General features: G+C 42.8%; 1 protein-coding gene across 2 annotated transcripts; it reads left to right on the top strand.

Moving 5' to 3' along the window:
• Nucleotides 1-6,782: 6,782 nt before the first annotated feature.
• Nucleotides 6,783-112,229, top strand: RSBN1L (round spermatid basic protein 1 like). Of its 2 annotated transcripts, XM_045032479.1 has the most exons (9): nucleotides 6,784-7,384; nucleotides 26,178-26,294; nucleotides 50,087-50,347; nucleotides 50,666-50,730; nucleotides 79,333-79,470; nucleotides 80,852-80,994; nucleotides 82,158-82,325; nucleotides 110,918-111,026; nucleotides 111,114-112,229. In XM_045032479.1, exons 1-9 carry the CDS (start codon nucleotides 6,808-6,810, stop codon nucleotides 111,768-111,770), a joined length of 2,235 nt encoding a protein of 744 aa, XP_044888414.1. In that variant the 5' UTR covers nucleotides 6,784-6,807; the 3' UTR covers nucleotides 111,771-112,229. The 2 variants fall into 2 exon arrangements, with proteins under 2 accessions (XP_044888407.1, XP_044888414.1); XM_045032472.1 differs by having other exon boundaries at nucleotides 6,783-7,384; nucleotides 50,087-50,730.
• Nucleotides 112,230-112,901: the final 672 nt, after the last annotated feature.

Raw genomic sequence — 112,901 nt, 5'->3', positions numbered from 1 at the left:
ACCAGTTGAGAGACCTGTCCAGGACTGGGGTGACCCTGTGTCCTATGGCACTCTCTCCCTCCATGGTAATTACTGGAGAAATAATAAAGTATTTGGTTTTGCTGCACCCAAACAAAAAGCGAGAACTGAGTTTTTCTTCGACAACAACATTGAATTTCATCTGCCATTTTGTTGCCCGGTCACCCAGTTTTGAGAGATCCTTTTGTAGCTCTTCGCAGAATGCCTGGGACTTAACTATCTTGAGTAGTTTTGTATCATCTGCAAATTTTGCCACTTCACTGTTTATCCCTTTCTCCTGATCACTTATGAATATGTTCAATAGGACTGGTCCCACTACGGACCTCTGGGGGACACCACTATTTACCTTTCTCCATTCAGAAAACTGACCGTTTATTCATACCCTTTGCTTCCTATCTTTTAACCAGTTACCAATCCGTAAGAGAACCTTCCCTCTTATCCCATGACAGCTTACTTTGCTTAAGAACCTTTGGTGAGGGACCTTGTCAAAGGCTTTCTGAAAATCTAAATACACTATATCCACTGCATTCCCCTTATCCACTGGATCCACCTTATAGTATATATATTCTTATATATAATATATAAGACTCAAAATCCTCATTTTCTTTATCATCTCTATTGCTAAAATGCTCCACAAATTAGTAATTTCTCACCTTAATTTCCTCAACTTCTGTCTTGCTTCACTGTACCTCAGCGCCTCTTCACTCTGCCTATAATATTGTTGCAAGTCATCTTTATCTTCTTCAACACCAACCACATCCCTGCCCTCTTTAAATCCTATCATTGGCTTTGTCTCTTAGTGCATTCAATTCAAGTTACTAGTCCTAGTCTGAAAGGCACTATATAGCATCATTCCACCTACATCTCAGCTCTCACTTCCCCCTACTTTTCTTATCATTCCTTATGCTTTTCACAATACTTTGGTCCTGCTTCTCTGATCTAATTTTCTCCTTGAACCCTTTTATCTGAGGCTTCATCCACAAAGTACACACTATGTCCTTCATATCTGTTCTAGTAAAAGCACCTCTTCAAGCAATCTCACCTCTCTTTTTCCCCACTGCCTTGTTTTACTTAAAATATAACATCTTTGGGACAATGAACATGTCTTAATCTATAATTGTAAAGCATTCTGTACATTTATGATTTCTGTATATAGTAAATGACTTCTAACAGTAAAATGAGTGGACGAAGGGGAAGTATTGTGGCTCAGACGACACAGGGAGAGATTGGTAATCAGAGAATTGGATTCTGTTCCCAGCACCTTTGTCAGTTTCAATGTTTGATACTCAGCTCATTTGTAAAAGGCCTTAAGATCTATGCATGGAAAGTACTAGGTAGGTCTTATTTAGGAAAGTTCTGGGTAATACAGACATATCAATTTAAATATTTGTTGCATTAATATTTTTACACTGATTGCAGATTGATATGGGGCACTTGATTAAAATACATAACCTCAATTTTACAAGTCTCATGAAGACACCCAAAACTTAATAAAATCTGGAATTAAGTCAGGAGGTTTGGATAGAATAGCGTACTATTAGATTGGAAGACAAGGGCATTTTGACTAATACAAGGGATTTTTGGAGAACTGGAGTTCATAAAATTGTAGTCAATGTTGATTTATCAAAGAGAGACAGGCTATGCTTAAGAAAACTCATTAAAAACTGTCAAAATAACAAATCCCAGATGAAAGAATTTGTGAACTTCATGAAAGTTTTCAGTTCAATATCAGCTTAGAACCTACATGATGGTACTGTATAGAAGACTGGCTACTTTAAACTCAATTGTGGCTCCTTGAGTAGGCATAGTTCCTCTTGGAGTTCCAGGAAGCACAGCCACTGTACCACTCGGGTACAGAGTGGCACTTATGTTTCCTTTTATGCAAGTTTTGGAGGGGGCAGGTCACAGCTGTTTTTTCCCCTTTTGAGGTGGCTAGCACTGCCAGTATGCAATGTGGCTCTTCCTCTTGTGCAATAGCACAGGGCTAACCACAAGTCTAGCTCTTATGAGGAGAGGCTGAAGGAACTGGGCTTGTTTAGTCTGCAGAAGAGAAGAGTGAGGGAGGATTTGATCGCAGCCTTCAACTACCTGAAGGGGGGTTCCAAAGAGGATGGAGCTAGGCTGTTCTCAGTGGTGGCAGATGACAGAACAAGGAGCAATGGTCTCAAGTTGCAGTGAGGGAGGTCTAGGTTGGATATTAGGAAACACTATTTCACTAGGAGGTTGGTGAAGCACTGGAATTGGTTACCTAGGGAGGTGGTGGAATCTCCATCCTTAGAGGTTTTTAAGGCCCGGCTTGACAAAGCCCTGGCTGGGATGATTTAGTTGGTGTTCATCCTGCTTTGAGCAAGGGGTTGGACTAGATGACCTCCGGAGGTCTCCTCCAACCCTAATCTATGATTCTACTAGGTTAACTATAAATAGTGCAAAATTGTTTGAATCTGTCACATATAAAACCATAAATCCTAAAAAAGTGAGATCTTGATAGAATTTTAGGTGGAACTGAGTGTCATGGTTTTGATTCTAAGACAATTTAGAAAATGAGGACTGCAGTTACTATGTATGCATGTCTCTACAGGACTGACTAAAAGAGAAATCTAGGGTACCATCCTGACAGTACAAAATGTTAGAATGAGATTTGTATTAAGCTTCCCAAAACAGTTCCAACATAATACATAAAAAATAAAATTGTAATAGGAGAGTATTTACTGAACACTAAACTCCAAATTTAGTGGGGTTTTCTCTGTTGATGCAAAAGACACAGTAAATTGTCTTATTCTTTTATTTTGTATTACCATAGTGTCTAGGAGCCTTCATCATGAACCAGGACCCCGTTGTACAAACACAGAACAATATGGTGCCTGCTCCAAGGAGTTTACAATTTAGGTATGTACAGAGATCTTAGTATGAAGTAAGAAACTCATTGTGCTTATCCTGTATTCAAATTTATATTAACAATTTAGTCACTGAACATTTTCTATTATATTCATGGAAAAATATTGACGACCTCTCAACTCGTCTCTAAATTCCCCTGGATGTTAACAAAAGACTATAGCCAAGAAGATTACCTTTGAAGTATGAGATAAATTATGAGTTCAAATTGTGCATATTAATATTTCTCAAGTTTTCTCCATGATTATAGATATATTCTTACGTCTCAATAGAAGAAAAAATCTGATCCAAACATTTCACACAAACAAAAAAGCCAAGTTAGAAAATATAAGTTCAGCCATATAAAGATGTAATAGCGATTGTCACGTTAGGAAAGGTTTAGCCCAGGGGTCGGCAACCTTTCAGAAGTGGTGTGCCGAGTCTTCATTTATTCACTCTAATTTAAGGTTTCGTGTGCTGGTAATACATTTTAATGTTTTTAGAAAGTCTCTTTCTGTAAGTCTATAATGTATAATCAAACTATTGTTGTATATAAAGTAAATAATGTTTTTAAAATGTTTAAGAAGCTTCATTTAAAATTAAATTAAAATGCAGAGCCCCCTGGACTGGTGGCCAGGACCTGGGCAGTGTGAGTGCCACTGAAAATCAGCTCACGTCCCACCTTCGGCACACATGCCATAGGTTGCCTACCCCTGGTTTAGCCATTTAAAATGGTAAAATTAAACAAGATACAATTACAGCTATTGCAGATTCAGTCACTCTCTGAAGTTCTAAGCTCCCTCATGCGGCTCTAAGGATCCTAAGATTAGGAGCCAAATTAATCTCATTTCATTATTTAGGGTGAGCACTATAATTGAATTTGGGTACCTCTTAAGCCAGGGGTGGGCAAACTTTTTGGCCCAGGGCCCACATCTTAGAATAGAAATTGTATGGCAGGCCATGAATGCTCACAAAATTGAGGTTGGGGTGTGGGAGGGAGATGGCTAAAGCACCAGTGGCAGAAGTTTCCTGCTAAGGCTGTTTGATTGTAGCGTAAAGATTGTTTTAAACTGTGGTTGTGAGAATGGCAAAAAAAAAAAAAAGTCCCTTTCCACTATTCTAGCACCTATAAAGTCTTGGGCAACAGATTTGTTTCAGGTGGTAGTCTGGTAAATCCAGACTGTCTCAGTTCAGTAGCTAGTATGGATCTCTCCTGTTGCAAGATAATTATTGGCTATTTTTCAGACAAGATTGATCAGATTAGGGGGGCTGTCTATTTCTGTAGTGGCAGAACAAGGTCTTGAGGGAACATGGGCCTCATCTTTGCTGCTAGAGTTTCAGACAACTATGCTTCCTGGTATACTAGAGTTGCTTGGGAGAACTTTATCCCACATGTGCTTTGGATTCAGATCGTTCCTAGATGGTGAAGGCCAGTGGGAGAGTATTGGGTCGCTTACTTATGGAGATTATCAACACCGCTCTTTAAAAGGGCAGGCTGCCTATTGCTTGAAAGGAAGCAATAGTGTGGCCTTTGCTCAAAAAGTCATTGCTGAACTTTGACAATCTTGCTAATTACCAACATCTTCCCTTTTTGTGTATGATTGTGGAAAAGGCTGTTGAGATAACAATCACAGTATTTAAATTCCTTTGATCTTCTTGACCTTTATCAGTCTGGGCAGAGACCTGGCTATGGCACAGACTACCCTGACTAGAGGGGAGGGAGAGCTCAGTGGTTTGAGCATTGGCCTGCTAAACCCAGGGTTATGAGTTCAATCCTGGAGGGGGCCATTTAGGGATCTGGGGCAAAAATCTGTCTGGGGATTGGTCCTACTTTGAGCAGGGAGTTGGACTAGATGACCTCCTGAAGTCCCTTCCAACCCCACAATTCTATTATCTTGTCTTAGTGGTGAAGACCTGGTATCTAGGCAGATGGTATTAGATCTCAGTTGATCCTGAGGTATTACTGACTTACCTGCAGACCCTAGTGATAATGGATAGGTTTGCTCTTCAGTGCCTTTGTTGTTTTCTCTTGGAGATATCTCAATAAGTAGTTGTGGCAATTGCTCCTCTTCCTGAAGAGCTTTAACATAGGATATTGCAGGGAGATGGCAGAGGTAACATTAACATTAGCTTCTTTGACTGAAGGAGTATGTCCATTAATGGCTATTAGCCAGGATAGGCAAGGAATGGTGTCCCTAGCCTCTGTTTGTCAGAGAGTGGAGATGGATGGCAGGAGAGAGATTACTTCATCATTATCTGTTAGGTTCACTCCTTCTGGGGCACCTGGCATTGGCCACTGTTGGTAGACAGGATACTGGGCTAGATGGACCTTTGGTCTGACCCAGTACAGCCGTTCTTATAGAATAGAATATCAGGGTTGGAAGGGACCTCAGGACGTCATCTAGTCCAACCCCCAGCTGGGACACTTGAGCTGAATCCTCAGTATAATGACTGGGGAGGGGGGAAGGAGGGCCTGTCAGGACATTCTTTGAGGTTTCTGAGACTCTGGAAATTGGCTTGAGTGAGCCCAAATTTGGTGACTTTGGGGGCAAGCTGAAAAAGGGTTTCTGGAGAAGGCTGAGGGTATAGTTATATCTACACAGCACAGTTAACCCAGGCTGTTACCTCAGTTTTATTCTTATCCCCCTTACGTGGTAGGTCAGTGGGTTAGAACTCAAGCTCCGCTTTAACTTTGCAGTCAGGATGAAGCCTAACTCACTCAAGTGCTGATAGTGCCCTTCTCATAATTTCCTTCCAAAGGACAGAAAAATTCTCCCACAACTGACTGGGAAAAACCCTTTGAGTACCTCAACAAGTGCTAATCACCCAAGTTAACAGTGCAGCGTACACATACCATATGCTTCCTAGATGATGAAGGAGGTATGTGGCTGGCTGGCCAAGTTCATGGGGAACTGATGTTAATGCTGCTGAGACATAATTTAAATGTATTTATTGTAGGATTAATTGTTAGAGAGACCAGAGACTTGGATAGGCATCTTTATTATTTTACATCTGGTTAACCAATTAAAATAAATCTTCAGCTCACCAAGTCAGGAGATCTAAGCTGTGGGCAAGAATGGTTCAAAGAGCAGCTAAAAACAGGAATCTCCCTGCTAAAGTAGGAGACTTAGCTGGTCTGAAATTGAAGTAAGACGGTCTGACAACAAGCTTGCTCCATTTTCCACGAATTGGTTTAAAAGAAACCCACACCTTTAAACTGGTGCAAGTTTTATGTGTGGACACAAGGCCTAGAACTGTGATCACAGGACATAGTTTCCTTCTTTTGCCCTCAAGCCAGCTCTTAGAGGTGGTACTCTGCAAAGATATGAGGATACCAGGTATACTGGTAGTTTATTTTAAAATTCAGAGTTACACCAAATCTTATTTTCTCTATACTTTAGTGACCCAGCCAGGGCAGGTCTGGGACGCTGCCACACCGTTTGCGTGCACTCTGGCTGCACCCAAGACCGGCGTCTGTGGTGCTCTGGGGCCCCCGCCCTGCCTCAGGGAGGAGGCGCTGTGCTCCAGCTCCCAGCGTCCCCGCGTGCTAAAGTGACAGGCATGGCCCAGCCGCCGCCCGCGCCCTGCCTGCCCCTCAGGCTGCCGCGCAGCCGCTCGCGCCCCTCAGCCTCCCCTTCCTGCCTACTCCCGCTTCAAGTGTCTCCGCCCCCCGAGCAGCTGAGCTGCCCATGACAGCAGCCCTGCCACCCCTCACCCACCAACTGCGCACTCAGTCGAGCCCGCCTTCCCTAGCCCCCTCAGCGCTCGCCCCTCTCCCCTGCGATTGGCTGGGCGCGTTGTCTCTCCGGCATCTCCCCCTCCCATTGGGCGAGACCATGGCGCCGCGGCCCTGCTCCCCGCCCCTCCCGGTGCTATCGGTTGATCCGAGCGAAGAGTAAATAGAAGCAGGAGCCCAAAATGGCGGAGTCTCCCAGTCCCGTTCGCGGCGCGGTGCCGCCGCCGGAGCAGGAGGCGTTCGGCGCCAGGCCGCCTCCGGCCGCCAAGGCCTCCCGGGGGCCCCAGCCGGCCGCCAAGAGGCTGAAGGGAGCTGACGAGAAGGGCCTGAAGGGCCCCAAGCGCGTCAACGGCGAAGGGGGCGGTGGTGGCGGGAGTAATAGGCAGCAGCCGCCGCCACCACCAGCGTCGGGCTACGGCGGCCCCACCGCCTGGGGCTTCGCGGCGCTCCCTGCCGGCCCACCCGGGGGCGGAGGAGGCTTCGCTTTCCCCTCTCAAGTGCACGGCAAGCTGTTGCCGCCCGCCGTGTTGCTGCCGGCCCCCTCCCACCAGCAGCACCAGCACCGCCACCACAGGCATCGCCTGGACCCGGCCACCGCCGGCGGGGGTGGCGGTGGCGGCAGCAGCAGCAGCAAAGCCAAGCGGCCCAAGGAGAAGCGGGACAAGGAGAAGAGGAAGCACGGGGCCCTGGCGGCGGGAGGCGGCCTGAGTGCGGCCGGCCGGGAGGAGAACGGCGAGGTGAAGCTGCTCTTGCAGAAAGGTGGGTGCCCGGGGCTGCGCTCCGCGGCGCAGGGTGACTGACCCCTCAATCCCCCCCGGGCTGGGACACCTGAGAAGCCGCCGGTTTCAATGGAGGGTGACTGAGGCGGTGATGGGAGGGGCTGGGGGAGCAATCAGAGGGGGGATGTGTCGGGGACAGGAAGGGGGCAGCACCGCGGGGGGGGGGAGGAGGGCGTGGCTGGCAGGTGGGGGTTTCCCGGGTGCAGGGCTTTGGGTCTCCCTGAAGCTGCTGGGCTGGGAGCAGGAAATGGTTGTAATGTTGAGTTACTCTTTGATCGGAATGGCTGCCTCTCTTCCTCCCCCTCCCCCCAGTAAATACGTTGGCTTGTTCAGGGTGTTTCTAAGGGAGTGTGCCCGCGTCCACCCCCGACAACGGAAGGGGCCAGGGATACCTAGGCTTGGAGTGCACCTTGGGAGAGAGAGTTGCTGTTGTGTAGGTTTCGTAGAGAAAGCGGCAGCAACAGCTCGGTCCGGCGGATCCTGTCAAAAAAGGGGGTGTGGAATTAGCGATGGCGTCAGCTGGAAGCTGCCAGAGGCCTTAGGTTTTCATACCTATTAGGGAAATAAGGATGGCTAGTGGTCTGATTCAGTTCATCAAATGAAACTCTTCTTGCCATTGCTGTGGAAATAATGAATATTCCGAGAAGGTGTAAGCTGCAAACGCTTTCCTGTAACAGATATGAGACCCTGGTGTATTTTTTTTTTCAGGCTATTAATTTTTTATGGGTTGTGCCATGCAGTGGTAGAGAACAACATGCTTCTAGAGTCTAGAGAGGTGGCCATTGAACACCCCATCTGAGTGCCTCTTCAGAATCCTTTCCAGAGGATCATCAGGGTAAAACTTCTGAGAAGTACTTAGGAGGGCTCAGAAGAAACGGAAGGTGTTTTGGGCTGACTTAAGTGGCTGAACATAACTACAGAGTGCTTGAACTTTCCTCTGGAGGAGTGGTAGATAATGTGTTGGCTTTTTTATATTCGACCAAAATCATCACACAACTTTTAGGGTCTACAAGCCCCTCTTCCCATGTACGATGAGAAGAGCTTAGAACAATTCCTGATGCTTAGGGCTATCTTAGGCTAGTGGCCACTTTAGTTAAAACTTATCGCTTGTTTTAATAATTAGGCTCTTTCTATTCATATTTTTATTCATTAATATTAGACCTTGATCCTTTAAAGACTTTAAGGACATACTTAGTGTTGTGAATAGTTCTGTATATTATTCACAAGCTTAAAGTTAAGCATGTGCATAGGTCTTTGTGGGATTGGGGTCTTAAACACTACACATTTCTGGTAGTTAAATTGACAAGCCAGAGACACAATAGTTGAACAAGTAAAATACTTAAGACTAATTATGAAAGTTTCACCAAAAATACTTCCACAAGTTTCACCAAAAATACTTCCACAAGTTTCACCAAAAATACTTATTTTTTTTTAAAAGGTAATTCTCCATATATATGTCTAACAGGGATGAAGTCTTCCTGCCTGCCTGCTAGGAAAATGGGTACTAAGAGCTACCCAGCGGTATGTTTGCTACAAAGTTTTGGAAAAAAATCTCTGTTCATTCAGAGTGTTATATTTCCTCAATGTGTCACAAACATATAAATGCATCCGTGGAAACAATGTTACAATAACTAGATAAAATGTCTCTAAGTCTTTAAAAGATACTGTATGATAAATATGATTGTCACATGAAGATGGGCCCCCTTGAAAATACTGGTTGGCTGTTTTATTAGAGGTGCTACAACAACAGGCTTTTCTCTGGGAAATGACAAACAGATAGTATATGGACAGGCAAAAGTACTTGAGACTTTAGCTATAAAGCCTTGTGAATATTTGTCCTAACCTTTCAATTACTGCTTGGAAAATTCATGCACCCTAGTGGGTAAAACTTTTCAAAGCAAATGAGGGTGTCACTACATCAGTTTTTCCATAGCACTGTGTGGTGTTTTTTTATCTTGCTGTTTTGGCTGTAATTATAACTTTCTAAATGTGAACTTAATATAAGCTGAAGCAGTATCATCGTCCTGAGTCTGCAGCCAGACAGTCCCCCTGCTTTTACTGCTGGCAAAATGATGAGCAGCATCATGGAAATTTACAAGGTCGGTCACTTTTTCATTGTTGGTATTCAGAACAGGGTGGGCAATATTGAAACAATAAATTTCACATTTGCTTGAGGAAAGCTATGAGAATTAGCAGAGGTATGTCCTGGAATTATTCAAGGGAGAGGAGATCCCAGAAGAGACTGAGGGGGGATGATGTAGTGGTAGGGATATATTCTTCATGCCCTCATTGTTTTAGGGATGGGGATAAACTCCTCCTGGTGAGATGTCTACCATGCTTTCTAAGTCTTGAGTTTTCTGAGTGTCATAGCAAATTGATAGTATAACTAGGAATCATGAAACTAAATTTAAAAAGGGGAAAATGTTACCTGTATACTAGTGGTTCCCAACGTTTCCAGACTACTGTACCCTTTCAGGAGTCTGATTTGTCTTGTGTACCCCAGGTTTCATCTCACTTAAAAACTACTTGCTTATAAAATCAGACATAAAAATACAAAAGTATCACAGCACTCTATTACTAAAAAATGGTTAGTCTCATTTTTAGTATATAATTATAAAATCAATTGGAATATAAATATCGTACTTGCATTTCAGTGTATGGTGTATATAGAGCAGTATAAACAAGCCATTATGAAATTTTAGTTTGTACTGACTTGGTTAATGCTTTTTATGTAGCCTGTTATAAAACTAGGCAAATATTTAGGTGAATTGATGTACCCCCTGGAAGACATCTGTGTACTCTCAAGGGTACGCGTACCCCTGGTTGAGTACCACTGCTGTATACAATTAAGTCTTGACATACATAGTAAGCTGTGGAAACAGTCTTCTGAGACACATTGTGATGGTCCTGTTTTTAGATGCTTAAAATTAGGTTGGAAAAGGCACTGACTAGTAAATGTACCTTAGGGGGAATAATACTGAACTGGCAGGGAAATAGATGATACCTTAGTTTCATCTCATTTCCAGCACTTTTTAAACAGGTATGTGTATCAGCTAGTCTTTTTGTTAATGGTACTGAACTCTGCTTTCCACTGTTGTGTTGCTGAAATGAGAAATAGCAGTTGGCTGAGAAACAGACAAATAGAGTACTTGGGCTTTGTTTTTATAAAAATATTATTAATGTAATTTAGTGTAATACTAACAATCTGAATGTCTCAAATACATTTCAGAAGCAAGTCCTCCAATCTTTATAATTGGCATGAGTTTAGGAGCATGTGAAGAAACTTCACCTTGTTGCAACTGTCAAGAAAAGTTGTCTTTGCCAACAGAAAGGGAGAATGATTTGCAGTGGCATCCTCCATAGTCCTAATTTGTTGTATAATGGCTAGAGAATAATGATTTGGAGGGGAGAAAGGAAGAGGGGTTTTCTCCTTCTGTTTCAAATGATTGTACTTATATCTTTAATCAGTCAGGGCTGTTGGTTCACTTACTGGGTATCCTCCTTTGGTAAGTGAGCTCATTACTGAGGAACCTTCTCTTCCTGAGTAATGCAAAGAAATTAAATCTTGTAGATCAAGGATGTGAAGCTCATTTGGATGAGAGGGATGGATCCCATGTTTAATTATGGTCTTAGCGCCCAGGTATAAATTCAAAATGGCATACTTCCCTCCTTCCACAATGACACTAATGATAGTAGGCAATTCACACAGAGATCAAGGGGACTATAGTGTATTTATGTAGTATCTAAACTCTTATTTCTGTATTTTCTTCTCTGCAGCAGCTCCCAGTTTCTGCTCCTTGAGAGCTTTTCTCTCTCCTAACCTGTTCTGTCCACCAGAATGATTGGTTAACTTTGACTTGGCAGTGCCATCACCCTGATGGTCTTTAATGTTGACATTTGAACATCAGAACTTCGATTTTAAACTCTGTTCATTTTTTGGGAGGTTCTCTGCAGCCATGAGAGTAAGAAACTTTTTTTTAAAAGAGCTTAGATTCCACACAATCTGCGTGCGTGCGTACGTACTCCTGGGGGAAATCTGTGCCACTGCGCAATGCAAAATTTGTGCAGAATTCATGTTGTGTGCAGAATTTCCTTTTCCCCTACAGAATTGGTGCTGCAGAGCTGCTGGCTGCCACTAGGGGACACTGGACCTGGCAGAGTCCAGCTTCCCAGCTCGCAAATAGAAGATACAGCCTGGGGGGAAGGGGCAGGAAGAGATAGATGGTTCTGAGGAGCTGCAGTTCCCAGCAGACTCTGAAGGAAGGAGGTGTCTTGGAGGAAACTCTGTACAAGCCCGAGACCCAGGCTGTCTTCCCTCTGGATTCCTGGGCTCTGGAAGGTGCCCCCCAGCTGGGCTCTGTGGGGGATGGGTTGCAGATGTCTGGGCTGGGGAGGCCCAGCAGCTGGGCTCGCGGGGGGGAGGAGAGGAGGTAGAGGAACAGAAACTGGGTTGTCAAAGGGTTTTATTTAAGTCTTTACTCTGGGGGAATTTTTGTTGTTTGTTTTTTGTTATAGACATAGTTGCTGACAAAGTATATTGAAACAAACTACCAAAATAATTGAAACTGGCATGATTATGTAGTGTTGTTTTGATAAATAAAATATGCATCATTTTGCAGAACTTGAAAATACTGTGCACAGAATTTTTTTTTTTTGTGTGCAGAATTCCGCCAGGATTAGAGTTATATCATGTACCCTGTGCTAAGTAATCTGTTGCTGTGTAAAAGCATAGAAAGACCATCCTCAGTTTCTTCTGAACAAAACTGAAAACTTATCATCCTAAAGCAATATAACACGGGTATCGAGATAAAATTTAGATGACTAAATTCCATGGCCAAGCATGACACGATTCTCATTCAGAAAATCTTGTAGTAGCTAAAGAGCACAGGATTTTGCAGCAGAATGCCATGCTATCAAACATAAACACGATGTCAAAATAATGCAAGTGTCTTTCATTTAAAAAAAAATTGAGACCTGTAGCATAAAAGGTTACCTTCAGAAGACATATGCATTTTTCTGTAGCTTTATTCAGATTTACAGTAGATTCCTTCTACAGTTAAGAAAAGCAGCCTACCTTTTCTTCTGAATGTTGTCTTCTCTAATACACAATTTTCTGTTGCGCTCTGTTTTCCTGTGACCCTGGCTGCTATCAGTGCTTTTTTTTTTGGTAATCTATTATATGAAATGTTTGCTTACTGTGCAAGTGACATATATTAGTTCTTAATTTAATTTCCCTTCACACTCCCATCATTTTATCCTTAGGAGGTAGGAAAAGCAGATCACAAGGTGACAGTAAGTGGTGTAATAATATGGTTTTATAATTTGGATATCTTTCTTATATTCTTCTTAAGTTCTTTGTTTTTTAAGGCAGCTGGGGCCTGTAGCATACCCATACTGATTATAGCTGTTAAACATTTTTAAACAATTTACATATTTAAGCTATATATATAATGCAGTATATAAAGTTGAGTGTGTGTTACTCTATAAGCATATCAATTTCCAAACACAGAGGTCGTCATTAACAAGTCTTGGGTCAGTAATAACAAGACTGACAATGTGAATATGCAGCAAAATAATGTATTTTAAGGAGATGGAATACGATGTGGCTAAATCACAAGTCTGGGAATTGGGAGATTCAGATTCTGTATCCAGATATACAAGGGACTCTGTTATCTTGGGCAAATCTTTTAATCTCTGTCAGTTTCCTCATTCTTGAAATGGGAATATTTCTTCATCACCTTGAGATATGAGGCTTAATTGATTTTTTTATTTTATTTTTTTTGAGATCCACATTGAATGAACTGTTAAATTGCATATTAGTTTGTTCAAGACTGTTGCATAAAATTGGGGAGATTAGAGGCAGCAAAGTAAGGGACTATAAAATGAGAATGTAAAATAAGTCCTGGTCTTCTGTTCTACTAGCACTGACCATATTATGTTACACTAAGCTATTTAGTGGGTTATTAATGGGGTGAATAAAAGTGGGAGTAAATTTGTCTTTTTTTTTTTTCTTTTTTAAAGTTCTTTTAACCTTAGAGTAGAAAATGGTATCTGAACTCTTCAAAAATAGCAGGTGACATGCATAAAACACTTTTCCTTCCTATACCTGATTGCTTTGCTTTTGCAGGGCAATAGCAAAACTTTTGCTGTGCGTGAGTACTAGTGTTCTGTTAGTATCATGGCAAATGCACCAGGTAGATCAAACTGATGACCCTAACTACCTCTGCAAATTACCTGATGATGATTAACACCATAGCTTGAAGACCTAGCATTTCCGGCTTAAGCTGATATAATACAAATACCAGCTTTGAAAATTTGAAATGCACAGTTTGTTTTTTGGGCAAGTTAACATTAGAGGCCCTCTGGTACCTTCTCTCAAATGTGAGATAGATAGTTTATGAATGGTGGTTTTAAATGATTGATTGAACGCTAATTTTGACCCACCATAAGTAAGGAAGCATCTGAAGGGCACTCTAATACACAGATTGGTTTACATCTTCTCATGTTTCCATAAGACTGGTCAGCAGATAAAAGGGTCATGGGAGTGGCACAGAGGGCATGTCTAAACTTCAAAGAAAAACCCGTAGCTGGCTCATATCAGCTGACTGGGGCTGCAGGGTTGTTTCATTGTAGTGTAGACTCATAGACTTTAAGGTCAGAAGAGACCATTATGATCGTCTAGTATGACCTCCTGCACAGGACAGGCCACAGAATCTCACCCACCCACTCCTGTAATAAACTAACTTATGTCTGTGCTATTGAAGTCCTCAAATCATGGTTTAAAGACTTCAGGGTGCAGAGAATCCTCCAGCAAGTGCGCCATGCTGCAGAGGAAGGCAAAAAAAAATCTAGGGCCTCTGCTGATCTGCCCTGGAGGAAAATTCCTTCCTGACCCCAAATATGATGATCAGCTAAACTCTGAACACGTGGGCAAGACTCATCAGCTAGACACCCAGGAACTCAGATCCCACCCCATCTAACACATCTCATCACAGGTCATTGGGCATATTTACTGCTAATAGTCAAAGATCAATTAATTGTGAAAATTAGGCTATCCCATCATACTATCCCCTCCATAAACTTATCAAGCTTAGTCTTGAAGCCAGATATGTCTTTTGCACCCACTACTCCCCTTGGAAGGCTGTTCCAGAACTTCACTCCTCTGGTGGTTAGAAACCTTCTTCTAATTTCAAGTCTAAACTTCCTGCTGACCAGTTTATATCCATTAGTTCTTGTGTCCACATTTGTATTGAGCTTAAATAATTCCTCTCCCTCCCTGGTATTTATCCCTCTGATATATTTATAGAGAGCAATCATCCTTCTTAAACATGGGAGACCAGGACTGCACAGAGTATTCCAGATGAGGTCTCACCAGTGCCTTGTATAATGGTACTAACACCTCCTTAGCTCTCCTGGAAATACTCGCTGGATGCATCCCAAGGCCGCATTAACTTTTTTCACGGCTGTATCACATTGGCGGCTCATAGTCATCCTGTGGTCAACCAATACTCCTAGGTGCTTCTCCTCCACTGTTACTTCCAACTCATGAGTCCCCAGCTTATAACAAAAATTCTTGTTGTTAATCCCTAAATGCATGACCTTGCACTTTTCACTATTCAATTTCATCCTATTACTATTACTCCAGTTTACAAGGTCTTCCTGTATGATATCCTGGTCCTTCTCTGTATTGGCAATACCTCCCAGCTTTGTGTCATCTGCAAGACTTCTGGGCTCAGGCTGTAGCCTGAGCTCTAGGACCCTTCCACATTGCAGGGTCCTAGAGCCTGGGCTCGAGCATGAGCCCAGAAATCTACACTGCAATGGAACAGTCCCGCAGCTCGAGTCAGCTGATATGGGCCAGCTGCAGGTTTTTCATTGCAGTGTAGACATACCTTGAGGGAACAGCTTCTGGTGTGTGTGAGAGAGAGAGAGAGAGAGAGTGAGTGCTAGCTGCTGAACCTAGTGTGTGGGGGATGGTTCTTAAATCCACAGAAAAGAAAATGATTTCTTTACCCTGCAATAGGCCTCCTTCTCTCCCTCTCCTTCTACAGATCTCCTAATGTCATAGGAAGGGGATCCCTGCTTCTGTAGCCCTTGAGGGGGAGACAAAGTGAGGACGAGGAAGTGGAGGAAGGAGGTAGATGGGCACTGCTCCCTTCGTTGAGACTTGTACACACAAGGAAATCACACTTTTCTTTTTCCAGCACAATCTGCCTTGTGTCCACACACAGATGAGCTTCTGTCTGCTTATCTTGCTAACTAAATTATTAAGGCACTTCAGAATTGACTTAACTCAGTTTTTTGTCGGAATTCAGTTGGTGTAAGCTCCATGTGGATGCATTGCCATTCCGATATAAGTAGTTCAATTCAATTAGTTTTTCTACGGCTATCCCATGCTGCAGTTGGTCACTGCTAAAGTGACTTGTCTGGTTAATTATGCACACTCCACAGCTCCAGAGTCAAGGTCCCCTAGATAAGATATCCTGTGTCTTTGCCTCCTACCTGCACCCTCAAATCTGTTCTGGTGTATGCCCATGTTGTCTTTTTGTGATTGACTCATTGCAAGGTGTGAGGCAGTTGTAGTCCCCCCTGCTTTCACGTGGTCCTGTAAACAGGTCCTTGGACTGAGTTTTGCCATGAGGAGAGAGAGCACATCCAGTCTCATCTCTCCAATGGTCACTGGAATGCCAAGGTTGAAGGAAATGGGTTACTCCTAGGACAGATCTCCATGCCAGAGCAAAGCCAAGGAGCAGCAGCAGAACTATAAAATACATGGGATGACAAGGCCTCAGGCAGTATGCGTACTACATGTGCATGCTATGAGGGGTTGGATTTTTGTTTAAAGATTCCTTTAAGCTCACAGGAGGGAAGAACCTCCAACAAGTTTTAGGTGGCCTCTTGGTTTTCAAGATGAGCCTTATGAAGTTCTGCAGTCTCTTTATGGAGAAAAAAGTTCGAGTAGTGCGCCTCTTAATGACTGGGTTATATTCTGATCAGTCTCTGAGGAAAAGGGCTAGGGAAAGTGTAGGGTTCTAGCAGCCCTCTGTTGGCTTAATTAAGCATGACAGGGATGACATTACCTGACATAATTCTAAAAAGAGAAATGAATTAACTTTTGATAGGCAAGGTTACTGTTCAGAACCATAGTAAAGATACTAAATCACTGTTGCAGGAGTCCAGTGAGGTAATTTTTCTTTTTTGCTACAAATTGGCAAAATGTTATAAGGAAACTATTTACCTGATGTCTTCTAATGGATCCTAATTCAAGAACCAACTCTGTTTTTGTTTTTGTAGTGGAAAGAGACTGTTTGCTTCTGCTGTCCCCGGCAGGGTAGGTGGAGTCCTTCCTCAGCACTTCCTTGGTCATGCGGCAGTAGTTCATTCCTTACTTCTGCTGTTCCAGCTCTCTCAGAATTTTTGGTAGGCTTAACTTTTTTAGTGGGCTTCCCCAACTGAAACCAAAAAATGGAAATTGCTGGAGTTGCATTACTTCACTTTTCATCTGCTGGGGATCCTGCTTGATATTCAGACTTCCCTAGTGATTTTGGGAAAATATATTTTTATCTTTTTCACACTTAGTGGAATTGGGAACATGCCCCTCTCCTACTTTTTTCTTTTAAATTTAACCTTTTCCCTTTATTCAGTTTGCTTTCATTTCCTTCATATTCTATATGATGCTTCATGTGAACACTTCCTCACTCCCCTTTTCTTTCCTCAGTGAAGTAGGAATTGGTAGACTTATTTCACTTTCAGAACATAGACAGTAGGAACTTCCTCAGACTTTCCCATTCCAGCTATCATTATAAACTTCTGGAAGTTTCTGATCAACTTTCTTGCAAGTCATCCAGTATCTCATTAGATTGAGCAGTAGTGATCAATAGGATACATTTAAGTGCACATGAAGTGTTAGGGCAGTGGTGGCGATGGTGGAATTCTCTTGGAAGTTCAAGGCATACAGAAGTTTAGTTTTGAAATATAAAACTTAAACTGAGAGAAGCTTCACTTGCTGAGAAGAATTGAGGGAGTTTATACTTCTCTTGAAGGCAAATCCTGTTCCTATTTTGTTCCCGCAGAATATTCTTACAGGTTTTATTTTGTGAGGGGACAGGACATGGAGAGCATATATAGAGATGCACAATAGAATCCAGCTCTGCATGCTATTGTTCAGCAGAAACTTGGGCTGAGGTTGATTGCTGCTGTACGGAATACCTAATCATTCTTCTGCACATAGTTAAGATACAAGTGGCATAGTCCTTAGCCCTAAAACTGGAGTTGGTGGCCTTGTTTGCTGTGCTGATGCAATGTCCTGTTTTCCTCCTATTCCAGTCCCTGGCAGAACTCCCTAGTGCTCAGGCTGGGTTTGGGGCCTTAAATTTGTAAATTCATACCTCTCTTCAGGCTATTTCCTTCATATTCAAAAAACCAAAACTGTATTTGTATATGTCTAGAAGGCCTTCTTTGGAACCATGAAGACTAAACCCTTATATCTTTTAGATGAAAACTTAAATTTTTCAAGAACTTACAGAAATGTAAGGAAGCCTTTCTTTGCCGTTCACGAGGGAAAATTTCCTTCTTTCCACTGGCAAGGAGATTTCTAGAATAACGTTTCAGATTCCAAGTTCTGTCCTTCCAGGATTTTGTTCTTCCCTGCTTAAAGGGACACCAGCCAAATCTTTCTGGCTGTTTTGAATAAGAAGAAAATAACCCTTTCTGTATTCCAAAAATGCTGTGTGTTTTGTTTGCACACAAGTCTAGGTGGCCTGCTCTTGTATGTTTGCCTGCACTTCATATATGCAGGTGTCACAACCAATGAAGTAGTGTTCTTAAACTGTTAAACATTCCTCTGTATCTACATATCCATTTGAAATCCATTTATTTGGGTATTTGAGATTTCACTTTTAAAAAGTACTAGTTTGCCCCTCCTCATTTTAATACTAAGACCAATATTTTACATACACTCTTAATTTTTTCCTAAGTGTAGCACAGTCAGTGTTAGCAACATTGACTATCCTTTAACAGTAATTTGGTAAATATTTTGCCTTATGGAAGTTCTCTTTAAATCAAAGGGAGGAGGCAGAGGAAGAACACTTAGAATGTAATCTGTGATTGACTACTGATGTGGGTTACTATCTGGAAAACTAATGCAAAGCAGCTACAGCCTTTGACATTCTACAAGGTCCTAAAGCTTGTTGCTTCCAGTACTAAACCAGACTGGTTAAACCTCTCTTGCATCTTCATAGGCTTAGGGATACTATATTAAAAAAGAACAGGAGTACTTGTGGCACCTTAGAGACTAACAAATTTATTTCAGCATAAGCTTTCGTGGGCTACAGCTCACAAGTGAGCTGTAGCCCACGAAAGCTTATGCTGAAATAAATTTGTTAGTCTCTAAGGTGCCACAAGTACTCCTGTTCTTTTTGCGGACACAGACTAATACGGCTGCTACTCTGAAACCTATATTCAAAATGTGGTTGCTACCATTTGTTTTGCATGTATTATGCTTCCAAGACTGGGAATAATCTGACTGACTTGTTTTATGATCATTCATTTTAAAACACTATATGTATAGAAAGCCCCCAATAGACCTTGGGCTAAATTTCATAATTCTGAACAAGATTGTCCTTCCCTCAGTTTTCACGTTGCTGGAAGGCAAAATTAGAAAATTGTTGATAACAGCAAGATACCTGGTTAGTAGATAATTACTGCATTTTCCAGTATTAGTAAATTCTAAAGGCTGTTTATTGTATAAATGAGAATTACCCATTCCCTATCTTTAAGAAAACCACCCAAAAACAAAACACAGCCCACACCCACCTCTTCCCTTCCCTCTCACCACCCCTTGAAATAAAAGCAAGCCTGTCTGATTTGGAGAGGGACTCTGCATTTCTCATTTCATTCTGAGTTAGTTCAGTAGATATTTCTTGGTTTGTATCTTGGGGTGGGGGTGGGAATGAAGATTTCCTTGCAGTGGGATTCTTTGTGTTGATCTAACATCAGAGTATGCAGTTAAACAGTCATAATTTCTTGTTTTAGTTGATAGTATATAAAATAGAGAATGTTAAATATAGCATGAAGCCTGTATCAACATGAATTTGAAACTCCTGCATTCTTCAAAAGTGGGGTATTATGTAGCTCCTCCAAACTAATACAACTGAAACCTTTATAGCCAGGGTGTTGTGGCATATGAGATGCATATTTTACTTTTTTTTGGAAATGTTCAAAAATAATCTCTCTAAGCCCCACTGAAGTCTTTGGCTAGGAGGTGCATCAAATGAGCACTACAACTGTATGTCATTAGTTTGGGACTCTCTTCTAAATTTCTTCTCATCTTGGATACATTTGCAGCATTGTCTGTGACCAAGTTGTGTGCTAGACATTTGAATTTATTTTCAGTTTGTTATAGCTTTTACTGCTACTTCTTGTAAGTATTCTGGTGTGTGTGCATTTTCTGATGTATCAGTTCTTTCTGTAAAGAAGACATTCTCTTCTATTGTCACACATGCACATACAACAGGATAATTGTGGACCTTGCTCCACCGATCAAGACTCAGGTTAACAATTTCACCCTCTAGACATCTTGCACACTGCTCAATTTCTTTCATACACTTTATCCAGCAATTTGCCTGTGACATCTGCTCTGTTGGGTGGACTGTAGCCTGGTCTTAATGACTGAATCATTTTAATGAAGTGTGGGTTCTCAATCATATGGAAAGGAGAGTTTCTTGCATAAGCAAACCGGACATTTTTTTAATCAATTACCTCTTTGTAATCTGCTGGTTCTTATCCCAAATTTATCTATGGTTGTTTCTAGATGATGGAGATTTTTTTTCTTCTTTTTGCTACAGGTGATATACTGTGGCTATGTGACATACATGATACTGAAACACTATCATTGGCAGATAACCTTGAAACTATAGAAAATGATGGTGATCTTGAAGGTGGATAGTCTTCAGAATGCTGTAGGTTGAGGATGGATTCTCCTAAACAAAATAAGTCAGTGCAGTTATTTAATTATTATTACCATACTGCTCATTTAGTATTACTCCTTGCATTCACTGACAGTACTACTTTAAAGGTGAAATTGTAAAAGGATGATCTGCTTATTTCAGCTATTTATTTTTTTAACACAACTGTGTCTAAAATGATAGTACCATAGAGTAACAACTATATTTTTTGCTGAAACATGAGAATTCAAGAATAGTCCAGAAGGAAGACAGGCAGTCCTTAAGAAAGAATTATGAAATAAAGTTTACCAATCTGAGGATCCTGCATGTTCAGACATGTTCCTTTCATTATCTTCAATGCAGCTTCCTCCTAAGAAGGAACACTTCTAGTGATGATGTTTCATTTGGGCAACCAAGCCTTGCATTTCTTTGTTGCACTGTTTGCATTTTGCACGCATGCCTGTCTTACCCACATTACCGTAAAATATTCCCAAATTGGGTCTCTTTTACGGCCTGCAGCCATTATAGGTTTTCCCTTCTAGTGAGAGAACGGTATGGTAGATCTCAAATCAATGAAGGCTACACTCAGACCTGGAATATGCTGCTCAAACAGTTTCACTTTTGTTTCTACTGCCTGTTCCTCCCTTCTCACATTTATCTCCAGACTACTTCTCCTTGTCCAGGTCTATTCCGCCCCCAACAATCTTCTATTCATTGAACTTTTTGAAACTTTGCACTTTTAGAGAGAAGTAAGGGATTGACTATGTGTACACAAATTTGCAGAAGGACAATAGGGTTGAGGTCTGTTATTTCTTACACCTCTCTATATATTTATTTAAATTTTTTTTTGCTGTTAACAAGCATATTCTCTCTGGAGACACAAATCCATAGTTTGAGAACTGCAAAACTAAGCATCTCTGATGGTATCTTCCAGACTGAGCACTGAGTCCCATTGGGTAGACAGAAAGATTAATCTATACAGAAGCCCCTGAAATCCCATAAGATTGGGTCTCTAAATCCATGAACTATTGTAACTCATTTACAAAACTTTTCTTAAACATTACATGAATATATTGTCTCATACTATAGAATTTATAATCCATATTCCATGATGAGATACATTATAGCTCAAATATATCTTTATCTTTAGCTAGGTGTTCCTTTCCCTCAAAAAGCATTTTATAAAAAAAATAGATTTAAAAAAAATAATAATTGATTTTTATTTTATTTGTATTCACCCTGGTTAGGTTATTTGCGATCTGAAACTTTCCCCTTGTGATCAGCTGAGGTTAGCACAGGTGCTTGAACTAAATCTTCAGGTGTTAATGCCATGAGTGAATTGTGGGGGCAGGACACTTCTGGTTTTGGGTTTTTGGCTCTGGAGATTGCTCCCTCTTCAGATTTAATGAATCACAAACTTACTGATATTCAAGGATGGTCCAAGTGCTATTCCCTCAAGTAGGGAGGGGAGGAGGTGATTTGGTTGTTTTGTGGACAATGGTGTTTGTCCTTTGCAAGGTATAATTATGTTGTGTGTTAGACATGATATATGTACTTTGAGCCTTAATGTATGGTGCATGTCTTTTAAAATAAAAAACAAACAAAAACTTACTTTTTTGTAAATATCTTGCTTAATATTACTTCACTAACATTTCAACCCCCCTCAGTCTCCACCTTCAAGAAACTGCTTAAAAGAAGATTGGGTATAGGTTTTTATTTGTGTCCTATTTTTACATTTTAAATCCTTTCAGACTGTCATCTCTCTGCTGCTAAACTATGCTGTGTATATAGTGTACATCTGTGGTGCTTAATAAATGATGATTGAAAGGAGTTTATTTTGAAATTAGAGGTCAAGTTATGTATCTGCACCAAAAGGCTCCCAACATTGTTGTCTGCATCTATAAAACCAATCTATATACAGACTGCTGTCAGCCCCATGCACCCTCACTTCATATACATTTACGAAGTATGAATCATGTGTGTTTGTGGAACACAGTTTCTATGTAACATAAAGGTCAAGCCTCTGAGCTTCAGGGTAGAATGCCCATCTGTGGCTACTTCAAGATTTCTAGAACAGTATCTCCACCGGTTTCCAGGTGAATCAGAATAAAGTTGGCTAACATCTGTCTTGGGTTTCCTGCTGTTGGCCTTGGATTTTTCAGCCAGAATTCGATCCACTTATGCCAATATATTTTTAGGTTACCCTATCAACGTGTGGTTGAAATATATCCTAGAAGATTCTTATGATTATCTTATATTTTATTTATAATTTGGAAGAATAAGCCAGAACCTTTACTATTTTTCTTTTTCTGAGTGGAACCACATAATCTCATCAGTTCTCTAGTGCTCTGTTTTTCAAAAGGGTTTAAAAAAAAAAAGCAAAAGGAGGGAACCCACTAAATATAATCTTAGATTTAATGGCACTACTTTTATTTTTTTAAACGTCATTTGCTGTGTATTGGCTCTTATCTTGGTAAAGGAGTTATGGATGTTTTGATTAATAAATAGCTGTTCTACATAAGTACTATAGTGCTTGAGCTTGTTTCTCTAAAAGTTTTAAATCAAATTAAATAACAATATTGTGAACTGTGGGCCATATCTCAATTTTGGCATCTTCCTCAAAATTCCTTTGAATTTCATGTGAATTCAATATGTTGAATATGGAATACAGCCTAAAATACCTCCAAAACTAGGTTCCATGTGAGTCCACTTTAAAATGTGGTGGTACTTTAAGGGGCCTCTTCACATACCCATTCTTGATGTGCCAGAGGGCTTGGACTGGCGCTTTCATGTCCCCTGCCCCTACCTTTTGTGGTTCTGAACATTTGACGGGTGCATCTGTAAAAGGGACACTGCACACAGACTACCTCATTTCCTTACAACTGTGATAGCAAGTGGATCAAGAACCTTGCCAAGTCCTTGAAATTGGATTTATTTGACTAGATCACTTCCAGTGCTGCTGACTTCTTTAATTAGACATTAGGTCTTTTCTTTTTTAGGCTCAGGATCTGATGCATTTCTTACTGAACCCCAACCACCTTCACCTGGCTCCTCCTCAGAGTCCCATTACCCTTGCACCAAGAACCATCTCCCCAACAAGCCCCTGTGCATCCAGATCCCTCCATCCCCTGCACCTGGATCCCCCCCCATTGAGCCGCTCACACCCAGTTTTCCCCACACAGAACCCTCTCAACTCATACCAGGACCACCTCCACGCTAATCCCCTCCACTCTTGGGTCCTGTCTTGCTGAGCCTGCCTGCCCACACCTGATGCACCTGGCACAGAGAGGCAGGGCCCTGGGGTGTTTCTGGGGCAAGCCCAGTCCTTGCACTGCGTCAGGGTTTGATTCAGCCTCACTGCTGACTCAGTGTCCCAGGCAGAGCTGCACAGTGATCTCCCACCTCTGTGCAGCCAGTGGCCTATGCTCCACAAGGCTGGAATCTCCACATTTATTTCACAAATAAAATTTGTGGCATTTTAAAATATTTTGATGCAGAACTTTTAATTTTTTGGCACAGAACATCCTCAGGAGTAGTAATGGAAAGTAACTTTTTTCCTTGCTCTGTGTGCATTACCCTCACCCTCAGGACCAGAAAGAACTACTAGAATTGCCTCCTTGCTATGCTGTTGAGGAAGCATTAGTGGCTAAACCTTCTGGCTTTGAAATGCATGGTTCCTTAAGTGCGGTGACAGCAGCTTCAGCTCTGACCTTGCTGAGGGGGTTAAAAAGCCTGGTATGGTGTCAGTCACTGTGAATCCACAAAGATTTACTCCTGGGGAAATTCTGCACCAAAAAACTCTGTGCACAATATTTTAAAATTCTGCATATTTTATTTGTCAAAATAACACAATATAATCATGCCAGTTTCAATTATTTTGGTAATTTATTTCAAAATACCTGTCAACAAGTATGTCTGTAACAATACACACCAAAAAAAAGATTCTGGTAAATTTTTTTTTGACAAATAGATTCCTTACTAAGCATATTTAATACAGAACTTTGTGTAATACAGTTCTGTATTGTAATTTAAATGAATTTCCTGCACTCATCAGAAGCAGTGCAAAGGCTTAGGGGGAGTCAGGGATAGCAGAGGAGCCGAGGTAGAGGGAAGGAGCTTGGAGTGAACTTGGAGGGTTGTTGGATATGCGTTTGAGAAGTATGGAACTGGTTTCTTGGGGGGATGGGCGGTATTAAGGTTTTGGGGAGACTCCCCCATACAGAACCTGGCTGACCCCAAGCCTCTCCCATTCAATCAGGCAATCTGCCCTGTCCCCAAACCCCAATCCTCAGGGGTCTCTGCAGCCTCCTCCCCCCCCATCCCCATGTGGCCTTGCATCCCCACTCCCATTCAACCCCTGGCTCAACACTGTCACCCCACTAGCTCCTGAGCCTGTGCCCCAGTCTGTCCCCCCCAGCCATTCTGAACCCCAGTCTGTGACCCCCCCCACCAGCTCTGTGTGCCCCACTCTTTCTGTCCTAACCTGGCTCTGCGACCAGGGTGCTGTGATGAACTTCTCCTCCTGAGGGAATTCTGTGCATAAGCACAGAATTTTTTCACCCCACAGAAAATACATTCTGCCCAAGAGGTGCAGCAGTTCCAACTTTTCCAACCAGAGTCCACTATGGCACCAGAACCGCCAGCTGCGTTCATGCTGCTGGTGGTTCTGGTACTACCGCGGACTCTGGCTGGTAAAAGGTGGAACTGCAGCACTTGGGCAGAATGTATTTTCTGCTGTAGGTGGGGAGGGGCGGGGGGAGAATTCCTCCAGGAATAAAGATTGCATTTTACTGATCATAAATGCTTAGCCCCAAGAGTTCGCCTCTGCTGAAAGGGCCAGTCCTCAGGAGCATACAGCTATGGATCCAGTACTTACTGTTCTGTGTAATGAAGTGCAAAAACTTAATTATATGGCTCAGTCTTCAGAAGTCAGAGCCATGGCAAATAGTGATAAAACCCAGACTGAATTTAAAAGAGGGAAAATTAAAATTGAATATTGAGAAAATCTTCCAGGTAAGCACTGTTAGGTTGTGGAAAAGTGGTGGAAGCCCTAATGCTTGGGACACTTAAATTTTAAAAAGAATTCTTGTTGTGCCAATACAATATTACAAAAAGAGAGGCCTAGCTGGCCTGATATTTCTCTTCCATTTCCATCTGAAACTAACATCTAATTGCTGTTTATGCTACACTGCAGCCAGGGCATTCCATGTAAAAGATCTTGCATCTCCAGATTTGGCTGGAGTGTTTGTTTCAAACAGGTCAGCAGTAGTGACACTTGAAAGATTCCAGTTGTTTTTACATTTATCCTTTGAAGTTTCATTTGCAACATGGAGTATTCAGGTTTAGGATGTTTTGGTGCAGAGTTGCTGTTGTGGACATGCCTATAGGAAAATGCAAATTCCAATTTTTCTTTTGGATTTCTTTGGAGGATAAGAAATAGACAAAATATTTAATGAACCTGTGAACTTCAAGAAATCAAATCTACTTGCAATGAAATATAAACATAGCCATAAGTACTGACTTGTGATGAATATGCATAAACTGTTTTAACCACTGATACATTACCAGTGTATAAAAGGTTGTGCACAGTTGGTTCAGCAGACCCAGAAAACAGACGTTTAGCATAGCTAGACAAACTTTCAATATTGTACAACAGATATGAGATACTTGTAAATGTTTTATTGTCCAAGTCCTGTGATTTCAATATCTCTTCCTTTCCCACTTTCTCCCCAGACTGATTAGACACTTTGTGTAGTTTGGAACATGCATGTGACAATTTCATGTGAAACTCTTCTGTTCCTGCTCAGTCTTAAAATGTTTCCCTTTCAGATGAAATCAAAGACAAAATTAAAGAGAAGGACAGAGAGAAGCAGAAAGAAAAGAAGAAACATAAAATAATGAATGAGATCAAGAAAGAGAATGGTGAGGTCACATTATTGCAGAAAGGTAAGTTCAAACAAAATAGCAGTGTTCATCAGTAATGTGTTTAATGTCTAAAATAATTGTATATTTCCAGTGAATACTGAATTTTAGTGGCACTTTGCATAATTTAATGAAAAGCCCATTTTCCAGATGGTTGTAATGAGGCAGTGTAAATGTTGCATATTGAAAACTGAAAATCTGCTTTGGTCATATGTGCTATTAAATAGGAAAAAAGTATTTTCTCCCTGATATCATAGTTTAAATGCCCCATACATCATACTTTGCAACATCTCATGCAGTCTCACAAATAATTGACTCTCACTTGCTGTTGGATTACATTTGTCTCCCTTTGTGGGCTCCATATAGAGGTAAAAGGCTGTTTTCTTCCAGTTATTTTTGATGAAGTAGAAGAGATTTCTAATGGTGATCTGAAGACTGGGTTCAAAGCCTGCTTATGACCCAGGGTGTGTTTGGGGGTTCTTTCTAAATTGTTTTGATGACCATGAAATTAATTGTAACTTTTCTGAAATAATTTTAAAGTGTAAAGCCATCATATTTAGACATAAGCTTAGATGCTGTGTAAATATTTGTTGCATTTTTAGTGTATTGTATTGTGGTTGATGGGAGCGGTTCCTTTTAGAGCAGGGGGACTGGATACCTCAGGGCATTGCTAGTGAGCTACAAAGCCTTTCACAGGTAAATCATCAGATGAATCCAGCCTACCTCAGTAGGGATTAAAAGTTGCTCCCATTTAATGGCTGTTTTGTGATCCCTATACAAGATGAGTTTTGGTGCGTCTCAGTTCCAGCACCAACATGACAAATTCACTAGTGCAAATCTGCTAATTAATTAGCAGATTCAACAGAAGCAGAGATCTGCATGGGCCATAGAGACTGAACTTCTCTGTTACTCCTAAAAGTTCCTAATTTCTTCCATATCAGAATGAAGCATGCTCGGAGGGCAATGTCAGTGGGAAGCTTGCCATGCTTGAGTCTTGTAAATGAACAGCATGACAGCCCTGATAGATAAAGTCCTCTGATATCTTTCTCCATTATTGAATCATTATTTTTTTAAGATGAAATTTGTGGTTATATGGAAATTAGCTTATTAAAGCCTAGCTGTGAGTTTCGTTGTGATGTTTCTGTTTTTTGGAGAGTGTCATGAGGTTCTAATGGTGCGAAAAGAATGCTCTGCCAGCCAGCAAAACCTGTTTTGCTCCTTAGTAACTCAGGGAACTGACAGAACTTCAGTAATTGTATACAAATAGTTCTCCTTTGAGGATTAGATTTGGCACTAGGGAAGGGGGGATTTTTTTTTTTAAAAGTATAATTAAGAAATTCTAATCATGCTTTTCTAGCAGGGTTGCAGATCTTAATGAAGTTCTGCTCTTTTTATGAAGCCACGTGGTTAAACATGGTGTGGTTCAGTTTTTGTAGCCATGTAGCAGCTATTTTTAAATCCTGTTTTCATGTCTAAACCTATTAGGCTGTTTAATCATGTTTTGCGTTGGCGCATTCTTGGAAAATTTGGTCAGCTTTTCCCATATTGGTTGTGACTTTCTTCAACCGGGGTGGGAGGGAATTCCAAACACCAAAAGTTCATGAAATAAAGAGTGAATTACACAGTATGTGCTGTGTGTTTTAAGCATATTTATTCCTCAGGCAAAAAGCTATACGTGCTTCCCATAATAAAAGCTTGCAATTCTATAAGTTAAGACAAAATCGCTGATAATTCCCAATCTAACTGATTAGGCCTGCTACACTTTTGTATCTGACTGTAGGTATTGGTACACTCGCTAAGAAATTTTTGGTTTTTGCAACACATAGCCTATTAGTTTTTCAGCCTATCCAGCAACGGGATTCTGCACGCTTGCTTTACCCCTCTTGTTGTTTACTAATGATTGTACATATTCCCATCCATCTAGAATTTCTAGACACTTATTATTCTCTAGTAGGCCTACTAGAAACTATAGCGTTATCATTTTCTTTTTATAGAATAAACTTCTTCGCTAATGGATTAAAGTTAAAGTTTAACTTCCAGTATTAAACTTTCACTTGTTATAGTCCTGTAAATATTTGAGTGATGTAAGCTTAAAAATGAGCATTTGGTGGGTAGGTTTTTATAGGGCTTAAAAGAATATTTTCCAGACCCTGGTTATGTGGTCACGTAGGATTGTGAAGTAACCGAATAGCAGCCAAATGCTACTTCCTTTCTATTCTCCCCTTCCCTCTCCCCATCAGGGAGCAGTGTGCAGAGGCATCTAGAGCCTCCCCTGCAAGGTGTAGCCAGAGCTATACACCCAGGTAGGAGCCAGATGCCCAAGCAGAGTATCTCACAGCTGATTACAGTAGGTAGACAGATCTGCCTCCTGATCCAGAGCAAGCAGCACCAGGCTAGCAACCCAACTGAAACTTCCAATAGGGTCGAGGACAAAAAGCAGCCAGGTAGACCCACCAGAGTTACTTAGATGTTAACTCTGGTAAGATGCCAAAACCACCTGGGAGTGTTGCAGTTCCTAAAGTTTGTTCCTCTATGCTGCAGCTTTGTCAGTCTTAAGATCTGGTGTTAAGGAAATATGCTGCCATTTATGTATCTAAGGATATGCATATTCACCAAGCATGCAGATTAGGGCATTGGGTTTTTTGCATAAAACTGCAGGAATTCTGAATCTCCAACCTTAACGGGTATGGACATGCTAGTGCAGCTCTGTGTGCAGCATGGGGAGCAGTACAAGCTGAGAGATCCTGCTATACAGAGAATTGGGAGAAAGGAGGGAGGACTGGTCAAGTGGGCGTAGCAAGGGTTCTGTCAGCACTGCAAAGAGTACTGAACTACCTGCTGGAAGGAATCCATGTGCCATTTTATGGTTCAGGCAGTGACAAAAACTGTTAGTTGCTATGGTTGCAAATAGTTTTAACTGAAGGTAGACAAGCCATGTTAAAAGTTGTAGTGCAGAGTGAAGAGCCTTTTCTCACTGAGCACATGTATGTATGCACAGATTAAATGCAAATTATATTTTTAATGTTCCTATGTTAATATGCTGCTTCCCTGATAACTCATTCTTGTAATGATATATTTCCAGCCAAATAATAGAAACAGAATTGTAATCTTTCCCTACCTTGTTCCTGTTCACCTCATTGAAATGTGAACTCAAGCTTTCTTTGTAGCTGCAATTTTGCATACTTATGGATGGAAATATCATAGAAGATATCATAGAGAGGTCTTCTAGTCCAGTCCTTGGCACTCAAGGCAGGACTAAGTATTATCCAGACCATCCCTGACAGATGACTGTCTAATGTGCTCTTAAAAACTTCCAGTGATGGAGATTCCACAACCTCCTTAGGCAGTTTATTCCAGTGTTTAACTACCTTGACCCTGAAATTTTTCCTAATGTCCAACCTAAACCTCTATTTGTCCAATTTAAGCCCACTGCTTCTTGTCTCAGCCTCAGAGGTTAAGGAGAACAATTTTTCTCCCTCCTTGTAAGAACCTTTTAAGTACTTGAAGGAGGTGAGAGAACATGACAGTTCCCCACCCCATAGGTCACGTTTAGTAGACCTTTAATAATTTTGTTGCTGTCCTCTGTACTTTCTCCAGTATGTTCACATCTTTCCTGAAATGTGGTGCCAGAACTAGATACAATACTCCAGCTGAGGCCTAATCAGCACGGAGTAGAGTGGAGAGTTACTCCTCCTGGCTTGCTTACAGCACTCCTGCTAATATATCCCAGCATGATGTTTGCTGCTTTTTTTCCCCCCAACAGTGTTACACTATTGAGTCATATTTACTTTGTTATCCACTATGACCCTCAGATCCCTTTCTGTAGTACTCCTTCCAAGGCAGTCATTTTCCATTTTCCATTTTGCATGTATGCAACTGAGTGTTCCTTTCTAAGTGGAGTACTTTGCATTTGTCCTTATTGAATTTCATCCTATTTACTTCAGATCATTTCTCCAGTTTGTCTTCTTCATTTTGAATTTTAATCCTATCCTCCAGAGCTCTTGCAACCCCTCCCAGCTTGGTATCGTCCGCAAACTTTATTAGTGTAGTCTTTCTGCCATTATCTAAATCATTGGTGAAGATATTGAACAAAACAGGATCTAGGACTGATCCCTGCGGGACCCCAACGGTTTTCCAATCAGTTATGCAGCCACCATCTAGGTTGTATTTGCCTACTTTGTTTATGAGAAGGTCATGCAAGACAGTATCAAAAGCCTTACTAAAGTAAAGATATACCATATTTACTGCTTTTCCCCTATCCACAAGGCTTGTTAACCTGTCAAAGAAAGCTATTAGGTTGGTTTGACATGATTTGTTCTTGACATATCCATGCTGATTGTTACCTATCACCTTATTATCTTCCAGGTGTTTGCAAATCGATTGCTACATTTTTTTTGCCCCATTATCTTTTTGGGTACCGATGTTAACTGACTGGTCTATACTTCCCCAGTTGTCCTGTTTCCCCCTTCTATAGATTGGCTCTATATTTGCCCTTTTCCAGTCTTCTGGAATCTGTCCCATCTGTCATGACTTCTTGAAGATAATTGCTATCTCCTCAGTCAGCTCCTTGAGTATTCTGGGATGTATTTCATCAGGCCCTGGTGACTTGAAGACATCTTACTTGTCCAAGTAATTTTTTAACTTTTTTCTTTCCCTGTTTTAGCCTTAGATCCTATCTCATTTTCACTGGCGTTCACTGTATTAGACATCCAATCGCTACTAAACTTTTTGGTGGAAAAAAGAGATAAGCCAGGTCTCCAAGAATAACCAGACCAACCTCCACACTAGTAGTGTCCACAGTACTCCTGAGGGCAAACAGTTTTCTCCATTTATTTAAATAGGATTGAGTTATGAAAGATTCAGGCATTGTGGACCCTCCCAGACCATATTTTATATATATATATATATAATATATATATATATATATATATATATATATATATATTATATATATATATATATATATATGTGACAATCTTGCTCATTGATTATTCTAGGAATTCTGAATGAGTCCTTTGGTCTACACAAGTCCATAGAGAGCTATTTTAATACATAGGTGAATTTTCACATCTCTCTGCTTCATATTTCTGGGCCCCCCAATGTGGGAGGGTTTTGTGTATATACTGTTAACTGTGATCATATAAATATGGATTGGAGCAGCCAGAGATGGAAATGATCTATTTTAGAGGGTAGTCTGTTGCTTTCTGCTATTTGTCTGGATGGAAATTAGATTTCTCTTAATCTTAATACGTTTTTTTAAAATTGAGATTTTTCCTAGTATGTTGACCAGTATTCTCCATGATAGATGCTTCTAATATCTGAGGTTGCAAGCTATTTCCTTTGTATGGGCTTACATGTCTACACTGGAATAATCTCATTAGAAAATGTTTCAACTAAGATGTTACACATAATATGCACATAGTGTATACGGTGTTCACTAAGGATTTCCTATGGTCTGTTGCTTTGCTGCTGAGCATTGTGCATCCTAAGATTGTTTTTGCTGTGAATGTGGAAAGTCAGGTGGGTACAAATTTAGAAAAAAACAAAACTCATGTTTCCACTGACTCCGCCCCATACTTCCTTTCTGGGCTGGCTCATGCCATTTTTGTGTTTGTCATCAGCCTGGACCCAACTCGCTCTGTACCTCTATGGTGACAACTGTGATTATGCACAGGCTGCTTCAGTTGTATTACAGCACTTGGAGCCAGATGAATTCTGTATTGGATTTTGTGTGTCACACCACCACGCTGATGTGGGAGCAGGAAAATATTCTATGGCAGCAGCAGATGTGGTGGCAGCAGGACAAGGTAGAAGAACTGGAGGATGCCAAGATGTTGGAATAAGAGGACCAGTTCCTGGATCATCTACATAGCATTTTATGTCATTTCTGGGCCAGGAAATCCAGTGTGGATTGGTGGGAGAAGATGGTTCTGCAGAGCTCGAATGACCAGCAGTGGCAAGAAAACTTCAGATCAGGGAGGGTTACCTTTTTCGAGACCAGTGTAGATCTGACCCAGGAGCTTCAGGGACAGCATACCAAGGTGCGCTGCTCCATATCTGTGAAGAGACAGGTTGGCGTTGGCATTGCCATCTGGCAGTTGACCACTCCAGAATGTTACCAGTCTGTAGCCAACCAGTTCAGTGTGGAGAAATCAACTGTTTGGGACTATTCTCATACAGGTCTGCTAAGCCATTAAGGTGCTGTCTGACCAGTTCAGGAAGCTTAGTAATGCTCAGATTATTGATGCTTTGCATGCATGAAGTTCCTAAACTGAATTGGGCACATGGTTCCATCAATTGCCCCATCATTTCCCTCCAATCCCTTCCCTCCTGTCTGCCATGGTGCAGCATTTATAAACAGCGAGGATTATTTCTTCATGGCGCTGCAGGAACTGGTGGACCACTGGGGCAGGTTTAAAGACATAAGTGCAGGGTGGTCTAAAAGGGTCCACGATGCTTGGATCGTTCAGAACTCAGTCCTATTTAAATTAATGGAGAAAGAACTATTTGCCCCCCAGGAGTAATGTGGACATTAATGGTGTGGAGGTTGGTCTGGTTATTCTGGGAGATCTGGCTTATCCCCAGATGCCTTGGCTAATGAAGCCATATGTAAGCTGCTTGTACAGAAGGAAGGAACATTTTAATTATCACCTGAGTAGTTGCTGGTTGGTAGTCAAGTGTGCATTTGGCTATTTGAAAGGCAGATGGTACTGTTTGTGGAATAGGTTGGAAGCAGCAGAAAAAGATGTCCCAACCATTGTAAGTGCATGTTTTGTTTTTTGGACAGTATTTGAGAGAGCCAGAGGAAAGCCTTACTGATGGAATGGAGACTGAGGTGTGGAGACTTGCTCTGAGGTCTGAGCAGAGAGCAGGGGTTCCACGGAGAATATAAACACCCATAGGAATGCTGTCAGGGATGCCTACTGTTTGTATTTTGAGTCACATGCCTGAACATGTTAGCCTGGGGGGATGGGGTGGGTGGTGAGATGCAGACATCAACACTGGGAAACATTGTGTGCGTGTGTAGCGCCCCTCTCCACCTGATTACCTCCTTTAATGGCAATCCGCTTACAGGTTCTGATGGATAGGTCTGGGTTCTTTTGGATCCTGCCACCCACTCAGCAGGGTGAATCTTTTTTCTTTTTTGTTATGAAATTATTTGGCGGTGCCTCCACCCCCCTTGCTCCTTCCTGGCAGGATCACCAGGGCAGCTTGGGCGGAAAATTCTAACTACAGAGGAATCCCCACTTACTTGCCAGATAGTTGGAGACTTTCAGGAAATAACACAACACATAAAAATATATTCAACACAACAATTATATTAAACAGGCAACAAATACAACATAACAGGGCGAAACACTATTTTTAGGTTCACCGGTGCCCACACTTAAAATACCCATGACTTGATGTAACAAGTGTAAAATTAGTGTCCTGTTGGTATGTGTACTTTGCTGGGGCCCTTGATGCCTATAAAATTCTCTGCAGTGGTTTAGCAGTGTGGCTGACTGGGTTCAGTACAGCCCAAAGGACCCACAAGTGGGAGGAGGTGGTGAATCCTCCACAGGTGTAATAAGCAGTAGGTTATAAAATCCTCAAACCCTCACTCCCTGGCTTGAGGACACAGCTCACGGAGTAGAGGGTCCCCAAAACAAATTCCCTGACTAACTAAAGACAGTGCACTCACGAACTCCATGAATGATCTTCAGGTTTGAATATGATGCTGGACTCCTCAGTCACTGCAGAAGGGCTGCTGGCTGCTGTCAGGGATCCTCCTCAAGCAGGAATCAGGCTGCGTTGGTCCCAGGATCTTCCCTCATCACAAAGGGGCTCAAGGTGTAGGTTATACAACTACCCTAACATCCAAACTGTAGCCTCCTAGCCCAGCCTCCAGTCACACACTCAGCAGGCAGCTTCCCTGGACTAGCAGAGCTGACCATGTGGTGACTAGTCTCACTAGGGGAGCTGGAGGGTGAACCCAGCCTGGCTGGGGAAATTTCTCAGCAAACGCTACCAACTGGGAATCATCTGTGGGGAAGGAAAACCCAGCTGGGGGATCTGCGGTCGGGTCCCTAGAGGTCAGTTCACAGGGGGAACCCTGCTTGCAGGCCTGGGACTCACCAGCTCCCCACACAACCAGTCCTGCCCTAGCCCTCACTGGCTCCCGACTCTTCAAAATGGCTTCTCCCCTCTCCTCAACTCCCTGGGAGGGGCATCTCACTCCCTATTGGTTGCCGGGCAGACTCTGAGTTTGCCTTGGCTCCTCCTCCCTGAGCGGCCGGCAGATAGAGCTCCAGGAATCTATGTAATCTCCTTGGGGGTTACACGTGTTTTGAAGTTTAATGTTCCTTATGTGCCTTTGTAAAACGTTGTGAATTATTTCAGCTTTATTTCAAGGATTCTTTATTTTAAATGCAGTGATGACTTGGCCTGTATTGTAAATGGTTTTATTATGAAACAATAAAAATTATAACATTTTAATGAAACCAATGGAAAAATAATATCTTTGGTTAGTTAAATGTTTCTAAATACAATATTAACCAACTGTACAAAGTGTTTAATTACTGCAACAGTGCAAACAGAATTCAAAGTGCAACAGTAAGGACATTTCAAATACCACAGTTTGGTGAGGGAGATAAGTGACTGTAAGCCTTGCCTCTGGCTCTTGTTGGCTTGCGTTCTGGGGCTGAGTGCCTCTGCTCAAAATTCTCAGGGTTGTTGCAAGGCTTAAAAGAGCTGGACTTCCAGGTGCAAGTGTTCTTTGTGCTCAGAAGTTGGATCTGTGGTGAATGATCACAGCTGCTAGGAGTTGCTGCTGGTTCCAATGGAAAGCAGTGTCCAAGTGCTGAAGGACATGGCTGGGTCCCAAATTATGGGAATGCAGGACCTGTTGGCCTGTCAGGAACATGTTTTGCAGGAGGGCTTTCTGGCTCAGAATAGTGTCTGTGAGTTGCCTCTGCATCTGTCTTTTCCATGCTCTCTTTGAGCATGGTGATTCTATCCTTGGCTTGTGCCATGATCTCCTGAAATAAGTGCATTTCTCTGTCCTTCTGATTCTTCATGTAAAGCCTCCACCTCTCAGCCAGCCTGTCTTTCCTCTATGACTCTGTAATGTATTCTGCAAACATGTTGTCCCTAGTTGTCATCTTTCTCCCCCTCAGATTGGCCAGCCTGTCAGTAGTATATAGAGACTTTGTCCTTGATTGTCTGGCTGTTGCAGGTGCTATGGCTGTGGGAGTTGCGGGGCAGGGGAGAGAACCTTAGCTTACTTTGTTTGGGATATGAACAATAAGCATCATGTCTGTCATCTAAAACACTTCCCATTCTTGGAAGAAATTCAGAGATCTAAGTGGTTAGCGTGTATTTAGATTTCAGTGTACTGTGTCTGCTTCCATGCTGTTAGGGGTGAGGGTGGCTCCAGGTTTGTTTGCAGTTCTGTTTGTGTGCTGGAAGTGCTGTTATGATGTCATAGGTGTAAAGAGAGGGGTTATGGGGTTCTTGGGAGGTGAGCTGGATTGTAATTCCCTCTACATCTAGGCTGTCCTCATTCTCATGATGATATGCTGAGGTGGATGACGATGAGGTAGAAAGTGGTTTTATTCAGAAAGGCAAAGAGCAGACCAGCAAGATATGCTGTGAAGTTATTTACCAAGATGGTTTCCCCCCAACCCCACAGAAGTGCTGTAGGAGTAGAAGAAGCTTGCAAGCTATACTGGGCAGCATGGGCATGTGGCTATTCTTAATGTGCAAAACAAAATCGAGCTATTTCTCCATGTGTGCAGAGGAGATATAGCAAAACTTAAGACTGAGAATGTGAAGAGAAGAATAGATAGGGTCCTATAATGACTGTCAGCTACAGTGTGTGTTACAGGGCATTGAACTTCAGTGGGGAGCACATTGTTTGTGCCTCGACCAGGCATGCAGCATGCACTTGTGCCTCAGGTAAACAAAGAAAACTAACAGATTTCTTTTCCTGTGAGCACTGTCTCAGTAAACTATTGAATTTTGCACAGATGCTTTCATTATTCAAATCTGTTGAGGAAGAAGTGTGGGGGGCAGACTGTGACTATGCCATGCTGGCGGGTGCCATTTTGAAGCATGTAAAAGGGGATGGGGGAAGGGAGAGGCTCTTAGCTCACATCCGCCAATAATAATAATGAATTGTAAAGATAGGTACTTACATGCTGAAGTTCCCTCCGGAGGATGTGACTCTGTCTCCTGCCTGGGTTTCTGGCTGGAACTCAGGATCATCCAATATAGGACAGGAACTGTTGCAGTGCAGGACTGGGACTCTTTTTCCAGATGGTCATGAGTCTCAAAAGATCCTGGCTGCCAGGAGGCAGCTCCTCTCCAGCATCATCCTGCTCATCCTCTGATGGGTCTAGCTGGTCATCCTTAGTATTGAAGGGAGGGGAGAATGTCTCCTTTTATCCCTCATTTAATGTACTTTCTCCTGAGCTGCTTGCTCTTTATCTGGCACTGATTGGTGTCCCAGTCTTGACCCCTCACAGACATGTGCTTTGCAGTGTCCTCGAGAAGATCCTTAGTCTTGAGTTTCATTAATTGATGCTTCTTCCTGGATGTCAGTGAGATCCAGGGACTTGGCAGAGGTCCAAGCAGCTGTGCAAAGCATGTTGTGGGGCTTCTGAACTGCTATTGCAGTTGTATCACCAAAATAAAGATATACTGGGATCCAGGAGCAAATGGGCAAAATCTGTCTCTACACAATCCTTTAAAGGGAGGGAAGGGTCATCCTGGAAACTTGACACCAGGACAGGGAGGAGAGACAAGTAAATGGACAGATCAGTAGTGGTTGACCTGCAAAGCACTGTGGGATAGCCAATGGAAGCATGCAAAAAGTGGTGCACAGCAATTCATGCACATAAAAGACTGAACTAATTCAGTTCTAAGCAAACCCCTAGTCCACTTTGCCAGAGGACTCCAGAGTTCCTGATCGATGAAGAGTAAGTGTAGAGTGATGGGTTGTCGTGTGTATGCAAGCATTTTCAAATTGGACTAACTTGATTGGATCTAGTTTAAAAATCCCTGTGTAGAGAAGCCCGTAGAAACTTAATATTTGTACAGTTTACATGATTAAAGCATAAAATTATTTTTAGTCAGAAGGCCTATCCTTCTAGAAAGGAGAAGATTGACAGTAATTTTCTCCTCCTCCCTCCTTTCAGCCCTTCTAGACCCCACAAATCCTCTTGGGTTGCTTTAGGCCTGTTTCTCCCCAATCCCATCTTTTTACAAAAGCAACTTTAACACAAGTAGCACTGTCCTTTTGGTCTGATAATTGTGTAGTAGAGACATATCCTAACTCAGTAAGTCTGGTGTTTTTCCTAACCCCTGTTCTGCCCTCCCGCTCAAAGTTCACCTAACTTTAGGGTGCTTTCAGACCAGGCTAGCTGGTGGCATAGGATAGAGCTCAGTGCTGCTTTCAGTCTGATTGGTAACTTGACCCCTGTGTTGTGAGGACACAGGCTACATCACTTGGGTGCTGATAGTCCTCCAAAACCTTTCCACAGTTCCCCCCCTCCCCTTGCCGTGTGCCAGGAAGGACATACAAGTTTTCCCACAACTCACTGGGAAGGAAGCATAGAGTGGCTGAGTTTTCTATAGTGTAAAGAATGAGAGAGGCCCTCAGGAATCCTAGCAACACACATCATTGAATGCAGCACGAGTGAGGACGCTAACTTGGGAATGGTTTGCAGTGTGTCTGCTCATACCTGAGCTAAGCTGACCTGGGTGCTGGTCATCCAAGTTGACTCTGCAGTGAACACATACCTTTAGCTTTTTGATGTGTGTTCAGGCAGTGACTGAGAGTGCCAGTGGCATATCCTTGAATGGACCCTATATTCTTCATGTTTGAAATTAGAATTTTTTTTAAATAAAAATTAAGTTTAACTTGGAATTTAAGCCTTTTATATAGTTTAACTGTTCATCTTGCTTTGATTCAGAATATTAAAACAGAATTGATATTGGAATGTAATTGGCTTTGGATTGCTGTGTAATCTTTTCATCAAACTGTTTATGCACTATGCCCTAGAGCAGGGGTTCTCAAACTGGGGGTCGGGACCCCTCAGGGGGTGGTTAGGTTATTCCATGGGGGGTCGCAAGCTGTCAACCTTCTCCCCAAACCCCACTTTGCCTCCAGCATTTATTATGGTGTTAAATACATAAAAAAGTGTTTTTAATGTATAAGGGGGGTTGCACTCAGAGGCTTGCTATGTGAAAGGGGTCACCAGTAAAAAAAAAAATAAAAAAATTTTGAGATCCATTGCCCTAGAGGCACTCTTACTTGCTCTCTTGGGGAAGTAAAAATCAACTTAAAGAACACTTAAGTTGAAAAGTTAAGAGGTGCCTGATTTAAGATTGTCTGTGCAACATTGATTTGGCACCATTGTGCATAATATGTATTACGATGCAATCTTTAGTTGCATGATCATACGCTACTTTTTACCACGGGATCCCTGTCTCATTCAGTGCATTGGAAGGGCACACAAGAGGGCCAGGATTAATCCTGAATAGAATCTTAAATTTGGCATTTATAAATTTTAACAATTTGATTTTGCAACTAAATAACTTTCTTTTTAATGTTGCTTTCTTATATGTAGTAAGATAGTGACCCATATGATTATAGTGGGATTCCAAGGATCTTCCATACAGGAACTTGGGCTGTTAAGAACAGTGCAAGATTTGCTCTCAGGGTAAAAGTGAAGCACAATGCTTGATTAAAACTAACATCAGTCCTGTGTATGTAGTGTGTGGTTTAAAAAACAAAACAAAAAAACCAACCCTTGTTAAGCAGTTCTTAATGGTAATTTTAGTGAAGAATAAGACCAGTGTAAGAATGCAGGGAGCTTTAAAAAAAATCTTCCTTTCTTAAAGGGAGGCTGTTAATTTGAAAGATTAAAGAAGACTGACTTTAAAATACCCAGTTTTCTAATCATACAGCCTCTCAGTAACAGTAAAAAAGCCTCCCAGTAAAGCCCAGAAACTTTAATTCCTTTAAAAAATAAGAAAACTACTTCTGCACTCTAGTTGGTATATTTTAAGGGTCTTTCAGCAGGGGAATATGAGCTGTTTTCAGTCTCCCTTCCTGTCTTTGCTATTTCCTCTTTGCTCAGCTCATATTCTCTGTGTGTAGGTGTTCCCACCCTCCTTGCCCCAAGAAGAGGTCAAGGGATGACTCTGATCTCCAGGCCTTCTGCTTCTCCTTGCTATTTTCTGTAGATGGGAGATGGTATATGGGGATCTCCACTGCTTTCCATTCAAGATCTGGTGAGGAATTTCATCCAGCACTTTGCTTCTCTTTTGTTGGTCCCTCTCCTGCCCCCAGGTGTGGAGGTCAGAGAAAGTAGACTAATTCCTACCCTCCTTGGCTGTTCCAGTACTTCCTTGAGTCTTGTTAAGATGAGAGGACCTCTCTCTCTGGTCCTGTTGAGGGTCATGCTGCCAGCAGGTGCTTCCTTCCCCCTTGTAGGACCTGGGGGAGAATATATAGCTGCAGTTATCTCAGAACTGTGCATAAATGGTGTAATCACTCCAGCATGAGATTAAAACTTTGTATACAGTCACTTTCACTTCCTGTCATGCTTATATTAGTAATGAAAGAAATAGGGATTATTGCTAATATATTTCAGTTTTAGTAATCTTAGGGGTTAAGTGTGTGTGTGTATGTATGTATGTATGTATGTATGTATGTATGTATAATTGCTGCCTCCAAAACTGAACAGACAGTTCTTTCTAGTGATTGGTGAAGGATTAACTAACCTGATGAACTAGTTCTGTTCTGAGGAGGGAAATATGTATATTTTCACATTCGTTAGCCAATGTGTTAAATACACCATTCTTTTTCCTAGTGAAGATAAGGTCATGGACTTCAGGGGGACAACAGGACTGGGGAAGCATTATGAGACATGTCCTTGACTTTTCAGAGGTCTTTTAATATAATAGTGCCCTACCAAGCCTGGTTTATATAGACTTAAGTTTCACCAGTTTAATTAAAATCTCTTGTTAAAATTTAGTTAAATAAGTGAGGACACACTTATGTTGATTTAGCTTAATTAGGCGATTTAAACTTAAGTGATTAAACTGATTTAAGCATGTTCATACATTGGGTTTGCACTGGTTTAACTAAAATCTATTTCAAAATCAGTTTAAACGTATGCAAGTTTCTTGCGTAGACAAGACCTTGGATCAGGGGTAGCCAATTATTTTTTGTCAAGGTCCAAATTTCTCGGTCAAGGTATAGTCAAGGCCCAGACTTCAGAGACATTTTTCACTCTGCAATAACAGAAATGATAAGTAAATAAAAAAGATTTCATGGTCTGTTCAAAATCATGTGGCAGTCTGGATTTGGTCCGCTGTCCGCTTACTGAGTACCTCTGCCTTAAGGCATGTCTATGCTTATAGCGCACGTGGTGAAGACCCTCTGTGACAACAGGAGAGAGCTCTCTAGTCAGCATAAAAAACCCACTCATGTGAGTGGCATAAACTATGTCAGCGGGAGAAGCTCTCCTGCTGACATAGCTCTGTGCACATTAGTGCTATGTTGGCGTAACTTGTGTCGTTCAGGGAGTGGAATATTCACACCCCTGAGTGACACAAATTTTGTCCACATAGTCGGTAGTGTAGACATAGCCTTAAACTGCAAGGTCATTGGGGGTCTACTGTTAGCATTGTACACTATACAAGGTATACAATTAAGCACACCCAAATGTGATTAAGAATCATTTGTGACGGTTTAAAAACTACATGTAGGAAAAATGACTTCTTTCTTTCTCACCACTATCTCTACAACGCATGTATAGCAGAAGTGGAAGATTGCACAAGTGTGTTTGCCACTCTTGCATCTTCCTTAGCGGGAGAGGTAGAGTGAAATATATTGACAGCATCTGCTGTTTGGGCTTCACTGAACAAAGAACCTTTCTCTTATCTTCCCTGCCTCTGATAGTATCTCAGGGCTTGGCTACACTTGAAAGTTGCAGCGCTGGTGGAGGCTTTCCAGCGCTGCAATTAGTAACCGTCCACACCTGCAAGGCACATCCAGCGCTGCAACTCCCTGGCTGCAGCGCTGGCTGTACACCTGGTCTGGTTGGGGTGTAACGATTGCAGCGCTGGTGATCCAGCGCTGCTCGTCAAGTGTGGCCACACACCAGCGCTGTTATTGGCCTCCAGGGTATTAGCAGATATCCCACAATGCTTTTATAAATTACTTTGTTTTGTTATGCAGCCTCTCTTTGTTTTGTTGTGAACTCAGAGCTCCGTTGATCCCGGAGATGCTTATAACACAGCTCCTGTTTGCTGTGATCAATCTGTACCTGGCTATGAACAATCAAATGAGATAATGAGGCAGGCAGGGAGTGAGTGTTTGCTTGACAGCAGGGAGTCCGTTTGGATGCAGGCTGTTTGCAATTAAGAGTTAAGACTAAGGGGTCGCGAACATTTTCTGATTTTTCAAGGCAGGAAGCTAAACACACAGTTTTGGATCCAAAAATCCACTCTCTCTCTCTCTCTCTCTCTCTCCCCCCGCTCCCTTTCACACTACACCACCCCCCACCCCCTTCTTTTGAAAAGCACATTGCTGCCACTTGAACGCTGGGATAGCTGCCCATAATGCATCACTCCCAACAGTGCTGCAAATGCTGCAAATGTGGCCACACACCAGTGCTGGTAGCTGTGAGTGTGGCCACACACCAGCGCTGTCCCTACACAGCTGCACGACCAGCGCTGTAACTCCCAGCGCTGCAACTTTCAAGTGTAGCCAAGCCCTCAGAAACTATCTTGAACAAATAGATTAGATTGTGATATGCTCAGATACTACAGTAATGGGGGCCATTATACAAAGTACCCAAGATAGACAGTGAAACATTTAGTACTCTTCTGTGTCATTTTTGGGTAAGGGGAAACAAGTATCTGTTTAAAAATAAAGTGTAGGAACCTACTAGTACATCATAGTATGTTTAAACAATCAAAAATCAGATGTAATTCCATACTTGTGTTAAAGGATTTGACTGCCATTCTCAATACTACTGATAGTACCCCCCCCCCAAAAATAAACCAACCTCCATTCCCTTCTTTGTCACCTTGAAAGTGGAGGGAAGGTTCCCTACCCTGACAGATAATGAATGCCTTGATCTCACTCGTAGTTGCCAAAGTAGCTTTCAGCATAGGGCAGTCTGGAAATGTATAGCAATGTTTAAAATGGTACCTGCAGGGACACCAACATTAAATCTAGACAATTTAAAGAGCTAAGTGGTTTCAGGTATTACACCTGCCCTTCAAGCTCCCTGCTTATCTGTAATTTGTTTTATTTAACTAAGAAAATACAAAAACCAAACACCCTCTCTCTTCTGTTGCTACAATCCACATGTGGGTGTATAAGACACATACCTACTTCCCTGTGCCGTATTTTTGGGTTTTTTACTTCCTCTGTCTGAAGTTTGGGTCCATTGTGGTATAGGAAGCATGACAATAGCTGGTTTTCGAACTTGTATTTTGTCTGGTTGCATGCTGTTCCTGATTCTTAGAGCCTTTCTTTGGCTTCCAGCTTCCACATTCTGGAAGGATATGAGGCACTGCTAAGCAACCTTAACACCCCTTTAATAAAGCTTTTTATTAGTGAATTTCCCTTGTTTTTAATAAGGCTGTCAATTAATCACCGTTAACTCACGCAATTAATTGTGATTAATTGCACTTATAACAATAGAATACCAATTGAAATTGCAATGCAATGCAAAGTGCACAGTGCTCACTTTATTATTTTGATTACAAATATATGCACTGTAAAAATGATAAATAAAAGACATAGTATTTTTCAATTCACCTCGTACAAGTACTGAAGTGCAATCTCTTTATTGTGAAAGTGTAACTTACAAATGCAGGGTTTTTTTGTTACAGAACTGCACTCAAAAACAAAATAGTGTAAAACTTTGGAGCCTGCAAGTCCACTGAGTCCTACTTCTTATTCTGTCAGTTGCTAAGACAAACAAGTTTGTTTACATTGACAGGAGATACTGCTGCCTGCTTCTTATTTACAATGTCACCTGAAAGTTAGAATAGGAGTTTGCCTGGCACTTTTGTAGCCGGCGTTGCAAGGTATTTTCATGCCAGATATGCTAAACATTCATATGCCCTTTGGCCATTCCAGAGGACATGCTTCCATGCTGATGATTCTCGTTTTAAAAAAAAAAAAGTCAATTAAATTTATAACTGTACTCCTTGGGGTGGGGGGAATTGTATGTCTCTTGCTTTGTTTTGCCTGCATTCTGCATGTATTTCACCTTATAGCAGTCTCGGATGATGACCAAGCACATATTCATTTTAAGAATACTTTCACAGCAGATTTGACAAAATGCAAAGAAGGTACCGTTGTGAGATTTCTAAAAATAGCTACAGCACTCAACCCAAGGTTTAAGAATCTGAAGTGCCTTCCAAAATCTGAGAGGGATAAGGTGTGGAGCATGCTTTTAGAAGTCTTAAAAGAGGAACACTCTGATGCAGAAACTACAGAACCCGAACCACCAAAAAAGAAAATCAACCTTCTGCTGGTGGCTTCTGGCTCAGATGATGAAAATGAACATGCGTCAGTCCGCACCTCTTTGAATGGTTATCAAGCAGAACCCATCATCAGCATTTCTCTGGAATGGTGATCGGAGCATGAAGGGACATATGAATCTTTAGCGCATCTGGCACCTTGCAATACCAGCTACAACAGTGCCATGCAAACGCCTGTTCTCACTTTCAAGTGACATTGTAAAGAAGACATGGGCAGCATTATCTCCTGCAAATTGTAACCAATTTTGTTTGTCTGAGTGATTGGCTGACCAAGAAGTAGGACTGGATGGACTTGTAGGCTCTAAAGTTTCACATTGTTTTATTTTTAATGCAGTTTTTTTGTATATAATTCTACATTTGTAAGTTCAACTTTCATGATAGAGATTGCACTAGAGTACTTGTATGAGGTGAATTGAAAAATACACTTTTTTTTTGTTTTTTACAATGCAAATTTGTAATAAAAAATAAAGTGAGCACTGTACACTTTGTATTCTTTGTAATTGAAATGAATATATTTGAAAATGTAGTAAACATCAAAAAATATTTAAAATGAATGGTATTCTGTTTAACAGTGTAATTGCGATTAATTTGTTTAATCGTGTGACAGCCCTGTGTTTTTAAGAAACTCTTGACCGGAGGGGTCATTGTCATTAGGGGTGAGTGATGGGGAATCCCAGAGCCCATTTCCTTGTTTGCGGGGGAAAATGAGTGGGGAAAAGAGTTCAGAGTTCCTCTTCCCCGCACAGAAGTAGGGGAAAATGGTATTTCTAAAGGGGGGAAAAAATAACAGGAGCTTTGCAGTGGCAGCTTCACAACTCAGTAGCCTGGTAGAGGTGTGACCTAACTCATTCATCAACTTGTGGTTCTCTCCTCCCTGCTAATCTCAGCACTATATGCTTGTCATACCCCAAACCACCTAGTTCTCACCTTGATATGGACAGTGCTATGTACCAAGCCAGCATTTTTAAAAATGTATCACTTTTGGAGAACTGCATCTTTGGAACTTCTTGGCTCAAGGGCCCCAAATTTGTACTGCAGTGTCTACACCCAACCCTTGGTGTGGCATACCAGTTTTTGGAGTTTGAGAATTTTTAGAGCACTTAGAGATTATATGTGGCACAGTAATGTTGCTCCAAGCCTTTCCCACTGTATCTAAGGGGAGTCTCTGGCATGTGGCCAATTTTAGCTTGAATCAGTCATGTGCACCATTCTGTAGACCCAGTAAGAGAGCCTAATAACTTCAATTATTAAATTCTCAAGGTGGATTGTGGAGCCAGACTCTCTAAATAAGCTCAGAGTAGTCCCACGATAGAAGTTTTTGGGGGATAAGATTTTTGCCCATATGTGCCCCTACCATGTCCATCTCCCCCCCCCCCCCCCAAAAAAAAAAGTTAGAAGAAAAGTGCTGTAAGAAACAGCAAATTTTAAAATGAGATTATCTGGAGAGAGTTATGCTTGAGAGTCCCTTTAGCAAATGATCCCAAACTTGTACCACTAACTCTACTCTGGTCTGTTTACCAATTTTCAGGCCAGCTTCAGTATACATGTAGATTTTAAGACACTTTGGAAAAACTAGCTCTATATGAAAAGTCCTGCTCAACTATATGTGGTGCTGGCAGGACCACTCCATAATTTACATGACAAGAGAGGAGAGGACTCTGGCAGCAGCATGAGCCTCAGGCAGATAGGTGGCTGGATGCTCAATGGCAATTTTCAGATCTTTTGGTTAGCAACCTGGCTGACAGTCAGCATTTAAAGAGGCAAGGTGGGCAAGGTAATGCTCCAATAAAAGATAACTTCTGTTGGTGAAGATGAGCTGTTGAGCTACAGCTGGTCTGCACCAAAAACTTACATAGCTATATCTTTTTTTTTGGATGTGAAAAATCCACCCCTCCGAGACATAGGCCTGTCTACGCTACACTCTTAAGTCATAGCCACCGCAGTAATTACTGCAGATGTTCATGTCCATGTCCCCACCAGGAGCGCTTAAACGGTCTTAAGTAGGGCAGTGTGGCAGGCTGACAGCTCGGGCTGCTGGCTCTGCGCCTAGCTCCCAGTAGGGAGTTGGGTGCAGGGCTCCCAGCTGGGGTGATGGCAGTAGTGCAGTGTCTACACAGATACCGTGTCATGCTAACTACATCAATCTAAGTGCTATACTTCTTGTGGAGGTGGAGTTATTAGGTCAGTGTAGTGGGGCACTTACATTGGCAGGAGCAGCGTTGTAGGGTAGACACTTTAGAGTTAGGTCAACATAAGGCAGTTTGTCTACCTAACTCTGGCTGTAGCTATACTGACCTAACCGCCTGGTGCAGACAGCACTATTTAGTTACTGCTTCTCAAGCAGATGGATTAACTACAGTGACAGAACTCCTCCTATCAATGTACCGGTAGTGATTGTCTACAGTGGCATAATTGCAGTGTTGCACCTGTGCTGTGGTAGCATTTTAAGTGTTGATATAGGCCTAGAGCAGGGGTTCTCAGGACATGTTTTTTGGTGGCCTCAGAGTGCAGCCACCAATTCTTGCTGGTGGCTGCTCTTTCACTTTTTCCTAAAATACTTAATTTTCTTTAGGAAAAACACAAATACGTACATATACACATCCAAATCATTGTAATTTATTTATTGCTAGCTAGTAACTCTGTTGTATGTTTATTAATATCACTTTTAAGAAGTGTCACTTTACACAGAAGACTGACTCAGCCCTGTCAAGCCTGGGGCCAAATTAAGCCCTGAATAGGAAGTTGGGGGAAGCAGCGGAGGCCAGGAGCAATGGAGGTTGATGGGTGGGAGGGGGCCTGGGGAGGCAGCAGGGGCCTGGAGCCCAAAGCCCACCGCCTGGAACCTGCTATCCTAACCCCTACCCCACAGGGCTGAAGCCCTAAGCCTGAGCCCCCCACTGCCCTTGGGAAGATGGAGGAGCAGGCAGCCAGTGAATTCTCCAGCTTTGTGCCCCAGGTGTCTCCAGAGCGGGGTAGGGCCTAACCGCTGCTGGCAGTCCCAGCAATCAACACCAAGGTGGTGTATGCAGGAGTGAGGGGGAGGGGCTACTATATTGCATGCCAGACACACCACCTCAAGTCACAGCCCAGGAGGCTGTGGCTACAAGAAAAGGCCTTGGTGGCACATGTAGTCACAGTGGCCGCGTTGAGAAATGCTGCCCTAGAGAAGTCTTCAGATCTGGGAATGGTACTCAGAGGTGGAACAGCTTGTTTAGCATATGCATTAAACACACATTCTAAGTAATAATGCACCTTCCACATAACTGGACCCTATATGGAGTATCATTAAACAATTACAGTCCCTACTCAGTGGGGACCATATTCTGAAAGAAATCTTTGTTAAACCCCTTTTCTGACCTTAAAACAATCTCTCAATCTTGCCAAGCTCATAATCGGAAGCAAGCTCCCCACTGACCAGGACACCAGCACAAAGCAGCACCAGAACCAGCCATAACCACAGATGCAAAATCTGCAGACATATCTCACATAACGCACCTTTCAAGATCTTTGGGTCCTACACATAGGGCTACTATATTTCAAGTTCCCAAACAGAGGCCATTGCTGGAGGTGGGGAGTTGTGTGTGTGTGTGGGGGGGGTACCTGTGGTGGGGGCACTTACTAGAAATGGGGGAGTAGTGTTGCTCCCTGTCAGGATGGCAGCATGACTGGTGCAAGCATAGGCCACAGCAAGAGCCACCAGTCAGTGCCCTCCTGCAGGACCTCCTCCGCAGGGATGGCATCTGGGGCCTGGGTGGGTGGGATGTGGCAGCAGTGGCTGCTGGCAAATGGACCAACTGGGACTCTTTCTGAGCTGCAGTGTCTGCTCAGCAGAAATCCAGGACATTTCCTGTTTGGAAAAACCACCTGGACAGAGGATAGAACCTCAAAAAAGAGGCAATGTCCATGAAAACTTGGACATATTGTAACACTACCTACATGTCTCTCTCCCAACATGTGCTGTACCTCATCCACTGCACTAAATGCCCCCAAAAATACAATATGGATGAAACTGGACAATCTCAACTCTCTTGAATTACTATTTATGATTAGAAACATGGCCCAGTTGTTAAAAAACAGGAGTTTTCAGTTTAAAAAAAAAAATTTAGCAGACTCATGCACTCTGAAAAAGTTAATAACCCTAATCTGAATATTGTTCTTTTGCTTATACTATTGAATTAGATAAGATGTGTGTGGGTGCAGGAGACGGCAAAGAAAGGCACACCAAAAAAACCCAGATTGACCATGAAAGGAAAGTTTTGTACAATCACAATCTTACCTATGCTGTTTAATCAGTTGTGCAACCTCATCAGCAATTATGCCAGTAGGATAAAGTGATTTAAATTCAGACTGCAGTGTTGTAGCCATGTTGGTCCCAGCCATGTTGGTCTATGAACTCTCATAGAAACATGATAAAAGACAAAAACATTCATGTGGTGAACATTTTTGACAAATGATCACTCCATCTCTGACCTATCAGTCCTCATTGTCAGAGGAAATCTGTGCAAAACCTTCAAAAGACAAGCCTGGGAGCTTAAATTCATAATTTTGCTGGACACAAAATATCATGGTCTTAATAAAGACATTGGTTTTATGGCTTATTACAACAATCTGTAAAGCATCACCTTTCTTTTTTATTCTATGACTGCAGAGGTGTTAATGGGCCATTTCATCTTGAATAGTTTCCTAGAATATGTTCCACCTCGTATTTAGCTGTGACACTTCTTAGTACCTTTCCTAGACCTCAAGAAGAGCTCAGTGTAGCTTGAAAGCTTGTCTCTTTCACCAACAGAAGTTGGTCCAATTAATATTCCTGGGGGAATTCTGCACCAAAAAATTAAAAAATCTGTGCACAATATTTTCAAATTCTACATATTTTATTTGTCAAAATAACACAATATAAGCACACCAGATTAAATTATTTTGGTAATTTTATTTCAAAATATGTTAGCAACTCTGTAACAATACAGATGACAAAAAAAAAAATTCCCCCAGGAGCAGAGAGTTAAAGAAACGCCACCAAATACCCCAAACACCCACACATTCTTTCCCCAGAGCCTAGCTGCGGGGTGCCCCTTCCCGGTGCAGACACTCACACCTCCTTCCCCCTCAGAGCCCCGCCTTGGGGTGCTCACCCAGCCCCCATAGAGCCTAGGCATGGGGCCCCCCAGCCCAGACACCTGCAACCTCTTCCCCACCGAGGCTAGCTTCAGGGGGGCCTCGAGCTCAGGGATCTAGAGAGAAACAGCTTGATGCTTCTATGGAGTTTCCTGCACATTACCTCCTTCCTTCAGGGTGTGCTGGGAATTGCAGCTGCCAGGAACTCTCCAGCTCCTCTTCTCTCCCCCCCCCGGCGCGCGTGCAGTCTTCTATTTGCAAGCTGGGGTGCTGGGCTCTGCCAGGTCCAGCAGTTCCTGGGGTGACCAGCAGCTGTGCAGCACCAGTTCTATGGGGGAAAAAGGATATTCTGCACAGAACATTAATTCTGTGCAAATTCTGCATTGCGCAGTGGCACAGAATTCTGCCAGGAGTAAATAAAATAGATTACCTCACCTACCTTGTCTCTCTAATACCCTGGGACCAACATGGCTACAACACTGCAGTCTGCATTTAAATCATTTTATCCTACTGGCATAATTGCTGATGAGGTTGCACCACTGATTAAACAGCATAGGTAAGATTGCGATTGTACAAAACTTTCCTTTCATGGTCAATCTGGGTTTTTTTGGTGTGCCTTTCTTTGCCGTCTCCTGCACCCACACACATCTTATCTAATTCAATAGTATAAGCAAAAGAACAATATTCAGAGTAGGGTTATTAACTTTTTCAGAGTGCATGAGTCTGCTGAAATTTTTTTTTTTAACTGAAAACTCCTGTTTTTTAACAACTGGGCCATGTTTCTAATCATAAATAGTAATTCTATCTACAGTATTCCAGAGTACTTATTTCATAATGCATAATATGAAGATAAAACACATTTGATAGAATTATAGCTAATGGTAAGTTTTGGGGTTCTGGAGATGACTGGTGGTATGGTCAATATCCTGCTTCAATAAGTGGTCAGACATAACGTGACTGCATAACATTGCTCTAGTTTCTATTTGGTTTCAGTAAAATACCTCTAAAGTTGTTTGATACTTTAATTGTAGTGTTAAGTCTCACTCAGCATGCCTCTTATAGGAGTATGTATGGATAACTTTTAATGCTATTACTTAAATGGGGAAATAAAGATGTTTCAAAAATCTCTTTCCTCTTTACAGGTGGGAAGGAAAAACCAAAAACCAATGCAGAAGAATTACTAATTAAAAAGGTAAAGAAGAAAAAGAAAAAGAAACACAAAGAATGTGAGAAAAGGAAGCGTCCAAAAATGTACAGCAAATCTATTCAGACCATCTGCTCAGGATTGGTTTCTGATGTTGAGGATCAAGAAGCCAAAGGCATCATAGATGATCATCTTAAGGATTTCAGTGAGAAGAATATGGATCCCAAGAAGGACTGTGGGTCCAAGATACCTGAGAACAGTGAGTTTCCATTTGTCTCGTTAAAGGAGCCACGGGTTCAGAATAAACTCAAAAGGTTGGACACATTGGAGTTCAAACAGCTCATTCATATTGAGCACCAGCCTAATGGAGGTGCATCAGTTATCCATGCCTACAGTAATGAACTCTCTCACTTGTCTCCTGTGGAGATGGAGAGGTTTGCAGAAGAGTTTGTGGGTCTGGTTTTTAGTGAAAATGAAAACTGTGCAGCTTACTATGTAATGGGTATTGTTCATGGGGCAGCTACTTATTTACCTGACTTTTTAGACTACTTTTCATTTAATTTTCCCAATTCACCAGTGAAAATGGAGATTTTGGGAAAGAAGGATATAGAGACAACGACTATGTCAAATTTCCATGCTCAGGTAAGAGGTTAAACATTTTATTTTCTAAAAACATCTAATGGTTTCAAATAAACTATAAATGATTTTTTTAATGCAGTTGCTATCAGCTAGAGTATATAGATAAAACAGAAGATTAATAACCGAAGAATATTTGAGTAATCAACTATTTGTTCTTAAAATATAGACAATAAGGAAGCTTTGTTTGCATTCAAACATTCCATTGCACTTTCTATGATCAGTTGAAGTGTGTGTATGTGTACGCACTTCTAGAGATTGGTTTTCCTTGGCTGAAAAATAGCTGTCGTGTTTGGAGCATGAGAATGAATTTTCTGGCTGGTGTTGGCTTCATTTAGATATCTGGACACGAACCATAAGGCTACAAAAGTTCTTATTTCACAAAATAGTAACATTTTATACATAGAGCCCATCTGATGCACAATTTATGTATATTAACATGTATATTGATGCTTCTAAATGCATTCATATAGTGGCACTGACCTACAGCTAGTCTGAATCCTTTCAGTTAACTCTGTTCCCTTGAAAGTTATTAAATCATGGGGCAAAATGGTGGGTCAACTTCCTGAATTAGGTTTTATCTGAGGAAAATTATTGTATAATCTCTAACAATAGCTGCTGTTTGCTAGATATTTCTTAACTCTCTTTAAGAGTTATTTCTTAGAGGAACAAAAATCATTTCAGTTTGTATAACTTCAGGAGATGAATTATTTTTAGTTTCATTAGATTACCACGATGAATGCCGTATAAACACCTATATAGATGTTCATGAAAGAACTAATGAAGAAGCTGAAGAATTCTATTTTTGATTACATCAAATTTGGATATTTACATTTAACTCTGTTTACCAGAAGAAACAAGTTACTACGTAGTTTTTAAAGCATGTTCATATACCATTTAAAAAATCACATATAACTTCCACCTATATAAATGTAATCATAAAAATTTGTGTTCAGATGTGAATAGTATACTATCCATCTTAGTTTGTGTGTAAAACTTTTCAAAATAACCTTTTGCTAAAACGTGCATAGTGTACAGAAAAGAACTGCCCACAAGGAATACCCAGTATTAAGACATGTTGCTGTGAAAACTGGTGGTTAACAGACAAAGCATCCTCTTTTGCTACAGAACACCTATATTCAGTACTGCCACAAATATCTGTACCAAAGCCTTACTCCCTGTCTTAAATAAGACTTCTAGAATTATGGAATAATCACCAAAAATGTTCTCACTTCACGAGACAACTTAAAGTAGTCAAGATCGATCCAACTGTGGTCTTTATTTCTGTATGTGGTACCTAGATACTGTGGTGATGTATGCATTAGAAGTGAGTTTTTAGATAGATAAACTACCCTGAAGCTATGGGTTGATTACCTGTATGGTTATGACAAGAAAAGTATGTGAAGATGGCACTTAGAGCAGAACTTTTCCCTGTGTATATTCTGGATCTTATCTGCCTGTTTCAAGTGACACATATAAGCTTCTGCTTTTTTTAGTATCAGAGGGGTAGCCGTGTTAGTCTGGATCTGTAAAAGCAGCAAAGAATCCTGTGGCACCTTATAGACTAACAGACGTTTTGGAGCATGAACTTTCGTGGATGAATACCCACTTCGTCGGATGCATGCATGAATAGGCGTCCTCTGGAAGCCTATTCCTGAGCTTAACTATTCACCCACGAAAGCTCATGCTCCAAAATGTCTGTTAGTCTATAAGGGGTGCCACAGGATTCTTTGCTGCTTTTTTTAGCACCACCGAGAGATACACAGCTCTGGGAGAGTGAACTAGATTTCTTTTCTGTCTTGTGAATCAGTATAGCAAAATTTCAGTTGCAGTAGCTGCTGTTGTAGCATACGTCAGACCACAACTTGACTTTAGGTCCCAGCTCAGTTTGTAGTATTATCAGTTAAATAAAATATCTTGTAAATTGAGCAAATTGGATCTGGAAATTTGAGATACATGGACCACCTCTGTGCTGTGTTAGTTGCATTTTACAATAGAATCATATGTTTAAATAAGAAATCATAATAAGAGAGCTTTAAATACAACTGATTTTCTTGTATTTCTTGTAGAATCATAGAAATGTAGGACTGGAAGGGACCATGAGAAGTCATCAAGTCCAGCCCCGTGCACTGTACCAGGATGAAGTAAACTTAGACCATCCTGACAGGTGTTTGTCCTGTCTGTTCTTAAAAAACTCCAATGATGGGGATGCCAGGGCGTCCCCTGGAAGCCTATTCCTGAGCTTAACTATCCTTATAGTTAGGTTAGCTATAAGGAAAACTAATTATGTTTAGTTTCATTCCTAGAGTCACTCAGCAACAGTTTAAAGTGAAGACCTTCCCAGATTCTCTCAAGTGGAGAGATTCTTCCAGTTTCTTTAATCTGATTCTGTCATATACTGACTGAACTTGTGGCCAAAATATTCCAATCCAATCGTTCCCTCCTTCCCATACCATTTTTCTGCCATTCCCTCCTTCTATTTTTTCACTTCTGCTATTGTCAACTCAATAGGTGTCATCTGTGATCTACTCTTAAGCCCTCACAAAAGCCTTGCATTTCAGCAGCCTCTTTTTGGATAAAGAAAGATTAATATAGCTCCTCTGTGGACTGTCATTAGGTCTGAAATTGTTAGAGAGAACACATGCTATAATTCTTCCTTCTAGTGCAGTGTAACTAGGGTTGAATGACTCAGAGTCACTTAGTTTGATAACTCTTTTTGAATCTGAATCACAGTACCATGTTCCATTAACTGCCTCAGTACTAGTAGTATTGCCCTCTGAACCAAATTACCATTCACCAGAACATCTAGTGGTCTCAAACTTTTTTTCTCTCTGATAAATTATGTTTGGTAGCTTGTCTCTTATACTCAGGCAGTTCAGGCAATAATAAACCCTTTGAATTCTCTTAATACAGTTAGGAGCATATCTCATTTATCCGTGTTCTCTCTCTGTCTGGTTATGTTGGCTCTTCTCACTCCAGCCTCCTTATTTTCAACTCACTCACCTCCCTTATGCTATTTCTCTTGCTTTACACTGCTTCCCATAATCCTTTCAGCCTTTCTTTCTCAAAGGGAACTTGTTGCTGTCCCTATACTTTGCGCTGACTTTTTTTTTTTTTTGTAGCTAACAGCTATGGAACGTTTAATTCAATATTCCATCTTTTCTCTTAAAGAGCCATTTGATGGTTGTTTGACTAGCAGTAGGGAGGAAAAGAATATTACTCTGTGTATCCTTTTACATTCCCTAGGATTATTTGTTGTTGTTGTTCTATCTCAAGTTACAGAGAAGAACTCTTACTTTTTGTTCTGATTTGTAACTGTACCTACATGTATTCATATAAATGGTAAATTGAATATCCTATTAAAACTACTAATTAATACCACATTATAACAGTCTTCATTCCTTGTTCATAATTACAACAGTTCTGTGACTGTTGGTTGTAAGAACTTCAAAATTTTCTGTGCTTAAATTTAAAATTTTAGTTGGAGGCATGCAAAAAGACTAAGGATGATAGGGATTGGGGAGGCAAAAGATCCATGCATTAATGCATCCAAGATTCTCTCTTCTTTCTTTTTCATTGTCTGCATTTTATTTGGAATGAAAGCTTTGTATCCTGTGTTTTTTCTTCTCTGTGTTTTCTGTTAAGTTTTCAGTAGACTTGGTGTGCATTCTCTGTTGTCTGAACACTGACCACTCTACATATGCTGGCTTGTCAGAATTTGGCTGCATGACAGCTAATGCTTTGCTTCTTGTGTATTTGCTAACTTAACAGGCACACTATATATATTGGGAAAATTCTCATTACCATCTTTGGTTTAATGTCTCCAGAAAACAGTGGAATCAAGATCTTGGCTGGCTGGTCATAAAGGGCTAATGCTGCTAAGCCTCCCCAATCTGCCTGCTTGCTTGTAATTCATACCCATCTTCTCATGTTTCTCATTTTGCCACTTAGGCAAATTTTAGGACTACAAAGTTAAACTAAGATTCCTGCGGCCATTGGATACGAGTCTCATAGCTGCTTCATCCGGGCTGGTTACCTAAGGGATTCTTATGCCTTCTGCTTCTATTGCAGTATATCTTGAAGAATTTTCACTTTTCAAATCTGCCTTTAGCTCTGCATTATAGAAGTCCTAGGCTTCTACCTCCACCATAGCTCCCATTTGTGAGCACTCCTGCCTGCATATAGTCCAGTGGATAGGATGCTAGAGTATGAGTTGGGAGACTTAGATACTCTTTCTAGCTCTTCTAGTGACTCATTGTGTAATCATGAAAAACTACTTGATTGTACTTTCTCTCCCATCTATCAAGGAGAGCAAATATTCCCACTTTAAGATCCTCTGATGACCCTTGCATATAAAGTATGATGTATTATTATTATTATCACTGCATCTTACTCTTTTGGTGAACCAGACACATGTTGTGGGTGGGAAGCAGTTGTATCCTCTTCCTGATCTCCACAAACTTGCAGCCTTCTTATTAGCTCTTCCAATTCAGCCTTAAATAGACTATTTCACCTTGCTGCTGTATGCAATGTAGTTGTAATTTTAAGTTTGTATTGGGCCAGACAACAGTTGGTTTTGGATGGCTCTGCAAGGCTGTGAAGGACTTGCTTCAGAGCCTCAACTGTCATCCTGTTAATTTTGGTTAACTGAAATGCAGACTTGAGGTTCCCTTCAGTATGTTTTTTTCATTCTCGAGGCCTCATCTTAGCACCTGGATTCAGTCTCCAGCAAAATCTGAGAGAAGATTCCACTATGCTTTCATGTTTTTTTTGTTGTTACCCCTTTCCTTGTCATATTAGCTGTTTCTGTATCTGAACTTTTGTATTTCTCAGGTTAGTTTTTCAATATCTGGTAATAAGGCCTGCCCTTCTGCATTTGGCAGATGAATCCTTCATTAATAGTAGTATATACCCTAAATCTATGAAGTCTATGATTCAGTCTTGGAAATATAGTTGATCTATATATGTATTCCCAAATGCTCATTTTCTCCTTAAAGTGATTTCAAGACATTTGTTTCTCGCATACTTGTTACTTCTTTGTGCTTCCTCAGAGTGCTGGGTCAGGATCCAGATATTCTTCTTTAATTCTCATTGGAAGATACCCATAATGGAATTTCAGATATGTGAGTTCATGTGGCAGTGTAATTCTGTTGGCAGGTGACCTAGATAAAATCTATGATCTTCTCCCTTTCTGCCTCAGTGTTGTAGGTGGCCATTGTTAAGTATGTTGCTTAAGAATGTTTTTACTGTTGCCAGGTTGTTACAGGTGCTCAGTGCTTCTGTTCTTGGAGCTCCAGTGTTGTTGGCACTAGAAGAGCATTGTTCCTTCTAATTTTTTTCCATTCATGTGCGGAATCAATTTTGTTATGTGCACCAATATTGAGGTAATGTGTGGATATGCATCACCAGTAGAAACTAAAAATCTAGATTTACTAAATTTATTTTCATGCAAATTTTAAGTTATTTTACAGATATAACTAAAAATACAATCTGAAAATAAGCAGCCTACATCTGCACAGTGTCTAAAGTTATGTGTTTAGTTAAACTGGTACAGCTAAGGTTACAAGTTAAAGTTACATTCTAGGATTGTACTATTATTGGATTGTACCACTTTAAATACTGAATGACAAAGCACAATATGATAATAAAAGTAGTAATGATAATTACTCCAGCCAGGACAGGTTAGGCATTTTAGAACTCACTACTCAAAAAATTTAAATTTAAGCATGAGAGAAATAAAATTATGAAATGCATAGGCCAGTCAAAAAACTAAAATAACAGCACTTTGAAAGGATAAAATTACAGAGACTATATGTGTATTGCAGGAAGTACCAAGCAGTAACAACACCAACAATAAAACTATGTGTTGGGAGGTGAGTGTGAAAGAGACTCTGTGTGAGTGACAGAGAGAGACTGTGTGTGTGTGTGTGTGTGTGTGTAAGAGACAGTGTGAAAAAGAGACACTGTGGGTGTCTGAGAGTGAGACTGCATGTGTGTGTGTGAGAGAGACAGAGATACAGACAGTGTGAGACTGTGTGAGAGACAGCGTGTGTAAAAGAGAGATGGAGACTGTGTGTGTGACAGTGTGTCCTGGGAAACCATGAGAAACCATGTGCTGTCACTTTAAGCAGAGCAGCACTCACCAGTCTGAAGGCTTGTTCAGACACAGCAGCAGCTGCCAGCAGCTCCGTCTCGCTCCCAAGCCATGACCCTCTTCTCCCCCCACTGCTCTGCGGGGATGGGGTACATAAGTCAGAGGGAGGGGACACCCTGACATCAGTAGCCCCCTCCTCCCTGCTCTGCACATAAGAGCAAGCGGGAGGCTCCCGGGTGCAGCTGTCCGGGGTGTCTCCAACACAGAGGGCAGGAGCAGTGTGGCAGCAGAGCAGTAGGGGTGGGGCAGTGAACACAAGTCACTGAGAATGTGCATGTCTGTAATAATCAAGTGTGTGGCACTTGATGGACTGTTGTGCAGCTGCGCAGGTGTGCAGCTTAGAGGGAACACTGTAGAATGCAGCTTGCTAATTCAGCAGACCTTGACTTTACTCATAAAGAAAGACCACAGGAAAGGTTTGATGACAAAAGGCACTCAGACAAGTTCGTTGCCCTCAAGGCTCAGTACTAGCATCGCATAGTAGCTACAGGTACACTAACATGAGTGCCCGGGAATGATTCAGTCAGCAGCAGGAATTTCTGCTGTTCCCTTGGCCACACAAAAGGTTACAGTGTGGTACCCTGATATTTATAGATTGAGACAAACAACTTGCGTACCACCTTATGTGTTACATGACATCTGCTTGTTATCTCCTTTGTACCTTGCTCCAGATGTCTCGAGCAAAACATTCGTATACATCACTTCTATTAAACCCTTTTTTCTTGTGTTAGGTCAGGATGCACCTGTGTTAATCTTTTGGAATGTGTTCACATACAAACATACATAAACACAACAACCCAGCACCTGTTGCTTCTTAGGCATGCCTGTGTTTTAGCAACGCTAGCAGTACCCTTGCCAAGTTCATGTATCGGACAGTGAACTAGTAAGCATCTGATTTAATACATGGCCTGACCTTGATTCACAGCGTGGTCTGACTTTGCTGACAATGATTCAGGCCTCAGGTCTTACACCAGGCCCAGTGCTCCATGCTCACGCTCTCTTCTACCGCCATATATGTTTCAGTTGTCTGCAGTTTGTCTCTCTAAATCGGTCATCCACAAGGAAGCCAATTCCAAAACAGAACCTTTTCCTTCTTGTACACTCTTTCCTTGTATAGACCCATCACTGAAACATCTGAGCACTATCTATTACTCATGGGAGAATTCTGCACCAAAACATTAAAAATTCTGCAAAATTCTACATATTGTATTTGTCAAATAACTACCATACAGAAAAAAATATCGCAATAACTGGTCAACATTTCCTAAACACATGAAAGTTAAGTTACAAATACTTGGTAGCCAATACCCTGCATTCCAGTTATAATCCTGGATTTTCATTTAAATTACATTACAGAATACCAAACACCGAAATAAAAATAAAGTAGAATGTCACTTTAAATTGCTCAGACTTTCGCATATGAAAGTCATACAGTTTTGTTAATCATCATGCTGCATTTTTTTAAAATGGGTAAGTAAAATAGATCCTGAACTGTAATCTAACCCCATTGTGCCACTCTGGCACAGGAAAAAATCAAGAAAGCACATAGATCTTTCTGTCTGAGGATTCCCTTACTCTCTTTTACAATAAGGTTATGGCTACACTTGCAGCTGTAGAGCGCTTTAAGTTAAACCAGCCTTCGTAGAGTGCACTAGGGAAAGCGCCCTAGTCTGTCCACACTGAGAGCTGAAAGCGCACTGGCGTGGCCACATTGTAGCACTTGCAGCTGCATTGGGAGCGGTGCATTATGGGCAGCTATCCCAGCATTCAAGAGGCTGCAGTGTGCTTTTCAAAAGGGGTGGGGTGGCGTGGAGTGTGACAGGGAGTGTGGGGGGAGAGAGAGTGGGTTTTTGGGGTGCTGAGAGTGTCAGCACTCTATCTTGTAAGTTCAGACCCCTCTCCCTCCCTCACCTCTCTCTCACTCACTCAAAGCAAACAGTAGCTGTTTTTTTTTTTTCTTGAGCAGCCTGCACTCCAAACGGAGCCCCCCTGCCTCTATCTCACTCACTCAAAGGCAAACAGTAGTTGTTTGTTTGTTTTTCTCGGACCAGATAAGCAGCCCTCGGAACTGGAGCTTTGAAAGGGCACTTCTGCCTCCTGAGTTTACAACAAAGACAAGAGAGACCACTTCAGTTAAGAGGATTATGGGATGCTTTCGGAGGTCAATCAGTGCGTGATAACTCCTCGTTTACACTGGAGCTGCAGCAATTCACCCAATATGCAACAGCTGTTAATCCTCTCGGGGAGGTGGAGTACCAAGACTGCTCTAACCAGGGAGTCAGAGCGCTCTCTGTGCCTTGCCAGTGTGGATGGGAAGTAAGGTAGAGTGCTCTGGGAGGCTTTATTGTGCTATAAAGTGCAAGTGTAGCCAAGCCCTAAGACTCCTTTACACCACTCTGGCAATGTAAAAAAGCCTTAAAACTTTTACACATTTTAGGCTCCTGGGGGAATTGACTGAGAACAGTTAACTGACAACAGGAACAGCAGCCTGCCTGCTAAGTTGTTACATTTCTGCTCTGCTTCAGGGACAGAACCTGCCTTACAAAACCCTACCCCTCCAAGCTGGGGGCACTACAACAGTGAGCAAGAGGGACAAAGTGAGTCTTTCTTGCTCATTTGCAGGCAGGCACCTGCCCAGCCCTGCCCCCTTAACATCTCTCTGCATACGCATGCACACCCAGCCTTACCTTCCCTGCCCTCTGCAGTGAACAGGGAAGGGGCGTGTCTTCGCCACAGATTTCTTTGCTCCACCATTGTTCTGTGGGGGAGCAAAGAAATCTGCGGACAGTGTGAATCCTGCGCAGAGGTACAGAATTCCCGCAGGAGTAACCTATGCCTTGCAGTCATCCCATTTTTGTCTAAGCTATTCATTAACTCAAGGTAAATGCCTTCCTGTTGACTACAGCCAGGAGCCCCTAGCAGTGGATGACAGGTAATCCCTTGCTGTGGCTCCAGATCCTCACAGTGCACAACAAATACTTCACTACTAACAATTTTACTTCCTGAATCAATCTGCCATGCTTTACTCCTGTCCTAGAGGGGTAAATTGGTGATAAGCTTAGTTCTGTTTTTTAAGCAAATATGGCCAGGCAGTGATTCTAGTTCTTCACATACTCATGCCCCTGGTTCTCCCTGTATCACTTTTCAGGTCATTCTTTTTGACACGTTATATTTGGCTTTTTGTTTCTCCAGCCATTTTCTCTTTCTCAACTCATTTTTACCTAGCTTATGCTATTCTCTCTTCATTGTCCCCTGCCTCCAATTAATGCTACCCTCCTTGGTGGGTTTGTACTATTCCCCTTTGTACAGAGCTACTTACTCTTCAGTCTACTCTGTCTCTCTAATTTGTCAAATTCAGCTGCCATGCCAGTGTTCTATTTCTTTTGATGTGTGAAGAGGAATATTGCAGCATATTTGGGAATGAATACTTATCTCTGACCTACCTTGTTTCCTCATCTCTTGGCCTTTACACAAATATCTAGTTCTTTTCATTTGCTCATTTCATAGATTTTAAGACCATAAGGGATTTTATTATCAGGGCCTTGGGTATTCTGTGATGTAGCAAAATTCTGCAGAATTCAGCTCCTGCTACAGAGTCTTACTTTAGAATTTGACCTTTTATTTTAAATATCAAAGGATTACCTTCATGGCAGCGGAATAAATTAGCACTGCCATGGAATTTAAGGGCTCTGTTCTCATTGTATTTGAGGTACCTCAGGGCCCTGATCATGGCCATTTTAGGTTGACTGCCTACATAATACTGGCCATAGAATTTTTACTCAGTAGTTCCTAGATCAAACACAATGACTTGTGGTTAGGATTGCCAGTTACGGTTGGACGTATTCCTAGAGGTTTAATCACATGACATAATCTTTAATTAAAGATTAATCTTTAATTCCTGGAGACTCCAGGGCAGTCCTGGAAAGTTGGTAAGCCTACTTGTGGTTGAACTAAAATATACAGAGAGAGCAACATCCAATCTTGATTGAAAGATTCTTTGTGATGGAAATTCTAACCCCATTCCTTGGTAGGCTTTTCCAGTAATTAATCTCATGAAAGATTTATCTTATTTCTAAAGAATTTTTTGAGTTTCTACCTGCAAACATTGGTTCTTGCTATGCATTTGTTTACTATATTGAAGAGCCTTCTAAAATGTAATGGTCTCATAGACCATGATCAAATTGCCTCTTAACCCTTAAGTTTCTCATTGTCAGGCATATTTTATATACTGTGAATCAACTTTTCTGAACACCCTCTCCAGTTTTTCAACGTTCTTTAAAACATGTGTACATCAAAACTGGACAAAGTATTCTAGAAGTGGTCTCACTAATGCCATATACGGAGGTATTATTGCCTTCCTACTCCTACTTGATATTCCCTAGTTTATACATCCCAGGGTCACCTTAGCTGTTTTAGACAGTGTTGCATTGGAGTCTCATGTTAACTTGGTTATAGACTATAACCCTGAAATCCTTTTTGGAGTTACTGCTTTTTGTTGTACAAATTCCCCATCCTGTACATATGGCCTGTACTTTTGTTCCTTGATTTATGATTGCATTTAGCTGTACTAAAGTGAACTTGGCTTGTTTGCATCCTATTTTACCAAGCAATCTCGATGATACTGTATGACATATCTCATTATTTACTGTTCCACCAATCTGTCATCTGCAAAGTTTAGCTCAGCGCAGTGATTTTGTTTCCCAGATTATTGATACAAATATTGAATAGCATTGGACAGAGAATAAGTCTACATGAAACTATACTAGAAGCAACCACATGCAGACTCCTATTGATTTTCTTAGTGACAATTATATTTTGAGATCTCTTGAGCTAGTTTTAATCCATTTAATATATGCCATGTTGATTTTTGTATAATGCTAATTTTTAGTAATATCAATTCAGATGCCTTCTAGAAGTCTAAATATATTATGTCAACACAGCTGGCTACATTTCTCAACCAGACTCCATAAAGTTGTGAAGTTGATTTGACAAGATATATTTTCCATGCAAGCGTGTTGATTGGCATTAAAGATTGGATTTTTTTTTATTGCTGAGTCCCTTATTAGTAGTTATCTTACCTGGGATGGATTTAAAAAATAATAGGCATATAATTACCTGGATCATCTTGTTCATCCACTGGCTTCTTTTTCCCTTCTCTTCCCGCCATTCCCAGTTCACATGTGGAGTTGCAGGGTAGCATGCTCTAGAAAGTCTGGTCCATTCATGTTCTGTCTTCCCCAGCAGCGGCTTGCCAGGCAGCGCTCTTACCACAGGGTAGAGGGAAACAAAAGGGAGCTGTGCTGTGTAATAGAGCTGGTCGAATATTTTTTGACAAAATATGTTTATCAGAAAATGCCAAATTGTCAAAAACCAAAACTTTTCACAGGAAAGAGTTGGTTTCAATCAATTTTCTGTTTTTGAAACGTTTTCCAATTGTCAAAAATTCCATTCGGACATATTTTAGAAATAAAAAATATTTGTTTTTGGTTTGAAATTACTTTTCCACTTGAAATGTAAGTTACTTTATAGTAAAAAAGTAAAACAAAATTTAAAAACCTGAAATAAAAGTAAACATTTTAAAATTATAAAACAATGTTTTGATTGTTAATCTGAAATATTTTTATTTTGAATTTTTGATTTGCAAAAGTCTCAACTTTTGTAAAATTATTTTTATTTGTTTCTTCTTTTCATCCTGGTACGCGATAAGGAACATTTTTCAAAATCTTAAAATCTCGTGGGTTGGGTAAACCATTAATTGTGTAGCATATTGACCAGCTATCAAATGAAGTGAAAGAGTGCAGTAGAAGGGCTACTCTGTAAAGTATAAGAGCTAGATGAGAGGGAGAGACAAGATCTCCATGAAGACTAAGGGAGACAAATTGTTACTGAGTCAGCTCTGCAGAGCTTAAAGAGGTGGCAGCGAAGACCTGATGCCTGCTGCACTCTTTACCCCACCACTTCCTGAACAGGGCCATTACAGCAGCCAGTTGGAAGTTTTAGGTGAGGAGGCAGGAAGTCCAGAATCTAGGTAGTAACAAATATAAGTGCATGGCTTATGCCGTAGTGCACTGAAATTAAAAGCTACTATTCCTGCAACTCTTTGGTCTCCTAACACATTTTCCAGAAGTATTTAATTCCAGTTCAGCTTTTGCATTAAATTGTGTCTGCAGCCTAAAGTAGTCTGACTGCACCACTTTCCTCCTCCTCCTTGTATTTTGACTTCCTGGTTTTAAAGTTGAAATCTTAAAACAGAAAAATCCAGGATTTCAAAATATAAAGTTCTCCCAGTAACATACTGGGGTTGGGTGTGATTGTAAAGCACACTGATGTGCTGTGTTCTGACTGCCCTGTGTAGACCCAGGTGGCATGCTCTAAAAGGAACCTAGTTTGTGTTAATGTAGTCTTGTTTCACACAGACTGTTAATGCGAAGTGATACCCTTTTAAAGTGCACCAGCAGGATCTCCAATGTGCCAGTGTAGGTGCTTCACAAATCACACCCTTCTAGTGCTCTGCTGGCATCATGTAGACAAGCCCACTGTAGTTCAGGGCTTGAAAAATGTATCAAATGAATGCCAGAGGACTGAACCCTGCTAAACTAAACCCAAAGTGTGGTTGTGACTTGCCCTAATCCAAAATTAGCTTATATCACCCATCCACCCCCAATTTGGAAAAGGAAAGCACAAACGTATTTAGTTTATTAAAATATATACTATGTGATTCACTTTAAAAATGCTTACAAATAAAGTCCACATTGTCCAAAATGAATCTTGTAATTCTGTATTGAGCCCCCACAATAACACTTTAGTGTTTCCCTCTTAGATACCAGTACAGTTTTACCAAATTAATTTGCTTTTTAAAGCCTTGGACTGTTCTAAAGTCTTTATTAAACTAATCAGACAGTGCTAAAAATACACTTGGTTGGTGCGACCCTGATCACAGAAATGGATATTAGTGAAAAACTGACAATTTTGTCTTATGATTTTACTTCCACAATTTGACACCACTTCCATGCAGTAAACTCTGACACAACTTCCTTTACAGACAGATTTGGGGTAGACATTTGTGTCTTCAGTTTTAAATAGTAGACATTGTGTCACTTCTTCTGCTGGACTCTGCCTATGTCTTGTGAATTTGGATTCAGTCATGCAGACTATATAATGGAAAGATTCCATAGCTGCTTTGAATATTTTCTTGATTTTTGTGCTTGTATGGTTCCAGTTCTCTGTTTAATTGTAACAAGCAAGATTTTCACTGGCACTGTGACAGCGGAGCTATCAGCCTGTGATCTGTCAAGTCTCTCAGAAACCTCCTTTCATTGTTTTTGTAAGCTTATTACCTTTGAGCATAGTCCCTTAAACAGCATGCTATATTTTGATCAGTTACTCTACTTATACTCAGTGCAGATTTGAACTATAGGGTAATTTATAGTAAATGTAGATACATAATTTTGTTTAGGTTCTTGAGATATCAGTCTATGATATCTGAGAGTTCACAATATCGTCAGAAATTTAGGCATTAATCCTTCTTTTTCAATACCAACCATAATGTTAAATGAGGGAGATAGTGAAAATAATTTTTCAAAGTTGCACAGTGTGTGTGAAGACTGTTTGCTATCACTACCTTCTTCTCAATAAGGTTTCACTTTATTTTGTTGTTTGAGTAATTGACAAAGATCTTGTCATACTTTTATGTGCGTTCTTGAATGAAGTCTTCAGCTACTTTGATCAGGACAAAATATTTTGCTGATTTCCTTTCCGACTAGAATAAATAAATTTGGGAAGAATTCATTCTTCCCTTATATGGATGCTTATAGCTGTTAACCAGTCATTTATCTTGTTTGACCAACTGTATTGTATTAATGTTGTTGATTCTTTTTAGTTTTGTTTATTTTAAGTTTTTCTCCACTACTTCACTTGCAGTGATTAATAGCGGACCTACACATTTTAAAATCTGTCTGGAGGAGTATATCCAGGTTTAAGTGGTGCAGTCATTCCTTTAAATTTCTCCTTTTGTACTACACTGAAAGTATGTAAAAAATTCATGATTTTCTTATCTTGTTTGCTTTTTCCTTTTCATTTGGTTTTTATGGCATAATTGCCAATTGATCTTTGCTATTTGCTGGTCATTGTAAGCTAATAGACTTATGAACAGAGCTGGTTGAAGAGCTCTTCTGGAAGATGTGGAATAGGACCTTCTGTTATCAATTTCATTTTGATGCCATACAGTTACAGAAAATGTCTCACTCATGTTCTCTTCTATTTCACTAGACAACACTTTACTCAGTGGCACATGTGATCTTAAAAAAGAATCCAGATGAACTGATTTTCTTCATTTCTCGATGAGCATGAATCCTTTATCTTGCTACTTAACAACTCCTGACAATATTTGTTTATATTTTACCTTGGAATGGCTATTGGTTTTCATTCCTTAAGTCCAGTCACTTGTTTTTTCAACTTTTGGGTATATTGATTCAGAAATTCATGCTGGTATTTGGTAATCACTCATTTGCAATATTGATCAGTGTTGGGGCAGCCTGTTGGCATAGGTAATCCACTTCACCAAGAGGCGGTAGCTAGGTTGACAGAAGAATTCTTCTGTCAGCTTACCGCTGTCTATACTAGAAAATTGAGTCTACTTAACTATGCCACTCAGGGGTGTGGATTTTTCACATCTGTGAACCACATAGTTATGATGAGCTAATTATCTGGTGTAGACCTGGCCTTAGCTAGTACAGACATTCTGTTTCCAGCCTGCTGATCCATTTACTTCCCTAATCCTGTCTCCCAAGAAATGAGGCTTCACACATGTCCAGTAACTCGGTTCAAGCCAGGGTTACATTCCACTACTTTTGTTTTTCTTTTTAATATTGGCATTTGTTTTATTTGTATTTTTGTTTTTTCTTCTTTTTTAAAGTGTACTATTTAGCAACACATTTTGAAGATTATAGTAGTTGTAATTATTTCAATTACTATTAATAGTAGTCTTAAAGTACTATCTCGGGGTGCAAGCTTATCTCCTCTGGTATAGTCTACTAGGGTGTAATTTTACATTACAAGTTTGCTTTGTCTTCAAAGCATTTTTTTAATTTTAATTTTGCTTTTATTACATTATAAAAATGGGTATAACTATTTAAAAATATGCATTACCATAGGAAATTTAGGTGTGAAACAGAACATAGGCTAAATAAAATAATATCCCCTGGGGTCATGCCAGAAGTGGTCTTTTTTAGTCACCACACAATACTTGTTACTAGCATAGGCAGTTTTTACTTTACCAGCATCCCAGTGTCTCAACTGTACTGTCAATAGTCTAGTAATACAAATAAAATTGTCACTGTGTACGTGCAGTGTCATTTACAATTGATTATTTATAGACACATTCATTAGGAAGGGCCCATTTCCTGTAGAATGGCTATGAACACTTCTAATAGGGGAAAAAACACAGTGGTGCTAATTGTCATCACCTGACCTCCCCTTTGCACAATTTGTTTTACTACTAAGGGTTTCCCCGGAAGTGACTGCACTGAGTTATACTACTATAACTGGGTGGTTCTTCGACGGTTTGGTCATATCGATTCTAATTAGGTGTGCACATGCTGCATGCACGATCGTCGGAGAATTTTTACCCTAGCAACACCCGATGGGTTGGCTGTGGAGCCCCCTGGAGTGGCGCCTTCATGGCATTGGATATATACCCCTGCCGACCCAGCGCCCCCTCAGTTCCTTCTTACCGCCCGTGACGGTCATTGGAACTGTGGAGCGCGGCATTGCTGTCCTCCATTCTCCCTAGCTTTTACTTCCCGGTTTGGATAATTGTTCTAGTTCTTATAGTTATATAGTTAGTGTAGCACAGTAGTCTTGATAGTTGTAGAATTAGTTTGTATATAAAGTTAGCAGGTTGGAAGGGGTTCCTTCCCCTTCCTCCCTGCCTGCCGCCTGGGCTCATGCCCAAGTCTCCGGGGTTTAAGCCGTGCTCAGCCTGTTCGAAGCTTATGCCAATGGGAGACCCCCATGACTCCTTTTTAAAGTGCCTCGGGGAGTCTCACCATGCCGAAAAGTGTAAGATATGTAGGGCTTTCAGGCCTTGAACCAAAAAGGAGCAGGACGTTAGATTCAAGCAGCTTCTTATGGAGGCGGCCCTCAGCTCGGCTCCTCCTTCGGCACGCCAAGTTCCAGCACCTAGTGCCTCGGTGTGCAGTGCTCCAGCAGCAACTTCGAGTACTGCACCGCAGGAAGACTTGGATAGAAACCCACGGCACCAGTCCTTGCCGGCAACACATCCAAAGGCCCTCCTAAACCATCGTCGGGGATATTCTCTCCAATTTTCTCCCCTCGTTCCCCCCTGTCCCTCTTCAGGGACCCCTCTTATGAGCAACTCCTTATACAGGAGGTCCTAACACTCCTGTCCATGGGAGCAATCGAGGAGGTTCCGTCGGAACTAAGGGGCAGGGGGTTCTACTCCCGCTACTTCCTAATCCCCAAGGCAAAGGGGGGGCTACGGCCCATTCTGGATCTGCACAGACTCAACAAATTCATGGTAAAGTTGAAGTTCCGCATGGTTTCCCTGGGGACCATTATCCCTTCCCTAGATCCTGGGGACTGGTACGCCGCCCTCGACATGAAGGATGCGTACTTTCACATAGTGATTTACCCTCCGCACAGGCACTTCCTTCGCTTTGTGGTAAATCACGAACACTACCAATTTGCTGTCCTGCCCTTCGGGCTGTCCACGGCTCAGAGAGTGTTCACCCAATGTATGGAAGTCGTGGCAGCTTACCTTCGTTGACAATGGATCCAGGTGTTTCCGTATCTAGATAACTGGCTCATTCGGGGCCACACCAGGGAAGAAGTGCGATCCCACATCCGGCTCACCCTAGGCACGTTCCTCAAGATGGGCATCCTGCTCAACAGCAAAAAGTCGACTCTGGAACCAACCCAGAGAATAGAGTTTATCGGGGCAGTCTTAGACTCCAGACTCGCCTGTGCTCTCCTGCCGTTTTCAGGCTTTGGCAAACATCATCTGTAGCCTCCAAAACGTCCTGACTTCTATGATAAAGACATGCCTTGGCCTTCTGGGGCACATGGCGTTGTGCACTTACGTAACCAGGCATGCCAGACTTTGGCTCCGCCCGCTTCAGGCCTGGGTATCAACGGTATATTGTTCAGGTCAGGACAGCCTGAACATGGTGGTCATGGTTCCGGAACCGGTCTTGACCTCCCTTAGTTGGTGGCTGAACCCCACATCGGTGTGCGAAGGGGTATCATTTCACACCCCACAACCTTCCTTATACCTTGTCACAGACGTATCATCTCTGGCGTGGAGCGCCCACTTTGGGGAACACCAAACACAGGGCCTTCGACTGCTTCCGAACTAACTCTCCACATCAATTTACGAGAGCTGATGGCAGTACGCCTCGCGTGTCAGACGTTTTGCTGTCTGCCACATGGCTGTTGTGTGGCAGTCCTCACAGACAACACCACGGCCATGTTCTACATCAACAAGCAAGGGGAAGCCTGGTCGTCTCCCCAATGCTGGGAGGCCGTTCGCCTGTGGGAGTTCTGCATAGCCCACTCAATACATCTGGTGGCGTCATTTCTCCTGGGGATCCAAAACACGCTGGCAGACCACGTCAGCAGATCTTTCCAAACTCACGAGTGGTCCATTCGCCCAGACCTCATCCACTCCCATTTTTCTGAGGAGGAGGTTTCCCCGGGTCGACCTATTCGCCTCGTGCAACAATCGGAAATGCCAGGTATTCTGTTCTCTCCAGGGATGTTCTCCGGGATCCCTATCGGACGCTTTCCTACTCCCATGAAAGACCAGCTATTCTATGTGTTCCCTCCATCTCCGCTAGTCCACAAGGTCTTGCTCAAGTTATGCAGGGACAAGACATGCATGATTCTGGTTGCTCCAGCATGGCCCAGGCAGCACTGGTACACTACGCTCCTGGAGCTATTGGTAGAGCCTCCGATCACACTCCCCCTGTGGCTGAACCTGAGATCACAGGACCACGGTCGCCTCTGTCATCCCGACCTGCAATCCCTCCACCTTACAGTGTGGATGCTGCATGGCTAACTCAATCGGAGTTACTCTGCTCACAATCGGTGCAGCAAGTTTTGTTAGGCAGCAGGAATCCCTCCACTCGGGCCACGTACCTGGCCAAATGGAAGCGATTCTCCTGTTGGTGTGGGCAGCGCGCCATGCCTCCGTTACAGGCGTCAATACCTTTCATCCTATCCCTGAAGCAGCAGGGCCTGGTGACATCATCTATCAGGTTGCATCTGGCAGCCATATCGGCGTTCCATCCAGGAGAACATGCTTCCTCTGTCTTCTCCAACCCGATGGTGGTTAGATTTCTGAAGGGTCTAGATCGTCTCTACCCACAAGCACGACAACCTGTTCCAGCATGGGACCTAAACCTGGACCTTTCTAAACTCACGGGGCCCCCCTTTGAGCCGATGGCCACCTGTTTGCTCCTTTATCTATCTTGGAAGACAGCCTTCCTTGTAGCCATCACTTCAGCGAGATGCAAATCTGAAATCTGAGCCCTCACGTTTGAACCACCGTATACAGTTTTCCACAAAGACAAGGTGCAGCTTCGCCTCCGTCCTGCCTTCCTTCCCAAAGTGGTATCTACCTTTCATGTGAACCAGGACATTTTCCTCCCAGTCTTTTATCCAAGGCCCCATGCCATGTGGCAGGAGCAACACATGCACTCCCTCGACTTTCGTAAAGCCCTCACCTTTTATATTGAGTGTATGAAGCTGTTTAGGAAAACAACCCAGCTTTTTGTTGCAGTTTCCGAACGGATGAAAGGCCTACCGGTCTCCTCGCAGCACATCTCCTCATGGATCACCTCTTGTATCCGCGCTTGTTACGACTTGGTGGGGGTCCCGACCCCACGTCTCACAGCTCACTCCACGAGAGCACAAGTCTCGTCGACCACTTTCCTGGCTCACATTCCGATTCAGGAGATCTGTAGAGCTGATGTGTGGTCATCTGTACGTACCTTTGCAGCTCATTATGTGTTAGTTCAGCAGTCTTGAGATGACGCTGCATTTGGTTCAGCGGTTCTGCACTCAGCAATGTCTCACTCCGACCCCACCGCCTAGGTAAGGCTTGGGAGTCACCTAATTGGAATTGATAGGAGCAAGCACTCGAAGAAGAAAAGACAGTTACTCACCTTTTGTAACTGTTGTTCTTTGAGATGTGTTGCTCACATCCATTCCAAACCCGCCCTCCTTCCCCATTATTGGAGTAGCCGGCAAGAAGGAACTGAGGGGGCACTGGGTCGCCACTTCAGGGGACTCGACAGCCGACCCACTGGGTGTTGATAGGGTAAAAATTCTCCGACGATTGAGCATGCGGCGCGCGCACACCTAATTGGAATGGATATGAGCAACACATCTCAAAGACAACAGTTAGAAAGGTGAGTAACCGTCTTTTTCATTATTAAACCAAGAATTCTCATCTTTAACTATTTAATGTCCTCTTTAATGCTTTTACTTTAACATTGTCACATTCCTCAACTCGTTAATTCCCTCTGAACTTTGCAGTGTTTATTTGTGCAAAAACTGTTTTGAAGTGACACATCTTTAGCTATTTTTTTGGTGGCTTTGTTTTTGGGGGCGGGGTTTGCATTTATTTTTTAATGTAGTACATTTTGCCTGCAACACTGTATTTACTAAATATAGTCCTTGAAGGGTGGCATACTTCTGCTTTGGTTTTGTGCAAATAGGTAAGAGACATTGGCTTTTTTGACCCTTTAGGAATTTTTTTAATTTAGTTTGTCCAGTTACTCATGTCAAGCCAGACAGATCTACAGTCAACAGCTTTCACATTTATTACAGTTAGAATGAGGCGTAACCACTCAGTTAATACAACACTAGGTGAAGACTGAAGAATATGATGAGTTAGCCAGCTTTATATAGAACTATCATTGGATCCCTACCCACCTTCCAGAAATTTCTAGTTTCTGTCAGCTAAGTCCATTTACACTTCACAACTTCACCTGTTCCCTTCAGTATCCAGTGACAGTTGATTCTGTCCTTTATCCACCCCTCTCTCAAAAAACCAGTTAACCTCTCCATCTATTCTCCCTATCATCCAGGCTTCTAACAATAACAACTTCCTTATTGTTTCCTAAGAATTTCTGATTGTTTTCCCTTTGTAGATTAAATCTTACATTCAACTTTTTCATTCAAGGATTAAAATGAATCCGATATTAAACTTTCAAATGTTATGTTTCTGTAGATATTTAGTGGCATAAATTCCCAATAAAGGAACATTTGCCAGATTTTTTTTTAAACCTTGACAAACTCTCCCACATCATCTTTGCTGTCCACTGTGCCCATTTACCCTTCTTTCAACCTAGTGCTTGAAAAAGCTACTCTCCCTGATGTGTGAGAGTATACCATTTAGTTAAAGCTTTGGATTACTTTGAGTACTTCATAAAAAAACTTTTGAGTCCACCTCCTTGCTTCTGACTTCAGTAGCATAAATTTTTGGTTTATATAAACATTTGGTGATTCAAAGGTCTCACTTAACCCTCCACTCATTTGTCACTTAGTGATCAGCAGATGTTCTGAAGACTAGGTTCTTCTTACTGGTCTGGAACACACTTGTTAGGCAAGTCTAATTTTTAGGAAGGACAAGGTATTCAACTCTGCAGTATGGCTTATTTAGTTATATTTTGTGGGATTGCTTCTGCTGGTTCTCTTCTGTCCTTGTTCTTATAAATCTAATAGTCTGTTTAGATGTGAGTGAGTTGTGTATAATTAACTATTTTCTGCTCTTTTTTCTTGTTGCTCTGAATGCAGGATCATGATAGGTGATACTCCAGGAGGTGTCCCTCTTTGCCTATGTTGTGTTCTAATACATCTGCTTTCTCATTTGTTTTGATGTGATCATGTTTTGTTTAATACCAATAGGTCTTTCACTCCAGGATTTGGTTCCTCTTAAAGTTTGTGGTTCTGGTTCTCTACTTCACAGTGCTCCTCAGTCTTTGTCTTGTTCTATGCCTAAGTATTGTTTGTTCATATAACATGCGGCAACATTGTGTGTGAGTTTGCGCATGTATGCAATAAAATTAAGCGTTCATGAAGCAATGAGTGTGATGTCTTTTTCTGGTTACTTGTAAGTGTCATGCTAACCTTTTATGACCCTTTGAATACTGTTCTTACTGGTTAGTCTGCTTTCATTATGAGTTTCTTATTTATTGTTTAATTATTGAGCAGTGTATCTGCTAATGAAGACTTTTTTCTCTTAGTTTTGATTCTTTAAATTATCTCCCTTTCAAAGTCCAGTGCTTGCTATTTCCTTTCCTATTGCATAACTTCTATAAAAGTATAGTCTGTCAATGCTTGTCTATAAAGTAAAAACTAGAAACCTCATTAATACCTTCTGAATGTTAGTTGGAATTTGAATTGAATTTGAATAGGACCAATCTTAATCAACTTATTCATAAATGATCTGGAGAAAGAGGTAAAAAGTGAGGTGGCAAAGTTTGCAGATGATAGTAAACTGTTCAAGATAGTTAAGACCAAAGCAGACTGTGAAGAACTTCAAAAAGATCTCACAAAACTAAGTGATTGGGTAACAAAATGGCAAATGAAATTTAATGTGGATAAATGTAAAGTAATGCACATTGGAAGAAATAACCCCAACTATACATACAATATGATGGGGGCTAATTTGGCTACAACGCATCAGGAAAAAGATCTTGGAGTCATCATGGATAGTTCTCTGAAGACGTCCACGCAGTGTGCAGAGGTGATCAAAAAGCAAACAGGATTTAGGAATCATTAGAAAGGGGGTAGAGAATAAGATGGAGAATATATTATTGCCCTTCTATAAATCGATGGTATGCCCACATCTTGAATACTGCGTACAGATGTGGTCTCCTCATCTCATTAGAAAAGGTTCAGAGAAGGGCAACTAAAATGATTAGGGGTTTGGAATTGATCCCGTATGAGGGGAGATGAAAGAGGCTAGGACTTTTCAGCTTGGAAAAGAGGAAACTATGGGGGGAGATGATAGAGGTATATAAAATCATGAGTGATGTGGAGAAAGTGAATAAGGAAAAGTTATTTACTTGTTCCCATAATATAAGAACTAGGGGTCACCAAATGAAATTAATGGGCAGCAGGTTTAAAACAAATAAAAGGAAGAAGTTTTCACACAGTCAACTTGTGGAACTCCTTGCCTCCTGAGGAGGTTGTGAAGGCTAGGACTATAACAGAGTTTAAAAGAGAACTGGATAAATTCATGGAGGTTAAGTCCATTAATGGCTATTAGCCAGGATGGGTAAGGAATGGTGTCCCTAGCCTCTGTTTGTCAGAGTGTGGTGATGGACAGCAGGAGAGAGATCACTTGATCATTACCTGTTAGGTTCACTCTCTCTGGGGCACCTGGCATTGGCCACTGTCAGTGGACAGGATACTGGGTGGATGGACCTTTGGTCTGACCCAGTACGGCCATTCTTATGTTCTTATGAATAAGTTATGCTTTTATGATAGTAAGCAGAGAGGAAAAGAGAATTATTGAAAACCATTGACTGAAATGTAAATCTTTAAAATATAAAAGTATAAATCTCTTTGGGAAGATAATTTACTGCAGTCATCGCTTCTAATTGCGTATTTTTTATTTGTAGGAAATGTATGAGTAAAAAAAAAAAACTTGTACCAAATAAACTCCCAACCAGTCAGTCACCCAGAAGTTCTGGATCTGAAAGCTTCTCCCTACCTGAGGTGGAATCTCATGTTCTGGTCTCTATCTGCCCCCAGTAGTGGGGTTTGTCTATAGGGACACTCAGGAAGTTAATATAAATCAACTAAAGGTGTGACATTAATGCACACTGGTCAAAGTGCATTAAAAAACCCCTTGTGAATTCTGTCATTCAAGAGTAAAGTAGCCTTAGTTTCCTGTAGCTTAACTCTCCTTGGTGGAGGATTAAGCTACAGCGAACTAAGGGCTTGTCTGTGCTTGAAATTTGTTGTGGATTAATTTATTTTTTGTTAAATGCCTTGCATCCATAAATGTTTCTTCTTCTTGTTACAAATGATCTAGTGTTTTAATGTGTATTGTTAAACCCACTTCGAAGATGGGTTCACTGAGATGCGGGAGGAGTTTACTTTCAGCAAAGTAGGTGTGGGTGCATCTTCATCCCAAAAAAATGGTTACACATCTGCTAAGTCATCCTACTGGTATACCACGCTTGACTGGTTATCTGCTCATCCTCTCTGTTTACTTGTGTGCCCGCCACTGCTCAAAGGACATCCTAACCAGCTGTCACCTCCCTGTTTTAAATGTTGGCACAGAGCCAGGTTCTGTCTTTCATAATTCCAGCAGCTGCGGAGTTCACAAACCTCTGTCATGCTCTTGATTATTGATCAGTCATCCTCATTCTTTACTGTGGTCCTGCGCTGAAATTGCAGACTTCATTGCCCTCTAGAGAGAGGCATATGATCAGGCACATCTGAACACCATTTGTTCAGCACAGGTGTGAAAGTGGCTATCCTGACAAATGCAAGATGGGGGCACAACTGTGACACTCTCCAGTGTTGCAGTAAGGCACATGTTCACCTATAGTGTTTGGTGACTCTTCATACGTCATCATTGATGTGAGACTCCATCATCATCAAGGCAAAGGAGCTCCAGCTGGAGTATAGAACTGCTAAGTACTATGGGACCTCAGGGAAAGCTAGCACAGTCTACTGGTACTATTAGAAGCTGGACAATATGTTTGCTAGAGATTACACCACTCAGCCATAGCATGTTGTGGACTTTTTGACTGAGCCTCCAAACCAGGATCTCATTCATCCAGTGAACTCTAGGGCAGACGCAGTTGCAGAGATTCAGGAGCATCTCAGACCACAGCTGGAGGATCACTCTAAACCACAGGCACAGATCCAAACTGGAGGGGACCAATTCTAGTGAGTGTGGAATGACATATTACAATAACACTTTAAGACAGGAGGGTGAGGGCTTTGACTAACTTATTTCCAGATACTGTAAAGGGTACCACAATGTTGGTTTACCTTCTCTCTGCCTCCTATGTCTCACCTACACCTGCTACTCAGTGATGGCCATACCAGAGACTGTACAAACTCTCCATGCCTTTTTTCTATAAACAGAAACACAAGTGCTGCTTAAGCTTGCCATGTACTGTCCCACACCCCCTTATGATGGTGCTTATTGGTTTCTCTCCCGCCTCCCCAACCCCTTTTCTCTCACATAATGGTGGCACTGCCTAGTTAACCCATGAGACTATTTGAAGAAAGGCATCAAATACAAAGAAGAAACAAAGTCATGGTCCACAGTTTTGTGAATGCCCTCATTTTTGAGTGAACGATTGTTATATTACCTTGCCCAAATCATGCTATAGACATTTTCATAGAGATTTCAAAACATTTAACTAAAAGGGACATGAAATATTTTGTTTCAGAATTCTGTTAATTTTGCAGTGCACTTTATGCTGATCGTGGATGTTAAATATCAACTTAAGGTGTGAACAGTGCTCTAATTTTGCAGGGAGATTGCAGAGTGTTGCAGCTATCTCAGCCCTGTCCAGAGAGCTTGTTTCCCTTCCACTCCTGCACCAACTCTAGGGGAATTATCCTAGCAAACACCAGTACAGCATATCTTTCAAATTTGTTCAATACCTTCTTAAACACATCCTTTTCTGTCTTTTGGGGATGTGTATCAGGGTAACCTCCTCCAAAGTAAGAACAGCCTGCAGAAGCACATGTTCAATTACTAATCTGCCAATGCTCCCCTCACTCCCAAAGCTACTGCTATTCTGTCAGCAAGCTGGAGAGGAACACATTCAGTTATTAGCAAGCACTCCCTTTAGCAAGCACTCCCTTCTCCATCATAGAATCATAGAATATCAGGGTTGGAAGGGACCTCAGGAGGTCATCTAGTCCAACCCCCTGATCAAAGCAGGACCAATCCCCAACTAAATCATCCCAGCCAGGGCTTTGTCAAGCCTGACCTTAAAAATCTCTAAGGAAGGAGATTCCACCACCTCCCTAGGTAACCCATTCCAGTGCTTTATCACCCTCCTAGTGAAAAAGTTTTTCCTAATATCCAACCTAAACCTCCACCACTGCAACTTGAGACCATTACTCCTTGTTCTGTCATCTGCTACCACTGAGAACAGTCTAGATCCATCTCTTTGGAACCCCCTTTCAGGTAGTTGAAAGCAGCTATAAAATCCCCCCTCATTCTTCTCTTCTGCAGACTCAACAATCCCAGTTCCCTCAGCCTCTCCTCATAAATCATGTGCTCTAGCCCCCTAATCATTTTTGTTGCCCTCCGCTGGACTCTTTCCAATTTTTTCACATCCTTCTTGTAGTATGGGGCCCAAAACTGGACACAGTACTCCAGATGAGGCCTCACCGATGTCGAATAGAAGGGAATGGTCACGTCCCTCGATCTGCTGGCAATGCCCCTACTTATTCAGCCCAAAATGCCGTTAACCTTTTTGGCAACAAGGGCACACTATTGACTCATATCCAGCTTCTTGTCCACTGTAAGCCCTACGTCCTTTTCTGCAGAACTGCTTCCTAGCCATTTGGTCCCTAGTCTGTAACAGTGAAGTTATTCCAGGTAGACTCAGAGTCCAGCTGGAATATACTATTCTGAATCTGAAATTTGGTAGAACAGACACCTCCCCTAGCTATCCTCTCACACCACAAGCTCAGGGGACCTTGTACAAAGGGGGAAGACTGCAAACGTCTTACCATCTCCAAGCTCACTGAGGACTGGGAAGAGCCAATGGGAATGGAATTTCAAAATCAATGAAAAAGCAACATTTTATCTATGTTGGCATGGAGACTACAATTTGGACAATAATTTGTCCATTGTCCTTTCTTTCCCCCTAGCACCCACAGGGAAGGGGACTGAATGGATGGGAAGGTTAGAGAAACGGGTAGCACATCAGACACAGGTGATGGAGCACATGGTCTTCAAACCTGAATTTGCACAGCTTTATGAATTTGAATATATTATTTTTACTGCTCACAATGTTCAAATTGGTGTATTCATTCCTTTTGAAATATTGAAAATGTGTTTTACATTCATGATTGAGTCTTGCATCATTCATTCAAATGTGCAGTATCATGGTCACAGTATCCATGCATGCACAATAAATACATAACCCCTCATCTACATTTAAAGCATTATAATACAACAGTTCTCACAATATCTTAAAAATGCAACAAGAAATGTGGTGATATACACACCAAATATGATTAAATCCTTGCCCCAGTACACATACACAAGAAGACATATTCAGTAATGCTGATCAGTGCCTTATGCAAAAATACATGCATTCTTTACAAATGGCACCTGAACTCGAAGTTGGAACACAATGCGTCTCTTGCTCTGTGCCCCAGAGTACTTACATCCTTTTGTAGGGGCCTCCAGTCAGGCTGTTCAAAACCTTTGTCAAGTCTGGCCACCTGTTGCTAAGCCAGGCAAGCAAAGGGTAAGCTGAGTCTCCCAGAATGAGTGATGGAATGGCATTACCACCAAGGTACATTGATACTATTGATGCAAAAGTTCCACTGGTCAGTGGAGAAAACATTCTAGACTTTCTGAAGATCCTGGAGTCATGGACCTTCATAGACCATATCACATAAATACTGGTAAACTTTCCATGGTGATCAAACAGGCCTTGCAGCACCATGGGGCCGGGGGGTGAGTGGGAGAAACCTTTTCTGTTGATGGACTCTAGGGCCTGATACGGAGGGTTAAGAATAGGCATGTGGGACCCATCAGTGGGCTCCAGTATAAGTTGGGAACCCCAACAATGCAAACCAATTAATTGCCTGTGCATTGCCCAGTCTTAAGATACAGTGGGATAGAGCCTTCTTGATAACATTGCACATCTATATTTCAACTGCCCAGATAGCTGATCTACCAACAACGAACTGGTTAGCTACTGACTGGTTGTAAGGTGTAGGTAGTAGGGTCGGCAAGCTTTCAGATGGGGATGGCCACACTCGTCTCTGTGCTGAGGGCAGTTCTTACATAGATATTCTGCTGCTGTAGCCCTGTGCAAACTCTGCAAAGCTTTCTAAGAAAGTGGCTTTTGACATCCTGAAATTCTGCTGCCATTTGTGTTCATACCCAATCTGCAGTGCTATACTTTCCCACCAGTCAATACTCGTTAGCCACACTCCAAAGTGGTGCTCCACCAAGGGAAGCTGCTTCAGGAAAAAAAGTTGACGATGTGTGCATGATTTCAGCCTTCTCTTCTCTGATTGCCTTATCATCCCAGTTCTGAAGTCACTGCCCAACTTCAGATGTTAACAGCAGCTTATCTATGTTCATCACAGTGTGGATTGTAGCGATCACAATGTGTGCTGCATGTTGCATGACAGTGCTTTGAAAATGGCACTGGATGGCTCTAAAAACCCTAATGCATGATAGGATAAATTAGGAATCATGGGAATTTAATTTGACAGTAAACTCCAGAATTCGATTGCCTTCCAATAAGTATCTGAGTGCTCAGCATGAAAAATCCCAGAATGCATAGAGCACAGTGGCAGAGCAGTGCGCCTGGGATGTCTGCCCATAATGCTGGTTGCTGATTTCAAAACATCGCAGTGTTGTGTGGGTGCAATGATACGAGGCAGAAGTACCTTAATCACAGGATAACAATGTGATGTGTATGAACTGCTTGTGAAACACTTGTTGCAGATCACATAACGCAGATACACAAAACCCATGGTAAGTTTCAAGTGTAGACATGCCTTAGGCCACTTTACTCCTGAATGAGAAAATCCTCCTGGGGATTTAATGTGATTTAACTTGCATACATTTGGTTGATTTGCCTTAACTTTCTTGACAGTCTCCATGTAGACATGGCTTTGGTCTCACTTCTTTGCCCTTTTTCAAGTTTTAAGATGGTTTGTTTCATCTTCTTACTTTCAATAGGTTCACATGTTCTACTTTTTTGCAGGCCTCTTTCTAGCCAGCTGTCATGCAACCATAACTTCAACATTCCATCCCCTTTCTGTAAAAGGAATATCACTCAAAACATCTTGCTGATTGTTTGGATATGCATAGTAATGAATATTTAACACCCTGTTAAATTCCACCTTAACTTGACATAACTGTGAATCTTGCAACTTGCTAGAAATATCTTCTATCTTTATTCTTTTGAATTTTAAATACATGTTTTGAGCTATAGTAAATGAGTTTTACATTCAAGCTACCTGCTACGTCAGCCAGTTGGTGTTTCAAAATAATGATTTTATAATTGATAGTATATAATACAGTTGTTAATACTGTTTAATAAGGACTGTATACAGTATTAATGTTAGTCACATGTTTTAGAGAAGACAGAAAGACAGGATGTGCACATGGCATTGATTTGTAAACTTTTGTTGAGTCCTAATGAACTCAATGTAACTCGTAATTGACTTTCATATTCTTCTTTTAGGTAAAAAGAACATACTCCCATGGTACATATAGAGCTGGCCCAATGAGACAGATCAGCTTGGTTGGAGCAGTGGATGAGGAAGTGGGGGATTACTTTCCAGAGTTCCTTGATATGTTGGAAGATTCACCTTTCTTAAAAGTAAGGGGAAGATGGGAAAGGGGAGATATTCTTCCAAATACTCTCTATCAGTGGTTTTCAACGTGTGGTCCACAGACCCTTGGGGATCTGCAGACTGTCTAAAATTTTCAAAGGGGTCTGTACTTCCATTTGAAATTGTTTAGGGGTCCACAAATTAAAAAAAGGTTGAAAACCACTGTTCTATATTAAAGTAATAGAGCTGTAATACTTATTATCTCACAGATCTGGTTGAGCACCCATGTTGGCCATTCACCAGGTTCCTGTGAAGGCATCCAGCCATTGAGTCTCCAGGGTTTTTAAGCCGCAGATCTGAACAGAGTCCAGTTACTGTCCTTGGCACATACTCAGGGTGCAGATCTTCTCTATGGCACCCGCTCCTGAGAACTTTGATTATGTGGACCACTGCCCAGTCCCTGGAACCAGTGCTGAATCCTCAGGCTTCCTCAGAACTTAAACACACTCTTGCCCTGAACTCCACCTGAAGGTTTGGCCTTCTGGTTTATCTCTTCAAGGGGGCACGTGTTTAGTACACACAGACAAGATTGCACAAGATTCTGAACTACCACTGCTTGTTCTTTAATAACACAAGAAATATACATATCTATTAAAAACAAAACAAAACAAAAAAAAACTCCTACATGCATTTGTTGCCTCAGTTACCTGCCCCTTCCAGAGCATTCTTTGGGCTAGGGTCAGGGTTGTCTGGGGCCATCCAGAGTCCTCCTGTTTGCAGTGCATGGCTTGGGTTCTGAACCATGGAGCTCTCTTGCGCCTCCCCCTCCCCGCCAGCTTGCTTCCTGTGACCATGGCCACACTGACCCCTTTCCTGACCAAACTTCCTGTTGGTCTCCCTCAGCATTCGCCTTGTGAATCCTTTGATCACTATTCAGTCCCTTAATCAGGTGACTTCCAGATCGACCTCAACAGGTGATCATGGACCTCTTTGCCAAGTGACTTCATTGCCAGGCATTCCGTTTGCTGAGAAACCAGTTCTTCTAAGTGGAAGCCAATCTGTTACCTGGATGTTTGTATTAGACTAGAGGACCATTTCTAGTTAATGACCCTCTATTGTCAGTCCTGTGCCACTACCCGTTGGAACTTCAGTCCAACATGGAGGTAGAGGGACAACAGAGAAGACTACCTAGGCCCTGTATTCAGGATGGAGTTTTCATCATGGTATAAATAGATACAGAAAGTTTGTAATCTCCTGAATTGTTCAGAATTCATAAATTGTACAGACTGTTTCCCCAAGTCATCACACTTGCCTACATTCACTTATTTACCAGATCTGTTAACTTTTTTTCATTTTACCAAATAACCATTTTTAAATGTATTTGAAAATAACTCACATCAAAATGTGGATTGTTATATTTCCCATTAGTGTACATTGCCGTGGGGGACACTCTCTAGTCTAAAATTAGAAAGTCGTAAAGATAGCGATGATGGTCCCATCATGTGGGTACGTCCAGGAGAACAGATGATCCCTGTGGCTGACATGCCAAAGTCACCTTTCAAAAGGAAAAGGTATGTTAAGATTCTTAGCTTGGTGAGTTATCTGGTTAGTTGTTTTAACCTATCCCTTTTCCACTCATCCCAATGGCTGTAGCTATATTATAGCATAAATCTTATGTTTATGTAGCTTTTTACCCCAAAAGAAGAAACAAAATCACTTCTTAGTTTTTAAGTTCTTCAAGGAAGGAAATGTGTTTTTTCGTAAGCATTTGTACACCACCTAGCATAATGATGTGCCAATCCTGATTAGAGCCTCTGGGCTTCTGTAATGAGTACTAAAATAGTAATTTTACAACGCAGGTCATCTTTTCTTCACTCTCCCTAAACTGCAGCTACCTTGAGGTAACAGCATAAAGCAAAATGAAACGTGTTTTGGGGAAAAATGAAGAATGCTATATCCATATGAATACTGTGGGGGAAATTTTAAGTAGGCAGCACACGGTTACTCAAATTTGGCTAGGTATTGGTATTAACTCCCTATTCTTAAGTGCTTATGGACCTTTAAGTGCCATTGAACCTTTACAAACTACAAGTGACAAAGACTTCTGTCTCATCTGAAAGATGGGACCTCTAACAGTACAAAGTCACCATAACATCATATTGGGGTGCTGATTTAGATAATGACTCAAAATGAAGAGTGCCACCTACAGAATCACACATAACTTCTTTTAGCATGTAGATTTTCCTTGTGGATTTCCCATCCAAATATTTTCCAGGTGGGACCCCTAGTTTGTAGAATCCCAGATGTCCACCTAATGTAATATGGTCTCTTACTATCAGCTTTAGATTAGCCATTGAATGATCATAGAGGATCTGTTCCACCTCAGTGGTGTTTTCTCTTTTTATTCTAACATCTCTGACAAGTAGTCTTGCAAACTTTTTCCTACCCAGTGATGAAATGTGGAACAGAGCTGTAATACACAATACTCAAATTGTTCAGTAGAAATGTAAACGAATGAATGTGAATGCACATATGATTACTTTTAACATTTCATAAATGTTCCCTAAATGACTTTTGTACTGCTAATCATCCTGTAATCTGGCCAAGATGTTCTTATTCTAATATATGCGCATGCTGAAGGAAGAAATGGATCCTGTTGAATGTAGAAAACTATAAACTTGAGTGGGGAGAAGTGTTAGATTTTTAGTTTAGTTTTGTTTTGTTTTTTAAACAGAACTACCAATGAAATAAAAAACCTGCAATACCTACCTCGAACTAGTGAGCCCCGTGAAATGCTCTTTGAAGACAGGACACGAGCCCATGCAGATCACATAGGACAAGGTTTTGAACGACAGACTACAGCTGCTGTAGGAGTGTTAAAGGCTGTGCACTGTGGAGAGTGGTAGGTGTCAACTGGTTTAGTCTTGTTAGACCTTTGAAAAATACTTGCATGAATTTCCATTTATAGCTGCTAGAAGGATCATCAGCTAATATGTTAATCCAGTTACTAGTATGTTTTGGAAATAAGCCATAACTATTGAATAAATTGTATTTTTTTCTTTTGTCTTGAGGAGTTAGGTATCCTGGGTACATTCTATTGTAGATACAACTTTGCAGTTTGTTGGAAACTAGAGAAAGGCCTCCCATGTCTCAATAACAGCTTAATAAATACAGTTATGTAAATTGTTGTACTCAAACTTGTCTAGATATGTCTTGATGTTTGTGAACCAGTACAGTAGTGGTATGCCTACATTTTTATCTGAACTGCACATAGAATCTTCTGGGAACATTTTGCTCTGTCTGTGTGGATAAAAACAAACATCACAATTCTGGTTCGAGGTAGTGGTGGTTGTTTTAAGCCTGGTGGAAGTTGCATGGCATTTCTTTAGTGTCCCAAACAGTCTGAAACTCTCATGTGATCCAGGGGATCAGCCCAGCTCAGCAGAATCCATTTTTGCTTGTTTTATCAGAAAGAGAAGAGTACATTTCAGCTGGGCTCTTTCACTGAGCTGGAAAAGTGATAATTTGGGGGATTTTTTTCAGTCCTCTTAACTTCTGGCTCTGAGACTGGCATGTGGTGCGCTTGTACATTACCTTCAGTAATTCCCACTCAGTTACATAGGTGCTGGAACTAGGGGCTCTGGGGAGTGCTGCCGCACCGCCTGGCTTGAAGTGGTTTCCATTATATACATGGTTTACGGTTTGGTTCAATGGCTCTCAGCATCCCCACTATAAAAATTGTTCCAATGCCCCTGCTCAGTTATTGAGAACACGGACGCTTTCTATAGTTTGACTGTCATGGTTACTGAGACAAGAATTCTGATATTGCATCAGACCCAGACTTAATCCCTCTTTGGGTGAAATGGTGCAAATATGTGTAACAGTGCATGAACCAGAACTTGTCTGTAGTTCTGTAATAAAGAAATTCCCCATGGGAGGGAACTGGGTCATTCAAATGTGGACTTTTTTTTTTTTAAGCTTCAAGGCCTGTAGTCTAGTTTCTGCAAATTCAGGACCGTTCCACGTTTGACCTGGAAATGTTGGCACAGTTCTATTAATTCATTCATAGGTGTGGTAGTCTCCTTTATTGGTCACTTAGAAGTTGGCATTTAGTGAAGTTGGATTTCTGTTGTCAAAAGGTTGGATTTCACTTATAGCAAACTCTTTTATATCAGGCAGAATGTGTACTTTCATATTCAAAGTAATGCAAAAATTTTTCAATCTTTCATTTTTTAGTTGTTGATCACTCTATAAACTCTGAGTTTTGTTCTTTACATATTGTCAAAGGCAAACAGATCGAAAATTACATTGGTCCATAATTTATTCTATGGTCAGTCCTGGACCAGTTCCAAAAAAGCACTGCTTGGTTCAGGGATCAGTGATGATTGTTAGATGAAATAGCATCTGCACAATGAGGACTGATCATGAATATATACTATTGAAAAGATTGGAGTCTCCACATTCCATTGGTATAAAACATGGATTTATAACCCTAAAAGACAAGAGATTAGACCATAAAATGTCATTCTATTATTTTCATTTATTTTGTTCAGTTTAAACATTTTAATGGTAGATAGTCATCTGCCAGAGCTAGAACCCAACTTTTTATACTGTCTAAACATTTTTAATATCAACATTAGCTTCCTGATATAGGCAGTAGCCAACTTTGAGGTGCTTGCTAATCAGGTATCACAGCTGAAGTGAAATGCCTAGAAATAAGTGATTTTTTTAAAGCATGGTATCTTGTGGGCTGTGAGGTCTTAGGAACACTTTAGAATGACAGTACTTTTTTTTTTAATGAGTCGTTGGCCAGCTTCAGTCTAAAAAACTGCAACTGATGCAGAATTCAGCAGTGCCTTTATTAAGCAATGTTTCTTTCCTTGAGCCTGTTAAACCTATGATCTGCACTGTGCATCTGGTTTCTGGATTGATTTTAAGATCTTGATTTTTTTTTACCTATAAGACCTAAAAGGCCTGGGATCTACCTGTGTAAGACCTTGCCTCTTTCCTTATAACATAATGCCTCAGTGGCAGGATTAGTAGATGTACCTGAGCTGAAGCCCTTTGGGTTGATCTACATAGCATTTTGAAGTGTCTTCCAGACCAGGTCAATAAACTTGGGCTGGCAGGATTTGCTGGATAGACAGTGCTTTGAGTTGCAGCTGTGTCTGGAACTTGGGCTCTGAAGCCCTCCTCCTCCCTACACTTCAGAGCCCAAATTGCAACTTCAAAGCACTATCTATACAGCAATTTTTAGAGCACTAGTTTCAGTCCTGCTATTCCAAATCTGTCTGGGCTGGAAGCTTGCTCCAACAGCATGTGCAGACAGTACCCTTAGATAGTAGGGAGAGGGGTTACTGACAGAACATTTTGGAACTTGCTTCCTCCCTGGAGGAAGTCTGAGTTTGTTAGACTTCAGGGTGTGCTGAAAGGCCCACCTTTTCTCCTTTGCCTGTAAAGAATTGAGTGTGGGGTAGAGCTAGGCAGTTGTGATGGGGGTTGTGTGTGGTGAGTGATTAATTTTAGTTATATTTATTGTCACTATGTCTTTGAGTTGATTTGGGAATTTAGAATGTTTATTTTAGTGTATTTTAAAAAAACTGTCACGGGCACCCAGAGCATTAGATGGATGCTCTTTTTTTGTTGTATTTAGAAAACATTTATCTTGATTAATACAAATCATGCATGGGCAGTTAGTGATTGTGGAAGCAAAGAAAGTTTTAAAGGCATAGGACTAATGTTTGTTCTTACGATGACCTTTTGCCACCCTTTCTTCAAACTCACAAAAATACACATTTGGTGCAATTGAAAAAATCTAATTCATGTGGTCTAGGAAAACCACTCAGAGGTCATGGGATCATGAGATTTGGAATGTCCTGATGACAGCTTCTGCCATCTCTTTACTATGTGTTCAAAAAATTGCGTCCCAAAGGGAAAAAATCTATGTGCACATAAATCTCAACTTGCATCTATCTGGCAAGGGCAGGAGAACATGAACAGTAAAATACATAGTTATGCTATTCCAGAGTACAAAATGATATGTAAATTGCATGGTTTTTTTTATTTAAACATATTGCAGCTTGCCTCTACTGCTTGGATGCATTATAATGCTATCTACGCCATTTTTAGTAGAAATAGTCTAATTTTTTAGGTGTACATGCTTATCCTCTATTCTGTAGTAAAGGGGTCCCCAACCCCCGGTCCGCGGCCCGGTACCGGTCCGCGGCCTCTTAGAAACCGGGCCGCGAACCGACCCAGTGCAGCTTCCGCAGGCATGCCTACGGGAGGTCCAGCTGAGCCATGGGACGAGCGCTCCCTCCGCAGTCGTGCCTGCGGGAGGTCCGCTTCTCCCGGGGCTCAGCTGGAGCTTCCGCAGGCACGCCTGCGGAAGCTCCACTGGAGCCGGTGGACCTCCCGCAGGCGTGCCTGCGGAAGCTCCAGCTGAGCCCCGGGAGCAGCGGACCTCCCGCAGGCACGACTGCGGAGGGAGCGCTCGTCCCGCGGCTCAGCTGGACCTCCCGCAGGCACGCCTGCGGAGGGTCCGGCAAACGAAACCGGTCCCTGGACCTAAAAAGGTTGGGGACCCCTGCTGTAGTACAGCCAAGCTGGAATGTGATTGGCGAGAGGAAGAGCTCCTGCCCTGTAGAATATCGTTTGACTCAAGGGAAGGTATGCAGGGCAGGAAGCCAAGAGACCATGGGATCTAAAGTCACCCTTTCCTCACTGACTACTGTAGTACTCCTAAGGGCATTCTTCACCAAAAAATTAAAAACTATGCACAATATTTTAAATTTCTGCAAGTTTTATTTGTCAATAAATAAATGCAGAGGCTCCAGCATGGCAGTGGGGAGCACAGGCCACTGGCTGCACAAAGTTGGGAGATCACTCTGAAGCTTCCCCACCCCCAGGACACGGACTCAGTGGTGAGGCTGCACCCGACCCTGACACAGCACAAGGAAACACCCTGGGGCCCTGCCCCTCTGCACCAGGTGTGGGGTAGGCAGCTCAACCAGGCAGGATCCAAGTGTGGAGGGGCTCAGTGTGGGGGGATCCAGTTGTGATGTGAGAGGATTCTGTGTGGGACAATCTGGGTGCAGGCAGTTCAGTGGGTGGTCTAGGTGTGGGGGGATCTGGATGCACAGAGGCCCGTTGGGGGGGGTTCCAGGTGCAGGGGCAATGGGACTCTGCAGGGGCTTCCAGGTGAAGGTGGTTGGGGCTCAGCAGGGGAGGAGGAGGTCTGAGTGCTGGGGGAGTGGGGTTTGGGGGGGGTGTCTGAGTGCAGCTAGTCGGGAGTCAGTGGCTTGGGGGTCTGGATGTAGGGTCTCAGGATGGTGCAGGAGTGGGGCATTAGGATAATGGTTTGAGTGCAGGGAGCTCAGTGGGGGTGCAGGGGTGGGGGTGTGAGTGCAGGATGGTTCCAGATGCAGTCTCATATCCCTTCCCTCTGAGGGAGGCAAGTATCATTCCCCTCACATTAACTGAGAGGTTGCACAATGTCACTTGAGGCAGAATTGGGAGTGAAACCTTTATGTATACCAAGCTCTCATCCTTTCAACCATATTACCGCAGAATGTGCTAAATCTATGTACTCGGACCCATTGCTCTTACCACTAAATAAACTTTTCTCTCCTAAGGGCAGGAATAAAACCTAGAAATCCTGACCCCCACTTTTCTACTGCTGTGTAGCATATAGTTATGTAACTGGAAGAATGTGCTGCACACCCAAACCAGTGGTCCACATAGAGGATAACACTTGTTCCTCTAGCTCAAGTAGTAGTCTGTGCTTTGAATCTGAAGGACAAGAATTTGAACTCTTATGCTGACCCATTGTGGCAGGTGGCCCTTAACAGAACTGGCTGGAAAACAGCCTTTTCCTCTTGAAAAAATTAAAGTTTAAAAAAAAAATAGTAATGAATCGGAAAGAAAGATGTAAAAAAAATTTTTCAGGAGGGGGAAAAAAACGTTAATTTTGGGAGAACCAAAATGGAATTTTTTTGTTTGCTCACTGGGCTACTGGCTCCTCAGGGCTGCCAAAGCAAGCCCGCTATCCAGGGGAGGTGGAAAGTCATGCCATGCTGGAGGAGTTCAGTGAGCTAAGCTACAAGACAGAGTGGACTGATTTAAATTACCAATTTTTATGATAATTGAAATAATTAAACCTTCATTTAAATTATTGATTTTAATCATGTATTGCATTTGTAGTTATTTTCCTAAAGAAAAGTTCATTTTCTTTGGTTGGTATAATCATTAAACATGATGATTTGCAGCCTTTACAATATTACTTTTTGCTAAACAGAGGATTCACTGTGTCTATTTACATTCATTTAAGCGGTTATATATCTCAACATACATTTATTACATTTCTTAATTTTGCATTTTTTGTTAGAAAATGGTGAATGACACCTTTCTTGTTTACTAGGTGATAATTTTTTACTTGTGATTTGTGTCAAACTGCATTTGGATGGAAATTGGAATTCAATTAAATGCACAGCATTTTAAAATAGTTTTTATGGTTAAGTAAAATTGCCTTAAATGTATTGGATACATAAGAAAAAAATTAAGTTAATCAAAACATTGTGCATTTAAAACTGATTAATTAAATAAAGGAAATTTAACTCTAGCCAGTGAATTGACTGATATTTTTTTTCTGGATAGCATGTGCCAAATTTTCAAAGGCATATAGACGCCTAAAGTTGCAAATAGATGCAATTTTCAAAAGTGCCTAAGCAAGTTAGGAAGCTAATTCCCAGTGGGGGTTTGAAAATCACTCTAAGCACTTATTTATATCTATAGGCACCTATATACCTTTTAAAGTCTGACTGGATCTTTCATGTTTTTAGAATTAGTAGATATCCTCCTCTTCTTCATGTGTCTGCAGACATCTATTCCACTCAGGTGTGTACATGCCCAGCAAACCAAAGCCGGAGAACTTTGCTTAGCAGTACACATTGGGGTGGTGCTTGCACCCTTTGGCCCTTGTAGCCCTTCCCAAGACTATTTAAGTCCAATGCGATATCAACTCCACTCAGTTCCTTCCTGGCTTGAATTGGAGCATTCTGTGTGGTATTTACCTTACTTGTGGTGTTAACGCAGAGTTTTCTGGGAGGGTTTTGTATATAGTTAGTAGTAATACCCTTAGTGTTCAATTAGTTAGATTAATAGTTTTAGTTTTGCCTGGTGCAGTGCCTTCTCCAAGTTGCAAGAAGCATGTCTCATGTGGGGTAGCCATACTCAATAATGGTCCCCATACTCATTGCTTATTGTGGCTGACGAAGGGGCATATTTAAATACTCCATATGCAGGTCGTTCACAAAGAGGACATGGTAACTAGAGACTTACGCCTAAAGCAGCTCTTGATAGATCAAGCCATGAGGCCCACTGCGTTTCCAGGATCGGGTCGTCTGGCCTCTCAGAGGCCTTTGGTGCTTCTGAGGCTCTGACTTTTCTCCAAGGAGAAGAAGAGACTCTTATCCTTCCTCTCATCACCTGAGAGAGAAGATTCATAAAACTGACCACAGTCGCTCTAAGGTTCGAGGAGATTCTTCCACCTTTTCTAAGTGGGGTGCTGGCCACAACCAGGTTTCCTTGAGTACACAGGATAGAGCAGGGCACCTTACCCACTCTCCTGTGTCATGGTGAGACCGTTCCAGCACCGCATTGTCAACTCGGTACCATTAGTAGAGCAGCTGTTGAATCTGTTATCAACAACATGGGTCTCGACACTGACCATACTGACTCCACAGGTTTTTCAAGCACCTGCAGATTTACTCTGCCTCTCTGTGTTGGACTTAGCTGTGATACAGGAGTCTTCAGCTGTGGCAGTAACTTCTGTGATCCTTGGACCATCTGGGTTGGTTGTCTCAGAATACAGGCTGTTGCAAGTGTTGTCTCTGGCACCATTTAAAAATCAGGCTGCAGAGACAAGACTACTCTCCTTGTTGGCACTGAGGGAACACTTGTATACTGATTCCATCTTCGACCCTCCGAGACAATGTTTGCTTCTACTGGCCTGATACGGGCTGGAGCTACAAATGCAGTACTGGCCTCTACTTTGATACTGATGTCTATTCAGTATTGAGTGTTAGTGCTGCCTTAATGACACTGCCAATACTCAAGTCACTGACTGCTCTGCCTTCTTCTGTGCCCATATACTGTGCCGATGAGTCATTCGGGACGTGATGGCTCCACCAGGCATGGCTCTTCCATTCCCTTTGGATTGTTTGGAGGGTTCCTTGCATTCAAGTTCAGAGTCAGCTTCCACTTTTTCTTCATTCAGATACCAAGCTCGAAAATCTTCAAGATCTTTGGGGGATCATCATTGGTACCAGGATCAGTACCATTCTTGTAATAGAGATAGGGGTTCATAGCCTAGTTCCTACTGGCTCCCAGTGCCATGTCTATTTCCTCCATGGCATTCATGCACTTATTCCAGAGCATGCTCATCAAACCCTCTTCCTGTCTCACCTCCTGACCCAACAAGGCTGGAGATGCATACTGAGATTGCGCTCTCTGAGCTGATTGATCTGAGCAGGAGTAAGCAGGATCACAGCAGATTCCATTGGCCCTCGCTTTCCTCTTCATCTTGTTCATAGGACAGTTCCGCTCTACCAGGTTCCTCCCATCCTGTGCCTGAGGATTTTAAATCGTATCAAGATCTTCTAAGATGAATGAACACAACTTTGGGCTTTCAGGACAGTACCCATACATGAGTAGATATTCTCCAGTGTTTAGTTCCAGAGGATAGTTCTTCCTATAAATGAAGCACTTTGGCATACCTAGTTTTCTTACTGCCCACAGCGAAGTGCGCTGACAAATGGTATTATGTCCCTATGCAGGGTTTTGAGTGCTGCTTCTCACATCCAGCCCTTAACTCTCTGGTTGTCATGGCCGTAAATGACAGATAGTGAAGGGAGATTTAACTCAGTGCTGAAAGACACAGTCTAAAAGGTTAGATTTAATGGGAAGAAAAATGTATTCAACCTCACTTTATGAATGTTCATCAATAATTGGCAGGCACTATCAAAGTCTGATTTGTAAATTGGGAGACTATTTACAGATAAATTACCAGAATCCTCCAGAGAAGAGCTTAATGTTTTCATCGAGGAAGGTTGTTTAATCACTAAGACATCTCTACAGTCAGCACTAGATATCGCGGATGCCTCTGTTATTATGGCCTCAGCTGTAATAATGAGAAGAGCTTTGGGGTTATGGAACTCTGGCATAGCCCCTGAGGCCCAACAAGGCATGGAGGGTTTACCAATTGATGGTTTAGTTTTTGTTTTCAGAGAAAATTGGAGAGACATTACACCCTTTGGGGGAAAAAAAACTTCTCAAACTACTTTAGGTTCATTTGGAGTGTATATCCCAGCGATAGAGATGTCACTTGGGGAGTCAGCAACAACAGTAGCAACATTACCGACTACATTCCCAGCTGTATTTCCAGCAGTTGGCTTATAGAGATAGAGAACAGGACTTCTCCAGGAAGATATGTAAGTCGCAAAGGAGAAGGCCTTTGCTTTGGGCAAGCAGGTAATTTGACTCTCCTAGCGAGGACATCATTCTAGGTGAGATCTCCTTGACCATATCTCCTCTGTTTGGGGACAGCCTTTCCTGCTTTTTCAGTGATTGGGAAGCAGTAACTAATCACAAGTTGGTCCTAAGCACTGTGAGGTCAGATTTTGCCATCCAATTCCTGTCCATACCTCTTTCCCACCCACCTCTCTCATGCCTTTTCAGGGACAACTCTCATGAGTCCCTGTTCATTCAGCAGATCCAGACTCTCTCTGCTTTGGAAGCCATAGAGAAAGTTCCCTGTCAGCACTGAGGACAGGGATTCTACTGCTACTTTTGATCCCCAAGCCCATGTGTTCCTGTACCTAGATGATTGGCTAATGAGGGGCAAATCAGACGATCAAGTCCTCTATCATGTCCAGCTCACGTTAGATCTGGAGCTGATTTTGATCAAAGAAAAGTTGACGTTTAATTCCAACACAAAAAAATCAAGGTAATTGGGCCCTATTAAACTCTACGAGTGTGAGGGCCTTTCTCCATCAAGAGCGATTCAGAACAATTCATCGCCTATCTCTACCTTCAGTCTCACACTTCAGTTATGGTCCATGTGTGCCTTAGGTTACTAGGTAGGGTTGCCAACTTTGGTTGGACAAATTCCTGGAAATTTCATCATATGACATAATCGAATTATAAAGATTAATCTTTCTTTAATTCCTGGATACTCCAGGACAATCCTGGGGGGTTGGCAACCATATTACTAGGCCATGTGGCTCCATGCACTTACGTACTCCAGCATACAAGATTGTGCCTTTGTCCTCTTCAATTTTGGTTGAAGTTGCCTATCACCTGAATTGTCAGTCTTTGGACAGCCTTGTGTGAGTGCCACCAGCAACTCTGGAGACCCTGCAATGGTGGACAAATCAGATCAGTGTTTGTGAAGGTGATCCTTTTGACCATCCTACACAATAGGTTGGCGAGAACATCTGGAAACATTGAAACTTTTTGTTTGTTGGTGTACAGAACAGGAGGCGTCTCTTCATATAAACATTCTGGAGCTTCAAGCCATTTGCAATGCGTGCCATGCCTTTTGGACATAGATCAAGGGCACAGTGCTTCATATCCTCACCGACAATACCACCGCAATATATTATGTGAACAAGCGTGGAGAAGCCCACTCCAGCCATCTTTGTCAGGAAGCAATGAAGTTTTGGCAATTGTGTATCAGGGAAGATATCATTCTTACAGCTGCTCACTTGCCAGGTGCTCAGTGTCACTTGGCTGATCAGTTCAGAAGGAACTTTTCCCAGAATCTCAGAAGAGTGGCATGCCAAGGTCCATTTTGAAGGAATGGGGCATTCCAATGATGGACCCTATTTGCAATGAAAGACAAGAAGTGCAGTCAGTTTTTGCTCCTGAGCAGGTTTCAGTGCAGCTTTATTAGCTGACCCCTTCCATTTGAATTGGATTGGCACTGATGTATGCCTTCCTCCCCACCCTTCCCCCTCCCACTCATTTCCTAGCTGATTCTCATGCTGAAGCTAGATCATGCCAAGATGATACTCATTGCACCAGCTTGACCAAGACAGTGTTAGTTTTCCAACCTTCACAGTCTGACTTCTCAGATCTGTTTTCCTCATTCCTGACCTGCTGACACAATGCCATAGTCAGATATGGTATCCAATGCTGAGCAGTCTGTATCTGATGGCATGTATGCTGCATGGATAAATGAGCAGAAACAATATTCGCAAGCAGTGCAGCAAGTCCTGCTTAATAGTAGAAAACTTTCTACTAGGGCTACCTATTTGGCTAAGTGAGAAGTGTTTTTTGATTTAGTCATTGGCTTGGGGAATTCAGCCAATGCTAGTATGTATTCAAGTCATTTTGGATTACCTATTTCATCTTAAGTTCTCAAGTCTGTCGCTCAGTTTGTTGAGGGTCCACTTAGCAATGATCTTAACATTTCATCCTCTGATCCAAGGGAAGTTGGTATTTTTCAATTGCATTGTAGTTAGATTTCTGAAAGGTGTTGTCCACCTCTTTCCACTTGTAAAAGAAGAGAGTCCTTTGCAGGACCTTGATACTGTACTGGCTGCCCTTGTGGGTCCTCTGTTTGAGCCCCTAGCCACTTGCTGTGTATCTACTGTGCCAAAAGACAGCTTTTCTTGTTGCCATAACTCCTAGAAGGAGAGCTACTGATCTGCAGGCCTTCATGGCACAGCGTCTGTATATGATCAGTTTTTCAAAGTCCAGGTGGCCTAAGTTTTTGTCTGAAGTGGTGTCACAATTTCACCTTAACCAAACCATATAGTTACCTGTATTTTTTCCTAAGCCTGTCTCAAATGCAGATGAAGAGACTTTATTCCTTGGTGGCTTCCGCACACACTGTTTCCAGATGGATTACCACAGCATATGGGGTAATTACCACAGCATATGGGGTAACTCAGGCCACACCTCCATGATCACGGAGACTGGTGGCTCATTTGACAGGGGATCCAAGCGCCTTTTGTTGCGCTTCTCAGTGACTTTTCTATATTGGACTTTTGCAGGGCCACTACCTGGTCTTCCACACACATTTTTACTAAGCATTATGCTATTATGATGGCATCTAGAGCGAACACAGAATTTGGACAGGCAGTTCTTGCAGTTATTTAAGAAGACTCTGAGCTACGCTTCCATTAATTACTTGAGTCATCTGAGTGGAATACACATCTGCAACCACTTGAAAAAGGAAAAAATGGTTTACCTGTACTGTAACAATTGTTCAAGATATGGGTGCAGAGGTTTATTCCAGGATCCATCCTCTCTGCATTGGAGTCTCCCATCTTAAGATTCTGGTGCGAAGAAACTGATGGGAGTCGGGGTGGTGCCACCCTTAAATAGCCATGGAAGGGGCTTTGAGGACCAGAGAGTGCGAGTTCAGTTCCCAGGGGTACAGTTAAGCAAAGTTCTCCAAAGCTGCAGTGTGCTGGGCATGCACTCATCAGAATGTAATACATGTCTGCACCCGCATCACAAAGAACTACAGTTACAGTACACCTGCTTTTATTCATAGATGGAAGAGTAAAACTAGCTTTCTTGCTTTTTCAACTCCCTGTTGGTTTCTCAGCTTTGAATAGCTATTCCAACTAAAGAGAATATTCTCTCTACACCGGCTAGATAAGCTGAAACCAAAAATAATTAAGGCTAAAGCTTTCTCCACAACAGAAACTGAAACTGAAAGTACAGACACTTGAAAAAAGGTAAATACCACCCATTTCCTCATTATGAACACTGAATATGATTTAGTAACTTAATACAGTACATTGTAATACGTTTATAAAGCTTGAGTTGACCTCAGAAGATGTTTTCCCCAAGCTCTGTGTATAGTTTAAAAAGCAGCACCCTTTAACTTCTTACTCTTTGAGTAGAGGTCATTGATGCAGCATATTTTTTATTTACTTTAAATTATTAAATTATTTTATTAAATTATTTTAATAATTATAGTAAATTTAGGCCCTGACATAGGTTGTCATGATTTCAAATTTAACTTTAAATAGATTTGTTTATTTATCATCAGTCTTTATCTATCCTGCTGCCTCTAGAACTTGGAAGCCAGACAGGCTGCTGTGCAGCCAGGAATCCTGGTCATCCATACACTGCACACAGTGATGGAATTTGTTCTTCCAGTTTTCCTTTTTAAATTGTTTATTCCCAGTGACTAAACATCCTTAATTGTTTTTATAGCGAAGAAGCATTATCTGTCAGTTACGGTGTGACAGGCATTTCACAGTTTGGTCATTTTTGTTGTACATAAGTTGCTTCTGTTCCATGTTGACATGTATGATGCCCAGTGATTGTTCAGCAGAAGTCCAAATTTTATGTTCCTGTTATTTCTAATGTTTAAACAAAAAAATGCACAAAAATACCCTTTAGGCCACCTTAAGGTGTCATGAAACAAAAGAAGAAACTTACAATTCCAATTTATTTAAAATCCTTTCGCAGGTCATCTTTAAGCTTCTGTCAGGGAAAGAAGGCAAGTACACTTCTACCTCGATATAACGCTGTTCTCAGGAGCCAAAAAATCTTACCGTGTTATAGGTGAAACTGCGTTATATCGAACTGGCTTTGATCCACCGGAATGCGCAGCCCCACCCCCTTGGAGTGCTGTTTTACCGTGTTATATCCGGGTCGCTTTATATCGGGGTAGCGTTGTGTGTATGCAACTTTGTGGGAGGGGAAGAAATGTACCTTTACCCAGAGTGACTAAATATCCTAGGTAATATACTGTCTTGGAATTCCAGTGTCCTCAGTGTAATTCTTTTCTGAAATAGAACGATCAAAAAGAATAACCCTTCATACACTGTTGTCTTTGATACCTTTCTGCTTCCTGTCCAGTACATCTCAAGCTATGCATTTTTTGCCAGAGGGAACTTGGGTATTAGCTGTGTTGACTTGTTTCTAAATTACCCTTATACAACAATTGGTAATGTTCAGGTGGCAAGATGGCAATGGAGTTGACTGCTTGGTAAGATAATAGAAGAATATTCATTCATGGATTTTTAAGTCCAGAAGTGATTATTATGATTATCTAAAAGCAGCAAAGAATCCTGTGGCACCTTATAGACTAACAGACGTTTTGCAGCATGAGCTTTCGTGGGTGAATACCCACTTCTTCGGATGCAAGTAGTGGAAATGCATCCGAAGAAGTGGGTATTCACCCACGAAAGCTCATGCTGCAAAACGTCTGTTAGTCTATAAGGTGCCACAGGATTCTTTGCTGCTTTTACAGAACCAGACTAACACGGCTACCCCTCTGATACTATGATTATCTAGTTTGACTTCTTGTTTTGTATGATTTTTCATTTTAAAAAAATCAGCTTGTCTGTCTTTCTTTGTGCCAGGGCTTCCCTAGTTTTGTGAAAGGATTTCTTGGAATTTGTGAACTCTTCATATTTAGCTGAAATGGTGGGAGTATTTGAATCTTTAACAAAGATATCCTTTCTCCCAGGTGTTCATTAGGTATTAGAATTGTAAATGTTAATGAAAATAACTTAAAACAGCCCAACAAATTTCTTTGCCTTTAAGTTATTCAGCTTTCAGTCTTCAGAATTTACTAGTTATTCAGTCACCATAGTGTCTTTCAAAGTAGACAAGATCAGAATTTCTGAAGAGGCAGTAAAAAAATACTTTTTGGGAGGGAAGAGACAGAACATTAAACTTCCATAGCTTCATTATACATTATTAAGAACAAAAAAAGTACAAAAATCCTATTTTTTTTCATTTGCAAGCCATCTATAATGTTTTTAGATTTAGTCCATTGTTTGACTTATTTACTTGGATATACACAAATTATTAAAAAGCACCCATCCAATTATCTAGGCAACCTTGACAAACTTTTTAAAACTCACAAATAAATAAATAGACTTGTCATTTCTCCCAGATATATTAACCCAGCAACAACAAAATAATTACATACACAAAAAACTGCATTAAAGAATGTTAATATTGCAAAGTCAAGCACTCAAAGATTAGGAAATGCCAGAATTGAGGTCGCCTGTGGGATTTTCAAAGTTTATAACTTGGTGGCCTTGGATGGATTTTTCACAGGGACAGTAAGGGTATGTCTACACTGCAATGTAAGGCCAGGATTGGTGGGACTTGAGTCAACTGACCTGTGTTAGGGAACCCTGGATTTGAGTGTCTATGTTGTATTTTAACCCTATGTTAAGAGTTTGCTAACCTTTGCTCAAACCTAGGGCTCTAGTGTCCACACTGCAGTGCACAGACCTCAGTCAAAGTAACCACATCTGAATCCCTAGCGTTTCCCTCCGACCCCCACTCTCAAAATGTGGCTGCTCAAGCCCTAGGACTGTGGTACATTGTGGGAAAACTTTACTGCCCGCCCTGCATGTTACCAGGAAGCAGCTTGCTTTGCAAAAGGCTTGATCAGTTTGCTCTCCATTGCAAACCCAGGAGGCTCTCTGATAGTGCGCTTGCAAACCAGTGATCAGAAGAGAATGGATTAACACTGACCCGAGCTGCTGCCTTTTGGAAATGTGGGGGTGGGAGAAGGGGGGGAGGGAAGGAAGGGGACTTCCATTTTCAGTAGAGTTTGTTTGGATAGAAAGGACTAAGGAAGTTGTCCCATGGAATTGTGGGATATGTCTGACTGATTCCTGGGACCTAAGTCAAGTGGGGCTGCATCTACACTGCAAAGCAACAGGGCTCGGACCCTAGGTCCTTGCTTAACTCAAGCTCAGAACTTCCAGCTCTGCAGGATCCAAGTCTTGAGTTAGCAGTGTAGATGCAAGTGGGTTAGGCTTGAGCCTGAGCTGAAGCACTGGCTTACGTTGCAGTATATATATACACCAAAAAACACCTCTCTGACTCTAGAGCAGTGATTTTTCAGCCTTTTAACATTGCAGACCCCTTAACTATAGGTGTCATGGCCTATAGAAATTACAACATTATTAGAAAAATGATTAAAGACTGAAATCAGCTTTCTATAAAGCAGTCTCTTCTTTTAAATCTTTTTGTACTTTTCTCTAATGAAATTACTTAAGTATGTGTGTTTTATAATTTTTATACTTTGTAAAAGAAAACATCAATCTTTTTGATGAAACACACATACTTGAGCTAAACCACAAATCAGAAAATTGAGTTAAAATTCACACTAAAATTAATTCTGCCCTGTTTCATGTGTGGGGGCGTGTGCGCACATCCACATTGTAACAGATGTCTCATTACATGAACACAAAGCTTATTTAGTAATAAATACATCTACAGAGCATTTTGAAAGGCTTTAGAAAGAGAAACAGTTGATGCTTTGAATTGCAGGTTGTCCAGTTTGAGTAGTTGTATAATGAGATCATGTAAATGCATAAAGCAACAAGATAAAGTTAAGGCCACTGTGGGAACCTTAGCATTGAGTTGTCTGAATTTTTAAATCGTGCAAAAACAGTGTCACTTTTTTCATTTCACTCTGAAGTTTGTGATGCTCAGGTGTGAAGGATAAAAGTGTAACTTCATTTGTATCTGAAAATGGAGATGACACTTTATTTTGACTAACTTGTAATAATTAGAGGTTTTCAAAGGGTCAGAACATAACTCAGTTCTAAAATATTAATAGGTTAGTTATTGTAATTGGGCTGTTTTGATTGAATGATGCTTGTAGGTGCTTTTCAGTTCTTGTATATTTAAGAAGTCTAAAGTGTCAGAGCCACAGGCAGTTGCTCTTTTTATTTTTAATGCATGTATATGATCGCATTTCTTTCAAATCAGAATCATAGAATCAGAGGATTAGAAGGGGCCACAGTAGGCATCTAGTCTAACCCCCTACCAAGATTCAAGATTTGTTGTGTCTAAACCATCGAAGACAGATGGCTATCCAGTCTCTCTTTGAAAACCTCCAGTGAAGGAGATTCTATGACTTCCCTAAGCCGTTTGTTCCATAGTCATACTGTTCATAGAGTTAGGAAGTTTTTCCTGAGGTTTACTCTAAATCTGCTGTGCTGTAGTTTGAACCTGTTGCCCCTTTAGTCCTGCCCTCGGTGCCAAGAGAAAACAGTTTTTCTCCATCTTTCTTATGGAAGCCTTTCAGGTTATCCAAAGACCACTATCATGTTTCCCCTTAATCTCCTCTTTTCCAAACTAAACATATCCATTTCTTTCAGCCTTTGCTCATATGGCTTGCATTCAGGGCCTCCCATGGCGGGGGTGGGTGGGGGGAGCGCAAGTGGGGCAATTTGCTGCAGGCCCCGCAAGGGCCCAATGAGAATGTCAGAGGCTCTTCCTGGCCCTGCCTCCGCCTTTGCCTTCCCCCATTCCCCGGCGCCTCAGCACGCTGTGTCCAGGAGCAGCCCTGGACAGAGCTAAAGTGGCATGGCTCAGGCGGGGCCTGAGCTCCTCCGGCTCAGAGCTGCGTGGTAAGGGGGCGGGGCTGCGAGCTCCAGTCTCGCCAGAGCCATGCTGCTGCAGCGCTGTCCAGGGGCCAGGGCAGCTCTTGGATGTTGAGTGCTGAGGCTCCGGGAGAGGGGGAGGCGGGAGTAAGCAGCATGGTAAGGGGGTTGGGGCCGGGGGGGTTGGATAAGGGGCAGGGAGGGGACAGAGGTTCGGGGGGGGCAGTCAAGGGACGGGGAACGGGGGGTTGGATTGTGGGCATTCTGAGGGTCTGTCAGGACTCGGCAGGTGGGATGGATAGGAGTTGGGGCAGCCAGGGGACAGGGAGCAGGTGGGGGTTTATGGGAGGTGGGGTCCCAGGGTGGTGGTTGGAGGGGTCTTGGGGGGGCAGTCAGGGGACAAGGAGTAGAATGGGTCAGGGATTCTGAGGGGGGCTGTTGGGGGGTAGGAAGTGGGTGGGGGTCGGATAGGGGGCAGGGCCAGGCTGTTTGGGGAGGCACATCCTTCCCTACCCTAAAGCTCATTCAGCGGTTTGAGGCTTGCAGACAGCTATTTAACACAAAGAGCCAAGCTGTTATCTTTCCCCTTAGGGCTACCATCCCTTTCACTTCTCAAATGCCAAATTATAGCCTACATTTAATTTCAGTGCCATAGGGAGATTCATGTCAGAGGAGGTAGCTTCATTTAAAATGAGCCACTTTAGATTAATAGTGATAGAGCCAAGAGAGCCGTGGGGGAGGGATCACATGAGAAGAACAATATCCTATACCACCTACCTCCTTCCCAACCCTACCAAGGGAGACCCCCCTCCCCTGCATTCCCCGAGGCTCCAGAGGGTTTAATTCAGTGGTTTTCAAACTTTTGTATTGGTGACCTCTTTCACATAGCAAACCTCTGAGTGTGACCCCACCCTTATAAATTAAAAACACTTTTTATATATTTAACACTATTATAAATGCTGGAGGCAAAGCAGGGTGTGAAGTGGAGGCTGACAGCTCGCGACCCCCAGTAATAACCTCGTGACCCCTGAGGGGTCCCTACCCCCAGTTTGAGACACCCTGGGTTAATTTAAATTTAGCACAATGTGTTCATTCACATGCATGTGCTATTTTGAGCATTTCAGTTTTCACAATATAGGCTCATCCCAGATTCTGGAACAAGCTCAAATGCTCAGTTCGTGGAGTATGTACATAAGCTATACTAAAGACAAACCCACAGTAATCGTCTCCAGTTTGTGAGGGACCCCATGGAGCCAGTCTCTAGGAAACAGATAACCTCCATGAATTTAAGTCCATTAGTGGCTATTAGGCAGGATAGGTAAGGAATGGTGTCTGTAGCCTCTGTTTGTCAGAGGGTTGAGATGGATGGCAGGAGAGAGATCTCTTGATCATTACCTGTTGGGTTCACTCCCTCTGGGGCACCTGGCATTGGCCACTGTTGGTAGACAGTATACTGGGCTGGATGGACCTTTGGTCTGACCCAGTATGGCCATTCTTATGTTATGTTCTAATCTAAATGAACCCAAAATTATGGAGACAGATATGAGTCAAGGAAGCCAGCAGAGTATCAGAAACCTGGAAAAATCTCTGACTGGATAGGCTCAGGCGTTTGGTCACAATCTGAGGTGGTTCAAAAGTTTTGGATTTTTTTTTAAGCAGAATTTTCCTATTGTTTCTTTAAACAATCAAACACAGCAAGCAGCAAATATTTGGCCTCACACTTCTGAAACCCCAAACCATGTTCAGGTTTTGGCAGACTAATTTCAGCTTTTCAATTAAAAAAACCACAACAAATCTTGCAGGAAAGCAGACATTGTCCGTGATTTTTTTTCTGCTTTTTAAAAAACCCTAGTTTTCGATCCAAAAAAAGTTTTGATGGAAAATATTTGTCCAATGCTTTTAATGAGCTTTAGTGCCTTTTAGCACTAGCTGATGCTGAGAACCAGTGATACCTTGTAAAGATGACTTGAAAAGAAGTTTTCTCAAAATTGTGTTTGTGCTGAGATGCGGAAGGTTTTTAAATGTTTATTTTTCCCAGGGCCGCCCCGGTGGGGGGGAGGGCTGTCAAGTGGGGCAATTTGCTGACGGCAGCACAGGGGCCCCCATGAGAATATAGTATTGCAACTTTTTTTTAATGAAATTGCTTTGCCCCAGGCCCCCTGAATCCTCTGGGCAGCCCTGCTTGCATTCCATCCCTTTGATCATTTTTGTTACTTGCCTCTGAATACTTTCCAGTTTCTCTACATCCTTTCTATACATTGGTGACCAAAATTGGACACAGTACTCCAGCTGAAGCCTAGCTAATGCTGACTGGTACTATCACCTCCTGTGACTTGCATGCTATACCTCTGTTAATGCAACCCAAATTGCATTTGGTCTTTTGCAATAACATCGTATTGTTGATTCATGTTGAGTTTATGATCCACCATAACTTCCAGATCCTGCTCAGCAGTGCTGATGCCAAGCCTGTTATCCCCCATTCTGTATTTGTGCATTTGTTTTTTCTTCCCTAAGTGTAGCACCTTACATTTGCTTTTGTTGAAGTTCATTCTGGTGTCTATAGCCCAATTCTCCAATATATCAAGAACCTAGTTGAATTTTAGTTCTGTCCTCCAAGTATTTGCATCCCCCCCAACACCCTCCCCCACCATGTACAAATTTGATCAGTATGCTCTCTTTTCCTACATCCAGATCATTAATAAAGATGTTAAATAACACCAGACCCAGAACAGATCCCTGTGGAACCCCACTTGAGATCTCTTTCTAATCTGACATCATTCCATTAATAGCCACTCTTTGTGGTTGTTTAACCAGTTATGTATCCCCTTAGTGGTAATTCTACCGAGCCCACGTTTCTCCAGCTTACTTATAAGAATGTCATGTGGGACTGTGTCAGAAGCCTTGCGAAAATCCAGGTATCTTATGGCCACCGCATTCCCCCCTGTGCACCAAACCAGTAACCTTGTCAAAGGTGGAAATCAGTTTGGTTTGGCATGATTTATTCTTCGTAAATCCATCCTGGCTGCTAGAGATCACCCCTTCATCCTCCAGGTATTTGCAAATGGAATATTTTATCCAAGTAGCTTCCCAGGTATCAAGGTCAAACTGACAGGTATTTAGTTCCCTGTCTCCTCCTTTTCCCCCTTTTTAAAGATGGGCGCTACATTAGCCCTTCTCCAGTCGTCTGGGACCTCTCCTGTCCTCCAATTTGTGTTGTAAGCTTTGGAAATTCTCATTAGAGTACTGTCAGTGTCTAAGTTTCATAAGGGAACATCCTAGTTTAGCACAGAATTTGTAATGTGGTGTTTTAATGTAATGATGGAGGTTGCATACCTGACTAATTCACTATTCTGTTTAAACAAACAAACAAAACCAACTTGATATAAATGTTCAGATTCTTTAGTTTCATGCTGAGATTGCAAGTTATTGAAGAGAAACAGCACATGGCCTAAACATTTATCTCAGTTTTAAATTAATTGTAAATTTTAGTCTGCCAACTCTTTAGAACTTAGAGTAGCTCCCTGTGTTAGTCACCAAGTAATTAGAAACAAAGATAAATTAAAGGGACACAATCAGCTTTTTTTTTAAATAATTGACTTTTTTTGAAAGTCCAAGGTGTTTCAGCACCTATTAAATACATCCTGAATTAAAAACAAAAACTTTTTTATATAAGGTGTTTTCGCTTCCCCTATTCTTCAATAGTCTTTACAGCAAGAGAGAAACAATTAAAATAACTGTTACATTGATGTTTCTTAGACTTTTGAAAGTTGAGCCCTCCTTCAGAAAAAGACGGTTACTCACCGTAGTAACTGTTGTTCTTCGAGATGTGTTGCTCCTATCCATTTCAGTCAGGTGTGCGCGCCGTGCGTGCACGGCTCTTCGGAACATTTTTACCCTAGCAACTCCGGCGGGCCGGCTGGGCGCCCCCTGGAGTGGCACCGCAGTGGCGCCGGATATATACCCCAGCCGGCCCGTCCGCTCCTCAGTTCCTTCTTGCCGGCTACTCCGACAGTGGGGAAGGAGGGCGGGTCTGGAGTGGATAGGAGCAACACATCTCGAAGAACAACAGTTACTACGGTGAGTAACCGTCTTTTCTTCTTCGAGTGATTGCTCCTATGCATTCCAGTCAGGTGATTCCCAAGCCTTACCTAGGCGGTGGGGTCGGAGTGAGACGTGGCAGAGTGTAAGACTGCTGAGCCGAAGGCTGCATCGTCTCTGGATTGCTGCACCAATGCGTAGTGGGAAGCGAAGGTGTGGACAGAAGACCAGGTGGCCGCTCTACAGATGTCCTGGATAGGAATATGGGCCAGGAAGGCGGCAGACGAGGCTTGCGCTCTCGTGGAGTGAGCGGTGAGGCGGCATGGTGGCACGCGAGCAAGCTCGTAGCATGTCCGGATACATGCCGTGACCCAGGAGGAAATCCGCTGGGAGGAGACCGGCTCGCCTTTCATGCGATCGGCAACCGCTACGAACAGCTGGGTCGAACGCTGGAAGGGCTTCGTCCGCTTAATATAAAAAGCGAGGGCCCTGCGAATGTCCAGGATGTGAAGCTGTTGCTTGCGAGGTGAGGCGTGCGGCTTCGGGAAGAAGACCGGGAGGAAGATCTCCTGATTGACATGGAAGGCCGAGACGACTTTCGGGAGGAAGGCCGGGTGCGGGCGAAGCTGTACCTTGTCTGCATGGAAGACGGTATAAGGTGGACCAACCGTTAGGGCACGAAGCTCGGACACTCGTCTCGCTGAAGTTATACCGACGAGGAAGGCAGTCTTCCATGACAGGTAGAGGAGGGAGCACGTGGCCAAAGGCTCGAAGGGGGCTCCCATAAGCTTGGCCAGAACCAGGTTTAAATCCCAGGCCGGGGTAGGACGCCTTATGGGCGGGTACAACCGGTCCAGGCCCTTCAGGAAGCGGGAAACCATCTGGCTCGAGAAGATGGATCGGCCGTCTATGGATGGGCGCAAGGCGGACACGGCTGCCAGGTGTACCTTCAAGGAGGAGACCGCGAGACCTTGCTCCTTAAGGTACCAGAGGTAGTCCAGGATTGTAGAAAGAGGGACTACGAAGGGATTGAGGCCTCGTTGATCACACCAGAGGGCAAAGCGCTTCCACTTCGCGAGGTAAGTGGAGCGGGTGGAAGGCTTTCTGCTTTCAAGCAGGACTCGCTGTACTGCCTCGGAACAGTCTCTCTCCGCGTGGGTCAACCACACAGGTACCAAGCTGTGAGATGGAGGGACTGCAGGTCCGGGTGGCGGAGTCTGCCGAAGTCCTGCGTGATGAGGTCCGGCCATAATGGGAGGGGAATGGGCTCCCGAACGGAGAGCTCGAGCAGCAGGGTGTACCAGTGCTGCCTCGGCCAGGCCGGAGCAACGAGTATTAGGCGGGCTCGGTCCCTCCGAAGTTTGAGCAGCACCCGGTGGACGAGCGGGAACGGAGGGAAGGCGTAAAGGAGGTGATCCGTCCAGGAGTACAGGAAGGCGTCCGACAGGGAGCCCGGAGAGCGACCCTGGTAGGAACAGAACTGGTGGCACTTCCTGTTCTCCTTGGAGGCAAACAGGTCTACCTGGGGAAAGCCCCACTGTTGGAAAATCATGTGCACCACGTCCGGTCGAAGGGACCACTCGTGGGCGAGGAAAGACCTGCTGAGGTGGTCCGCTAGCGTGTTCTGCACTCCTGGGAGAAAGGACGCTTCTAGGTGAATCGAGTGGATCACGCAGAAGTCCCACAGGAGCATCGCTTCCTTGCAGAGGAGAGAGGAGCGGGATCCGCCCTGCTTGTTCACGTAGAACATTGCCGTCGTGTTGTCCGTGAACACTGCGACGCAGCGGCCTTGCAGGCGGGTGCGGAAGGTGTGACACGCCAAACGGATCGCTCGCAGCTCCCGGATGTTGATGTGAAGAGCGAGCTCTTGGGGCGACCAAAGACCTTGGGTGTGAAGGTCGCCCAGGTGAGCCCCCCACCCCAGCGCTGAGGCATCCGTGGTCAGAGTGACGGATGGGCGAGTAGGGTGGAACGGGACTCCTGCACACACTACCTCTGGGTCTAGCCACCAGCTGAGTGACTCGAGGGTGGGCTTCGTGACCGTGACCACCATGTCGATGGGGTCGCGATGTGGGCGGTACACCGACGCTAGCCAGGACTGGAACGGGCGAAGGTGGAGTCTCGCGTACGCGGTGACAAACGTACAGGATGCCATGTGGCCCAGGAGGCGGAGGCAGGACCGAACCGTTGTCGTGGGAAAGGTGAGGAGGTCTCGGATGATGGAGACCATTGTCTGGTGCCGAGATCGCGGGAGGCAGGCCCTGGCCAAATTGGAGTCGAGAACCGCTCCAATGAACTCCACCCGCTGCGACGGAGTTAAGGTGGACTTCTCGGCATTGATGAGAAGACCGAGGTGTCAAAATAGAGACAGAATTTCTGTCATCTGGTCTGTTACCAGCCGCCGGGATGTTCCACGAACCAGCCAATCGTCTAGATATGGGTAAACGTGTATATGACGACGGCGGAGGGCTGCGGCAACCACTGCCATGCACTTGGTAAAAACCCTCGGTGCGGTGGATAGGCCAAATGGTAGCACGGCGAACTGGTAGTGTGCGTTGTTGACTACGAAACGCAGGTAGCATCGATGGGGAGGGTAAATTGCAACATGGAAGTACGCGTCCTTCATGTCGAGGGCGGCAAACCAGTCTCCCAGATCCAGGGAGGGAATGATGGTCCCCAGGGTGACCATGCGAAACTTGAGCTTGAGCAGGTACCTGTTGAGCTCGCGGAGGTCCAGTATTGGACGTAGACCTCCTTTCACCTTGGGGATGAGAAAGTATCGGGAATAGAATCCCCTGCCCCGCATGTCGTTCGGCACCTCCTCTATGGCACCCAAGCTCAACAGAGTCCCGACCTCTTGTAGGAGGAATTGCTCGTGAGAGGGGTCCCTGAAGAGGGACGGGGTAGGTGGGTGGGAAGGGGGGGCGAAACAAATTGAAGGCGGTAACCAGACTGGATTGTTTGAAGCACCCAGTTGTCCGTTGTTATTTGGGACCACACCGAAAAGAAGTGGGAAAGGCAGTTGTAAAATAAACGGGTAGGATCCGGTACAGAGACTGATGGGCCGTCCTCGGGCGTCCCATCAAAACGCCTGTTTGGGGCCCTGGGGGGCCTTGGAAGGCAGATGGGTTTGGTTGCACCGGTTGCCCGATGGTCTACGACGATTCAGGCCGGGCCGTCGGCTGTTATAGGGACGGGACCTGGGCTGATTAAAAGGCCGGTAGGGTTGTCTGAATGACCTCCGCTGGGTTGCAGGTGTATGCATCCCCAGGGTGCGGATGGCTATGCAACCGTCCTTGAGGGTCTGGATTCTGGAATCAGTCTTTTCAGAAAATAGACCCTGAGTATCGAAGGGCAGGTCCTGCAGGGTGTACTGCACCTCGGGCGGCAGTGTGGAAGACTGTAACCAGGAGATGCGCCTCATGGTCACTCCTGAGGCCAGGGTTCTTGCACCTGAGTCCGCGGAGTCGAGAGCGGCCTGGATGGAGGACCTGGAAGACTTTTTCCCCTCTTCCAACAACGCCAAGAACTCTTGGCAGGAGGCTGTTGGGATCAGCTCTGTGAATTTCGCCAGGGACACCATGATGTCAAAGATGTACCTGGTGAGGAGGGCCATCTGGTTGGCGATCCGAAGCTGGAGACCGCCTGCAGAATAGACCTTGCGGCCCAACAGATCCATACGCCTCACCTCCCTGGACTTCGGTGCCGGGGCGGGCTGGCCATGCCTCTCCCTGTTGTTGACCGACTGGACGACCAACGAGTCTGGGGCAGGATGAGTGTACAAGTACTCATACCCTGTGGGGGGGACGGAGTACTTCCTTTCGACCCCGTGGGCGTTGGGAGGGATGGACGCCGGTGACTGCCAGATGGTAGTGGCGTTTTTCTGAATAGTGCGGATGAATGGCAAGGCCACCCGCACTGGAGCCTCCGCTCCAATCACATTCGTCACCGGGTCTTCGTCCTCCGTGACCTCCGCCACGGGGAGGTCGATAGCCTTCGCCACCCGGCGAAGAAGGTCCTGGTGGGCCCGCAAGTCAATCGGTGGAGGGTCAGTCGTAGAAGCCCCGGCCACCGCCTCGTCTGGTGAAGACGACGAGGATAGGCCTTGAACAACGGCCTCCGTGGGTGGTTCCTCTAAGGGGTGGGCGGCTGACTCGGGCCGAGGATGCCTCTGGGGATCAGGTGGTAACTGAGCCGAACCTGGTGGTGAAGGGGGCAGTCTGCTTATTGTGGCCTCTGGTACCCTGCGTTCAGAGGCAGGGGCCCTCGGTGGGAAAGACATCCCTTGAGTCTCGTACTGGGCCCAGGGGACCCAGAAGCCCCACTGCTGCGTACCCTGGGCTTGACCTTGCGGGGCAGCCGGAAGATGACCATTGCTGCCTGCCCCCGAAGCGACCGAGTGCCCAGATGGCCACGGGGGTGCGGAGGCGCTGATGGACTGCGCCGTCGAGGTTGGCAATCTGTCCCCGGACGGTGCCGAGGATCGGTGCCGGTCGTCGCGGTACCGAGATGGCGAACGAGACCATCGACCGCCGCGGTGCCGGGAGCTCGACCAGTGCCGGGAGCTTGACCGGGATCTCGACCTGCGGTGCCGGGAGCGGCTCCGGGAGTCACGGTGCCGGGAATCGGACCTTCGTCGGTGCCGACGGGAAGGCGATCGGGACCGGGAGCGTCTCCGGGAGTGCGACCGGTACCGCGATGTTGAGCGGTACCGGGACTGTGACCGGCGTCGAGAAGGCGACCGGTACCGCGATGGTGAGCGGTGCCGGGACCTCGAGCGGCGCAACGGTGACCGTCTTCGGAACCGGGAGCGAGACTGGGACCTGGAGCGCCGTCTATTCCGTCCGTCTGGGGCAGGGGGCCGCATCATAGCCGGCTTACCCGCTGACACGACAGCCCGCACCGGCGGTGCCGGGGGCCGGAGGCTCGGTGCCTCTGTGAGCTCTATGAGCTCCCTCGCCGTCGAGAATGTCTCGGGCGTGGATGGCAGCTGCAGCTCGACCGCGGTCGGCACCGGGGAGCAGGGTGGTACCGGACTCGACGGCCCTTGCGGCGCCGGAGTCAACGGCACGGTGCACGGCCTGTGCACGGCCACAGCCGGTACCGGAGGTGGTGGTGGTGGCTGGGCTACGTGACCCTGAGCATGGGTCTTTGCAGCTGCCTTCGCCGGCTTACGCTTCCTCGATGGTGAGAGGGAACGGTGCCGGGTCGCCGGTGCCGCTTGCGGAGGTCGAGAAGCCTCGGTGCCGGAGTGGCTCGGGGCCGCCGGTGCGCTGCGCGCCGATGAAGACTTCGGCGCCGGCACGGTCGGTGCCGGGGGCTGGAGCGTTGCCTCCATGAGGAGCTGTTTCAAGCGACTGTCCTGCTTCTTTCGTGTTCGGGGCTTAAAGGCCGTGCAGATAGGGCACTTATCTGTACGGTGAGTCTCCCCGAGGCAGCGCAGGCAGGAGTCGTGCGGATCCCCGACTGGCATGTGCCGCTGGCAAGACGCGCAGGGCTTAAAGCCCGGTGCCTTGGGCATGAGCCCGCACCGGTTGCGGAAAAAGAGGGGTAAACCCCCCTTATTCCCTTATCCTAAACTATACTAACTAACTTATTCAACTATCTAACACTAAGTACTCAAACAACTATATACATAGAAAAGTAGCGAACGCTAGGGTTGTGGAGGACAGAGAGCACTCCACTGTTCCAACTGGCCGTCACGGGCGGTAAGAAGGAACTGAGGAGCGGACGGGCTGGCTGGGGTATATATCCAGCACCATAGCGGCGCCACTCCAGGGGGCGCCCAGCCGGCCCTCCGGAGTTGCTAGGGTAAAAATGTTCCGAAGAGCCGTGCACGCGCGGCGCGCACACCTGACTGGAATGCATAGGAGCAATCACTCGAAGAACCAATTATGCCCCTCTTCAACTATGCCATGTTAGCAGGGCATTAGAGGGGAAACTTGAACTGACACTGTTCCATATCTTCGTCTGCCCCCTTCCATAGAAAGTGCCTTGCAACCCTGCAAGAGAGATGCACTTTGTGTATTTGACAATACTTAATGCAGCATTTCCCATCGCACAGGGAAGATGTTTTCAATAACTTAGTTACAGTAATCCTGTTAATTGCAACTCCAGTATGCACAACATTTTACACCAGAAATTATTTTCAGGTAGACATTGTTCCTATACATCAGGGATTGGCAACCTTTGGCACGTGGCCTGTCAGGGAAATCCGCTGGCGGGCCGGGATGGTTTGTTTACCTGCAGAGTGCGCAGGTTTGGCTGATCGCAGCTCTCACTGACCGCAGTTCGCCGTTCCAGGCCACTGAGGGCTGCGGGAAGAGGCGTGGGCCAAGGGATGTGCTGGCCGCCGCTTCCCACAGCCCCCATTGGCCTGGAACAGCGAACCGTAGCCAGTGGGAGCCGTGATCGGCTGAACCTGCGCACGCTGCAGGTAAACAAGCCGGCCTGGCCTGCCAGCAGATTTCCCTGACAGGCCACGTGCCAAAGGTTGCCAATCCCTGATATACATATTTCCACAACCAGTCACTTCATATTATTACAGAATAGAACAGACAGACACTTTAACAATTACTTTTGTCTTCAATATATATACCTAAAAACCTCTATTAAATCTCCTCCCCCTCATCAGTGTAATGTTTGACTATCATCCAATTCCTCTCATCCTTTCTACCCTATAGGAGAAATAGCATGAGTAGCTTTTGTGTGTGTGTGTGTGTGTGTGTGCGCGCGCGTGTATGTATACTGTTGAAGGAGAGCTGAGTTTTGGATTCAGATGTGAAAGTAATAAGGAAGTAAAAAGTAAGTCTTGCTTTTTGTGAGAGTGGATTCCATTATCTGGAGTCCAGCTTCTGTGAAAATTCTCTCCTGTGTTCTTGAGTCTCTTCCCTATGGTTGACAGTTTCATGGTTTAATTGAATGATGCAGCTGTTGTGGGAAGTCATGGTTGTGGGATGAGAGGTGAACTTTCATGGAGGGTTTTGAATATTGGGACAGAAATGAGGAACTGGACTCTGAATTCAATAGGGAGCAGAAGGAAAGGGCAGAGCACCAGACCAAGGCACTCACAGCAACTTGAGCTAATCAGACAGTCTGCTGTATTCATTATGTGCCTTCATTCTATACAGTAATCAAATCCTAGAGGTCATAAATGTATGGATCACTGTGGCCAGGTCTGTGCCTGATGTACAATCTTCTGGCCAGATGCCAATAGAAATGAGTGGATTTTTGCATGGTTGGCTCTTTGGACTCTGCTACTGTGTGACTAAAGGACCCTACAGCTGCAGACTGACTTAATCTGAGGTTATCTTCCCCCCACTAGGGGGGCATGTTATAAAGGAGATTACCTCAGTCTTACATAGATTCAGTTTTGTCCTGGTACTTTCATCCAGGTGATGATTTCACCTAGGCTTTGAGAAAGCTGGGAGATAATGCTGGTCTCATTTGGCATAAAGGAAATGTGGAGCTGGATGTTCACCATCAACTTTTAGTATCTCAGCCCATGTTATCTCTCCAGTTCTCCCAGAGGCTAAACAATATAGGGAAGATGATTGAACCTTGTAGGATTCCATAGGGGATGCTTTTGAGATGAATAGTTGCCCATAAATAAGTGTCTCTGTGTTTGGCCAGAAGCATGTCAGAATATTTTTCTCCATCCCTAGGGCAACTTTAAAGGTGGGACACAAGGAATATCACCAAATACCTTGTCATTGTACAGAAGAAGTCGTTTATCAGAGCAACAAGTGCTCTGTCTGTACCATTCTCTAGCTTGACAGTCGGTTAGTAGAACATACTGGAACATCCAACCTCTGCCTTTCTTCATGATGAAAGACAGTCACTGTTGGTGGCACTGGTGGAAACTGGTTAACTGAATTATATTCCTGAGTGTGGTTAGTGTGTTGTTGCTGAAGAGCTACAGGCTTTTTCAAATTTCTTTTCAAACTTGTGTTGTAAAATTCATTTTTAGATTCTGTTTGCTTTGTTCTTGCTACCGAGACTAACAAAGTCTGTAGCAATTTAAACTGTGGTCCTGACTCTGCTTATTATTATTATTATTATTTTGTAGGCCTGAGCAACCTCGTATAACCAAAGATGTAATTTGTTTTCATGCTGAAGATTTCTTAGAGGTAGTTCAGCGAATGCAATTAGATTTGCATGAGCCTCCACTCTCACAGGTAAGCTTGTTGTGAATTATTAATCATGAATATTTCTCATGTTTTAGAATAGATTTTTCATCTTTATTCTCATTTTTCCTCCTCCAGTGTGTCCAGTGGGTTGATGATGCAAAACTTAACCAACTGCGAAGGGAAGGCATTCGATATGCTAGGATTCAGTTATATGATAATGACATTTATTTTATTCCAAGGAATGTTGTGCACCAGTTCAAGACGGTTTCAGCTGTTTGCAGTTTGGCTTGGCACATTCGGCTCAAGCTATATCACTCAGAGGGAGAAGTTTCTCAAAATGCAAGCACCTGTGAAGCAGGCACATCTGCAGACCCCATGTCTTCGGTTATTGGACTTCAGACTGACAACATAATCTGTACAATAAGCAAAAATACCTCCGAAGACACCAAATTTTCAGATACTCTGCAAACTAAATATGTACAGCAGGAATTCACACAGATAAAACATGAACTTATTGCATCTCACCGAGTTAAAGAGGAATCCATGAATGTTAATCTTCCTGAGAAGACATTGGCACCTAATGATATGGAATGTCAGAATATTAAAGGAAAATTTGATAATATTGAATTGACAGGATTTAAGTGTGAAGTGGACTCTAAATTCGAACCTGGCAACAACGACTTACAGGATAAGTTGTGCTCTGGAAGTCACATAAGTCTATATGATACAAGACAACAGGGTTCAACATATCCAAATCTGCATGGACAAAGAGAAGATGACTTTTTGTGCTAAATTTGTACATATCGTTTTAAATTCCTTTTTAAACTGAATGACGTAATAATGTAAAGATTCATAAATTCTGTGAGGCAAGCTTGTGACTTGCCCTCACATCTGTTACAGAAAATAGTTTATGTAGCTTTGTAACATTCCTCAGTGCCTGTCCATAACTGTGAAGTATCAAAGCACTTAGGGCCAGATGCACTGTAAACACTGCAGGTTTAACATAAAGAAGTCTTTAAATAATTTGAGTTGTAGGTTTTAGAGTAGAGCTGACATTTAACATATATATTTTTTGTAAGATGAGCCAGAATTCTTTTTGACAATTCCAGGCTTTTCCATAGAGCTTATTTATACCAATTTTTTTCATTTTAAATGTGTCAGCACTGTAGTGTAAATAGCTTTTTTAAAAAATCTTTTTAGTGTGATTTATACTGAAATGTGAGCCGCTTAATAAAGGTTCAGAATAACAAATTGGTTTTATTTTTGGGTCTGCAAAAAAGAACAACTCAGTTAAACTGCCTCTTTAAACTGTTGTCTACTTGTTCTGTACTTGCTGAAAGATGCAGTTGTGCCCTTGCTTGTTTCTGGAGTGAGGAGCTGCAGCAGACAAACAGATAGGATGGAGCGTTCTGTGTTTGTAAAGAAAGATCAGTCTGAATGCCATCTACAGGACTACTTGTAGCTGCTTGTTAAAAGTGTACCATGCACTCCTTAGTGCCTGCTGGCAGATGAACAGGAGAGGCACAGCCTTTATACACTGTCCTTTTCCTTTAGTGTCTGGACTACAACTAGGTGTCCTGTGTGTTCCAGGAGTACTGGCTGCAACATTGTATCTCTCTGCAGGTGTGCTGGGAATAGGGAGTTTTAAGGCTTCCTTTTGCACTCGTTTTCTCTCCCCATGCACCTCACCTCAGAACTTAGCCCTTTATCTTAACATGTAGACTGGAACTTTTCCTAAATCTAGTTTCCGACAAAATCAGAGCAGAAATATTTTACAAAGATTTAACTTTTATTTTATATCATTTAAAAACTTTTCTCAAACTTCATTGCACCATGACCCCCTTCTGACAACAAAAATTACTACACAACCCCAGCGTGGGGGGGCCGAAGCCTGAGCTCCCCTGAGCACCACTGCCCTGGGTG

The sequence above is a fragment of the Mauremys mutica genome, chromosome 1 (genome assembly GCF_020497125.1).
Source record: "Mauremys mutica isolate MM-2020 ecotype Southern chromosome 1, ASM2049712v1, whole genome shotgun sequence".
NCBI classification, from domain to species: Eukaryota; Metazoa; Chordata; order Testudines; family Geoemydidae; genus Mauremys; species Mauremys mutica.
Note: the sequence above shows the minus strand (reverse complement) of the source record. Positions and strands in the feature narration are given on the sequence as shown.

What these genes read in the sequence shown, in the direction of transcription:
- RSBN1L (XM_045032472.1), top strand. Translation starts at nt 6,808, where the DNA reads ATGGCGGAGTCTCCCAGTCCCGTTCGCGGCGCGGTGCCGCCGCCGGAG. An exon ending in GAAGCTGCTCTTGCAGAAAG is followed by an intron (nt 7,385 to 26,177) that starts GTGGGTGCCCGG and finishes TTTCCCTTTCAG; the next exon opens with ATGAAATCAAAGACAAAATT. An exon ending in GCTGTGCACTGTGGAGAGTG is followed by an intron (nt 82,326 to 110,917) that starts GTAGGTGTCAAC and finishes ATTATTTTGTAG; the next exon opens with GCCTGAGCAACCTCGTATAA.